General features: G+C 43.7%; 14 protein-coding genes across 20 annotated transcripts; 5 read left to right on the top strand and 9 right to left on the bottom strand.

The window, feature by feature from the left end:
- The first annotated feature begins 10,254 nt into the window (after positions 1–10,254).
- gng2 (guanine nucleotide binding protein (G protein), gamma 2) lies at positions 10,255–10,914 on the top strand. Its single transcript, XM_084437706.1, has 2 exons — positions 10,255–10,363; positions 10,579–10,914. The coding sequence occupies exons 1-2, from the start codon at positions 10,277–10,279 to the stop codon at positions 10,705–10,707; spliced, it is 216 nt and encodes a 71-aa protein (XP_084293832.1). The 5' UTR covers positions 10,255–10,276; the 3' UTR covers positions 10,708–10,914.
- A 5,993-nt stretch (positions 10,915–16,907) lies between these two features.
- Positions 16,908–18,176, top strand: dusp23b (dual specificity phosphatase 23b). Its single transcript, XM_084438281.1, has 2 exons — positions 16,908–17,236; positions 17,343–18,176. The coding sequence occupies exons 1-2, from the start codon at positions 16,913–16,915 to the stop codon at positions 17,526–17,528; spliced, it is 510 nt and encodes a 169-aa protein (XP_084294407.1). The 5' UTR covers positions 16,908–16,912; the 3' UTR covers positions 17,529–18,176.
- afdnb (afadin, adherens junction formation factor b) lies at positions 17,854–26,010 on the bottom strand (the record flags this gene model as incomplete). The annotated part of the gene is made up of 24 exons (XM_084438948.1): positions 17,854–17,909; positions 18,347–18,470; positions 18,642–18,935; positions 19,308–19,544; positions 19,705–19,848; positions 19,929–20,005; positions 20,088–20,261; positions 20,379–20,497; positions 20,635–20,708; positions 20,887–20,952; positions 21,045–21,131; positions 21,240–21,334; positions 21,500–21,698; positions 21,968–22,111; positions 22,350–22,621; positions 22,992–23,083; positions 23,350–23,495; positions 23,884–24,092; positions 24,223–24,282; positions 24,421–24,536; positions 24,651–24,787; positions 24,912–25,021; positions 25,255–25,447; positions 25,915–26,010. The coding sequence occupies 24 exons, from the start codon at positions 26,008–26,010 to the stop codon at positions 17,854–17,856; spliced, it is 3,321 nt and encodes a 1,106-aa protein (XP_084295074.1).
- Positions 26,011–26,457: 447 nt separating this feature from the next.
- On the bottom strand, positions 26,458–30,758 carry LOC311309551 (prostamide/prostaglandin F synthase-like). Of its 2 annotated transcripts, none has more exons than XM_084438880.1 (9): positions 30,634–30,758; positions 30,404–30,497; positions 30,172–30,225; positions 29,972–30,017; positions 29,742–29,869; positions 29,471–29,585; positions 29,208–29,330; positions 28,990–29,127; positions 26,458–28,525 (listed from the first exon to the last, which is right to left on the bottom strand). In XM_084438880.1, exons 1-9 carry the CDS (start codon positions 30,737–30,739, stop codon positions 28,385–28,387), a joined length of 945 nt encoding a protein of 314 aa, XP_084295006.1. In that variant the 5' UTR covers positions 30,740–30,758; the 3' UTR covers positions 26,458–28,384. The 2 variants fall into 2 exon arrangements, with proteins under 2 accessions (XP_084295006.1, XP_084295007.1); XM_084438881.1 differs by lacking the exon at positions 26,458–28,525 and adding an exon at positions 28,821–28,899.
- A 422-nt stretch (positions 30,759–31,180) lies between these two features.
- txlnbb (taxilin beta b) lies at positions 31,181–34,713 on the bottom strand (the record flags this gene model as incomplete). Its single annotated transcript, XM_084438947.1, has 9 exons — positions 31,181–31,738; positions 31,838–31,933; positions 32,026–32,118; positions 32,202–32,276; positions 32,392–32,511; positions 32,855–33,049; positions 33,903–34,073; positions 34,269–34,360; positions 34,482–34,713. The coding sequence occupies 9 exons, from the start codon at positions 34,711–34,713 to the stop codon at positions 31,181–31,183; spliced, it is 1,632 nt and encodes a 543-aa protein (XP_084295073.1).
- Positions 34,714–39,260: 4,547 nt separating this feature from the next.
- hivep2b (HIVEP zinc finger 2b) lies at positions 39,261–45,631 on the bottom strand (the record flags this gene model as incomplete). The annotated part of the gene is made up of 6 exons (XM_084438946.1): positions 39,261–39,689; positions 39,874–40,673; positions 40,802–40,900; positions 40,993–41,168; positions 41,484–41,641; positions 41,810–45,631. 6 exons carry the CDS (start codon positions 45,629–45,631, stop codon positions 39,261–39,263), a joined length of 5,484 nt encoding a protein of 1,827 aa, XP_084295072.1.
- Positions 45,632–53,806: 8,175 nt separating this feature from the next.
- Positions 53,807–58,111, bottom strand: fuca2 (alpha-L-fucosidase 2). Its single transcript, XM_084438109.1, has 7 exons — positions 57,756–58,111; positions 57,472–57,659; positions 56,761–57,100; positions 55,929–56,139; positions 55,266–55,456; positions 54,804–54,912; positions 53,807–54,413 (listed from the first exon to the last, which is right to left on the bottom strand). The coding sequence occupies exons 1-7, from the start codon at positions 57,941–57,943 to the stop codon at positions 54,276–54,278; spliced, it is 1,365 nt and encodes a 454-aa protein (XP_084294235.1). The 5' UTR covers positions 57,944–58,111; the 3' UTR covers positions 53,807–54,275.
- An 82-nt stretch (positions 58,112–58,193) lies between these two features.
- Positions 58,194–61,389, top strand: LOC311308993 (putative deoxyribonuclease TATDN3). 3 transcript variants are annotated; one of them, XM_084438113.1, is made up of 10 exons: positions 58,194–58,280; positions 58,383–58,415; positions 58,606–58,679; positions 58,799–58,883; positions 58,965–59,027; positions 59,146–59,255; positions 59,973–60,028; positions 60,134–60,246; positions 60,399–60,473; positions 60,623–61,389. In XM_084438113.1, exons 1-10 carry the CDS (start codon positions 58,227–58,229, stop codon positions 60,764–60,766), a joined length of 807 nt encoding a protein of 268 aa, XP_084294239.1. In that variant the 5' UTR covers positions 58,194–58,226; the 3' UTR covers positions 60,767–61,389. The 3 variants fall into 3 exon arrangements, with proteins under 3 accessions (XP_084294239.1, XP_084294238.1, XP_084294237.1); XM_084438112.1 differs by having other exon boundaries at positions 60,396–60,473; XM_084438111.1 differs by having other exon boundaries at positions 60,393–60,473.
- A 172-nt stretch (positions 61,390–61,561) lies between these two features.
- On the top strand, positions 61,562–67,165 carry coq8ab (coenzyme Q8A-b). Its single transcript, XM_084437907.1, has 15 exons — positions 61,562–61,847; positions 62,205–62,346; positions 62,578–62,829; positions 62,940–63,006; positions 63,881–63,955; positions 64,343–64,468; positions 64,855–64,940; positions 65,042–65,182; positions 65,276–65,357; positions 65,475–65,568; positions 65,752–65,893; positions 66,060–66,167; positions 66,292–66,357; positions 66,479–66,565; positions 66,652–67,165. The coding sequence occupies exons 2-15, from the start codon at positions 62,224–62,226 to the stop codon at positions 66,943–66,945; spliced, it is 1,743 nt and encodes a 580-aa protein (XP_084294033.1). The 5' UTR covers positions 61,562–61,847; positions 62,205–62,223; the 3' UTR covers positions 66,946–67,165.
- Positions 67,166–67,602: 437 nt separating this feature from the next.
- Positions 67,603–69,455, bottom strand: LOC311309614 (proton-coupled zinc antiporter SLC30A2-like; the record flags this gene model as incomplete). The annotated part of the gene is made up of 7 exons (XM_084438945.1): positions 67,603–67,748; positions 67,897–68,031; positions 68,134–68,239; positions 68,403–68,622; positions 68,756–68,909; positions 69,000–69,146; positions 69,242–69,455. The coding sequence occupies 7 exons, from the start codon at positions 69,453–69,455 to the stop codon at positions 67,603–67,605; spliced, it is 1,122 nt and encodes a 373-aa protein (XP_084295071.1).
- An 8,365-nt stretch (positions 69,456–77,820) lies between these two features.
- Positions 77,821–80,334, bottom strand: LOC311308868 (dnaJ homolog subfamily C member 5-like). 2 transcript variants are annotated; one of them, XM_084437941.1, is made up of 6 exons: positions 80,187–80,334; positions 79,716–79,845; positions 79,409–79,622; positions 79,101–79,257; positions 78,928–78,984; positions 77,821–78,663 (listed from the first exon to the last, which is right to left on the bottom strand). In XM_084437941.1, exons 2-6 carry the CDS (start codon positions 79,832–79,834, stop codon positions 78,557–78,559), a joined length of 654 nt encoding a protein of 217 aa, XP_084294067.1. In that variant the 5' UTR covers positions 79,835–79,845; positions 80,187–80,334; the 3' UTR covers positions 77,821–78,556. The 2 variants fall into 2 exon arrangements, with proteins under 2 accessions (XP_084294067.1, XP_084294068.1); XM_084437942.1 differs by lacking the exon at positions 78,928–78,984.
- A 451-nt stretch (positions 80,335–80,785) lies between these two features.
- tp53i3 (tumor protein p53 inducible protein 3) lies at positions 80,786–82,346 on the bottom strand (the record flags this gene model as incomplete). The annotated part of the gene is made up of 5 exons (XM_084438322.1): positions 80,786–80,997; positions 81,115–81,311; positions 81,444–81,656; positions 81,751–82,018; positions 82,206–82,346. 5 exons carry the CDS (start codon positions 82,344–82,346, stop codon positions 80,812–80,814), a joined length of 1,005 nt encoding a protein of 334 aa, XP_084294448.1. The 3' UTR covers positions 80,786–80,811.
- A 3,396-nt stretch (positions 82,347–85,742) lies between these two features.
- cenpo (centromere protein O) lies at positions 85,743–89,539 on the bottom strand (the record flags this gene model as incomplete). Its single annotated transcript, XM_084438944.1, has 7 exons — positions 89,308–89,539; positions 88,500–88,567; positions 88,158–88,345; positions 87,912–88,050; positions 87,518–87,789; positions 86,013–86,172; positions 85,743–85,852 (listed from the first exon to the last, which is right to left on the bottom strand). Exons 2-7 carry the CDS (start codon positions 88,516–88,518, stop codon positions 85,743–85,745), a joined length of 888 nt encoding a protein of 295 aa, XP_084295070.1. The 5' UTR covers positions 88,519–88,567; positions 89,308–89,539.
- A 115-nt stretch (positions 89,540–89,654) lies between these two features.
- Positions 89,655–99,328, top strand: slc5a6b (solute carrier family 5 member 6). Of its 3 annotated transcripts, none has more exons than XM_084438003.1 (17): positions 89,655–90,078; positions 90,331–90,351; positions 90,725–90,777; positions 90,937–91,002; positions 91,108–91,159; positions 91,272–91,339; positions 91,448–91,602; positions 91,774–91,914; positions 95,703–95,832; positions 96,062–96,150; positions 96,265–96,377; positions 96,714–96,784; positions 96,882–96,968; positions 97,081–97,262; positions 97,368–97,474; positions 97,579–97,685; positions 97,914–99,328. In XM_084438003.1, exons 2-17 carry the CDS (start codon positions 90,348–90,350, stop codon positions 98,025–98,027), a joined length of 1,539 nt encoding a protein of 512 aa, XP_084294129.1. In that variant the 5' UTR covers positions 89,655–90,078; positions 90,331–90,347; the 3' UTR covers positions 98,028–99,328. The 3 variants fall into 3 exon arrangements, with proteins under 3 accessions (XP_084294129.1, XP_084294130.1, XP_084294128.1); XM_084438004.1 differs by having other exon boundaries at positions 90,625–90,777; XM_084438002.1 differs by having other exon boundaries at positions 90,331–90,777.
- The last annotated feature ends 22,568 nt before the right edge of the window (positions 99,329–121,896 follow it).

The following is a 121,896-nucleotide window of genomic DNA, read 5'->3' as shown; positions in this document are numbered from 1 at the left end:
AGGGATAAAGTGTGTGTGTTTGTGTGTGTGTGTGTGTGTGTGTGTGCATTTAAAAGAGAGAGGGAGACAGAGAGAGAGAGAGAGAGCGAGAGAGAGACGCATGCATGTATGTTGTGTATTTGATTCTGCTTTCAGATGCCTTATTTCTTGTTATTTAATCCTCTGTGGCTTCAATATGCGAGAGGCTGGAAGATTAAAGCCTTCGATTACATGAGCTCAGCTCCGACAGAGGGTACATATCTGTGGGCACAGGGGGGTCAGAGAAGTCCCTCTCATCATAATGTGACCACACAGTAAACCATAGTTCTGAATCAGGAGGAGGAAACTATGATATAAATATCACCAGAGGGCTATTGCGTGATCATATAATCTTATGAGGCCCGAGAGCTCCTATACAGAGCATGGGACCTGGGGTGTCCGCTATCTCGGTATGTGTTTGTTTACAGTCGGTGTTTGGAGAGACAGTCAAGGCTTTTCCTGTGGAACCACCGAGGCGGGGAGCGTGTTCTGATAGCGGAGAAGGGAGCGAGAGAGAAGGGAAAGGGAGGAGGGAGGGAGAGGAGGAGGAGGGTGGGCAGAGGAGGGAGAGGAGGGAGGGAGGGCGGAGGAGGAGGGCTCCTGGTAGATTCTTGTAGCCTGAGCGTTTGCGCTGGCTGAAGGGAGGAGACTCAGAGCAGCAGCGGGGAGGACGTCTGTCAGCTGGAGCAGCGAGCAGAGAGACAGAGCAGGAGGGAGGCACACTGAGAGAGAGTGAGTGTGTGTGTGTGTATATGCGCGTGCCTGCCTGTTTGCCAGCCTGACTGACTGTGTGTGTGTGAGTGTGTGTGTGTGTGAGAGAGAGAGAGAGAGAGAGAGAGAGAGAGAGAGAGAGAGAGAGAACGCGTGGATACTACTCCACCAGACTGAATGTCTCTGGGCTTCATACACATACAGAGGTAAGACACAGACATCCTCCATTTTCCTTCATTTCGTACAGTATGTTTGTAGGATAATGGAACCCTGAACAGGCTGTGTAGCAGCGGAGGACGGGTGTTTGTTTGGGCGGTCGGTCCTGTCTTGAGCTGTCATTTTGTCAGTGGCGTGAGGGGCAGGATGATACCACTGTTCCCACTAGCTGGACTACAGTACAGTCTCTCACTCTCATTTCATCCCTTTCTCTCTTTTTCTGTGTGTGTGTGTGTGTGTGTGTGTGTGTGTGTGTGTGTGTGTGTGTGCGTGCGTGCGTGTGTGTGTGTGTGCGTGTGTGCGTGTGTGTGTGTGTGTGTGTGTGTATGAGAGAATGAGGGAATGGAATCTTCTACCCCTCCTCTTCTCCAGAGTGGTGGACAGATCTCTAATGTGGAGCCAGAGGAATTAAGAGCATCTGTTTGGGGAGAAATTTGCATGAGTGGGGGATGAGAGATGGAGGGATGCTGGGGGGAAGGGAAGAGCGACAGAGAGAGAGAGAGAGAGAGAGAGAGAGGAGAGATGCTGGAGACAGAGAGGGAACGGAGACAGCTGATAATCAGAGAGGGCTCCCTCCAGCCTCCCGCGGGCTTACCATCCGTTCAGAGAGGCTGTTCGTCTTCCTGCCATTTGCAGGTTTCAGTTGAGGCACCTGAGCTCTTGGGCCGGGCACACTGGCCATACTGAGCACATTGTTTGTGGGATTGTTTTTCAGTGGAGCTCGCCGACAGTAATACAGATAAGGATACAGATGAAGTCACACGTTCATGTGAGAACACACGTACTGTACTGCACACTCACATGCACAGCTATCTAAATTTCCTGTCAGCCATGTTGAGAGAGACATTCTGTGGCTCTATCTTATCGTTATCATCGTGTGGCTTTAGCATTTTCTCATTCTCTGAAGGGGTCGACCGGTCTTTCTGTGAAAATAAGTGCATGTTTCCTGTCACTCATTAAAAATTCACATTCACACTATGCAGCTCAGGCAGCTTGGCTCTCGAGACACAGAGCAGTAATGTTGTACTGCTGGGAGCAGGCAGGGAGCGCCTCGCTGGCATGTTATGCAGGGCTGGCTGCAAGGCCACATATTGTTTAACACACACTGATGTTAAGACTGGGACAGCGGCGCACAAAATGTCAACAGAGCACACAGACACCCAACACATAAGGAAGAGGAGGGAGGCGGTGTGTGTGTGTGTGTGTGTGTGTGTGTGTGTGTGTGTGAGATCCACGTAGAGCTCACCTTTAGTGTATCCACTGACACTGGCGATAGGTGAATAGACATAAACAAATGACAAAAGGTGAAAAATCATGTTAGTTTTGCATGGCTTGATATCAGTGAAACACCACCTGAACTGCAGATGATACGCATGACAAGAACAGTCTATCCTGAAATTGGGGAGAGTGAATGTACTCTTATGTATCATTTACTGGCCTAGCAATAGTATTCATTCATTCATTCATCACCCCATCACGTACAGCGTGGGGACTGTATGTTGAGTTAGTCAAAAGTGTACTCCTGTAGAGTCTAAACAAGGTTTAGGCCCGGATGTTTGTAATATTGTTAACAGTCCAGGAGTCTGCTGGTGTTATTCTTGGCTGAGTGATTGATTCCAGAGGAAACTATGTTTATTCCTCCTCATTCAAGGCAACGGTAACACACTCGTTTTCCTCAGAGCGGGTGCTGGTGTGCAGCGAGTCTGCAAGAGAGCGAGAGCCTAACGCTGGCACCAACGCCACGCTCTGACAGAAACGTGTGGCGCACACCGGCCACAGCAACTCACAGCTGAAGCAAGGGCAAAATCTGTCATTTAACACTGTACGAATCAGGGCAATAGAGCTCTTTTTATTGGAACATTTTTTATTGGATCAGTCGGACATATTCCAGAGGGGTAATGCCAAGTAAATGAGAGCAGTTACTGAGGTATGCACAGCTTTTTCTGAGCTTGATCAACCGATCCATTATACTGCCAGATTTTCCCCAATCCTATTACCCCAGTCCATCAATCACATTCGCCCTTTAAAACAGAGGGGCACCTCTCCACACTTACCCTTAACTTGATTTTATTCAGTCATTCAATCTCATCTCATTCATCTATGCGCGGGCGGCTCACCCACCTAGCCCTGCAGTGGACTGCTCCGCTGAACACAGGCCCAGCTCAGCCCTCATGGGTTCGCCCCGTAGCAGCTAATTCACCATCAGACTGTCGCACCACTAGAGTCAATTTGATAGAATGTGGGAAAGAACAACAACACATTTTTGTGTCGCCCAAAGTAGGAGCAACGTCTGCTGCCCCACCCTCCCCCCTACCCCCATGGGATGCATCATTTCCTGGGCCACTGCCCTCTCCCTTCTGCCCCCACCCCCCCCCCACCCTTCCGGATCTACCTCTCCGTATTGGAGGCCCCAGGTTGGGCAGCGGCTGCATGCTGGGCATGGCACAGATGTCTGAGCTAATGTAATGATCACAGGGGGCGAGGGAGCCAGCAGGACACGATCTCTGATGCACTAAAGTTGAGCCAGCTCGTCCTGGAGACAGAGAGGAAAAGAGAGGAAGAAAAAGACAGAGAGAGAGAGGGGGGGGGGAGGAAAAGAGGGTGGGGGAGAAAAAAGGGCCAGAAAAGGAAGGAAGAAATGTTGTCATGACTTGAGGATTTGACAGATCTCTGCTTTAACAGAGTAGGGCCATATAACTCATATAGACATGATCTCACTTCCTTGTGAGGCAGGGCCGAGGAGCAGAGTGATCTGGTAATACATACAGCACAGACACAGCTGGTACATCTCACTCACTTACATGTAATATTATTATATGGTCGCTATTGGTTTCATAATGATGACGATGACAACATCCTGTATTTGCCTGTCCCAGACACTAAAAGCTTCATGTAATGTCCAAGTCCACCGTCCTGTGTTTACTTTTGAATACTAACAACAGGAGAGAGGGGCTCAGCTGTCACATCATTACCAGAGACAATTATAGCCTGACAATAAGCCTTGTGTGTGTGTGTGTGTGTGTGTGTGTGTGTGTGTGTGTGTGTGTGTGTGTGTATGTGTGTGTGTGTGTGTGTGTGTGTGTGTGTGTGTATGGGTGGTTGTGTTCTTGTGTGTATGCATAGTGTGGGCAAGACTGACTCAGGTCAACTGAGGTTAGTTGCCACTATGATTACATACATACATAACTATCATAATAATCGTAACAAAGTGGCACTCGTGTGAATACTGTCTGCCCTTTCTCCTCCAGTTAAAAGACTCCTGAAGTCAGTGTTTTACTGAAGCATCCCCATTGCTTTGTTCAATCAGTGACATCTTAGAGAGGACCTCATTGTCCTGTGACACAGTGAGTCACTCTGGCAGGAGTATTCATTACGAAAAAGGGAGTATTCAGTGTGTGTGTGTGTGTGTGTGGTGGGGGGGGGGGGGGTTGTATTACTAATCCAGCACTATTGGCCTCAATTAGCTCTGAGTGGGGGTCCCATCCTTCCTTCCCAGTAGACCCTCCAAGGTTAATCATTCGATCTCAAAGGGCCAGATGGCCGAGCCAGGGACAGATTTTTAATCACCACGCTCTGATTTCCCTCCCCGGGCATCGTGGTGGATAGCAGTGCTCCTGCCCGTCTTAATATCTCTCCACAGACGCCTGCCCTGGACATCCCATTCCATAAAAGCAGAATAATGAAGAGAGATTCTGCATGGCTGCTATGACAGTGATATCTTTGTGATCATGTGTGTGTGTGTGTGTGCGCGCGCGTGTGCGCGCGCGTGTGCGCGCCTGGCTCTGTGTGTCAGAGAGAGCGAGAGTGAGCGACTGAGGAAGACAGAGTGAGTGAGAGTGAGAGTAGTGTAAGGTTGTGTGGGAGTGTTTGAGAGTGTCACTCTCGACAGGCCAGGAATAATATTTTCTCACCAGGATCTGTCCTGCGGTGCCTCATCACCCTCTAAGTCAGTGGCACCCGGAGTCAAGTGGCCGCCATAATCACATCTGTAGACGGCCTCTTCACCAAAACAGAGTCCCTGACGACCAGAGGGGGGGAAGCCGAGTCCAGAGCTCCTAAAGGCCAGGCCACAGAGGGGGAGACTCCCAGGGAGGGAGGGGGCCAGATACACCGGGACCGAGGCAGATGAGTGGAGCATTGATTCATCTGAGCTAGCGGCAGGATGGGCCATGCTGGGTGTCTGTCTGTCATTACTAAACACCTGTCTTTGTTGGGGGGGGAAGGGGGGGGGGGGAAGCAGAAGGTTTGAATGCGGGAGAGAATTGGATCACTGGCCAGATCCCACATAGATCATTCCCTTCAACCGCAGAACCTACTGCTCTCGACAGAAGCATGCCTGAACAATGATGACGCGCATAAACTGCAGGCTAAGAGAAAAGCAACAACAACAACCTATTTTCCCTTGGGGAGATTGATAGCAAAACAGCGGCCTTCCCTTGGCAGAGGAGCTTATCCTGTTGCACACAGTAAACATTTAGTAGTCCATTACATATTGTACCGTATCTCATAATTTTGTGTTTCAGTACGACTATCAAACAACGTTTGCATATGTTTTAGAGTTGCTGTTCTGAAATTAATATACCCTTTCATATACAATGGCAATCGTATCCATCCACAGCCTCAAATGCCCCCCTTAATTATGATATAATAGCAAATATAGTCCAGTGTTTATTGTACTATATGGGGGGCCTTAATGCTAAAAGAATATTCTGGCTCAGTACCCATTGCTTGTGAGGTTGTGTTAAGGGATGCAACGTTGCTTTAACGTTGTGTGTGGAGGTGATTTACGGTGCTGGAATTCCCTTCCACTGCAGATCTGCTCTTGCAGAGTAATTGGCCCATTTATCAGAAGCAGCAGAAAACGAAGTCACAGATGCATGAAGAATGAATCTGCTGGAGAGAGAGAGTGAGAGTGCGAGAGAGAGTGTGAGAGAGAGTGTGTGTGAGAGAGAGAGAGAGAGAGAGAGAGAGAGAGAGAGAGAGAGAGAGATAGAGAGAGAGATTATTGTGTGGGGGTCAGATTCTAGGGCCCAAACTGCTTGAACAGGAGAGTTAGCTGCTATGATCAAATGCTTTCATTCAAATGGAAACACCTTTTTATGAATTTGGTTACAATGTGTGGCATGTCACCAATAGAGCTGGCTTGTTCTTTAATCTGTTCAGTATGTGTGTGTGTGTGTGTGTGTGTGTGTGTGTGTGTGTGTGTGTGTGTGTGTGTGTGTGCGTGTGCATGTGCATGTGCATGTGCATGTGCGTGTGTGTGTGTGTGTGTGTGTGTGTGTGTGTGTGTGTGTGTGTGGTGTTGTTATGCTACATTTAAATTTGACAGTCCCGGTCCATTCAAAAGCCTTTGAGCCTACGTTGCAGGAGAGCTGTGACATTCTGGCACATGGTGATCAGAGAGAGGCTACACAGGCCTTAGTGTAATTTAGCTGGAATGCAGGAATGGAAGTGTGCAGTGCTTGTGCCTGTGTTCTGAATGGTCCGCCCTCTGCTTCTCCCTCCCTCCCTCCCTCTCCACAGAGCAGGGCAGACACACCGTTCAGAGGGAGCTCCAGGCAGACGTCAGGGCAGAGTGCGGGGGAGTGAGCAGACAAGGTAAGAGAGAAAATTGTGGGGTGCATGGAGAGGAAAATTATATTGTACAGTATGGGGTTGCATGAGTGAGTCTCTCATGTAATGTTGCAAGTGATGTAGATGTTGTATTAGTTTTCTCATGTTAAATGCGAGAGGAAATTTTCTGGCTACTCAAGATGACATTGTAAGTGTATGACAGCTGCCCACAAAGTAGTTCATTGACACGGATAAGGTTGTCCTCCATTTTAATGGCACGTTTATCAGTATTCATTCAGTGTTATCAGCATGCTGACACCATGTGTAACAATTGAGAATGGTATTTTGAGCAACAGACAGGATAGGAAGCTTCATTTACACAGTTTACGTATCAGGTCTCATTCCTCATTTCTTCCTTCAATCATACTGTACACAAACTGTACACTACTTCCATGCAGCTGTCTTTCACTGAATACCATCAGTAAAGAATGTGGACCTACTTTTCCCGAGACACCTCAGAAACCGCAAAGAGTGACATCCCTATCAATACAGCAGGCTGCTGATATGCTGGCCTGTTTTGACATCTCCTATGAGAGTTGGAAACCACATTACATTGTGGCCTAGTTATAAAGCAGTAGTGTTATTTGGGAGGGCGTTGCTCCAGAGTTGTCAATGATGCCCTTGTACTGCCCTATTTCAATGAGTGAGACGACTTTACGAAACAATTTCAAATCCAATGGATAGACCTCATCTGAAGCACGACAGCAATAGGCAATACCCACAGACAAAGCTATTATTAGCCTCTCATGTCTCTGAGGTAAATGTTTGAGAAAGGTACCACTCTGCCTTTACATTCATCAATATATGGATCTGTTTGAAGGGATGCATATACTGTATGCAGGATCAGGATGACCAGAAGGAGGGCACAAATCACACCAGTCTTACAATCGCAACACTGGTTACTGGTCAGTTTTAGAATAGATTCTAAGATTATTTTATTAGTTTATAAAGCTCTCCATAGTCATGCACCTGAATGCATGTCAGGCATGCTTTTACAGTATACACTAAATATGTCCCTGAGATCCTCTGGCACTGAACTTTTAACAGTTCCTGGAGCCAGGACCCAGATACATGAGTCAGCCTTCAGTTTTTACACCCACATTCTCTGGAATACCCTCTCATAAAACCTAAGAATGGCTGAAACTGTGGGAAATTTTAAGCAAGATCTTAAGACATACCTTTTTTTTATTACACTTTTATCATGTAGTTTTACCTGTTTTAATTAAGAATTCGAATTTTTATCTACTATTTTAACTTTTTTTCTTTATTCTGTACAGCACTGTGTGCTATATTTACTTGTATGAACAGTGCTATATAAATACATTTGACTTTGACTTAGAAATGCAGAGTAAGAGAGTCATCTAAGGACGACCTAGAAAGATGGATGAATCACTATCCACTGGCATATAAGGTCCAAAATGGCCCCATTCAGATATAGACCTGGCCCACATCACATGTCTACATTCTACATGTTCTGATCATATTCTACAGGTTGTGTTCCCAGTGTCCCTCCAGACAGATGTTGCTGGCATGTCCCTATAAGGTGAAGGGGTTCAGAGTGTTAGAACCACCAGGACTCCTGAGCTTTAGTAGCTGGAAACTGTCAATGTTTATTCTAGGCTGTTGATACAGCTTAGTGTAGGCTACTCATGGTGGTTATAAATCCTGTTTGCAATATCTTCTTTGCGATCACTGAAGTCACTTTGAAGATGGTTTCCATAACCGTGTCATGCTTATAAAGCACAGTCCTCAGCAGGGCGAAGCCTCGTGGGGCGCATGATCTCCAGGGCGCACTCACTTTCACTTCTAACTCCTATGCTTAGGGCATGCAACAATGTGAGGATTGTTGAACGATGGAGAGTGAAGCTGTATGTCTATGCAACTGCTTATTCAGATAAACATGTGTTTGGTTGAATAGAGCTTTAATGGCTTACTTGTACCTCTTTGTCAGTGGAAACTGTATTCTTCAAGACAGGTAGATCAGGTCACAGGGCCTGTGATAGAGCCAGACTGATGAAAAAACCATAATAGCTGACCATGTCATTCTGTCGGTTGCCCAGCCATACTGAGATCCTGCCCTTGTCACGTAGCTCCTTGATAAATCTTCAGCTAGACTTAAACAGGCCATGCCTTGTGAAGTTGCTGGGCAGTTCTTATGTTTGGGTAAAACATATTTGGGGAAAAACAATACTTTTATTCAATTGCTTTCTAAAAGGTCTGTGATGTTATTATTTTTATTAATGACTCGTCTCCATAAAAATGTCTACATCACTTTTAAGGACAAGGCTTAGTGGAGCATTGTGGTCAGATATAAGGCTTCGGCAGTGGTGTAGTGGAGAGTATACGGAGGTATACAGAGTATACCCACTTCTTTATCTATGGACCCACAGTATACCCACTTCATTAGTCAGAGTATACCCACTTCTTTAGTCACCACAACACCCCTAGGCTTTGGGATGTCACTGATTGAGGAACAGGAATGCTTCTTGTGGTTGAGGCAGATCAGGACTATGACAGTGGAAACTCCACCAGCAGCAGCAGCAGCAGCAGCCTCTGGCCTCCTGTAGTGTCATCTCTTTGAGGGCTCTGCGTGGACAGGTGTGCTACTGTGGGCCATTAATATTCATGCTCCAGCACCACACTGAGATCAGTCTCTAACACACTGACTCACACCACAGCGTATGAGGACGGAGGGTGGGGGGCATGGATAGTGGGATTAATCACCAGGGAATCTAGTGTTTCAGAGGGGCCGCTGGATCACGCTGTCACGCTGCCAAAACACAGGAAATATTGCGTCAACCACATGTAGAGTGTAACTTGGAGAGAGTATGTTTGCAGGGTAGGCCTAATGGTTGGGAATTGTTTTTCATCCCTTACTAGGGATGTGACCCCATGTGATTACTCTCAATTGGTCATCAGGCAGCGGGACGTGGTGATGAGTCAGCCGTGTCTTTGACATTTGAGAAATATTGATGTTCAGGTTGTATAGGCAGCTGGTTCAAGTTACGTCAATTCAGTTCCCCTACATAAGCATCTACAGTAGACACTAATAAGCATTTCCAGAGTTCAATCGGATAGCCTACTATGGTCACAGACACACAAGCGCCCGATGAAGAACAGAGGATGTATTTGCTGACTTAGTGTATAACTCCTATAGTCTATGACTTTCATACTGTAGTAGGCTAGTGTAAAATAAAATGTCTGGCCCTGATATTGATATCAGGGCATTGATACCTGCTCAGTATCAGGCTCCTGTACTATAAATACCTCACAAACTGTCAATAATGTGTCACGCCACACCCTGAGATGGCAGCCATTATACAATCACGCAACATTGCATTTGGATTAGCTGCAAACACAACAATGGACAAAGCAATGTCCCCTCAGCCTCTCTTCACACGTTCTCTCCCTCCCCCTCACACGGTCATGTGCTGCCTAGCAACTGCAACCATAAATAATATGCCTGTGTGTGTGTGTGTGTGTGTGTGTGTGTGTGTGTGTGTGTGTGTGTGTGAGAGAGAGAGAGAGAGAGAGAGAGAGAGAGAGAGAGATAATTAATGCCATATCAACTCTCAGTATATCCTATTCTTTTGCTTGCTAGTACTAGTAATTCCCTCTCCAAAGGGAAACACCTTGTTGAAGTGAATGCATTAGGAACCTAAATGTTCCCTTTCTCTGCCCTACACACAGCCTACACAAGGCCCAACTGACAAACCCCATGGCGAGCAACAACACAGCCAGCATCGCGCAAGCCAGGAAACTGGTGGAGCAACTGAAAATGGAGGCCAATATCGACAGGATAAAAGTGAGCCAAAATGATGTCACTGGTCAAGCAAATATACAACCTAACACAAAGTAACTGTCTAACTGTCTTTATTTGTGTGTGTGTGTGTATGTGTGTGTGTGTGTGTGTGTGTGTGTGTGTGTGTGTGTGTGTGTGTGTGTGTGTGTGTGTGGCTATGGCTGTGTCTGTGTCTGTGTTTGTTGTTTGTGTCTGTTTCTGTTTCTGTTTAATAACAGGTGTCAAAAGCAGCAGCAGACTTAATGTCGTACTGCGAAGCCCATGCCAAAGAGGATCCGCTGTTGTCTCCAGTGCCAGCGTCCGAGAACCCTTTCAGGGAGAAGAAGTTCTTCTGTGCCATTCTGTAAACAAGGCACGATCCTTCAGCTGTCATTTTGGGACATGAACGTGGACTTTCAACACGTAGAATTCTCTTAGCAGGAGGGCTTGACAAATGCCCCTTTGTTAAATGACACCTTAAGCGATTAAAACCACAGAGTAACACGTAACCATTTCAAAGGGGTTGATTGCTATTGAGGGGTGTGCAGCATGTTGAAGAGATCTGTGCAGTCAGGTGACAACAAGGGAAAGAGGATGACCCCTGAGACATGACAGACGGCCGATCAACAAAGTCTTCTGGTTGTGTTGTATTTAAAAAATAAAAGTAAACAAAAAAAATGTGTGGTTCTTTTGGAACTTCCAAATGTTATGTTCAATGGCTTAAGGTGGGTCAAGTACTGTATGTCAGTAGATATCTGAGCTTATCACTAGACTCCACTTGTTTATTGGAATGTTTTATTTTTTGGTTGTTGTTTATTTCCTGTTCATTTCAAGTTTAGCTATATAGCTAGATAACTTTCTATTATTGTATGTGATAACTGAAACAGCTGTATTAACTTCTTTTTATTACTTCAATAGAATGGTGAAAGCTTTTTTAATGGAAAGTTTGAACGTTTAACCAGTGATACTCTTTACAGACACCTTTCTGAGAATGTCTCAGTATATGAATATATATCTGGCAACGTGATACAGTGTTTGTTTCCTTCAGATACAAGCTCTCTTTTTACTATTTGTATAAAACTACTAGCAAGTAAACAGTGCCGTGTTGTGTGTTCTGGATGTCTGTGTTGGTATCATTAACAATTGCATGAAATGGACAAACAACTCTTATTATTATTATTTCTTTAAATGTGGAGATTGTATGAATAAGGCAGGCTCCATCTGGAAGTGCCAAAAATATTAAAATGATAATAAGCATACACAAGTAAATAACTGTGGCATTACAATTTGTACTGTCCTTCACAAGACATGCACACATTCTATTACTCACCCACATGGCTCCTTGAATAGCTTTGGCACAGGCATCTGCACCACATTAGGTCTACATCTCATGAAATAAAAGTCCAATGTTTCCATATGGTACAGTAAAAATCTGGCACGATATTCCATCCATCCATCTTCATCCGCTTATCCGGGGTCGGGTCGCGGAGGCAGCAGCTGCAGCAGGGGGCCGCAGACATCCCTTTCCCTAGCAGCATCAACCAGCTCTGCCTGGGGAATCTTTAGCCGCTCACAGGCACGATATTGGCATATTTAATAGGTATAGTTATTTGGATGACATGATAAGATTCACCTTTGGTCTGCTAATTCGAACTGTATGGTTTCACATTACTAGTGAGGAACTGACCTCAAGCATCAGTAGGCTATCACAAAAAGTAATTGTCAGAAGTGGGATTCGAACTGATGCCTCCAGGGGAGACTAAACATAGCGAAGACCGCTCAACCATCCTGACATAATATGCATCATGAAATCTTTTATTAAAGGACCATACCGGTCTAAATATGATTTGATCACCTAAAACTAGTCACCCAACATGTATCACATTATAGCAAGGTAGGCCTATTTGCATTTTCGCGTTTTACTTAGGCCTACATTTCAAAAGTTGAACGTGATGGGTCAAAAACCCTATTTTTTTTTAAATTGTTCCCTTATTGCGCTGACAAACTTAGTTTCAAATAATTTTCAGTAGTTATTGTTTTGTTTTAACCCTCTTTGTGCAGCTTACTCAAACGGTCTCTCTTTTTCCTGTTTACATGGTAGCCGTTGCTAGGAATGCTGAGTAGAGAATCTAGCGTAGGTGGAAAATAATATAAAATAAAAACTACTGAAAATTATTTGAAACTAACTGGGGCGAGTTTGTCAGCGCAACAAGGGAACAATTAAAAAAATATGTTTTAAAGCCATCACGTTCAACTTTTGAAATGTAGGCTAAGTAAAACGTGAAAATGCAAAAATCTTTTAACATGAGCTTTGCTTCCGAAAATTGATTGTGGTAATGTGATATATGTTGGATGACTAGTTTAAGGAGATCATATCATATTTAGACCGGTATGGTCCTTTAAGAACTAGAAACTGTGCTCAGACCACAGACCTCCACTCCCGAATGCATTTCGTGGCTCTGTGTGTGGCAAAATTGAATGGGTTCTAAATTGGCCGATGCTACACCCCGAGTTTCATGAAAAGCAGTCTGGTAGTTTTTGCGTAATCCTAGTCCAACCAGGTCCAGCCTGGTTTATGTGCGTGGCTGGCTTGTTTCTGTTCAGGACTGGTAGAATGGAAGCTAGTCATGCCACTGAAATAGCTGTGAAATGACATGAAATAATGTCTGATAAATTAAGATAGGTCTTGTCGCCTGGACACATCAGTTCCAATGCTTTCAATGCTAATCCAGCACAATAAGAGCGGGATAGCCAGTTAGCTCATGAGCTCACAACAACTAGCAGCAGCTTCCATAACATTAATGGTAGCGGTCAGTGGCTAAAGCAGTTACACTGATGATTCCTGTAACGTAGGCTATTTTGCTGCAATTGGTTCAACTTCCGTTTCTGGACAAAGGTAAGGGATAAACCCAGATAACACAAGGCTAGCGGACCTACAGCGGGTCCCCGATGGACGAGCTGGTGGACCTCCGGCCGAATCCGCTGACGGACCTCCGGCCAAATCCGCTGGTGGGTTCTTGGCCATTTGCACATCGAATGGCAAGCGGACCTCTGGCGGATTATTAGCGTCAGGTACAGCGGTCTGCTAGTAATCTGAATTGCTCCCGCTATTGCTCCACCACTATTCTACCGGTAGTTTATTGTCTATATTCTAGGCCATTGTCTATATCCTAGGCTTATGGATTTCTATTGCTAAATTAACTTACTCTGAAAATGTTTTGGGTAACCCTTCCTTTCATAGTCCCCCAATTACTAAACATATTACACCTGTTAAATACATGCAAAGTATAGCCTAATATATGATGGGTAATTACTGAGACACCTATACTGTAGGTATAATTTCAAAACAGGAGTATTTCAAATGTTCAATTACTGCACATAAATTAAATAACTGACATAGCACCACCAGGCAACCACATTTGTACATATAACATCCTTCTGCTTCTATAACATCCAGTGACAAAAAATCTTCCACACCTGAGCTCAAACCACTGAGCTTTGGCATGGGAGTCAGGCGCTTTATCCACTATACTACTGAGGAACTTGATACTGTGCAATGTCATAAGCTAGGTTTCCATCAGCCTGTTTAGATGCGCATCTAGAAGTATCGCATTGGAAAATGATGATGGAAACGGCAAAATTGGAATTAAAATTCCTTGATTCGCACAAACAAAAATACGCTCGCTATTTCCCGGTTTTGGCTGATTCGAAAAAGTGTTGATTCGCAAAACGGGGGATGGAAACAGTTTTACTCTAATTAAGTCTAACGTAGCGGACTTGCACACACATGACTGATCAACTGTTTCTGTTTCTTTCTGATTCTACTGTTTCTGTTTTCTGTAAAATGTGTCTTCACAACCACAATATGTCAATATGTTAATACAACACAAATACAACACAAATACACAACATAAAACATTGTATTCTCTATAGATATCATTTAATTCAGATCAGTTACACAAGTCATCCTTCTGCAATCACCAACTCGACTCAGGAATCATCTTCTCTGGGTAGGAAAGTAAAATGTTTACATCTGGCTAGTCACACGACAGACGTGCGCAACTTTTGTCAACAATATTGCATGGTGCGTTGTTTTGATGCCGGCAACAGCATGCGAGACTTGTTTTGTTTCCCGTTCTGCGGTCAGGTAATCTCGCAACTCGCGCGAGTTAGTAGTGTAGTTTTCACGCTCCAAACATTTAATGGAAACACACATGATTCGTATTTCTTTTAATGCGCATTTCCCAAAGATTCAAATCACTTTTAGATGGAAACGTAGTTATAGTGGTTTTATTTTGGTGTTCTGGGACCACTGCCTCTAGTGGTGGCAACATAGAACTGCAGGTCAACAACACGATGGAGGGAGGGAGGGAGGGAGGGAGGGAGGGAGGGAGGGAGGGAGGGAGGGAAGGAGGGAGGGAGGGAGGGAGGGAGGGAAGGAGGGAGGGAGGGAGGGAAAGAGGGAGGGAGTGACAACCGAACAAATGCTATCTATGATGCGCTGGCTTCCAGCCACGCACAAAAAATGAATGGCAGTGAATGGCCGGCCCAGCAGGTGTTTGGGTGGCTCGTGGACCTGCTCCGTAATTAGGATCCACTCCTGAATTTAATGGCTTGTTAATCGAGGCATGCTACACCCCTCCACTAAGTTTCATGAAAATCAGTCTGGTAGTTCTTGCGTAAACCTGGTATAAAAAATGAATGGAGGTGAATGGCCAGCCGTGTTTCATGGACCTGCTCCAAAATGTAATGGGTTCTAAATTGGCCCATGCTACACCCCTCCACTGAGTTTCATGAAAATCGATCTGGTAGTTTTCCTTAATCCTGGTTCAAAAAGTGAATGGAGGAATGGCCGGCCGTGTAACTACACACAAACGTAACTACACACAAACTATGGTATAGTTTAATAAGTAGTTTTCTTTCCAGGTAAGTAGCACGAAATTCACATGTTCAAGGTAGAAGGTGGGGGTGCCGGCTATCATAAAGATGTTTCTTGTTTTGTGTAAGAGCAGGAAAAGAGAAGTAATAAAACATAACCTGTATCCACATGCCCCATCACAAATATGTAATATTTCTTTAGACCTCGTTCTTGTCTTTGTTTAATTTGACAAATCTATCTTCTTCTTCTATTTCTTCTAATTTCGAGTGGGGACTTCTATTTTGAAGTTTCAACCGAACCGGAATTCCATTTTAAACATAGGTGAAGCGTTGAGGTGAAGTCGCCACCTGCTGGCAGTGATGCCAATTTAGCGACTTTGTCGCTAGATTTAGCGACTTTCCAGACCCCCCTGGCGACTTATGTCATGAAAAGCGACTAGCGACAAATCTAGCTACTTTTTCTGGTCATTTGGGGAATTATTGTGTTGACAAGGAAGCGAGCTCAGCTCGAGTCACAAGGAGAGAAAACTTATTTTGCTACCTTCACGTTCTCTCTCCCTCGCTCGCCCACACACACACCACACGCGCTGGGATCCCTCACGCAACAACCAATCGTATTGCCAGAAACGATTAGTTTACCTAGATACTGGTGACGTTAGGTTAAGTTTTAATTAAGCCCTGTAGGCTATATTATTTTTCTGTTATTCTTTAGGTTTACATACATACGTTGTTTAAAAGAAAAAAGCTAATGTTATACAGCAACAAAAAAAACAAGTTTGTAAATAAGTAAATAGTTGTTTTTTTCCCCATGCCATCATCATCACATGGCTGATGTAGGCTACTAGGGTTGCACTGTAAAAAAAATGTTATAGAGCAACAACAACAACAACAAAAAGTTTGTAAATTAAATTAAATAAATGAAAGTTCGTTTGTATTACCCCCCCCCCCTCCTCCCCCACCACAATCTAGCGACTTCTGGGACAGCCAATAGCCACTTCCCTTACTGAAGAGTTGGCAACACTGCCTGCTGGATAGACCACAGACATACACATACAAACAGAATACCATACACGTGTGTCTGGCGGATAGCTTGCAACTCATTTGTTTTGAGCGCCCACATCAACTTCCTGATTACCACAGGTAGTTACCGTTAGTTATTAATCGTTGCTATATCAGACCCATTAACGCATCATTCATTCCAGAAGATAACGGCAAACCGATTTAACTGTTAAGTGAAGTGTGCCGTTATGTAAAGATCCAGCCAGGCAGCTTAGTTAGCTAGGTACACATCTAGTTTGCTAGCCCAATTGGCTTAAACCCCAATACATCCATGTTAGACCCCGAAGAAGAAAAGACAGCATATTCACAAAATCGTGTCATTTGAATGATTGACCTTTCTGCATGTAGCTAGCACCAGAATAGTGTGTTGTAACGTTACACCGACCACTACTGATGCGAAGGCAACTTCCACTGACCTTTGGCGTAGTGCTAGCTAAGCAGTAAGTTAGCCATGCGTTTATGCTTTCTGAGTTTCTGTTGACAAGACAATCAAATTAATGAAAATGTTTTCAAATGGTGGTCAGGTTTGATTGCACATACTGTATGAGACCGGGTCTCCATATGTTTTCATTTGCATTGGAAAAACTGTTGTTAAATCAACTATTTAATTCACATGATTCTGGTTGACATTTTGCGATGGCTTCTTCTCCACCCTCAAACTTTTCCTGGGTTGAACCTGGAAAGTTGGCTGGTCTGGCTCTCCCCAGAGCACCTGCTGACTACCGATATCTACTCGATAATGGCATCAAACATCTGGTCTGTTTATGTGAACGAAAACCACCATACTATGACACTTGTCCAGAAGTGACCCTGCACCACATCAAGATAGCAGACTTTACTCCACCAAGTCCAGACCAAATTCAAAGATTTCTGTCCCTTGTGGAGGAGTCCAACGCCAAGGGTGAGGTAAGGACTAAACAATGCCCTCTGAGTCGTCAGTTAAAAAAAAAACAAGAAAATGTCTCATGACTGATGAGATCTATGACTTAAGTGTGGCACTTAAAGTAGGGATTAGTTATCGCTGAACAAGTCGAGACTGAATCATTTACATTTCTTTGTACTCTAGGGCGTAGCAGTTCACTGCATGCACGGCCATGGGAGGACAGGGACCATGCTAGCCTGTTACCTGGTGAAGACCCGGAAGATGACTGGAGTGGATGGCATCAAAGAGATCCGGAGACTGCGTTATGGCTCCATTGAAACACGTGAACAAGAAAAGGCAGTAGTACAGTTTTATCAACGCATAAAGTAAAATCACACATAAAAAAAGAGAAACACATTTATAATGACAAGGTCTAGTGGTCAAATGTGGATCACAGGAACAATCATACCGTACTAATTTGTAAAAACAAAAACACTTGTTATATAAGTAACAGCAAGACACAGGAAGTGTGAATACCATACAGTGTACATGGAACAGGATTACAAAATAAGGCCATTTTACAGCTAGATATATCTTACTACACTAAACAGCCCTATTTTTTCTACATACAGATTTAACAACTTTTTTCTTTTTTTTTAACTAAAGGTTGCATATATTGATTGATGGTGGTGGTACCAGAAACCTCACAGGATGCTTACAAGGCTTTAACATTAGTTGTACTGGCCCAGGGAGAACAGACGCTGGCGTTCCCTAAATGGGAGTTTTTCTGGGTCCTTACACAGGAGTTTTTCCTGTTCGTTCTCGCTCCTGAAGTTCTCTCTCTGGTCACTGTAATTTAATGACCGGAAGGGTTGAGAAAGAATTGCATGTATGCTTGGTGGTTGTTCTTTATAATGTATATTGATTAATGTGCAAATACAGTATGTTTGCATTCTGCTTACAGTTTATCAGGTTTGTCAAGGTGATTAGATCCTTGATCCTTCCCTAAGGTGATTATAAATATAAAAATGGGAAAAGTTTGAAATCATTTAAAATCTTAGTTTGTGGTAACATTTTCATTCAATGCATTGCAGTAGCAAATTGCATAATTAAACACACCAGCCTTCCCACAGTAGTTCAGTTCAGTATATTATATATATATTACCTATTATACTTGTGCCAAAGAAGGAAATAAAGGCGGTACTCACCTGATGCAATATCATTCTTGTCCTCTCTAGACAGATTTGTTTTTGCCTGCTTTTCCAAAATCTTATCATCCTGTTCAGTAGTCTTGTCCTGTTGCTGTTGCTTGCTGTATTCTTTATCCTGTAGCTGGAAATCAGAATGCTTTGTTCAACAAATACCACGTCATCAAGTATGCCCAGAAGTTTTAATTACGCTCCATATGTTTTATGCTAAAAATGTTCTGAAAACAGTTCTGCAGTGTATGTGCCTATATGAACCTTTGACCTTACTGATCGTGACCTCAGTGAGTTCAGTCACCTGTGTTCTGTCCTCGACCTCCAGCTGCTGCATGATCATCATCACATCTGTGTCCTCATCTTCATCATCATCCCCATTCTGCTGGAACTCCTGCAGTCTCTTCTGAAACTGCCACTCTAGGGTTAGCCTGCGGAGCTTGTCGCTCTCTCCTGGGGTGCGGTCAGCTTTGTCCAGCAGCTCCTGAACCTCCTGCTCCAGCTGGTCAACCGCCTGAAGCCTCTGCTGCTTCTCCAGCTTCTCCCGGGCGTCTCTCTTCCAGGGGTCTGGGGACTGGCCATTGGCATCAGATAGCTCCTGTTTGATGTCAGAGGACAGGTCTTTTTGTACAGAGATGGTATCTGTCTGCTTTTGAGGAAGGAACCTCTGGAGGGAGATTTGTTTCGATGGAAGCATAATCTTGACCAATTGTTGGTGCTGGAGTGGCAGTGATGACAGTGTAGGCTGAGGCAGCCTACTGGCTGAGGAAGAAGGACCTGCATGGTTAGCAAGCGTTTGAAAACCCGGCCTCTGGCTGCCAAAAAGGGTGCGCCCATTACTTTTAGGGTTTTGGCTGGACTTAACGGTCAGTAAAGTTGTGTTTTGCTGCTGGAAAGTAGTAAGTGGAGCGTGGGTATCAACTGGTCTTGTTGCAGGCATATCTATGCGTATTGGCTGTATTGAGGTTACAGGGTTCTGCAAAGCTGGGGTTCTCCAGTAACCTGATCCACTTATACGTTTATTCTGCTGGTGTTTGGTGGAGGGAGGCTCTCTGTAATGGAGATCTTGGGTAGAGCTGCTAGGACCTATAGAGAAAGAGTAGTGGCTAATTTGCCCTTTTCCCTGATCCTGATGCTTCCTCTGTTCTTTGTCCACTAGGGGTCCCCCAGTCTCCATACACAGGTTGTCCTGAGAACGCGCATGTCTCTGGAGGGAAATACACAAAGGCAACAATTAATGCATAATGCAGTACCGTCACAATATTTTAATAGGCAGTAATTTATAGCAATTTATATACTGTACTTATGAGGAATATCATTTTGGTTCTACTGCTTTTTGATGGTGAAACAGTATATTTGACTCATACCATACAGGCTCTCTTGTCTCGGATTGGTTCTTCTGAAGGACTGAATGACACTTTGGACATCTGAAGTGGCTTTTCATATTCAGCTGGTGCCTTCTTGTCCTGAGATCTTGGTGCTGGGAGCGTCAGATATCCCCTGGGACATGCCTGAGGAACAAAGACAACATTATTCCTGCGTCTCAAAGTCATGATTTTCTGATTAGGCCCGCCACGCTCCAGGCACTTACATCAGAGCAAAGGTCGCTGGTGGAGACAGCGGGGATTCGACCTCCCGCCACCACTGGATCAACAGGTTCTCCTGGATCTGTACTTGTGTGAGAGTGAGATGGTTGAGTGCCACCCAATAATGACTAACTGAATCACACCTTGACAAGACGACCTCTCACCAATCATGTAAGGGTTGGAGCGATAGAGCGGTCTGTTCTTCAGCAGCATCTGTTCCTTCTTTCTCCTCTGTGTTCCATGGTGGTTCCCCCAAAGTCCTGAGGCACTCTGACCGGTGCCGCTGTTCGGAAAGTGGGCCTTCTCAGTTGAATTCACAGTGCTCTGATAATTTCCATCTAGGAACAAAAACAGGCTTAGTTTGATGCTCATGGCTGGAACAAGTCGAAATAATGCTTACAGTAATTTGTCTTTTTTAACTATACTATTTTTAATTATATACTATACTATTATACCCATAGTTGTTATGGAAGGTGGTTCCTGTAGCAATGCGTCAAGGCCATGGTAGCATGCTCCCAGCTTAGCAACCTGAAGGGTCACGACCGGCCCGGTTTGCATCATAATACCTGCTGCCCTATATCAAGACCAGACAGGCCAACGATCACATCATATCCATCACACTGTATGTAGACATGAGACACACTGGCAAGCTCGTAGGTTCACAAAGGTTCACCTAAGCCATGTTAAAAGCACATGGCAGGCCTACTGTACCTTTCTTGAGGGAGTCCCACCAGACTTTGTCCATCCACACTCAACAACTGATCTCCAGCAGCCAACCTGCCATCCTATATACACAGGCATAAAATCACAACACCAAAATAAACCACTGGTTCTTAAAACAAGACAAACCCACAGAGGAATCGCAGACTCTATGTCCAGTTTGGATAGGATTATTCTGCTACTACATAAGTGAGTTTCTCATGCGGATCATGGCTGTATATCTAAAATAGAATTTGGGTTCACCATTTCTGCTGGTCCTCCCTTGACGATAGATTTAACATAAATTCCAAGGCTGCCTTGCCCTGCTGCCTGTGGCAAAAAGGAAGGAATAAATTAATTAGTTCAAGTGGTTTTAACAGTAGAATTCTGAAGAGTTCAGTGTAGCTGTTCCGCCACTTCACCTTGGCAGCCACGATGCTGACTCCCATCCCACTGTTCAAGGGTTTTTTCAGCGTGACAGTCACCACCTCAGGCTCACTACACACTGGCTAATGACAAGGAAAACGAAACATTCTCAGAATTCAAATGCCATTATTGTTCAAATATTTGAGAACTGTATGAGTTATTGATGTATTGCAAGCCAATACAGATTTTACCAGGCGAGTTCTCCCTGCAGAGGAAGTATTTGCTCCACTGAAGAATACGGTCCACATGCCATTAGAGTGTGGGTGTGAAATCAGTGTGCAGAGTCCTGAGGAAATACAAAAAATCTATCACGCTCTCTCTGTAGTCAAACTACCCTGTGTGTGTGTGTTATATATGTTCCTATACCAAACACCAGTTTATATCAAGTTTGTAAAATAATAACATCTACAGTACTATATAATGTATGTGTACTGTCTATGAATCCAACTACCTTTACGGCAGATTGGCTCTAAGAACTCTCTAAATCCATGGGGGATGCCCCTCACTGAGTCACAGGAGTATCCTCCTTCAGGTAGGAGGAAAGGCAGGTGAAGGTCCAGGCTCTCCTCCAGCCGAATGTCCCGCGCCTCACTCTGCGCAAGGTCATCTTCAGAGGCCTCGGAATGGCTCACCACCCTGTCAATCAGGCCCTGCAGGAGAAGAGGTCACAGAAGAGGTCAGAGAAGGCACGGGATGTAAAACAGAATATGATGAGAGAATTAGATCTTTGTCTTGTTCACATGGCATGCTTTTTCATTGTGTTTTGCAATGAAAGGAGGCAACTTTTGTCTCTTTGAAAGGGGCTTGAGCGCATGGATACAATGTGTGTTAATATCCACTATGTACTGTGATTGTTGTGTATCTGCTAAACTGAGGGGACAAGTACAGCTGTTTTGAATTTCGCATGCTCTGTACTTACATGGGGAATGTGGGGCTCATTAGGTGCATAAAGATAGCTGTTCATCAGCTTCTTAAGCTGAAGTGAGTTCAGTTTAAAGCAAGTCGCCTGGATGTCCTTTGCATCTTGCATGGAGTATTTATTCATGGTCAGGAGCATTGTTGCCTAGAAACCACCAAGATCATCATACTGTTTAAAACATTACTCTCCCCAATAGGAAGGCTACTTACGAGAGTGGCATGACGTTTAAATGGTTGGGTAGTACAGAGGATTGAAAATGTATCAAGAAAACATCAAAAAGGAGAACAAGCCACATGGTCCTCTTGTGAAAACCTTTATCAGCACAAGCAGGGTTAAGTACACGCAAACAGACACACAGTAAAATGAAGTTAGGCGCACACACCTGGATGATTCTGCCCAGGTGACAGTCTGCAGCGCGCTCCAGGCCCTGCCTCTCGGCCCAGTGCTCTATGATGGCGAGCCTCTGGCGGAGGGCCGCTCCCCAGTAGTGAGAGAGCAGGCCCAGGGGGGCAGCCTCGGCGCCCACCAGCCTGTTGAAGAGCCACACGCTGATGAAGTGAAAGAGCTGGGAGAAGAGCTGGATGGTGAATGCTGGGTTGACCAAGCTCCGGCGCAGTAGAGACATGGCACTCATCAGGGTGTTCACAACCCCCTCTGTACAGAACAAGGAACGATGGAGAGGATCATTAGTGAGGGCCCACTGAGGTTATGGGTAGGTAGCCCAGTGGTTGGAGCATCTGGTCTAGTTCAAGACCTCAGGCCATCTGACAATCATTGTCTACCGTTGCAGCCTTGGGCAAGGTACTTAACCCCAGCACTAGCTCAAAAACCAAAGTTTGCTGGTTCAAGACCGAGCCAGGCCACTTGGCAATCATTGCCTGCCGTTGCGCCCTTGAGCAAAGTACTGTACTTAACCCCAGCACTAGCTCAAAAACTTTGTAAGCAGCTTTGGATAAGAGTGTTTGCTAAATTACCAAATTGTTAAGGAAGCCTCAATGTTTGGTGGATCCCTATAGGTTTTTACCTATTCCAGGAGCTTGACTCTGTTGCTCAGGATCAATCAAGAAAGCTGTCATGTGTTTTCTCAGATCGACCTGGAGGCAATGAATCAGACACCTACAGAAACAACACGGGCACATTACAATATTATTGAATAAGCGCAAATACTGGTCTCATATCAAATGTTCCCTCATACGGATGTACTCAATACTGAAACCCACGAGAGTTGAAGTGGCATACATGTCACTGCTGGTGGCAGTGGTTGTTATTGAGGGCTTTACTGACTAGGACTGGAATGTTTGCTTACTCTAGACAAATGTCGCTTTGGATAAAAGTGTCTGGTTAATGACTTAAATGTAAATGTAATGCTGACAGTGTCTTACTTGAAAGCTTTGTGCACCAGATGGGCCAGGACCTCCTGGATGTGTAGGGTTACCAAGCTCAGATCCTTGTCCTGCTTGATGAAGTTTAGCAGCTCAGAGGTATTGGCCATCCAGAAGGCAACTGCACCAGCAATAGCCCTCTGCTTCTGGTGGGTGACAGAAACACTGTATTTACAACTCAGAGACAATCTCTCCATATATTAAATAAAACCCTGTAGCAGTAGAGTACATTTATTCCAGACCTGGGTCAAGTAATATTTGTAAATACCGTTAAGTACCTGGATGAGCTTGATTATCTTACCCAGACCAATGAATCTCTCCCATAGGCTAAATGTTAACTATGAGGCAAATCATATTCACCCCGATTACTTTCAAATACTTTCAAGTGATGGATCTATGGATCTATCTACTGTAATTGACCCAGGTCTGATTCATTCGCACTGTACTGTATGGTGTTTCGTTGTCACTTCTGTGAAATGATCCACAGGTGCAGCAGTTAAATAATTTAGTTTGGAGGGTCATTAGCCTGCTCACCTGAATGACTCTCTCCATCTGGCTCACCATCTTGTTCATGATGGAGCTGACTTGCTGTGTCTGCTCTGTGGAGTGTGAATTTGGAGGGATTTGATGGCGGTGGAGAACATAGCGAGCTGCCATGTAGAGGACATATGCAGGTGAGAGCTTGAAGTGGATGGTGGAGCTGTTGGTGTAGTTTATGACTGCAGCCAGAAAGGTTTCCTCGTCTGTGACAGGGAGACACCAGTAGGGGGCAGAAGATCAGAGGAGGATAGGTCACAAGAAAAAGCAAGGAGACAGTGTCATTACAATGGACAAAGAAGAGAACGATTTTGTAAAATGTTTCCATCTACTCACAGTTGTCTCTGAATTTGACCCCTACTGGAAGTTGAAGTTGGTCCATGTTTTCAAGTTGGTCTCCATGATGAGATGACGTGGGCAAGTTATTAGGCCTCATGCTCTGTGAATAGACTTCTCCTGTATTTGAGAGAACAGTTTTGTTTGTGCTGTTAAAGCAAACAGTCTCTACAATGCAAACAATGTTCAGAAACTCACCTGAGTTGAACTGCCTTTGATTTAACTTTCTGTCTTCCGAGTGTCTCAGGGTGTGTTCAGGGTTAGAGACAGGGCTCTTTTTGGATGGTGACTTGTCAGTTACACAAGATAACTGCCTATAATAGAGAAAGAAGAAATGCCTACTTCATTGTCTGCCTAAGGTGCACATTGGCCCAGAGAATCTTTTTCAAATGTGTCTATCAGTCTGTGAGATAATAAATCAGCCATACTCTTTTCTAGGAGATGGGTCAAAAGCCTTTGTTTTGAGGTCAGCATCTCCGATCCTGTCCTTCTTCTCTTTCCTTGACAGCGTCCTCTTAAAGTCCTGGATCATTCCCCCCTTTTCCCTTTTCTCATGACAATTGGCCTGCATTTCAAACACAAACACACAGCTTCAAACACATAATTGACAGCTACACAGACATGTGCTTCTGTTACCTTTGATTCAGAGAGTTATGCAGGGCATTGGAGTTCAGTGGAAGGTCACTCACCTCTAAAAGAATGTCCTGTTCATTCTTCAGGACAAAGCGTCCTTCTCTGTTGTCAATATTCCAGTTTAACTGCACAACCAAAGGCTTCTCCTTGAGATCCAGTTTCCGCTCTTATTTCACAGAGAAAAGATAAGTTAGGGACACATTATTTAATCATCTTATTCAACTGAGCACAAAAGGCTTGAGGATAAAAAACTGAAGAATTCTTTGAGAAGCTACATCTCATTCAACACTTCTCCATCCATATTAATTTAATGTACAGTAATTGCTTCAAAGAGGCATCTTTACAAACTGACAGTCTGTACTCTGAATGTACTTTCTTTTCCAGAGCAGTGAGACTTACCCACATCTGCATGGACCTCATAGAGACAGTAGGGTGTGGACAACATTTTCATGTCAGGCCTAAACCTCTCTAACAGAGTCTCAATAACTTCTCGGGTGGTGGAGCTGCTACCAACACGCAGACACTTGGTGGCAAAGTTTCCTGCTACATGGTCCTCCAAATAGAAACGCATCACACCACTGAAATCCAAAGTCTGAGGGTAAAGGAAACGGTTTGGAAGATTTGGAAACACCACAAATAATCATAAATCATTATTATTATTATTATTATTATTATTATTATCATCCCTGGAAGTCATGATGGTAACACAAGTGGAAGAAGAACTGATCCAATAGCCCAAATCCATTACTATGCAATTACATAGGGATAATTGATATGTTATTGTCATATTAATTAAGTTATCACAACATATCTACAGGTATACAAATTATTGTTTGTGCATCTACCCTGCAGGTAAGCTACCAAAATGAAGTGTTCAAGATGTATCCTTATTTAACATCTACCAGTAGAATGCTCACTAGAACCGACACACCCAGCCAAACATGTTTAATTCTGATACAATCGAGGGTGTCACTGAGGATATCAAAACTTGAATCCAGTCTTAAAATGATTTCATACAGAGACATGAACCAGGGAAAGCCTTGGCTGAGGTCAACTCACCTTACTGGGCTGGCTTATTTCAAACATGTCAAGCCTGTTGTTGTTCCAGTGCTGGATGACACTAGCCAACCTCTGCCATTCTTTCTCCTCTGGCATGGTTATCACGTATCCTCAGTGCCAACTTCCTCAGCAACAGGTTTCTGCCTCGAGTGATTTCTTCTAGATACACTGGGGAGGCTTTGCATTCAGTTCAGAGATGATTGAGATATGAGTCTAGTCTACCCCTTAACTGTTGTTTGTTCCTCCTCTGTCAATGTGCTCCTAATGAATAGTTCTCCTCAACTAGTGTGTGCTGAATTCCTATGCATATCACCCCCCCTCTCCTCCCATACCCTGTTAAGAGCGGGCCACTGGGTCCCTGTTATGTGTGGTACATTGACATATCAATTATAGCCCACAGACCTGAACAAAAAAAATTATTGCACAGCTGATACTGTGTAACACACTGAGTGAAACAATCAGTACCGCAATGATGACCAGCAAATGTAAAATAAAAAAGAAAGAAAAAGTAGTATTTTGGAAATGATTTGAAAGTGTTATTTATTCCATAGGAACAGTTTACGCCATAGCATACCTAGTGGAACCCAGAACAGTTGCTTTGAGTGTTCCATCCTCCCCTAGCGGCATCAGGGATAATCACGCTTCAGTGAACACTTCATGCATATCAGTGATTTTCACCAGAATGCGTGTTGCAGGTCCTCCCATTCAATCAAGACCATTTATTTAGGGCAGCTTTTGTTAATGGCAGTGATGCTTGTGGGGCAACGTACAATAAAACAAAGACCTTGACATACATCGATAACCAATTATGTACAATAAAAAAGACAAAAAAGCTATTGTCATCAGGATGTTTAAAAATGCTAATGTAGCCCATATTTGTAAAAAGCTTTAGAGAAAAAATCTACTTCAGTATCCAAATCATCACTGACTAAACTATTTTGAAGTTTAATCTAAAACAACAAAAACAATGAAAGCAGCTCTTTGAACTAACTTCTTAGTAGACAAGCTGAAAGGAACCTCCAAGTCAGAACAGAGAGGTAATCACTAAAAAAAAGTTTATAAAAAGAACAGGTTTGGCAACAAACAACAGAATGATAACCAGGTGGTCTTAACTATCATTCACAGCAGGCAATATCTATTTTGAATGGCACAACCGCGGGTGTCTGTCTGCAGGTCTCTGGGCGATGTCCATGATTGTCTCGAGAACTGGCCAATGTATGAAGTTAACATTCAGCAGGTGTATTTCTCAGGACCCTATGACACGCAGTGTTGCCTGTGAAGTTTTTTGGGTCAGCAATTCTAGAGGGGCCTTGTGCCGGTAAAAAGTAGTTCCTCGCGGCAGGATACACTCCCGTTCAGTGCTATGGTCAATCCCATACCAAGGGGGGGCTTACAATGCTACCAGTTATCTAGTATACAGATAGCCTGCCATTAGCATTCTACCATACTCTAGGAATAAAGAATGGTCAAAATACCTAATGAACAGAATAATATTTGATATACATTACAGTGTTTCCCCAAGGATGGAGTTATAACAGTAGAGGTGATGAATGCATGTGCAAGTTCATGTAGTTGTTGAATGAATAGTCTTCCGGTTGATGTAGTGGTTAATAAAATCAACCAAATGTCAAGAGGTGGACATTGTTGGATTCCTCTTGGCCAAAGAATACTGTATAGATGTGTTGTTATAAGCATGGAGAATAACCACTCATTGCCCGCCATTCAGTTTGGACTTCACGCTTCAGTGGCATGGCAGCCGGCTCGATACCAGTATCTCAGGTTCTTGGGGGGGGGGGGGGGGGGTCACGAGCGGAATACAGGCATATAATTGAAGGGACGACACAATGTCCCAACAAGTGCATTTTGAATGGGCATACATCTTCAAGCTAAATCTTATGTACAATCAGATCAATAGTTGGTTGTTCAACACTGTTGAAAATGGGTGCTTTTGTTTTAGTTTAAGGCATGAAAGAAAAATAGATTGTGTGCACTAGTTTCAGTTTCTGGTGTACACCGGAGGTGATGATTTAAGTGGTGAATTTTAACTGATTCAGTCAATTTATCTGCCCCTGGTGTTGTGAGTAATGCTTTCTAAAGCCTACTGTACATGTGCAGCCCCACAGAGTTTGCTGTATCGGTCACAGATTTACAGGCTCACGGGTACTGTGCACTAGTAAACTTTAACAAAAACTATGTTCTAGATTTCAACCACATTTAACCAAATTTGCTACCACATTTCTTAGAACTAAGCTTACACAATTAAGGCTCTTGGGCACATAGACGTCAGCTCATGTACATGCACCATCTGTAAATAGTTACAGTATATCTGAATGGATAAGAGAGATTGGAGTATGCTAGATTTAAATAGATATCAAATCTTTGAGAAATCATCAAATATAAAATGAACTGTGTACATACAGCTGTTTACCATTACTGTAAGCTATGTATGAATCAGACCTATGTACGGTATTTATCTCTGACAAGAGGATGATAGGTCCCGGTTATCAATGGCAGCCAGTATGTCTTCCACTGGGGGTCTGTCTAGGGGACTCTCACAACAATGGGAGAACAGCACCCTCCCATGTTCATCCAGAAGAAAATCTCCTCCCAACTGAAAAACACACAGAGAAAAAGTTAACAAGCAATTTACTTAAATTAGTAGAATTACATTTTTTGTATTTGGTACCATGACAACTGTTCTTTAAAGGTGCAGTAGGCGTTTTAACTCAGAAGCACTTTTTGTTATAGTTTTTGCAACAACATTACATTACATCCCGACAGCAATCAATAAATAAAGTGCTCTGCCACTAAAGTGAAATAAATCCGTAATCTATGGAAGTCGCAGGACTGTAATAAGTGCATCCAATCATTTTGAGTTGCCAACTTGAAATGATTGGATGGCTTACCTGCCTGTCAACTTAACTGCCTGCCTAGTGAGTGTCATTTGTTTTCCCCCAGTTTGGAGGAGTGGCTTTGGAGAGAGGCCTGAAGGGAGGGGCGGAGATTTTGTCGGTTCATTTTTCAAAGTCTAAGGAAATAACAAACCGCAAACTGCACCTTTAAGTGTAACTTTACCTGAAACATGTCATCTTCAATAGATGGAAGACCTCTCGGAAACTCCAGATTTGCAACGACATATTCAGCGTAGAGGAGCATGTTGTCGAAGTTTAGGACTTTCTTAAGTGATGCTCCTAAGCCAAATGTGCTGTAGATCTGCAAATCCCCAAACAATTAGAAGAGAGAATCAAATACAATCTAATACTGCTGCCTTGCCTCTGACACTACTCTCTGACCTTCCGATGTGCATCCATCAGCATGTCGTATTGACATCCTGTTTCCTCCAGCCAATGCAATGCCCCTTCATGACAGCCAAATGAGACCACCACCACACGCACTGAGTGAGCATCCAGGGCATCCTGCAACAAAAGATTAACTGAGAAATAGTACTTTGAGGATTCATTTGGATCTGTCCATATTTGATCAGATTTGTCCAAGTGTGTGATTAAATCTCTGCTACTTTATCCTAACAATTTTGTCAACATGTGATATTGTATACCTGATTGGCCTCCAGATCTTTCAGGTGAAGTCTGCAGAGAAGACAGGCAAACTGGCGGATCAACACAAGCAGAACGTTCACACCTTTTCCAAGGTATTTCCCCAAAGTCAGATTTCTGAAGGACATGCAAAAAAGCAGACAGATTTTAAGTTCAGCTGTCATGTAGTAATGGTGACATATCAAATGTCAATTCTCCCTTTGTCCTTGTCTGACTGCTGTTTCATCATACAGCATAAAAATAAAGACAGGATATCAAAGTCATCAAACTCACTCTCCAGTCTTGGCATCGGTTAGAAGTATGTCCGCTGACAGGCGGTTCATTTGTGGCACCTGCCCCAACACTGTCCCACTCAGATGGAGCTCACTGTCCAGGTTCTCCAGAAAGGCATTCCACTGCACCTGTGAGTGCCAGGGGTGGGAAGTTACATAAAATACTCCTGAAATACTATCAATAGGCTTCTTGATAAGGAAGACCTTTGGTAAGTGCAACGGCCAACTTACTCCCAGCTGCAAGAAGTCTTCAACAGTGTCCCGCAACACAGCACATCTAGTGGGTAGAGTAGGAAACTAATCAAAACAAAATAGTATGCAATGCTCTGATGAAAGGTCAATTGGGCTGCCATAAAGAGTTGATCATTAAGGAAAATGTTGGTACAATTTAGGTCTTTACATTGAAAGTGGAGGTAAGTATTTGATCTTACTGGTAGCCTCTCCTCCAAAGGTCTTCAGCATCCCTTTTCTTCTTTACAGACAGGCTGGTGAATGAGAAATAGCCCACCTGTCATTACTTTGTAGTGTTTTGTTGAGAAATACCTGTACAGTAACAGGCTCCAGATATGCATGTGCATGTTGGAAATACAATCTGAAATATAATCTGAATAAGTAGAAAGCAATTTAATTGGATATGGCGTATGGGTTAACAATAAGATGAACCTTGTGTACAACTTCGCCCCAGCTGTGATAAGTCCAAGCAGAGACTGATTTCGTTCAATGCGTATTTTCTGCTTGATGTAGTCTTGCAGAGATCCTGTCAAAGAAAGAAATATACCTCTAATGCGAAATGTCCATGTGCACGTTCACGGTCCTGAAATGGTCGATAAACTCCTTCATGAAGTCTGCTGTGTAATGCAATATTAACATATTTTTAACCCATTTCAACTCACCCTCTTTGCTCTCCTTTTCAGCAAGCTCCAGCAATTCCTTTCCATTTTCAACAAACTCTAACAAAGCTTTTGCATGCGAAAGCGAGGTCACTACTTCTTCGGTCATGTCTTAGCACGAACTGATATTTACTCAATTCAATGACGCAACTCCTATCAGTCTAGGGTGGACCGATGCCTCTGCCCGTGACTGCCTAATGCATGTGTCAATCTTTGAAATACAACAGCAAGTAACCAATAAAATCCACTTGCACAACTCTGAGAACTCTAAGGCAATAAGATTTACTGCAAATACTGCACAGTTTAAATCGTATGGAATTGTGAATAATAATGCGTATGGGTAGCCAATTGATTCATTCCGTTTTAAAATCCTATTTTCTTTTTGATTTCAGTATCTTCGACCATTAGCCTATTTCTTTCTTGTCAGTGTAAAATACAAACTCCTCCCCTCAGAACACAGAGACAGACAGCACAATGCCGACATGGACAAAAATCATTTTTTATTCTTAGAAATTAGTTAACCATGACTTCATGTTCATCTTTTCCTACTCTAGTCAACGCTTTCCATTTCCCTGTCTCTCAGCTCCTGGGCTTCTCCTGCCTCTGCTTCTTCATGGGTGATGTCATTTAGAAGGGAGGTCTCCTCGGTTTGATCGTCGTTACATTCCTCTATGTGTTTTCCCTCTGGGGCCTCACTGGCCTCAGTGTGTCCGTGTGACTCTGTGTCCTCCTGACTTGTCTCAGAGTCTTCTGAGAACTGCTCGATAACATGAGAAATGGTGAATGAATTTGCCATCTCCTGCATGCGGGCCTGCTCGGCTTTCAGTTTGGCCAATTCCTTTGTCAGAGGTGTTTCAACAGGTGCAGCAACAGTGGGAGCTGTGGGGGTGACAGAGGGTGTCTCTTTGGGCTTCTCGACAATGGTCTCCAGCACCTCAGAGGTGTCCTTCTCCTTTCTCGTCTCTGTCGATTCTGTCACGCCGTCGCCTTGGGCTTCCTGTAACTTCTGGTTCATGGCCTTCCTCTCCTCCTGCAGTGCCCTGCATAGGTTCTCCAGCTTCTGGTTCTTGAGGGTGAACAGCTCAATCTCTTTTTCCTTCAGTGCTTTCTGTGTGGGATTAGATTAAAGTTAACAATTCAGTTATTCCTCATATTTTACTCTGTGCTGTTTGTTCTTTAATGTCAAGGAGAGGGTGATGTTTCTTACATCTGCAACCATATCCACAAGAGCCTTGTTGCAGCCATCAAAGCGGGATTTCCATGTAAGGGACTCTTTCTCCAGCTTCTTCATCTTCTTCGACATCTACATGACACGATTAAAAAGTGTTAAGTGAATAAAGAACATGTAGTGGCTATTATATTGATATACTGCATGCATTAGAGAGTGATAGCGACCTTGTCCATGTCTTGTTTGAAGCCTGCATAGACTCCATTACTCTTTGACACAGTGCCCTGGAATTCATCAAACTTCTCAGAGTACATGGAAAGCTGGATAGAGAGGGGGAAAAGTTAGACATGTGCAGCAGTAAAGAGAGTTGGACAGGAAAGGAAACATCTGATTCTCTTCTTACCTGGGCCTTCATCCCATTTTCATTCTCTTTCATATGCTTCACTTGTAGTTTCCACTCTGCGGTCTGCTTCAGCAACTTTGGAAGAGTTAGAGTAGGATTCTATAAACATGTGCTCCTATCCATTGCATCACAGCGATCTTAACATAAATGTCAGTCATTCCAGATTAGGCCTACAGGAGTCAGGACTTACAAGCTCTTTCTCGATCTTGTGTTTCTCCTCTGCATCTTTCATAATCATGTTTGCTTGTGCAAGTTTGGTTTCCAACAACTTCTGCTGCAGGTCTCTATGTTTGAAAACCTTTTCAAGGTTCTGTAAGCAAAAATATTTGGTTCAGCAATGTTCTATAGCAATTTAAATGTTCAAGCAATGAGCTACAACAGGACATGTGTTAAAGAAAACATTACTAGAAATTAACTTCCTTCTCTGCCAAGCAAGGAGATGGCATATAATTAAGAAAATGTTGGTCAAGCTTATTAGACGTCGGTCTTACAGAGTCTAGCCCTGGTCCAGGGCGGTACCGAGGCCACGACTACCACTCTGGACCAGGGCTACACAGAGTCTAGAACTAGCACTTAAGAGACAGGGGAAAATAACCATGCTCAGACAGATTTTCATCACACAGCCAGACTACTAGTGTTACATGAACCCATACCGCCTCTCTCTGGTCATACTGGGAAATGAGCCCCTTGAGCTTCTCAGCCAGGTCGCTGTTCTCTTGGCATAGCTTGGTGTTGCGGTTGCTGTGCTCCTCAATCTGGGCCTGGATGTCACTGAGCGTGCTCTGAAAGTGGGTGGTGATCTCCTTCCTCTTGAGGTCATCTTCTCTGCATCTCTGAAGCGTCTCCTCCTGCATTTAGAGCATGAACACACTTCATAGAAAACTTGAGATGCAAGGAGAAAAAACTATAGCCGCCTGTACTGAAAAGTTTGCCTACAGATTCCTACCTACCAGTACTACCTAGGCTATATTATGCTTAAAGGACCATATCGGTCTAAATATGATTTGATCTCCTAAAACTGTCATCCACCGTATATCACATTACCGCAATCCATTTTCTGAAGTAAAGCTCACGTTAAAAGATACTAGCATTTTCGTGTTTTACTTAGGCCTACATTTCAAAAGTTGAATGTGATGACTTTGTGAAACCTATTTGAAACTAGCTGGGGTGAGTTTGTCAGCGCCACGAGGGAACAATTTAGAGGGAACATTTAAACTGTAAAAATACGTTTTAAAGCCATCAGGTTTAACTTTTGATATGTAGGCTTAAGTAAAACGCAAAAAAGCAAATATCTTTTAATGTGAGCTTTGTTTCAGAAAATTTATTGCGGTAATGTGATACACGTTGGGTGACTAGTTTAAACTCAAATTATATTTAGACCAGTATGGTCCTTTAAACCATGGGTTGCACATTCTGTCTGAGAGGACATATCTATCAGAATGCCCAACGACCCATTATATTGTGCTTAGTTCATGGGTAGCGCATCCTGTAAGGTAGGAAATGTCTATCAGAAACCCTCTGACACGCACTGAACATGCGCACATCGTGTAGATAGGTCATTTTGATATGTAGGTCTATTTGTCAGAACACCGCCTATTACCCTAACCTTAACCTTAACACAGCAAGCCTGTATACATATTAAGTGCTACACATTTTGTGTCAGTATGCTGCTGGCTTTTGGAAGTGAAATGAGCAGCTCACCTTTAAGGTTTTGTTGTGTCTCTGCAGCTCTCGACAGAGCCCCTCCAGCTTACTGCGCGCCAGGACGGCCCGACTGTGTTCGCTCTGCAGCTGGTCCTTCTCTTTCAACACCTGGAGAAGCTTCTTCTGCAGAACCTTCAGTTGCTTCTGATCGCTCCGATGCTCCTCCAGCTACACACACACACCACACCACACACACACACACACACACACACACACACACACACACACACACACACACACACACACACACACACACACACACACACAGAGAGGGAGAGAGAGAGAGAGTCCTGTTTGCTTGTCCTCTTTCCTTCACACAGCTGCATGTCACCACTAAATATGTCAAAATGCATGGCTCCTCACCAACTCAGCGTGCTTCTTGATAATGGCCTCCAGTTTTGCTTCTGGAGTTCCAAGTTTGTTCAAACTCTGCATCAGTAGCATGGCTTCTTTCCCTGGATAGCAAACAGAGGCCATATTTTAATTAATAGAATGTGCATTCATAAAATGTGTGTGTAACTTCAGCAACTTTAAGAACATGCCATGAATGTTGCTGAAGTTCTAGAATCAACTTACCTAGGCTCTTGAGCATCTTCTTCTTCAGTTTCTGGTCTTTGGGGGATCCATCTTTCACGGCGCTGACCTCGTCTATGTCCTCAGCCTCAGCGGACTCCTCTGTTGCCTGGTAGGTACTAATGATGTCCTCCAGCTGCTGGCTGAGGTTCTCTGTCAGGTCCACCTGCTGACCCTTGGCTGGGTCCGCCGTGGTAGGCACCTGCGCAGGGTTGCTCTCCTGAAAAGTCTCCATTTTTAAGGGATATCACTGAAACGACATAGTGTTGGTTGTTAGAGACTAAAGCAAAAACAATCCAGCCTGAAACTAGCTTTTGATGATTACAACATTGAAGGACTCGTTTCATATTTAGCATCATAACCCCTGTTAAAAGGTTATTTCTGATCATATAAAATGGTATTGGTATTGTTACAATGGTACTGTATATGTCAATAGAAATCCATTGTGCACTTAGCTGTGACATGAGAAATGAGTACTAATATCTCAAGAGTGAACAATTCGTCAACATTTTTATATGGACCATTGTATTTGATTGTAAATAAACTTATAACAGGGATTATAATGAAAATACTAGTTTAAGGGAATTTCATGACAAGTCAAACAAAGAGAATTATGAACCATTATTTAACCCAATAAGCACATTTATTTTAGCATATTGGCTAGTTATGCAACAGTCACTTTGGTTGTAGTAGAAGATGTAATAACATTTGCAACTTTCTCTATCTACTGTACATTCAGTGTCTGTGTGTGTGAGATGGTGGCTCATGACTCGAGTCTGTTTGTGTGTAAAATGAGCTTGCTTGCATAGCCTTCACACTCCCCTAGTCCCCCTGCTTTTACAAGCAGAGCACATGGCACCTGTTCTGGGACACAGGCTATTTTAAGAACTACTTAATATGGTCACGTTATTTATTTATTTCCAATCCAACCTTGTTGATGTCAATGGTAAATGTTAAGCTTGCAATATTTGATTTAATTAGACTTAGTAATTTGATTACTGTTATGTACAATATAGCACATAACTGACTTTAAAGAAACTAAACAGGAATAAACTTGACTCAGCAGAACAGATGTAACAGTTCAATATGCAATCAATAAGTAAATATGTTTTACTGTTAATGTTTTAGAAAAAAGTATCATAAAAAGCATAATTCTATACAGTATAAATGTTAACTATACATATTTTCTGTTGTTTATCCTGTTGCCACGGCAAGGATATCAACACATTTTCTAAGTAGGCTGTAGCTGTCCTTCCAAGAAGTCCATTCCAAGAAAAAAGTAATTGAGCTGATCTCTAATTTCATACAACTGGAATGTCAATACACTAATATGGCTTTAAACTTTCCAAACTAACAAAGGATAAGTAGTCTATAATGAACAATACATTTGTGTGAAAACAGTCAACAAATTACCATAAAAGTAAACTCTAACCCTAACCCTATGGTGTTAAATATTTTTTTCAAATCAGCAAAAAGGATGTCAGGAAACATTGAAATTACTGATGGAATACATATTCTGCGAATGTCATTATAAATATCTACTAATCAGACAGGAGTTGTTGAAGTGCCTCTTACCAGACCTGGAGCGAGCGAGGAGGGGAGAGGAGGAGTGCAGAGGGGGATAGAGAGGCAGCCACCAGAGATACAACAGCTGTGATAAGACAACCTCAAAATAAACCGGAGGGACACAACTCTGTTTAACACAGAGAAAGAGAGAGAGAGAGAGAGAGAGAGAGAGAGAGAGAGAGAGAGAGAGAGTGAGTGAGTGAGTGAGTGAGTGAGGGAGTGAGAGAGAGAGAGAGAGAGAGAGAGAGAGAGAGAACATGGCTGTTCTGTTTTGGCTCACAATAAAACCTGCTCTAGACATGACTCAAAGACTTTCCTTGAGTCAATGGATGAAGTGAGTTAGTTGTGTGAACAGAGAATAGAAAAATGTTTCTATTTGGATTACGTATAGGTGTATGTGTTGTGCAAACATGTATACAACTTCTGAAGTAGCATCTGGATTTATTGGTAATTTTAATGGTTGCTGCCATGAGTTTTATAATTACTCTGACCAAATCGCCCCCTACCAGTGTTCAAGCTTAGCTCAGGCTGGGAGAATGACACAATCTATTAACTATGAAATGTGCTTTACAAATAAAGTTTGATTTGATTTGATTAAGGCCTGCCTTCTGATTGGCCACAATCAGAACCAACCTCCTCCGCACTCACATACAATACAGAGTTTTAGATATCTAAATGTATACTGTGGGTTAATGTCATTAAATGTTGTATATTTGACACCTTTTTACAGGATAGTATGGTTTCAATAATCTGTGATGCTGAAGGTGTGTTGCATTTTCTCTCTTTAAGTTCTAACTGTAATTTCACAGCAGAGGGTCAGTGTACTGTGTGAAGCTTCTGGAGCTGAACCTGCAGTGAACCTTCTCTGAGGACTAATGTGAGTGATTTGCTATGAGACCTTACTGGACATGCTCTAATTTTAAACTATTTGGATTCAAGAGGCGGGAAATCTATAGAAATACATTCACAGTAACCTTTAAATGTCACTGGGAAATAAAACACAACACAGTCATGGGATAGGAGTATATTATTTTAAAACAATTTTTAATTTAATCTTAAAAAGTAGAGCACCAAACAATAAATTCTCTACAGCGTAAAAGAGGCACTCCATCAGGACTAACCAGTACTGATGCATATACATGTATACTGTAACTAAACATATACATGTATACTGTAACTAAACATATACATGTATACTGTAACTAAACATATACATGTATACTGTAACTAAACGGGAATATGATGCATATACATGTATATTATAACTAAACAAGGAAATATGCTACAGAGCTTATTCATCAAAATCCCATTGAAGAGGTAAATGATCTGTCTGTATTAGCAGAGGGAGTTTTATAAACATGAGAGGCACAATGCAGTTTAGTAAATACAAGACGAAATGAAACAATAAAACAATCACAAACCCATAACTTCAATTTAAATGCAAAAAATAAAATAAAAATGAAGGGCTCCAATTTTCCTTCACAATAGATGAGTGTTGTACACCATTAACATTGCAAATCAACTGAATCTGTATAGTGATTGTTACACCCAACACGTGCTTATAAAAGTCAAATAAAAGTGCACCTGTAATTACTTACTATATGTAAACATGAGTGAACAAAGTATTTGTGTTTTTAAAATTATTTCACAAACTAATGACTTAACCATCTGAAGTGTGTTTTGTGTTGTTTTCTGACACACTTTGCTGATGGTCGTTGTTCTCCATCATGCAAGCTTCTTTTCCCTCACCTTGGATGCAGCAGTAAAACCCCCAAAAGATACAATCAATGCACCCGAACACTGCAAAAACATGATAACACAAATTACATCTATATACATAAAGTAAATTTGCATTTAAGTGAATAATATTTTGAGCTGAAGCAAAGTAGTCAACCCATCAATACCCACCACCCTTAACATCATCATACCTTAGTTAAATACAGTGATATTAATTTGATCTGTCGCACTTAAAATGAAGAAAAAGCCAACAGCAGATGCTCACCAGCATGTGAGCTTGCGTGCCATACATGCACAGATAATAAGCAATTCAATTAAGTTCAAAATAAATGGAATGTTTGAACTCATATTAACTCATATTAACAAACGCTGATTGTAATCACACCAACCATATCAGTTAGTCATCAAAGCAAGGATGAAAGTGCATATTCAAATTCATTAAAAGTTCTACAGTCTGTATAAGGAACAAAAATCGGTTAAGCCAATAAAGCAAGGACATGAGTTCAAAAGCAATGTCAGGTTGCTCACCAATGCATAAGTATAGATATAGCGTATAAATACAGTAGTAGTCAAATATTTACCAGGATCAATAAGTGCTTACTTTCTAATATATAAAGACATCTTATACATAATTACATATTCACTTCTCTATTTGTGCAATAACAAAACTCATGCAGTCAAGATAAACCACAACATTGAGAAAATGCAACATAAGAAACATTCTAAATTGATTGTATTACATAAATCAAGCTGTGCCTAACATCAATTTAATTTCACAAATTAGAAGGCAATCTCACTGACAATAACACTTCATATCAGACACTTTGGAATTAACTTCCGCAATGATTTCTTTGCCCTTATTCAATAAACGGTATAAAACGGTATGATAAAGCAAATCAAAGGCACAGAACTGTGCTGCAGAAGCACCAAATTGCACAAGAAGCAAGGTCTACTAAAATTTGGTCGGACTCTGTTTTTGAATACACATACTTCCCTCGGTTATTTTCTCCTCGTTTTCAGAAGGATTAAATCCTGTACTTTAATGATCACCACTCCATGAGTACATTAAATAAAAGTCTATTTTCAGAGTACACATACACTGTTTGTATGCACATTGGGTATAGATATTTGCATCAATAAATATGTTTGTGTGCAATTTTATGCAAACTACTACATCAAATAAAGGCATATTATCTTAATATCTTTCCATATTGCACATTTACCCTCAAAATGTCACCTGGCCTCTTGCCTCTGACAGAATCATTCAAAACAGTCTCTAGTGAGCCTTATTAACATGGTTATTTCTAAAGGAAGTCCACTGACCAGAGAAGCTTTGATAGAGGACATCAGATGGGTTAAGGATCAAGCTACGCGCTTTGGGGGACTGCAGATGGTGGGGCTGTGGGTGACAATACATAGGAGGCTCAGCTTTAACATGGGAGGCTCAGCTGTTCCTGGGTGTCCTCTACAGAGAGGGGCCTATTTGGACTCCTCTGAAGTGATCCTGAGGGAGGCAATAGCTTGCATGCAGGTCTGGACATTCTCCTCTTGCTTGCTGTCCCTGATGCTGAGGCTAGGGGGGTTCTCCTGAGAGTCCTTGGCAGTCTGCTGGGGGGAAGGCCTGTTCTGCTGACGAGCCGAGTCCTCCTCCCTGCTCTCCGGGGCTCGGAGAGATCCCTCGGTGGTGCTGCCTCCCTGGCTCCCTCCCGTTTGGAGGCTCATCACTGGAGAGAGGCTCCTGCAGGGGCTTGGGGAGGGCAGGGAGTGCCGTACCTGGATCCCACCGATAGGGACCACTGGAAGGAGAGACTGGGTCTGCTGCTGGGAGTGAAGGGGCAGGTGGCTGAGGAGGTTCTGGCTCTGAGGAGAAGTGGCGGGTCCAGGCTGGGGAACGCTGATCCCTCGATCCTACAACAATAATATTTGTGACTATCAGTAAAGTTATTACACCACCCTGAAGATGAGCAATCAAAGATTAAAACAAAAACACTACAACATAGTACTACAGTAGTTCTCTAGCATCAAAGGATTTCTCTTTGAATAAGATTTTTACAAGTTAGTATATTTTAATTAAAAACAAGTCATTACATACCAATTCCATCTCAATTGCTCCTTGTTGTGAGATCAGCTGCTCGGCCATTGCTTGCTGCCTGGTCTTCTCCCAGCTGGCTCCCCTGTGTTGGTACGAGCCCCGGCGAGGAGACACGGCCCTGAGCACCACCCTCTGTCTGCCTCGCACCGACGGCTCCCTCTTCCCAGTCAGCTCTGCTCCAGGAGACAGGGGCCTCTCCATGGAGGCCGGCGAGAGGTGCTGGACGGATATGAGGTTAGGGGAGCTGGGCCTCAGAGGGGAGGCGTCCCACCTGGGCGACGATCGGCCCCGAGAAGAGAGCTCCCTCCTGGGGGAGGGGTAGCGCAGACGGGAGGGAGACGGCTCCCTGAGGGGGGACTCCCAGCCCGGGGACAGCAGGCAGGAAGGATAGGGGTCAAAGGGGAAGCAGCCATGGTCTGGAGACAGCATGTTGAGGGAGTCCTCATCCACCAGCCTCTCCCTCTGCTCTGGGTCGACCGCCGCCAGGACGGTCCTGCGGTCGGCGCACACCCGCCGGCCGGAGGCTCGGTAATGGACCTCCACACCCGGCAGGGCAGTGAAGGAGCAGCCGTGGATGACGGCCGTGGCGGTCACGGACAGAGAGGCGACGCCGCAGGGCTGGGGGCTACTGCTTCTGGAGCAGACCTTCGGAGTGGAATCGCCCTCGTATTCGTCGTCCTCGTCCTCGTCTTCGTCGATTTCGTCAATCTCCTCGTCCATGCCGTCCGAGTCATCGGCGTCTGAGAATTGGTGCTTGGCCGTGCTCAATCTGCCCGTCTTCAGCTCTTGCTGGATGTCATCTACGTCGTTGGAGAGACAGATTAGACAGAAAAATATGTTGTTTTCCGAACTGGTGCCGTGCTACACGTGATACACATTTTAGCATACAATGAATAACTGGAGATAATCATCTTGATCAGCATCTTACCAGACTCCTGTATCTCTGCATCTTCCACTGTAACTGACACCCCCAGCTCCAGACACTTCTTCATGTGAGCCTTTGACTTCATGTGTTTGGTTAGGTTTCCTTGTAAGAGGAACAAGCAAATTCAGCTGACCATCGTACTACCTGTGTCTCTTTTTCACCATTCGTTCAACATTAGAATGAGAGAAACCCACCTTTAGTTTTGAAAGCAAAGTTGCAGACCCTGCAGACATAAGGTCTCACGTCTGTGTGAGTGCGGATGTGTTTCTTCAGCATGCTTGGCTTCTTACAACGGATGCCACATTCCTCACAAATGTATTTGCCTCTGCCACGGCCTCTGACGTACACATAGTCCTCATTGGACTTGTAGCTGGGAGGGAGAAACAATCATTCATTTGGGGCAGGATAAGAACACATAGACATACATACTGTAGAATATACTTTAGTAATATAATTATAAATATATATATATACATATATATATATATATATATATATATACATATATATATATAATTATATTACATATATACATATACATTATATATATAGGTACAATATATGTATACCCTGTATACTGTATATCTATGTCTATCTATGTAGTATATCTGTCTATATATAAACTAATACGGTGCTTTTTCATATACTGTATGTATTATAGTATGTGATATGCAATATGACTGACCCTCCTTCAAAAATTTTGATACGTGTTGGCACTGCTTGCTTTGAGCAGGCCTCCCTCTCCTTCCAGTCCTCCTTTACAGTCTTTCCCCTGCAGCTGCCGTCCTTAGCTTTCCTCCCATAGGGGATGTCCACATCTTTGGTGTCCGGTTTCCTCTGTAGCTAAAACAGATGACCAACACTCTGTTAACATGCCGTTTAAGCACACAGGATATTGACAATGTAACATGACACTTAGATTCCAGAGTATGTAGGATGTAACTTGGTTGCAGGGATTCATTCAGTTTCAAAATAAATTAAAAAAAACAGGGGAGATAATGACTTTCTCACCTGCTCTAGTCTCTGTCTCCACAGGAGAAGAGAAGAAACCAGTTTTCCAGTCCCAGGTTGATACATAGCTGCCATGGTGTAAACACACGTGTCTCTCTTCTGTTTGGAGTGGAGGAGGGCAAGGGTGGCACTGGTGCTCAGATCAGGTGGGTTTGGGTTGTGGGAACTCACACACCATGTGGCATACACTGAGGAGAACGGGGTGTCGTGAGAGCTGCTCGGCTTGGTGTAGTTCAGATAGCACCAGCTCACAGCTGTTGTTGTGCGGAGACTCGGAAACTGAGATAACACTTTAGGGTCTTTGCCATCTGAGATTGGGACGTCTTGGCTGCGGACCAGCTGTGCCACCATGTCCATCTTCACTTTGTCGTCCACGCTAACCTCCTTGAAATCACTTATAGACTGTGTAGAATATGGCCGTGCACCAGACTCCAGATGGCTACTGTCCATAGCAGATTCAGCTCCATCTGGGCTTCCTGTCGCTATTTGTTGCTTTGAGATGATACTGCCCCTTTGTGGGTCATCTTGAGAATGCTGACTGGACGTACTCAGAATCTCTGTCATGTGCCTGTTCTCCTCAGCTACGTTACAATTCCCCAGCTCCACTGCGCTCAACTCCTCCACAATCTGACCAAACATTTTCTCCTCCTTCACACGCTTTTGCTGTTTGACTTCCATGAACAGGTCTAGACTGCTGGCGGGCGACAGTAGGCGTTTGTTTGATCCACCACTAGAGGCGTTTGTGGTTGAGATAGTCCTGGAGGTCAGGGACAGGGGGATACCTGTCTTCAGCTTAGCCAATGACAGATCAAGGATTTGGACTGTGTGGGGGTCAGTCGAAAGTGCTCTGGCGTGCTCTATTATACTCTGAGAGAAGCCTGTGGTGGAACTCACACTGTCATGATGAGCATCTAAAATCCGTGACACACTGGTGTATGTGATGCTACCAAAGGACGGCACGTGTGTCTGGATTCTAACAGGAACTAGCAGTCCAGAGTGTGATAGCTGGGGATATGCGTTTCCTGTGGCAAATATTGGCAAGGTCTGTGAGAGCAGGGCACTGCTAAGATACTGGGGTATCATATGTGGAAGGACTTGGGTAAATTCGGGGTCCATAGTCAAGGACTCCTGTCGCACCAAGTCACCCTGGCTCTGATCCTTCATAGAACTGAGCTCCCCGTGTCTAACTTTGGATGTCGGAGAGAGACTGCCGTAGTCAAATGATACGCTGCGCACCTCAGGGAACTCTCTGCGCAAGTTGCAAGGGGCTTGCTCCGAGGAGGAGCGTCTCATTTCATGCTGCTGACGCTGGTTGAGTATGGAGAGGGAGTGACCACTTCCTGGCACCGCTAAGAGCTCCAGGGGTTTGACAGGTTCATCCTGCCTTCCTGGGGAGGCCGATTTGAAGCTCTCCTCCCTGTCGAAAGAGAAGCTGGAGCTGTATGATAAGTTGCTATCTTGACTGGGGCTCCGGGAGAGGCTTGTGCACGCAGACTCAAAGCTGGATTCACCAGAGGAATGCTCTATGTCAGCCAGACGCAGTCTTTTCTTCTTTGGGGGGAGTTTTTCTGGGGGAAATTGAGATAAAGTTTCACTCCTTTGGGGCCACTGAAACTCTTCCACATGCTTTTCCAGTTCCTTCACCTGCACCTCCGGTGCTTTCTCTGGACTGTCCGGCTCCACAGTCACCCTGATCTCAGGGACCTGTATGTTGGATTGACGAACCAGTTTGGGGGCCATTTGATAAGACTGGTCTAATCTACAGTCACTCAACTGGTGTCCCATCATTTCGGCTGGATTTGCCCTCTCCTGTGTTTCACTGTCCTTCATAGCTTGCACTGACGAGGAAATGCCCTCCTGTCTCTGACACGGATACGGTTCAGACTGAGACCTGTTTAATGAGTTTGTGTGCTGTATAACAGAAATAACGTTTCCTGGAATTTTCCTCCCTGTGGCTTCAGAGCTCACTGACACATCCATGTCAAATCTATCCAATTGTGTTTGCACACTTTCAGGAGGGCCTTTCCCCACCGCACCTTGACCGACTTGTTTTGATTCGTAGTGCCTGGCTGAGTCAAACATCTCCTCAGACAGGTCACAGTGTGCGCCATACGGGCCCGGCAAATCCTCCTCTTCTCTTTTCTCCTTACGGCGCTTCCTCGTTGCGAATTCCAGCCCTGGCTTTTGATGGTTTGCGGTAGGTAAGATTTCAGAGAAACCATCGCCGCCCGCCCCAGACGGGAGAGCGCCGTCGGTTACGTTTCCATAGCTTTCGGGCTCGGCGTGGCCTTCGTGTGCAGAGTGCTCAAACGCAGCCTGTCTCCTAAGTCTCCTCATCCCCCCAGGGCTTGTCCTCTCATCAAATGAGTGGCTGCCTCGCAGGCCTTGCGGCATACTGAGACAGGCTGCCGATGACGTCGGCATGGAGTTGCTCCTGACCAGAGGGCCGGCGTCAGAGCCGGGGTCTAACTGGGATTCCCTCATCTCCTCCCTTGTGAATGACCTTGTGTTTATTTTGATGGATTCGACCAATTCTTTTTCCTGTGTGAACACACGGGAAACTCCTTTTTCTGATCGCTTGCCTTCAACAGACGCATAATCGCTTGAGTCTGCCCTGCAAGTCACAACAGTAGTCTGTTTTGGACTTGGCCTATAACACTTCCCAAACATAATTTCTTGATAGGACTTGGCATTTGTATTTGGGGGGCCGCTCTGGTGCTCCGCACTCTCAGAGCGTGAGAAGTAGCCAGAGTCGGTGCTGCCTTTGCTAGACTGGCTGGGGAGGGACAGGGATTGGTCAGTGTCACTGCTTCTCTTTTCTGAGAGGCGGAGTGCAAGTCTCTGCTTGATGGTGCAAGACTGAATTGCACGGCTGACCGGAGCAATGGCAGGAGATGCATTGATTTCTCTGAGCTGGGGTGAACCATCCTCGGCTATTGTTGACGTGACTCCTTGTTTCTGCGCTATGAGATGTTGTGTTTTCACAGCAGTGCTATCGGGTTCCTCCACAGCAGCATCCAGGACCGGCAAGTCGTTGAGGGTGTCCTCATCTGTATCGGTGCTCTGCTCGCCATCCGAGTATAGATCTCCTTCCCCTTCAAAGGACCCCTGGTCCATGTTGGCATTGTAAGAACCAAGTTCTGAAAATGGCACTGTTCCAGCTTTGACCAAGTGAGCATGAGATTTTCTGTGTTTATATAAATTGCTCTTGGTTTTAAAGGAGAATCCACATGGGACACAGGGATAGGGCCGTTCCCCGGTATGCGAGCGGATATGCTTCTTGAGTACACTAGGTTTGGCACAAGCCCTCCCGCAATAATCACAAACATACTTTCCAGGCTTTTGCGTTTTAGGCTCCATCTTACACATATCCTCTGATAGCAGATCTGTCCCTGACTGAGGGGGGCAATGCTGTTGGGGGGCCACCGGTACACCAGGTGACTTCCTCAGGGGGGCAGGCCCACAGCTGCCAAGGGACTGTGCGGGAGCCAAGTGGCTGCCAGTCTTCTGTTTGGCGAAGAGAAGCGCCTGCCCCCCCTGCTGTGCATAGGAGGACAGCTCACGGTAATGGTGACCAGTGGCATGAGACTGGGGGGGCTGCTGATCCTGTAATTGTTGTGTTTTCCCTGAGTCAGACATTTCTGATGATCCACATGTGTTTCTGCTCTGACCCTCCGGAGACTGTGAGTGCCACCCCTCGGCCGAGGGGCTTCTTTTAGTTTGGGTGGCCGTTGGCTCTGATGTCCCCTTTCTCTGCACAACATTCCTTTCCCAACCCTCTGTGGAGCATTTCGTCTCAGCAGTAGTTTCAAGTGACTCCATGAATCCAATGTCACCTTCTTTGGGATGGATTTCCAGATAGCGTCTGTTATGTCGCTGTAGTAATATTAGCAGATCTGTAAATTAGCTGCAGGACAGGGTCATCTGAAATAAATCAGACAGACATTTTATTTTAATTAGTAAAATGAGATAAGTTGACACTAATGGATTAAGCTTTCAAAGTACAAAAAAATGGAATGAGTCAGTAGTCAGTACACACTACATGTACAGGAATGGTTTCCCAAATATGATAAAGTAAGGAATATAGACAAAACAAAAAGATACAAACCTAATGATTTTTTGCCTCCCGTGACATTAGTACATTTTTATACATTAGACGATTAAGAGGGCAAACAGAATATTCATCTTTAGCAATCCCATAGTAAATTCTGAAGGCAGAAAAGTCTAATCTTAAGAGTGGACTAATCAAGATGATTCACCCTCAAAGTGCTCCAAATAAAATCCATAACAAGCAATGTGCTCAGCAGGAATGGAAAAATCAGTCTTTTACCAGCCTCTAAAATACCTAGGCTACCTCATCTTACCCCTGGCAGATGCCCTACATTTCCTGCAGAACCGTGTGTTCTATGTATGTGTGTGTGTGTGTGTGCGCGTGCGCGCGTGCGCGTGTTTGTGTGTGTATGTGTGCAAGCATGTGTGTGCATCCACATGTGGACAAGGATGTGTGTGCAAGGTGCAGGTGAAATGATGTTAGCCTCCAACCTCTACATGGAATCTTTATTTTACCTGCACACTAAAACGCTATCCTTCTCTAGCCCTGCAATTGAAAGATCCTGGATCTTTTCTAGTTTAGCTTTAAGTTCTGACTCTACCACAATCTTCAATCTCTTCAGAATGATGCCCACTGATCGAAGGTATTATTGAGTTTAAATGCTATTACACTTTAGCTCCATACCAAGGGGCAAAGTCTCTAAGGGCACATCATTTCTATCTCCTCCGTATCAAAGGCTGTGTGCACTCTTAACGAGGTTATGTAAGATTATCTGGTTCAAACCCTCTGAGTTCCCCTTAATTAGGACATCCTATGGCTTCCTCTCTCTCACACACACACTCTCTCTCCCTTTCTCTCTCCCTCTCTTTCTTTCTCTCTCTCTCTGTCCTTCTCTCTCTTTTTGCTACAGCAGCTCACACTCCTCGGGCATAAACCCCGGGGTACAAATCCAAGGTGACTCTGAAGATGCCGAGATAAAGATGCATGAAAACAGCTGCAAGCATAAATATCACCACAATATTTGTGAATGACAAATGGCCCATGCCTCTCTTAAAGGGCTCGATACCGCTGTAAGCCACTGTCATTTCTGGGGGCTTCCTTGAGAGAGACAGAGAGATGAGGGAAGACATATGAAGGTGGCTACTTCAGACCACTCGATGTTGCCGTGAGGAGGTTACAGAGGTACTGTAACCTAAGTGGGTGTCAGGGGTGACAAAATTCAAAACCCTGGGAGGCTGCTCTCCTCAAGGTCGCTCTGACCCCATTGCTTGTTTCCATTCTTTCTGAGTATTGAGAGGAGAGCAGGGGATTAAGAGTGCAGAGTGACAGCCAGATAAGACCACTGGAAACAATGAATACCTTTGAACTACCGAGACAGAGAGGGAACAGAGACTACACTTCCAGACCTTACAAAGTCATATAGACACATTAACTCCACATACAGACTTTGTCTGCTTATCCAACACCAAAGACCCCCATTCAGAAATGTCCACAGGAAGGCTTAACATTGAGCTATATCAACTCATTTAACAAGACCGACATTGGAGTGCTAGTGTAGGTGGCAGGTGGGTGGCATGTAGGTGTGTTTCTGAATGATCGTGGGTGGATGCTCCTGTATATGCATGTACTTGTGCTTGAGTGGATGGGGGGGGGGGTGACTGTGACTTTATTATAACAGGTTTCATTTGTACAAATACATAGCCATGCCAATGAGGAATAGCAATGACAACAGCCACATTTAATACTGTGCTGCAAAGGGACAATGGGGAAATAAACTGAAGCCATAGAAAAAACATTGCCACTGCCTCTTTTCATTTGAAGCTACAGTATAAGGGTCAGTACATGGAACAGTAATGAAGCCTACACTAAAATCCATAAATATCATGAGCAGATGACACTGTTTGGGACACCAGGGTGTAATCCCATCATATGATACTCCAGCTCACAGTACACAACATGCAGAATGAACATCAGCGTGGGCTCTTCCCTGCTCCATTAAAATGCAGTAAACCTCAAGGTCTACGCTGAGCCAATAACCTCTCCTTTCTTACACAGCCGGCACATACACACACTGAGATATTAAACATAATCATCATACAAACCTAACAGTCGTGTACACCCTTGTCCCATATTGCCGGTCACATGTGACATTCCTCATATTGCATATTCCAGTTGTCCATTCTCCGCATATCTGTGATGAAAATAAAAATGAAAATTAAGCAACGTAAAATCTCATCAATCATAAGCGGCTGGCTGACTGAGAATGCATTAGAAGAGCTATTGATGTGAGCTAGTCACCAGAGAAAATACCCAAGCGTGACGCGGACCCAGGCACAAAAATAGCAAAGGGGCCCTGAGAGGGATTACAGAACAGCCCACATTTAAGGACACTTTCTCAGTGGTCCCGGACATGGCAGCCGTTTGGCTTCACCTCTTAGTGATGGCCGGTGCTTCATACAAAACACAGATCAAAATGTCACTACAGCTTATAAAGGCACGAATGATTGAATTGAAAGTACAGAAAGCAGAGGAAATTATACATTTGTATTACTTAGCCTACTCTCCTAAACAAACAACCCAGGAAATGTGGGGAAAGTACATTAGAATAGTATATGTTCACTGTATCATGTGTAAAGTCATTGTTTATTTACAGTGTACACTGTGCCATTGTGTCTCTTTGTGGGTGCTTTGTGAATTGATAGGAGAACTGGTGAAATCCTGTAATGTGTGCTGGTTGAATTTAGGACAAGCTGGCAACCGATCTCATGGGAGCAGCATGTCCTATAGATGATGTGCAGAGGGAAACCTCATCCACACACTGAGAAGCATAAGATGTTTGGCCATAGGTTAAAGGTTGGGTAGGCGATTTGGCACAATTTTTTTTTTTTCAATTCTCTTTACATCCCGACAGCAATCAATCAATAAAATTAGAAAAATCCATAATCTTTGGAAGTCGCAGGACTTAAATACATCCGTTCAATCATTGAGGTGCCACCCTGAAATTATTGGATGGCCTACCTGCCTGTCAACCTGCCTACCTGCCTAGCAAATGTAATTTTGTTATTCCCCAGTTTGGAGGAGTGGCTTTGGAGGCCCGAAGGGATAGGCAGGGATTTTGTCCTTGCATTTTTTCCAAGATCTTGCTTACGCTTCTTGGTTTCTCCAAAATCACCTACCCTACCTTTAAGGCGAAATAGCCTCTGCATTGCTGTGTAACTACAGTATTCTACAGAACCACAGCTCTGTGTTCAACATGTTGCTTTCACAAAAACACACCAGCTATTGATTATTGAAAGAGCAATACCATTCTGCATTTTTTCAATCATTAACATGAAATGTTATAAATGGTTTCTATTTTGGTATTTCAAATGTTATTTAAATTCAAACTGAATTAGATTGATTTACCACATTTGAAGGGAAATTACAGTGTAGACACTGTAGCCTACTGTACTTTGCCCCTCTGTCATTTATGTGAAACTTTGCCCTTTAAACACAATACAATTAATACAACTATAAATACACGACCTGCTTTGACCATCCTCTTCAGTTTCAGAAGGAAACATTTAGGTGAGAACAACTGGATGAATCTATGAATAGGAGACCTTGGTAGGGGGTTTGCACCAGCTATGTTTACTATAGTTAAGGGATATTTAAGAGGCCTATTTGTAATAAGAAACCTTCACAGAAAAAAAGGTTTGCTTACTCAACTTACATAACAACTGTGTGCAATCCTGACAATCATGGCAACAAGACAATGTTTCTTGACTTCAAAATCCAAATCCATATTCAGGAAAAGTTCTCGTCATGTGAATGTAAAACAATGATTCAGCATGCTAATTTCCTTTTTAAATAAAACCGATCCAATTGCAGCACACAAAGAATATGTGAATGAATCGGCTCAAGTAGAATAGAATAGAGTCTATTAGCCTTTTGAGATGGAGATGAACTTGAAGCTAAACATATGACTGCATTGCAGCTATAGCAAAGATCCATTATGCTGTATCCAGTATCTGGAGGAGCAGCACTAAAATGGCTGATACTCAACATGCAGTGAAGGTCAAGTCGCCCGTCTCTATAAATATAATGGTCTGTCCCGCTGGATGTTCCACACTGCTTGGCATTTCCACTATCTGAGGCACACAGCTCTGCTGACCAGCTCAGATCCGCAACAAATTTGCATGTGATTGAATGCCACCACACATGCACCCCCTACTAGCAAGCCTCTAATGATACTAGTGTGAAAACAGATGGGGGGAGAGAAAGTACACTTGTGTGTGTGTGTGTGTGTGTGTGTATGTGTGTGTGTGTGTGTGTGTGTGTGTGTGCGAGAGAGAGAGAGAGAGAGACAGACAGACAGACAGACAGACAGACAGACAGACAGACAGACAGAAATATAGAGCAAGAGAGAGAGTAATAGATAAACACAGACAGACAGAGAGAGAGAGACAGGGAGAGAAATGGAGACAGAGAGAGTGTAATGTTATGAATGGAAGGATCACATCCATGCTCTGGTGACTGTATCTCGAACGATCCATGCAGAGAGAACAACCGATATGTTCACTACTATATCATCAGAACAATATACTTACCTTTGGTACAATTGTGAGAGTTCCCATGGCAACACATGGCCAATAGTTTCACTTATTGTCTCTTTTCAACACACTCGTGATGCGAACCCTGCATAGCCACAAGATCCTGCACAACCAAACCCTGCATAGCCACAAGACGCTGAACTGACAACCCTGCCTTTGCCACAAAACCATGCACAGATCCTGTCTAATCTTTTGTTTTAGAAAGCCTCCTTCCCAGATTTCTAGTTTTTAGATATAGAATCAGTATTCACAAAAGGCTTCAGTATAGCAACAAGAGACTTGACTTCTATTTAAGGACCAGTGGCAATTTAAAATGAGGAAATTAGGCCTTGTGAACACACCCAATGAAAGCAAAAACATATGAAGTGTTTCCTTGGACAAAGAGTAGGCTATATTTAGAGAGATTCAAAATGCACCTGATATTCCCTTGTCAAGATGGCTTCATCTCCTTGCATCTATACATGGCACCCCTGTCCATGTGGATGTAAACACTCAGCCCGTGTTTGTTGGCGAGGCTGTGGTGGAAAGCACAGGATCAATTTGCATAATTGTGCGTGTGTGTAGCCTATATATATATATATATGCTGGGCTACCCCGTGATATGGATGAACTTGAGAACCCCTTGCAAACCCCCTATTTTCACGTCATGGAACATTCGCTGAACACATACCTCCCACCTCCTCGCGTGCATTACAGGGAGCAGACACAACATTGATACACATGTTGCCGCGAACACTGGTCACAACTCGGGTCAGGTCAACACGTCTTCCAACTTAAAGATCAACTGATGTCGTTCATGTTCCAAGAGGACTTTATGTAGGCGTAATTTTATTTCGCATTGGATTTTAAAATAAAATGTATGTTATTTCGAAATTCAGCGTTACTAGGCTACTATTGCTGTCGAAAGATAAGCTGCTTTTTTAGCTCTTCTATATTACTCTATGCGCGTTGTTCTACGTATTATGTACACATCTCGGTCTTTGAGCTACCGATTGTGAAATCTGTATCATAAGACATTATTTGGGAGTGGGCAGGAAACGCTCTTCTGTGAGGCAGTAGGGGGAGCTCGTGTTCCTTCCAAGCACCTAGACAGCACGAGGCTCATTGGCCCTTTCCGAATCCAGTCCCTCCCCACTCGCACTCAGTCACCGAGTGCACTCCGTTTTGTAGTCCCCTCACAGCTGAATGTAGTTCCCTTGATTAGGGTGTAGGGTATAAAAACCTTAGGGACGCACTCCCCTCACTCCAACGGAAACAGGAAACACAAACCACAATGGTTACCATGGTTTCGCGTCAACAGCACTTTGCAGTGGTAGAGGCATCGCATGGATGAGGCATCGTTAGTATCTTCCTTGTTACAGTTTATGAGGATTGCCTATATCAGATAGCCTACCTAGGTCCTAAGTGGAAATATCCAAATGACAATATGGCCAAGGCATTAAATTATATTTATACATCATTTTAAGAACTCTTACCTATTCATTTCACCTTTACCCTAATTCATTATTATTAGGCTCTTAGGTCTATTGTCAATAAAATATTTGTCATTTTTCCACTGCTTCAGCATGATTATTTGTAATAGTGTATTCTTTGTTTGTATTTTTGTTTTTATTTGCATCAAAACAAAGCAAGTGTGATTTTGTTTGTCCTGATTTAAAACAAGCCCATTTTATGCTCATTTCATCTTCACTGTTATGAAGCACTTTGGGCTGCAATTCTTGTGATGAAAGTTGCTATAGCCTACAGTTTATTAAAACAAGCCCATAAAAACTGCACAAGCTGGCCGTATGAACCTGTATTTGTCCTCTTGTCATTTTCTGCAAATAATGTCTGACATTCTAAATTTTGGGGAAGAGTAGTATATATAAAGTACACTTACTCAAAAACATCTATAAATAGTAAGCCATACATAGTAAACCAGGATTTTGCTGTGATCTCATCCTTTCCAGAGCTGTGTTCACCTGTGGTCTGAAGTATAGGCTAGTTTAGATTGCAGACCATACCACTAATATGACAACCAGAGATTGCACATATTTGTCTCCAGGTTCTGTATAAATGATACACAGGGATTGCCACAATTCTTATTTATTGAAAGTAAAATAATATTGAAAACTGAAAATTGGGCATCACCGATCACAACTGAAAATTATTAACCCCCATCAATGGACCCCCGTCTTTTTTGGCAGGGGAGGGGGGGGGTTCAAGTGAGGACACCCTGGATGTGTCTGGGAGGGACGGTGTATCGGACGTGAATGTGCCTGCGAGGGATGGTTGATCAGACGTGGATGTGCCTGGGAGGGATGGTTGATCAGACGTGGATGTGCCTGGATGTGCCTGGGAGGGACGGGGGATTGGACCTGGGTGTGCCCGGGAGGGAAGATGGATCTGGACTGACCTTGATGGTGGGGTTCGACATGCATGAGGCAATGAGGACAGGTGGAGTCAAATATGGTTTTGACCCCACTGCCTCATGCATGCCATCATAGAAGCTCCAAGTAGCAGGGGTTTCCTCTCCCTGGTCAGTCCCAGAGCCAGTTGGTGGAGCTCTCAGCTCCTAAAACAAACAGTGGCATTAGATATCTGCAGCATCTAGAAGGCTATATTCATGTTATGTGAAACAAATTTACTGTGTATTTCTTTAAATTCTCCCATTCATTTGAGGCCTGTTTTGGACTTGCCTGACCCTCCAGGTTCATTTCTTAATGATGAAGCTGTTAAGAAATATGTCCGGGAAGATGGTTAAAATGTTTTGGTCAGAATGAGTGCTGTGTGGCTCCTCCAATCACTCCACATCTTACCAAGTAGGCCTACACATCATTTGTCAAGTCCTAGGAATGGGATACAATCACCCAATTGATCTTCTTTCAAGGAATCTTAAACATTAAGGTGTTTTTGGTTGTAGGCCAAATCAGTGAAATCTGCCAATGGAACAAGTGAAACTTTGCTTAATGTTTGGAAGAAGATGCATTTATCTAAAAACAAGTCACTTGGCCTATATCTCACTGAAATGTTGCTTGTTGGTTGAGTGTCTATATTACGTGTAAAAAGATGTGTAAAAGATGTATTTTGTGGTGAGTGGCAGGCTATTTATGGACTAAACCTTTGAAAATAAATAATACTTACTCCCAAGCTTCTTTAGTGCCGTTTCGTTTTTTTGTGGACAACTTTTCATTTTCCATTCTCAGTTTGATCAGCTGTTTAGTCTGAACAACAGTCCCGGTAAATATCCACCACTTTACATTACAATCAAATTAACATAATCTACCGTTTTCTGAACTGGAGAACGGAATTTGATGCAAAATACTGTACAATGCAAGTGTCGTATAATTTGTGAGGAACTTACATTTGTACGGCGCCTCTTCCATTTCGGACAATAAACACAGCTGCACATGTGAATCGAGCCTGCATCGGTGCAGACTCGCTACCGAGGGTGTTATAGGCCACTTCCACTCGACGCTAATTGGTTTCGGATGGCACTTAATATGGCTGGATTCGAAAAGGGCCATTCAGTGGAACGTTTCACAGTATAGTGGTGAACAAGGATTTATTTTTTCTAATTTTCTTTAAAACATATTCCATTATTTCTGTTTTAATTTTCAATTCACGATGGAATGGATACAGTAGAGTACATTGACATCCTTCACTAGTCTCACATATAGCCTACAAAACACATCAAATCATACTGTAGAAAAAAATAGTGCACAGTTGGCAGTTATAGCCTAAAAAGATGTAAAACATTCATAATTAATTTTTTCTTCATTCATACACACATTAGATTCATTTGTCCTTGAGCACCTGCCAGCACGTCATCTGGCCACCTCTCTTATGTGGCTCCTGTCAGCCTCAGTGTCCAGGCCCACTGGCACGGCATCTGACCATAGGAAAGCTGGGGCAGGAAAACCTTCAGTCCACTGGGCTTTGCAGGCTCCCATTTCAGTGGTTTGTGGCCAAGAAGCACCACCTTGTATGAAGAGGCAGAAGAAGGCATCGCACAAAGCAGTATGAAAATGACAGGTTTTACGTTGCTAAACAGCCAGTCTGTCCAGAGAACCAAACTCGCCTATCCTGTTTCCCTCATGTACAATGTGGTCATGCAGTGTTGTTAACACACACTTCCCCTCTGCTGGATAGATAGATCATATGCAGTATTAACACACTCTTCCCCTCTGCTGGATAGATAGATCATATGCAGTATTAACACACTCTTCCCCTCTCCCGATCAGAAGTCAAGCCGGATGTACTGCTTGGTTGACCGGTGTTTTTTTTAAAGTTTTTTTTTTAAAGCTCAACAAAAAAGACAGCATGTGAATGTGATAATGTATGAAACAGACATAGGAAAACAGCATCTTACCTCAGTCTTTCCTTGCACCACAACAGGCTCATTCAAAACCACGGTTCCATCCACGGGCCACTCAAGAAAAATGGCAAAAAAGGCCTTCTCCTGTGGTCTGCTCGTGTACCTGTAGAAAACCAAGCCAAAGCCTTGTCAATCCTGAGATCAGTTCTGACAGGGATGTAATACCATACTGTGAAATAGATGGTTTTATGAGTGGCTACTGGAAACAGTTTCCAACCACTACCATTTAGTACCACACGACCAGCATACCATTAGAGCAGTCACCACCACAAACACTACATGTGGAATAGTGGACCTAAAAAAGAACTAACAACGTGCATTCAAACTTCAACTATTGCTGGGACAGCAGCTTAATTGTTATGGATTTGGAAGCCGCTATAGACAGAGATCAATTAATGGACAATTCAAATGTGTTTTTTTTTTTTTTACTGCATATCTTCATGTATAGAGACACACCAGACACCAGCGGTGACATTTTCTTTCTGAGCCCTCCACGCAGTGGTGTTGTAAATAGCCTCTCCATTGACATTCAACCACTGCCCCATCTGCCTTAAGCGCTCCTCGAAGATCGGAGCAATCCGTCCATCATGTGTGGGTCCCACGTTCATCAGCAGGTTCCCCCCACAGGACACCGTCTCCACCAGGGTCTGAGGCACACACGCGCACACACGCGCACACACGCGCATGCACACACACACACACACACACACACACACACACACACACACAGAGGGAACAAAGTAGACAGCACATGTAGGCCAGGGTTTCCTGAGAGTAGAATAACACCATTGTTGCAACCACCTCACACTTCCTCTTATGTTTCTGTCGGTCAGAGAGAAACTATATCCTGTTCCCTACCCGCTTTATATGTCCTAAAACAATATATCTCGTAAAATAATCCAGCCGACATTCAAGTCTGGAACTAAGCAATAGCCATGCTTTTGTGGGGATGAAACTCTGAGACATAATTATATAATCAGATGCAATAGACTTTGCCAAATGACTTACAGTCTAACAGTTTATGCCAAGTTAGATTTTCATAAACATGTAATAAAAAAATGTGTGTCACGCAGAAAGATTTGTAAAGGGCTGTATTAAAAACCTACTACAGTACAGTACCTGCACAAGCTGCTCAATGGTGAGGTAATCTCTGAGTGGAGCATTTCGTCTGTAGCCCCAGGATTGGGTGTCTATGGTCATGCAGTTCTCCCATTTGTGTGTGATCAGGTGGCCAGGCTGGTAGCGATCATTACAGGTGTAGTAGCCACCATGCTTACAGATGCAGTCTCTACCCCATCTGTCGTTTGTCACCACGGTCTCTAGCACTGGGCTGTGGGGAACAAAAAGTCACACTTTTAAGTCACACTTTGACCGACGAAGGTCAGAGGACCGAAACGTTGCCATAATATGCAAGCTTAGCCAGTATGTGGGAACCTTCAATTTATGTATGCATACTTCTCTCCTTCGCATCTGACTACCAGCTTCAGGTGAGCAAAATGCTTTTTCATGAAGTCACATTTGCCATCATCATACTAGAGTTTGTTGTACCAAAGCAGGTGATTATAAAATTGTCATCTTAATGGCATGGTGGCTCAGTGTGTTACACCATCACCTCACAGCAAGAAGGTCCATTGGTTATCTCCTGGTTCACTCCACATAGAACCCCAAAATGAAAAACATGCATAAGAACAGATGCTCTTAAGTCCAGTCCCTGACCAGGACCTGGACTGAGCACTTGGTCCCTGGGGGCCACTGATGAGGCTGCCCACTGCCTCTGGCTGACCCTGGAGGAGGGCAGCTTGGAGGTAGAAAGGCAAGAAAGGCATAGTTCATCAGCGACTGCTCTGCCCTTGCATGTGTGTTGTGTCACAAAAGCTGTATAACTACAAATAAATGACTTTGAAAAGTCACCACATTTGAAGTGTTAAAAAGAAAGAAATGTTGCCATTACCTGTCATTGTACAGCCAGGCCAGGAAGCCGGTGCTGTTCCAGTAGGTGTCGGGAGCGTCCCCGTCCCCGTCCGACCACAGCAGCTCTGGCTTGTATTTGGTGACGATCTCATAAAGCTCCGGCAGGGTTTTGGAGGTGACGAAGCTGTTGGTGGTGAAGAGATTGGCAGCGTCCTGTTGCCAGAGTGGGTTAAACCACTCAAACTGAGAGTGGTACAGACCCAGGCGCAGGTCACTGTTGGCCCGGAGAGCACTGGCCATCTCCCCCACTAGGTCTCTCTTGGGTCCCACATCCACGGCATTCCAGTTCCACGAGTACTTGGAGCCCCATAGTGTGAAGCCTTAGATAAGACACACACACAATACAGATACTGTAGCTTATTGTCATAGCCTTCCTTAGATCCTTAGACATAGCAAGCCTAGTACTAGTGTACTTTGACCCCCCATATATACACACACAAACACACACACACACCATCAAAAGACAACAAAGTAACAGAAATTTACAGTAGATACAATATATACAGAAATCTTAATATACAAAGCAAATAAATAGTCTAAGTGGGCTATAGGCTATAATACTAGGTATGTTCCTAGCATGCCTAGATTGTGCAAGCATGTCAAGAGTCAACGTCACTGGCACATGACCACAACATTGCCAAATCTTGTGATTGGCGCACAAAAGGCAACTGAAGCCAACCATATAGCCTACCTTCGTGGTGTTTTGTAGTGAGGACGATGTATTTTGCCCCTGATGCGGCAAAGATATCAGTCCATTCTTTGGGATCAAAAAACTCAGCTGTAAACAGTGGTGCAAAGTCTTGATACTTGAATTCTGGAGGATAATTGTTCTGCATAAAATTAACGTAGGGAGTCATCTTCTTCTTCTGCCAAAACCACCTATGATGGTACAAACGAAAAACAACTTTGATGAAGCGTGTTTAAGTGCATTAGACTAGAGCCTACAAATCTCACAATATATGAACAAAAACTTACCAAAACCACTCACTGCCAAAGCTGGGAACAGAGAATACACCCCAGTGTATGAAGATGCCAAACTTCGCCTGATCATACCACTCAGGTAATGGGCGAGAATCAATCGATTCCCAGGTAGGCTGGTATTGGGATCTACAGAGGCTGGCCATCAGCAGCACGGCGACTGCAACAAGACTTGAGATGGCCATTGCAACAATAAAAAGCCGTAGGTTACGGGCACAGGTCTATATAGAGAGCAACCTGTCAGACTGATCTCACATGATGCGTCACGATAACATCACATGAAGAAAAGAAAAAAAATAGGCCTTACAAGTTATAAACACATGCGAGAACTCCGATTTGATGCCGTACAAACAAACCAGGAAGCGGAAGTCTCGATCTGGTATGTGTGTTCTCGCGTTGCTGCGCATAGCTTTTGCAGTCTGCACGTGGGTTTGAGAAATGTAGGCTGAATTTAATTAGTATTTACAAATGGAGGGTTTAATCGACTGTCACTGTCACATCGCTGCCGGAGACTTTGACACGGTAGGGTTTCGTATGCAATAGTATAGCTTCTATTTAGTTTACTGTGTGACATGCATGCAGCCTGTATGCCAGCGTTTTGACCAACATCGCTTCTTTTATCAGGACATTGAGGATGTGATTGATAATTCAAAAAAGGTTAGTCAAAAAAGCTTTGAGCCACACTTGCTGCCATATAACCTCTGGTGCTAGACATGCAGGGGCAACCCCACTTCTGTAGTGTACCCACATCACTAATGTAAAAACTGCTACCCACTTCTTTAGTCAGAGTGTACGTCTTTAATCACCACTACACCCTGTGTACGCGGATAATTCTACCTCGTTTCAGGCTGGGCTTTCTGCTCTTATAGCGGTAGCAGAACATGCTGGAGAATTTGAGAAGATCATTCAACTGTCCGAGAGGTAAACAAACACGGAGTCGTGACGGTGACACTAGCAACACTGTTAAGCATTGTAAAACAATGTATGATGTTGCATAGTAGTATTGAATCGTTCTTTCACTGAATGTTATCATTTCACAGGTTTCCTGGCTTCATTTTCCCTTGTTTGGGAGTCCATCCTGTACAAGGAATACCCGCAGATCAACAGAGGGGAGCTACACTCCAGGTTAGCCCTAAATAATCAACGTACCTGTGCTTATTTACAGCACTGAGTGGTGTCTAAAGTGATCATTTTCTGTCAATGCAGGACTTGGATGCTGCTCTGCCTCTCATAGAGAAATATAAAGACCGTCTTGTGGCTATTGGAGAGGTAGACCATAATGTAGACATCAATATGCTAATCATAATAGCCTATTGGAGGCCTGTGGTATAGATTGAGGAGCATTCATCAGTTTTATAATCGATCCTCATTGCATTGACCCTGACAGGTAGGCTTGGACTTCACCCCCAGATATGTCAGTAATGACACGGCTAAAGATGTGCAGAGACAGGTTCTCATTCGTCAAGCAGAGATTGCCAAACAGATGGACCTTCCCTTGTGAGTCACAAACACAACTTGTTCATTAAATCATATTTATCATTAATGTAAGTGTAGTTATGTGTAACCGAGTGAAATTATGGAGTAGTTGGTGAAACTCACTCCTCAAAGGAGCGCAGACAGTCCCCAACTGTTAGCGTGTCCGCCTTACAAGCAGGAGTTTGGGGGTGCAAATCCCACCCTAGGCAAGCCCTTAATATGGTTCGAACTGTTGAACACAACGCAGAGGAGAGAGTACAACGGTTACACATGCATGCACTTGCACTGGATGCATTCCCCTTACCTTCACTCCCCGAGTACAATTTATTTCAGACTAGGGTTGCAAATTTCAAGGAATTTCATTAATCAATAACTGTTAACCTTAACAAACAATAGTCAATTCATTGATAAGAATATCCCGCGCCGCACTGTGCTTTGGTCGCTTAATTTTTGTGTCTTCAGCTGTGTCCTTGAAATTTCCCAGCATCCCAATTTAGCATTCACTACGTGGTGTGGCGCCCTCATGTGTAGTCAGAGTTAATTAAATCATGATTACATTTTCACGCAACTGCTGTAACGTTTGCTTAAAAAAAAAGAAGTTAATTATGTTCCATTAACAAGCAATTAAACGAGTAACCAAATCTTGGTCGAGTAAATTCTTATCAGCAATTTATCGATAGTCGATTAACTGTTAACATCCCTATTTCAGACGTTTTGTCCGTTGTGTGTCTATTATAGAAATGTTCATTCAAGGTCAGCAGGTAGACCAACCATCCACCTCTTGAAGGAACAAGGTAATGGATGCCATCTCACCACTTCCCTGTACTGTAAATGTAGGCTACATATCATGCCAGTTCTGAATCATGGAGAATAATGTAATGCCTTGGAAATGTCACTAGGTGTTGAAAAAGCTCTGCTGCATGCTTTTGATGGAAAACCCTCAGTGGCTTTGGAGGGTGTGAGGGCTGGTTACTTCTTCTCTATACCTCCATCCATAATAAGAAGTGAACAGGTAAAAAAAAAAACATGGCCTATACAAAAGATACTTCTGCCCAATAAAATAATACAAATAAACACTGGTGAATCCTGGTGATTCTGAATACAACAGCACTAATCTCTAGTCTTTTTGTTTCTAATGCTTGTTTTCTTTTTCACAAGAAGCAGAAACTCATCAAACAGCTTCCATTAGAGAGCATATGTCTAGAAACTGATTCACCGGCCCTGGGTCCAGAAAAGCAGGTGAAACCATCAAACCCTCTCCCATGTATACCTTAGAGTTGTGGCAGAAGATGTACTCTTCTGCCACATACATGCATTGTGACAGATGGTAGTTTTCACTACAATCAATCACACATTTTTTTCTTTTTTTCTGTGTGTATTACACACAGGTCAGAAATGAGCCGAAGAATATCTCAGTATGTGCTGAGTACATCAGCAAGATCAAAGGAGTCCCCTTGGAGAAGGTGGTGGAAGTAACGACTCAGAACGCCCTCCGCCTGTTCCCCAAGCTGAAGACTGTCATCAGGGCCTGATCATCATCACCAACGCCACCATCATATCTGATCATATGACACAGTCTTCTGTTGTCATTGCTTGATTTTCTTGTTAAATTGGATGCCTGTCAGTAGAATTACAGCCTCATTCTCCAGGCTACTGACTGCTGTGCACATAAAGACAAGAGGAAGTGAGGGAGAACAGAGTGAAAATAGTATATTTTCTGCAGGTCTCTCTACAGTGTAGGTTATGTGTTGTGTTCTTTAAATTAAATTAAAGTAAAATATTTCTGACATTATTTAAATGACTCCTTGAGAAATTCTTCTACTTTTACCTGCCCTATATCTAGTTTACGCCCCAGATGTATGTGCTTTACTGAAATTACCCTTTTTACACCTTGTGTAGGCTATATAATTATTTTAAAACTATAGCACTCAACTACTAACTTTGACTTTTTCAGCTTTTCACTAGCAAGTACAGTATATTATGAAAGGAGATGGCGTGAGTAATGGCGATCAGGTCCATAGGCACAAAGGCCTGATATTGCCTATACAGTAAAATACAATTCTGGTACTGTAGCTTGCATCTCTGGAAATGGGTGTCAGTCTACCCCTGCCCCCCTTTTTTGTGTGAGGTGCACTGTTTTGCCTTTGTTTATTAAATGCGCTATATAAATAAAGTTTGATTTGATTTGAAGGCCTGGCCTCAGGCTATACCTCCATGGCCTCAGGCTGATCACAGCTCAGCTGGGGACCGCCTAGTGTAGGGCAAGGGTGAGCATGCTCAAACATGCCCAGAAAAACTACTACCGTCCGTCAGGCTAGAGTGGAGCAACGTTGACAACAGACAGAAAAACGGACCATTAGGATTTGCGAAAGCAACTAGGTGTGATAGGCCTGCGCGTTTTTAATTGGTCGGCTTTTCTTCTCCAGGACAAACTGAAAATTCGTCTCTCCTTCAACTCTTCCCTTCGAAGTTCGAACTGTTTGCGACGGTACATTTATAGTTCAAGGTTAATTGTGCGCCTGCTAGATAATGCAGATTTGCAAGATTTCAGAACTGAAAGAACTTCAATGAAACTAAAGGACTGCTCTTGTTATTACTTTCAAACAATTGCGGGTAAGTCTATGCCCTATAATTGCCACATGTTATGGGTTAACATCAGCCTATTCCCGGAATATTTCAATATTTTGTCTCGTTTTTACATTTTTAATAGTTTTTAAGCAAAATAGTAGAGTAGGCTATATATGGTAATAATAATCTGCAGTAGGCTATCATTCCATCATTGGCCTTAGCTAGACTATAATACATTTTATGAATTATACTGACGGTATTTTGTGGGCATATGTTAACGCTATGTATTCAAAGTAAAATGTAACTTATCTCTCTCTCTCAATGTAGACAGCCACTTTCGCCCAGAGCCGCTTAATCTCTAACTCAACATGCCCTTTCCTCGTATTGTTTGGGACTGCGCAGGTTAAGAACGCACAGCAGGATGACTGGCGATGCCATGGTGATGAGGGGCCTAACCTGGATGAAGCGGTTGGCAAGTATCAAAGCCCAGAGGACAATATACATGCAGCACTCTGCCACCATGTGCGGCACTTATACAGCTATGGTGAGGACTTGGCTAGGACCCCAAGGACGACACTCACCACCACAGGACTACCACAGGAGGATTCTACTCCACTGAAGCAGTGAACAATATATTTGTTGCTTGCATCATGGAGTAGTGAACACCTAGCCTCATAAGACCATCCTGATCTAGCAAGCTCACTTTCAGAGAAATTGAAAGTTCTCTCTCGCTCTCTCCCTCTCTCTACACTTAATCACATTGTTGTTTTCACAGGAGTTTGTCAATCAACAGAAAATTGTTTCCAAGCGCAACACCACCACCACCACAGTGTCTTCACACAAGTTCCCAGACATGGGGAAGGTTTGCCCGGGTGCTGAACACTTCTACGGAGGACAAGGGACCTGTTATGGGAGGATCTTCAGATGCCAAAGGGACTGGAGAGGCCAGCAGCTCTGTCATCAGACACGTTGGTTTAATCAGGACAACTCAAGCAAAAAGAATGACTCCAAGCAACACAAACAAGTGGTACTTCCTCTTATTTCTTCTTGTATTGCTGAAATTTAATCAATTGGTAGCCTGCATTCTCTTTTAATGATGTTCATTGAATTAATCACTTATTGATACCTTTTTTCTAGCTCAGTGAGAGGGCACGGGAACAGAAAGTGCCAGTTACACGTTTAGGGAGGCTGGTCAACTTTGGAGGTAATGTAGCCTGCATGTACAGTAGTATATTTGCTACTTCCTGTTTTATCTTGATCTGTGAGGTGTGGTGGGAAATACTCAACAGGCCATGAATGAATTGAAAGACGTTTTGTATTGTTGCTCTTATTTATTCTGGTCTAAACTACCCTTCATAATGATATTTAACTTGCGTCATGGGAACACCAAGGCATATCAGCCAGCTTGTAGCAGGAGTGGACAGGGTGTTGGCTTAGGCTACTTTTCCACTGGAATGGAATAACCAAGCATCAATAGCAGAGAATATTTCCCCAGAGAGCCCGGCTGCTTGGCAGCTGTCCGTAACACTTCCAAATGCTGTTTTGCCTTCAGAACCCTGAGGCTTAGAATTGTATTGACCATTTCATGGAATGCTCATATTCAAAACAATTATACAGTACCACAGTTTACAGTGCAGTTTACTCGGACAAAGAAGTCATTGCCCTAATGACCAAAAGTTCCATTGAAAAGGTCAATGAAAGTCGATTGATAATCAGCAATTATAGCCCATTTAAATAAAATAAATAAAAAGAAGTTATGCCAACGTACCTTTAACTCTCATTTATTTCCTCATACAAACTCAAGGGCTATGAAAGCTGCCACCAGATGTAAGAAATACCTCAGGCTTCGTCACTGATTGTCGTAACCAGTCTTATCATATTTCTAAACCTGAGCGAGGTTTGCTTCTTTGCTGTTACCGGATTTAGCAGTCTGATAAAACGAGGCCTTGACTGTTTGACTTGCTGTAGAGGTTGTTTATTTATTACCAGCTATTAGGAATGTATTTAATTATCCAGGCTCTGAAGAGTACTAAAATATTTTTTGATTTGTCACGCTCCTACTGTATTACATCCCACAGGGTTGGCAGTAAGGCTTGGCATTGGAGCAATAGCTGAAGTGGCCAAGAAGAGCATGAGATTGGATCAAAGAAGTGGTAAGTATGGAGGGTTAAGTGTGTGGGATATTCAAGATCTCTTTATTGACATGTATATGGTTCACACATACTAGGAATTTGACTAGGGTTAATGCAAACGCTGTTGTAGATGACATAGGACAGGGTACAGGACAGTGTAAAAGACATGACACTACAAAGCAGTACAAAAAACAGTGCAACAAAGTGCAGTGCAATGTACAAATTACGATATACTGTAAAAAAAATAATAAAAAAAATAAAAAAAAATACTATATGAACAGGGTGTGGTGAGTAAGACCAAAACACCGGGGCAGCCATCATGGCGCCTGCGCAGTTGTTGACACTGATGTTATTTTACTGATGATGATGGTGTCATATTGCATTGGGTTTTTTGGTTGTTTTTTTAAGGGGATAAGAAAGCCATTCTGGACCAAAACCCTTTCCTCTCAGAAGCTAATGCTGAGCGAATCGTGAGCACACTGTGCAAAGTGCGCGGCGCCGCCCTCAAGCTGGGTCAGATGCTCAGCATTCAAGGTGAAGGATTACCACAAATGTACAATGATCAGAAACCTTTGATGCATTGTGTAGCACATCACCATCCACTTCTCAAACTAAAACTACAGTAGATAAATATGGGCTCCAAAACCAGTAGGGAAATGTCAACACCTAAAATAAGCCCTTGGTCAGCTGATCACAATGACTGTCATAACTTACATTCTGTGGTAAAGGCAGTCAGTCCTACATTTGCCCATAGCCAATGGACGGCTCAAGAGATCAACTGTTTTAAATCTGTTGTTTACCACCTCACAAAATGTATACTCCTGCTCTTTGTTTTATGGCTGGAGGTACTGTAGCCTAATCTCTCTCTCTCTCTCTCTCTCTCTCTCTCTCTCTCTCTCTCTCTCCTCTGTCTTTTTCAGATGACGCTTTCATCAATCCTCAGTTGGCCAAAATCTTTGAACGTGTCCGGCAGAGCGCAGACTTCATGCCTACCAAGCAAACGATGGTTGTGTATTAATTTTAAAAAGTTCTATTAAGTACATTATCTGAAGAGAAGAATTCTGCAGAGCGTAAAAATAACTAAATTTCTTTTTTGTCACCCTACAGAAAACCATTAGCAGCGACCTGGGCCCTTACTGGAAGGACAAGCTGGAGTTCTTTGAGGAGAAGCCGTTTGCTGCTGCGTCTATCGGACAGGTGCACCTGGCCAAGATGACGGACGGCAGAGAGGTTGCCATGAAGATCCAGGTGAGGAAGCGAGTTTGTGGTTTGGTAGGAGGAACAGATATATACAGTACATTTTTAAATAGATGTATAGTTTGCATTATTGTTTTCTTTCAGTATCCTGGAGTCGCTAAGAGTATCAACAGTGATATTAATAACTTGATGACAGCCCTGAGTATGAGCAATTTGCTACCTGAAGGTAAGCTATACTTACAGTACACAGCAGGTAACAAGATTGAAAAGAGTCCAGCTGTGATTTTCTTATGTCCCAAATCAAATCTAGGTACTAGACCTTTGTTATTCCCTCTCATGGCAGGTCTGTTTCCTGAGCACTTGATTGAGGTCATGAGCCGTGAGCTGGCATTAGAGTGTGATTATATAAGAGAGGCCAACTGTGCCAAGAAGTTCAAGTGAGTTGGACAAACATTTCCTTTTCTGTATTTTTTGTCACTCTGTCTTTGTGCTAGCTCCATATACTTTCTTTTCATCTCAATTGTTTTTTAACATTTCAGTAACAAACTTGAGAATGATGAGGTGGGAGAAACATGGTTATTTGCTCACAGCAGCAACAGCCTTGATTGTTTATCTCACAGAGAGCTGTTGAAAGACCATCCTTTCTTCTATGTGCCTGATGTGGTGGATGAGCTGAGCAGCCAGCATGTCCTCACCACCATCCTGGTGCCTGGATTCCCCCTGGACCAGGCCACAGATCTCTCCCAGGAGCTCAGGAACGAGGTACCTCCTCCCCACCAGCAGTACTTTAATACCTCTACTATGCCCAGACATGTCCTGGAAATTATTTATCGATGTGCTAGATACTGAAGTACCCCAAATCATTTCCTTGATGTCAGGACAGGAAATAGTAAAACATTTAATGTCTAATGTCTCCTGTGACCTCTAGATCTGTGAGCACATCCTGGTCCTATGCTTGAGAGAGCTCTTCGAGTTCAGGTATATGCAGACTGATCCAAACTGGTCCAACTTCTTCTTTGATCCACAAAGCCACAGGGTAGGTTTGCTTTCGTCATATAGTATTCCATGTTCTCTCATAGAATTTTTCCTCTCTGTATGATTTTTAAAAATATTTTTTGATTTTCCATTTTATATTTCTCCCCTCCTCTGTCATTTTTCAGGTTGCACTGCTGGATTTTGGTGCCACACGTGGCTTCGATCAGAGTTTCACTGATATCTACATTGAGGTAAGCCAGCTTGCAGAAATGCTTACAGAAAAAAACTATGCTGAACCATTTTACCTCAACTGTTTATTGATAGACATGCATGAGTCATTGAAACCTCCAACAAATTACTCTTCATCATCAGGTCATCAAGGCAGCAGCGGAGCAAAACAGAGAGGGTGTTCTACAGAAATCAAGAGACTTGAAGTTCCTCACAGGCTACGAGACAAAGGTTGGGCATAATAGACTTTATCGGTTATAGAAATAGCAATAATGATGAAACCTTAGTGATTAAGGACAATCTTGTGACAATCGTAGGCCATGGAGAATGCCCACGTCGATGCAGTGATGATCCTGGGTGAGGCCTTCTCATCTAAGGAACCCTTTGACTTTGGATCCCAGAGCACAACGGAGCGCATCCACAGCCTCATCCCTGTGATGCTGAGGGAGCGTCTCACCCCACCCCCAGAGGAGACCTACTCCCTCCATCGCAAGATGGGGGGTTCCTTCCTCATCTGCTCACGGCTTCAGGCCAAGATCACCTGCAATAAGAGTTTCCAGGAGACCTACACAAAGTACTGGAAGGATCGCTCCAGGGAGCCGTCCCAGTGAGCCCCCTGGTATACCTGAGCCGAACAGAGAGTATATCAAAAGAAGAAAAGTGTCGAGAGAATTTGATTCATTGCTGTATTATGCACTTAATGGCAGTATGAATGTATTGCGCAACTTTGTGTGTGTGTGTGTGTGATGGTCTCCAAGATAAAGTATCTACTATTTAAAGGCATGATGCCTAAAATGTAAAGTCCTACTAAGTCAGAATGTTCCTGTTTTAAATTACAATCATTAAATGTGGCACATTGCCTTTTAACTGCTGCTGGTGTGTTTGATGATTAATAATTTGCAGCTGTTAAAAATTGACTTGCAGCCTTAACAGGTTTTGTAGGATTTGTGCCCAGAGTACTAAAGAGAACAAGGCTGTCAATTTCATAAAAATATTTATTGATGTTTCACCAGGCCTGGGGGTTGACCTTGCCTCACTATCTTACTGGAAAAGCCAATATTGATTGAAACTGGAGCTTTCCCACAGAGGTTCACAAACGTGACACCAGGAACAGGAAGTCACTGTGTCATCAACAACATAGCCTAGACGATGAGTTATTTCTTCTCACCAGTATTCATTTTTCCAGCTTTAAATACCAGACTTTGTTTGTTTGTTTGTTTGAATGGGCCAGCAACAACTAATCCAAAGTCCTCACTCCCAGAAGGATTTCAGTCAGTGAGATCTTGGCACTGTATGCAGTAAACCATGTCCTCTGAATATTGCTCTACTTGGATGGTGATGTTGGAGAAGCCAAACTCAGACCGGAGGACTTTTGTTGCCTCCATTAGGACTACCTGTGGATTTGCATCGTTGTCTGGGAACAAACACAAACAATTAGGGATTTGTTTACAGAGAGTCATCACTGCATGGTAGGCATCACTGCTGGTTCAAGATATATCTCTACACATCCAGTAGAGAGGAGATAGCAGAGTTGAGCACAGTACATTAGTGTGTGAACCCACCTATGGCCATGTGGACTGAGAGCAGTGAGTGACTCATGGTGAGGGCCCATATGTGAAGGTTGTGTGTGGCCTTGACCCCTCTCAGTAACAGAAGTGTTTCTCTCACAGTGTTGAAGTCAACATCTTTAGGGATCCCTGTAGAATGAAGTCAAATATGGTAATGAACACACTAACTAAAGTGACAAACTAGATAATGAAGCATCTACGCTATAAGCTGGCCAATGAAACATGATTTACCCTCCATAAGTATTCTGAATACATCTTTCAGGATTGTGAGAGTTGTTCCCAGTACCAAAACAGAAAAGAAGAAGGTGCAGATAGGATCTGCTATCTTAAAAGCAGGCTGTGGGGTATAGTGAATTAAAGAACATACAGGTTAAAAAAAAAAAAAAAAAAAACACTCAGGAAAAAGGCCATACGTCATTCATAGTGTGATATATACAAATATTTAATCATGTTTGTGGATTCAGATTGCAGCCTATTACATCTATGATGCCCATACTCACCCAAAAGTGAATGATGATAGCTGCCAGCAGGACCCCAGCACTCTGCAGCAGGTCCCCCAGCACATGGATGAAGGCTGCCCTCACGCTCGTGTTGCCATGGCCAATGTGAGGGCCGTGAGAGTGACTGTGTCCCAGGTCCGCTCCCTGCTGGTGGGTCCGGTGGTAGGAGAGACTGTGACCACGGCCGTGAGAAGAGGACTGGTGGAGAATCAGCACCATTCTTTGCAAACAAACCAATGTTTTTAGAAACAGTCGATGGTGATATGTTCACCAAGTCACTTGTATCTTCATCAATAACCTCTTTGAAGATGGAGCAGAGTAGCCTAACACAGTCAAGGTCCTTGTTTACTCACAAGACATTGACGCCCACTGCACAACCTGAGGTGATGAGCATTATGTGGCTGTGGATCTCATAGTCATCGTTGAGGATTCTCTGTACAGCGATAAACACCAGTACTCCGGTTACAGCCCAGATGGACAGCACTGACAGTAGGGCACCCAGGATCTCTGTGGGCAATACAACATAAGAAAGGTGGCCTCAGATGGATGATGTGTCCCTGTGGCTGTCATAGGAGTGGGAGTAGAAGAATGTCCCACCTGAGCGGTGCCATCCGAAATTCATGGTTTTGGTGGGAGGCCTGGATGAGACCCACAAAGAGAACAGGCTGACCATAATGCTGCCAAAGTCTGTGAGGAGATGTGCTGCGTCTGTCATTATAGCCAGACTGTGTGAAGCATAGCCACCTGCGAGGCAGAGAGACAGAAATTTCACAACATCAGAAGAAGTGTGACTGTCTAGGTAGATGATTAGATAGCCTACAGTATATTGAGAATCTTACCAATCACCTCTCCAACCATGAAGACTAAGCTGACAATGCAGGCGATTATGAGCTTTTTTTTGGCAAACTGCTTTTCACGACTTTCCGTCCATGATATTCTGTCATTCTCATGGCAATGATCAGTAGGCTGCCATACGTCTTCAGGGCCAGGTGCATCTCCGACATCCTCTCTTGAATTTGGAAGGAAAGGAGCCAATGAATGATCTGAGGGCATGGCCTCTTATTCACTTCTCAAGTGGTTGTATTATATCCCTGTCCATAATGCATAAGCACGCCACTACCACACCACTTAAGGCCTACGCCACGACCATCTCTCCACATTCACTGTTCTAGTACATTTTTGTTGAAGGTAGTCATGCAGGCTTGAGAGTTCCATGATAAGTGCTGTTTGTCAACAATATAAGGGTGGGTAGTCTTATATTCTATCAAATATAGGCATTATAAACCCATAATACAATAATCAACACTGACCTAGGAAATTAACTGTATTTGACAGGAATTTATGTTTTTCCAGATAAATGAGAGAAAGGTAAAGGAGTCCTCTTTTCCCATGACCACAAAAGTAAAATTTCTGCCTAAACTAAATCTATGTTTACAGGACTACATTTATTTTTTAGGTAAATTACAAAATTGCATTCTGACTGGTGGTATAGGGCAGACACCTGGTTCATACCTCAGGACATCTGATGAAGATAACAGTGAGCATTCTCAAGTTATGGGCTTTTTTTTGTCACCTTTCCCCTATTCAGACTCGCCTAATTTGACTCTTTTTCAGATATAGGGGTAGGTCTAAAGAATAACCCCAAAAAACAAATTTTGCTCCAAAATAAAAGTTCACAATTAATGGCCGGGTTTCCCGAACGAGTTAAGAAGCACTTAACTCCAAAGTACTTCTTAACTCCGATGCAAATGTTGCAAAGGGTTCCTTAAGAAGGTTCTTTATCGGGAAACCCGGCCAATTTAATTATTGGGAGACATATGGGATCTGAAAAAAACACAAGTTTTGCTCTGGTAGGGGTCCCTCAAAATCTGAGGGCCCCTCCTGTTAGACTACTAGCCATGGAATTAATTACATACCGCAGGAGTGCCAGTGAATCCATAGAAAGAAAGGACCGTGTTTAATTTGAAGCATCAAATTCGAATAGCTTAAAATCTAATAACCTAGTACCAGAAAAAATTAATTAAACTAATTTGAAACTGATCTCTTAAGTGCATTGATCTTCTTAAGTGAAATATATCCTGCTTCTTTCACTCATGTGTGACATTTGCCTCCACCTGGAGACGCACCACCTGGGCTGCTCCCACATTACCTGATGCACCAGATGGTTTGTTACAAAATGTGAGCTCTGCTCGCGAGATCAGTTGTCTCACGCGGCTAGTTCCCCCAGTCCATCTATGAAATAGACCCTTTTCCCAGTAGCCATTTTGATGTCATTGCGGTGTAAACACAGGTGTTAATTAACAACATCAATTCCCTATTCCTTTTAGGTGGGCCAAGCATAGACATAAGCTGAATCCCAAATCACCCTCTGGCCCTTCCAGCTGACGTCATTAAAGTGCTCAGGCCTCAGGCCACAAGTGCGAGGGGCCGCAAGGGTGGTTTGCGCACTCAGATTGGGATTCAGCTAACGTGTATGCTGGTTTACTAGAATGGCTGTGACACACTAAATGAAACAGGACCTTATTGAGCTGCCAATCGCTCAATCTGACGCACTTGTTCCCACTGTGACAAGGTAGCTTCCTGCCTATTATCCACGGTATAGCCACCTAGAAAGTTTATTTAGAGGCTGACATTTTACAAAATTGTTGTTTCCATGCGGAGCTCAACTCAAATATGTGTCTACATATCTGCTCACGAGCACCCCCCACAGTATAGCCACTTAAACTGAAGTGCTTTCGCATCTCACCCCCTCCCCATCTCCTCTGCTCTCCAGCTCATCTATCTGCTGTCCACGTACCGTGGGGTCTACTGAGCTCTGGGAAGCCCTGCTTAGGGACTCATCTGCCAAACCCAGTCTCCTGCTTGGATACACTACCTCAGTTCATTCATTAATTCAGTCATTCATTCATTTATTATTGTCAACCTTTAATTCTGTTCATTAGCCTATACCAGTAAACTAGATTTCCAATCGTTTATGTAGGCCTAGTCTTTGAACTCATAGGCTAGGCCTACTGTAAATGAGCACGTGTTTAGGTAGCCTAATAGCTGAGGCTGGTTCAGTATGATAGGCTTCTTTTGGATAGGTCAGTCTGTGAATTATTATCCACACTTCCGACAACTAGCTGACTGTTACCTGTTAATTGTACAAGGCATACATAAGTAAGATCTTGATCTAGATCTTGTTGAGCTGATCATGGCCCATGGCCCAATCCCAATACTGTCCCTTAGTCCTAGCCCTAGATTTGGAGTGCCCTCGACTGGGTAGTGTTCAGAGCGGAGCCACAAGGGATAGGAGATGAAATATTTTCCTAAGAAATGAGACACCACTCGTCTTCAAACAGAATTTTATTAGTTGCCTAATTTTTTGTGGAGTAAATGGGATGTTACAGTATGATTAGGCTAGGCCTACTATTATTATAGTGACAAATCTGACCAAATTTCAGGACAAAACAAGACAGATTAATCAATTGTACAGCCAGGAAGCATGTTTACACATCGGTAGTTTCATTTAGAACGGCAAAGACATTTGGCTGGTGCCAGGACTCTGTGGTACATAACAAATCTTGCAAAGTTATCTTATAGTTAACTTTGATAATCTAAGTTTCAAAGTTATCTCTTTGTAGCTGAAACCAGCTGCTGCCCCGAGTTTCTCCGCCATCTGTAATTTCTCAGGACTCCCTGCAGTAACTAGGAGGATGGCACCACCCAAACGGACCAGTTGGACTGCTGCAGTTCCAACTCCACTAGCTCCAGCATGCACCAACACCACATCTCCTTGCTTGACTTGAGCTGTAAAAGACAAGACAGAACACTACCTTAGTCAGATCTTCCTTCTCAGCACAGCAGGGGTTTATCTAACTTGATATACGTAGCTTTTATACCTATGAGGTGCAGGAGCTGAAACACAGTGAGCCAAGCCTCTGGGATTGCAGCAGCATGACAGAGGGTGAGGTGAGAGGGGACAGGTATGAGAAGCTCCACTGGAACAGTAACATACTCTGCGTACCCTCCTCCGGAAAGGAGGGCCATGACAGGGTCGCCTGGCTTCCAGCCATTATTATTATTATTATTATTATTATTATTATTATTATTATTATTATTATTATTATTATTATTATTATTATTATTGTCAGCTGAGGTCTGGGGACCTTCCTCAAAAGCAGACTTTGAATTCCTATCTCATCCATGTTCCACAGCTTGTGTTGTTCAGCGTCTGAAGCATGTTTTCATGAACATCAAAGAATTTTTGAACACTTTTACTTTATTGAGTAAATAACTCACTGCCCGGGCAGGGCTGGTGGCCTGTGGGGTGCGGACAGAGAGGCATGGATTCCTCTTCATGAATGCTAGGAACCAGTCTTCTCCACCAACTTTTTTGGCATCACTAAATGGATATTACCCATTCTTGTAGCCAGGTCATAGACCAGGTCAACAGACCATTATGTTAGATGTTAGAGAGAGCTCTCTGTGTGTGTGGCATATCATCTTCAAAAGTTGCAAAGAAAACAGCTGTTTTCCCAGATGAATATGGCCTAGCCTCTTCACCAGCTGGTTATGGTGCCGATGAAGGGTTTTTGGTGGTATGCCAAATTTCTGAGACACTTCCCTCAAAAATCCTACTCTTAGACTTCTTTATTCATTTGTGTCAATTGTGACATCCTGGCCTTTCCAATGATATCTCATGTGTTAGGCTGGGATAATGAAAAAAACATTTTCCTGTTGAGACAAAATGCCTGCTCCAGCAAAAAACACTCAAAAGAGAAACGTTAAGTCAAATATTGTTTAGCTATTGGTTTTTAAACTATGATAATTATATATTTTCTTGTTTGCTAACATGCCCGGAGTGATACGGTTAAGTCAGCGACCAACTAAACTTTTTAGAAAAAATAATTGACCATAATTTTTGAATCTCCTCTATAATGGACACTGGTATGATTTTAATGTCATTAATGGGGTTCAATTCTGAACAATGTGTTCTTTGGTTCCATTCAAATTTTCTCCAAAAAAACATTGTGTTATTTTGTGGTCTAATAAACATGTCGAATGTATTTCCAACCTTATAATTTCATGTAATTGTAATGTAATGATTGTAATACAAAATAAGTACTGTACACATGTAAACCTGTTGTCCCCCATCCATTATGCATGTTCCCTTGTGGTATCAAGCCCCCTGCCTCTCGCCAGGCATTTTTATACAGAGATCCCACTATACTGTCCTATAGAAGACCCCTCAATTTTCTGGCTTTGTATGTTTATAATGAACCAAAGAAAGGCGGCATAATGTGTGATTTTATATACCATGCCGGCAATCTGGATTCAAGAGCCATGACCTTTATACGCAACATGCGCTAGTTGTTAAACAAGTCCATGAATCTGTATGGTCAAAAGTCCTATAATGAATGTTGAAATACAGACATATCTAGCGCTACTAATGTCACATCATGTGTATCAATGATTGGCCAAAGTAAGCTCTCTACAAACCATGGTAGAGTGAATAAGAGTACAATAATGTCTCCATCTAGTGGGCAAATAAGTCCATGCACCTGTTTGGTCAAAAGTCCTATAATGAATGTTGAAATACAGATATATCTAGCACTACTAAACACCTCAAACTCTACTCTCTGCGGATGTAGAAAGTACATGGTTTCCCGATTAAACTTGTCTGAGACTATACTGAGACACCAAGCATAGTTTTTGATGTAAAAATCTAAACGTACTTGTCAATGGAAAAATGCATTGCAAAGCCCCTTTTGTGGTGGGTTCTGGTACTACGGGGGGACTGACTGACTCACTCACTCACTGACGGACGGACAGACGACGTGACATCGGCCAAACTAAAACTAAACCCTTCGGCTGTCGCTGGGTGTCCCCCGGGGGACAACTAGTTGTTTCATTGAACCCCTTCAATGTCTTTCCATGTTGTTGTATGAGACAGAACCAAGGCAGAGAGGATTTTGTTGAAAATAGTTGAGGGAGGTTCAGATTTGGACTTGTCGAATGAGGAAAATGGTGAGAATGAGGTTGCGCCTGTTGAAGAAGAGATTGGAAGCTCAGAAGAAGAGGCAGGAGGCTCATCAGATGAGTTGACAGACACAGATGAACAGGAAAGACATCATCCTCTGTGGGCCAGGACTAGCATGTATGTTGTATTTAGTTCCAGGATGGCCATACTGTTTATTCGTTCTGTTATTACCTTGTTCCTTACATTCTTTCTTTTTTTGGTGTTCATGTAGATTCAAACCGGTGCTACCTGGGTCTCCTGACTGTCAAGATGACCGTACCACCCACATTCCCCAGCACATTGATGGCCAGGTCTTTAATGACTTGGCAAAATTCACAAACCAGAGAGAACTGCAGACACGCACGATGTTCCTCTGCATAACCAAAAAGAGAAACTGCTTCCTGGAGTATCACTAAGAAGGAAATGAAAGAGAGCAAAAGAAAATAGAGGTTGTACAAATACGTAATTTACAATAGAATAACGTTCGATGACAGTACAGATGAACAGAGCGGAAAAGAGTACAAGCTGCCAATGAAAATATACCAAATGCAAGATGTTCCTCTGTGTAATAAAAAAAATTACAAAAAAACTGTTTCCTGGATTATCACTAAAATAAATGAAAGTAAGTAAAGAAATGAAAGTGAGCAAAAGAAAATCTTAGGAGTTAAATAAGTTATTACCGTTCAATACACTCTTTGTGCGTGGCTGGCCAGCCGTGCAGCTAGAATAGCAAAGGTCAAATAATGTGCATAAAGGGTTTATAGAGGGGTCCACAGCCCCCGACCAGCTCTGACCCAAGCGGGCGGAGTCTCACCACCACACCACTATCCATGCCATGAACTCCACAACTCAGCCCCTGAGCAGGCTAGAGACACACGGTTTTCACCAGTGGGTGTATGGAGATTGCCCGGAAGTAACTGCACTACACCCGAACCGCTCTGACATGAGGGGGCGGAGTCTCACCACCACACCACGGACCCCACGGCCAATGGGCCTAGGATATAGACAATTAACTACCGGTGGAATGGTGGTGGAGCATCCATCGGGGACCCGCTGTAGGTCCGCTAGCCTTGTGTTATATTCCACCGGAGGTCCGCCAACTTGTCCATCGGGGACACGCTGTTGGTCTGCTAGCCTTGTGTTATCTGGGTTTATCCCTTACCTTTTTCCAGAAACAGAAGTTGAATCAATTGCAGCAAAATAGCTAATGTTACAGTTATCATCAGTGTAACTGCTTTAGCCACTGACCGCTGCTAGTTGTTGTGAGCTCATGAGCTAACTGGCTATCTCGCTCTTATAGTGCAGGATTAGCATTGGAACTGATGTGTCAAGGCGACAAGACCTATCTTAATTTATCAGACATCATTTCATGTCATTTCAATTCACAGTTATTTCAGTGGCATGACTAGCTTCCGTCCTAACAGTCCTGAACAGAAACAAGCCAGCCACGCACATAAGCCAGGCTGGACCTGGCCTGGTTCTACACTGTACAGTTTTTCACAGTAAATGATCCTGTTGTCCACTACAGTGGACAGGCTGTAAAATTAAAATTAAAACTATTTTTTGGAAATTCTAAATTGTGAGATGTTTATTTAACTCTAAAGAGGAATTAAATCACAAAAAAACTAAAATTGGAAGATGTTTTTCCTCGGGTCTCAGGAGGATATTACAAAACAAGTATTTCTTATTTTACGTTGAGACTAATCAATCACCCTCATATGACTCTTATATTAACAGGCTTATTTTGTACTGTCAAAATATTGCATCAACTTACCTCAAAACCACTTCTTTTAATTTCCTCCCACCAGGCCACCAAAGAGGAGGCCACTACCATCTAAGAAAAGAGCTGAAAAGAAAGTTTGCAGACGACACCACCCTCATCGGTCTTATCCCTGAGGGCGACGAGTCCGCCTACAGGTGGGAGATCAACCATCTGCCTGTGCGGACAAAACAACCTGGAGCTCGACGCTCTCAAGGCAGTGGCACACACACACACACACACACACACACACACACACACACACACACACACACACACACACACACACACACACAAACACTCCATCACATTAAATGACCCCCCAGCAGGGACGCAACAATCCACTTCCCAGAGCTTTAGGCTTATGTGCGTGGCTGGCTTGTTTCTGTTCAGGACTGGTAGGACGGAAGCTAGTCATGCCAATGAAATAGCTGTGAATTGAAATGACATGAAATGATGTCTGATAAATTAAGATAGGTCTTGTCGCCTGGACACATCAGTTCCAATGCTTCCAATGCTAATCCAGCACAATAAGAGCGGGATAGCCAGTTAGCTCATGAGCTCACAACAACTAGCAGCAGCTTCCATAACATTAATGGTAGCGGTTAGTGGCTAAAGCAGTTACACTGATGATCCCTGTAACATTAGCTATTTTGCTGCAAATGGTTCAACTTCTGTTTCTGGACAAAGGTAAGGGATAAAAAGATTGGGGTGAAAGGATGAACATGTGGAGGTTTGGGGTATAGTCCCATAAAGTCATCCCCACCGGGGCCCTGAACCCCAGTCTCCCGGGTGGGAGTCCTATGCTCTGAGGGTTGGTTTTGGTGTCCTTCTTCCAGTCCCTAGTGTGGGTTGGGGTTAGAATAAGGGTTTGGGTTGGGATAGGATCTGACCTATAAGGGAAGGAGTGTGGGTTAGGGTTAGAATAAGGGTTGGGATTGGGACAGGATCTGACCTATAAGGCAAGGGGTAAAGGTCGGAGTGAAAGGATGAACATGTGGAGGTTTGGGGTATAGTCCCATAAAGTCATCCCCACCGGGGCCTTGAGAGTCCTATGCTCTCACCACTACTCTACTTGTGCAGTGATCGGCGGGTTGGTTTTGGTGTCCTTCTTCCAGTCCCTAGTGAGGTTTGGGGTATAGTCCCATAAAGTCATCCCCACCCGGGCCTTGAACCCCGGTCTCCCGGGTGGGAGTCCTATGCTCTCACCACTACTCTACTTGTGCAGTGGAGATTGTCGGTTTTGGTGTCCTTCTTTGAGTCGCTAGTATGGGTTGCAGTTAGAATAAGGGTTGGGGTTGCAGGCCCATAGCCAGCCTTGTGGAGGGCGGGGTTCTTTTTTCCCAAAAAAAAGTGGACCATATAATTTCGATTTGTTGACGGGACGGGGGGGGGGGGCAGACAGAGCTGGTTCAGTGCAATACTCTCGGATACTGTAGGTCAGTCTGTGAATTATTATCCACACTTGCATCTCTGTTCACTGCTCAAAACTGTATTTGGATTATGAATATGTATGAAATGGATCGGCCAGTTTTAATAAAATCCCCCAAATTTACTTGATCATACACAGATACAATACATTATACAGTACCAAATCCAAGTGCAACAAAAAGTTAGGAGAAAATAAAGTTACACTGACATTTGACAACATAGCCAGGTTAGCCAACACAGCGTATAGTTGAATCCATATTTTAAAACAGATAAAATGTAATTTAAGCACAATCATAGAAGACTTGCATATGGATGCTCAGTCATTGTGATTTTCTCAGTATCCACCCATTCAAAAAATGTTTATAGGTCTTGTGCAGTAAGTCTTTAGAAACTGAACTTAAACATACACATTGTAACAATGCCTGTGGATAAAGACAATTCATTTATTTGGCAGTTTCATATTTCTATTTGTAAGCCATGACTGCAGTAACCTTCTATGGCACTCAGAAAGTAGAGTTGCAGTCCAAATAAACCTTTTATGTCACCGTGTGTTGTGGCAGAAGCTTAAAAGGCATTTAAAGTGCATACAGATTTACAATTGAAGAGACACATTATAGGAACATACTCATTGGTCTATTCTTGTTCAACAGGCAGGCTTACTTGTCATTCTCATATCTACTAAATAATATGTGTAACACATGTACAAAAATACACATTTTACTGTAGATCAGAGATTATGCTCTTCAGATTTGGCAATATTAAAAGAATGGCACAAATCAAAAGAAATTAATGATTTCTGTAAGAAATACCCCTAAGAAGATATGTTGCTATACATTCACATAATTCCTATAAATTCAATCTTTGGGACAGAGAGCAGCATTTCAACTCCAGACACCGATTTAAAAAGCAGCTGAAGCTGATAGCCATACTGGAGTACCGACAAGTACAGACCACCACTCTCTCTTATTCCTCAGCTGTGTGTGCAGACAGGTTGGCTGCAGGGTTGTCCTGCTCAGGCTCATTGGTGTAATCTGTAGTAAGGGGCTGGATCACAATGGGTGCATTTTCACCTGTAACCGGGAAACAGAGAAATTAGTTGCTCTATGCAGGACCTCATAACATCCCAAGTGAATTTCATTAGTAAGCAGTATGAGCTTAATTGGAAACTGCAAAAAGAGGGCAGAAGCAAATTAGACTAGGTTGAGTTATAAACCTGCAAAATATAAGTTATGTTATTATTAAGCTGCAAAATAAAAAGGTTCAGGGTGACAAACGTTGTTAGTACATGATAGCCTACATATGCACAGGAAGAGTCAGCTGACACCAAGTTTCACCTGAGATATCAATGGCTGCACTAGGGCTCGGCTGAATGATTATTACCTTGACATCATCTGTGAAACAAAACAAAACATTAAGAGCAATCCTTAAGTCTCCTGTGCACTCTATCCTTCTAGTTTAACAGTCAAGTCTCACAGTACCCCTGTCCCTCTGGACCCATCTCACTCACCCATATCCTGCTCAGCTCTGATCTGGGCCTCAAGATCTTCCGGGTCAATGTAGCCACCATCCACTTCATCATCCGGGGGACTACATTTCCCACAGCAGCAGAAGCAGCAACAGCAGCAGCAGCAGCAGGTGACGATCCCACAGCAAACCATGAGAGTCTGAGAGGTGGAGAGCAGAGTGTGAATGTATATATCAGTTACAGAGTTTGCTTTTTAATCCAAATCTCTCTTTCAAAACATCTCTTTAAGGTCGATAAAGTTACACAGTGTTGTCTGCTTTGATGTTTTGATTAATTGTAAAGCTCCCCACCTTGAACCACCACTTGGATGTGAGGAAGTAGTATTTGACACCCTCGTCTCCAAACTGCTCAGACACATAGAGACCCATTGAGCCATACTCATCATAGATCTTCCGCTTAGTGTCATTGTTGAGGATGGAGTTGGCATTGTTGATCTCCTTGAACTTTTCAACAGCTTCAGGATTATCTGGGTTCTTGTCAGGATGATACCTTAGCGCAAGTTTCCTGTAAGGGGGAAAAGCAAATATTTTTTTAAACCTTGACTGATTATCAACCACCAAGAACTACACATCATAGAGAAATGTATAACAGAGATACCTATATGCCTTCTTTATCTCCTCTGGTGTTGCTCCTTTCTCCAGGCCCAAAAGATTGTATAAACTGTCCCCCGCAGTGGACATCTTACGCTGGGACCTGTTAGGCTGAGGCTCTGCCATGTTTTAAATTGCTGCAAGATAAAAAAGCAGACATACATGGCTGTGGAAAGACAACACCAACTGCTACTACATGACAGGTAGGGTACATGGCGTTTGGCAACGTTATAGGCTTCAGCAATCATCAGACATGATGAGGCATAAGCTACAGACACACCCACCTTTGACCTACCCACCCCCAAACACACAAAAACTCCAATCCCCACCTCGCTCAAATCGCGTTCTTTTTGTGTCTTTGCGTCGTGTTTTTACAGGCTTAAGACAATTTTTTCCAATAGTAGCCGAATTTTTAAGGTGTATCGTTGATCAGGTTTAGGAATGCAGGAAGTCAATTTGCATTAGGCTACACACTTACGAAATTTAGGTTCCTCGCAGGGCATACAATCTTAAACCTAAAGGCAGTTTGCTATTATTCGCTGTAATCTTGATCTGAAGTTGGGCATTATTTGTCCAGAATAAGGTACAAACTCTGAGAAACTCCCTCCACAACAAAAGTTGCCGGCGCTGACTCCAGGAAGTAGAACGTTTTCATATTGGCAGGCAGCCTTCCGGGTTTCTCGTCACAGCCATGGCCACAGCCCACGGGTTCCCTCTACACGAAATTTGATGTTTGGAGGTCGCTCCAACAGAAGTTTCAGCAATGTAGCCATGGATGTATTAATATAATTAATGTAGCCGACATTCAACAATAGGCGTACGTACATGCATATATAAAACAACTAGCGTCGTTAAAATGAGTCTATTCTGTGAATTTATTTAAATTCATTTGAACAGTCATGCAGACCGAGATCCCTGACCTGTTGTGAGAGTAACTAGGCTACACATAATAAGCTACAGTAGGTCTACAAACAATTATGTCGGCCACAGTTTAATCATGGTACAAAAAAGTGAAATAATGTGATTCAAATGATACAGCCTTAATATGTGTGAAACTATAGGCCAACATCTGGAGGTCATTGGCAGGCGACTGTAGATAATCACTAGGATTGTGGCACCACATTGATGACAATCTTCCCCAGGTTTTTATTGGCTTCCATGTGTCTGTGAGCTTCTGCAATCTGCTCCAGATTGAACATACTGTCAATCACTGGCCTCAGGGAGCAGGGCTGGTCTGAGAAGAACGGCAAGGCCCTCTCGGAGAACACCCTCACCTGTTCTGCTTTGTACTGAAGAAAGAAATACGGAAGACGCAGATATTCATTTCACGGTGTAGGTACACAGTATTATTACACAACCCTATTTGCAAATCAATATAAATATTTATATACTTTCTGCTCCCTCACCTGCAGACTGCGTGACCTAAGAAGGCTGCAAAGAAGCTGGCCTCGTTTGGATAAAAGCTTGCCCAGCAGCTCCCCCTTGACTGCCTTGCCTCCCATGGTGCCGTACAGCACCCATCTGCCGTCCATGGCCAAACAGCCCACGTTCCTCTCCCAGTAGCTCCCACCTATGCAGTCCAGGATGATGTCTGCTCCCCTGCCTGCAAGAAAATAGGTCTTCCTAGTTCCGTGGCCAGTGAAGTTAGTCTGAGATGTTCACACAAGAAAAATAGGTACTGTATGGTGCCATGTCTGAGTAGAATGAAAAATACACTCATTGCTGTACAACCAACCCTTCGTGAAATCAAGGACTTTCTCTGCAAAGTTATCTTCTTTGTAGTTGAAACCAGCTGCTGCCCCGAGTTTCTCCACCATCAGTAATTTCTCAGGACTCCCTGCAGTAGCTATGGGGATGGCACCACCCAAACGGACCAGTTGGACTGCTGCAGTTCCAACTCCACTAGCTCCAGCATGCACCAACACCACATCTCCTTGCTTGACTTGAGCTGTAAAAGACAAGACAGAACACTGTACCTTAGTCAGATCTTCCTGCTCAACACAGCAGGGGTTTATCTAACTTGATATACGTAGCTTTTATACCTATGAGGTGCAGGAGCTGAAACGCAGTGAGCCAAGCCTCTGGGATTGCAGCAGCCTGACAGAGGGTGAGGTGAGAGGGGACAGGTATGAGAAGCTCCACTGGAACAGTAACATACTCTGCGTACCCTCCTCCGGAAAGGAGGGCCATGACAGGGTCGCCTGGCTTCCAGCTCTCCTTTGCCCCTAAGCCCACGGCAGCTATTGTGCCAGCCACTTCCAGGCCCAGGATCTCTGTTTCACCTGGAGGTGCTGGGTAGAGTCCTTTCCTCTGTCAATAACCCCAAAATATTGTCAATGCAGGGAAGGTCTTGGATAAAAATCAACTTCACACACAATATATTTAAATCCACCTCTTTATGCACAATGGGCAATTCAATACAAAGATAGAGACATCATGTACTTCTTTTTTTTTTTTACACACATATTTAAGCAGTTTTTATTGACATTTCATATACCTGCAACAGGTCAGCTCTGTTCAGAGCTGTTGCTTGGACTTTGATGAGAACTTCTCCAGCTCTGGGCTGAGGTCTGGGGACCTTCCTCAAAAGCAGACTTTCTGCGCCCCCCGGTTCATCAACACATACGGCCAGCATCATCTGAAAACAGACAAGGAGCAGTAACTGTTCTGAGGGCGTAAATGCAACATGTACACTAGGCTAACATTAAATCCACTTTCAGCATCGCCATCCTTTGATGAGCCTCCTTTGTTGCCACGCTGGGGTTTCTGGACGTTTTGGAGTCCTATCTCATCCATGTTCCACAGTTTGTGTTGTTCAGCTTCTGAAGCATGTTTTCAAGAACATCAAAGAAATCACCCACTTTTACTTTATTGACTAAATAACTCACTGCCCGGGCAGGGCTGGTGGCCTGTGGGGTGCGGACAGAGAGGCATGGATTCCTCTCTATGAATGCTAGGAACCAGTCTTCCCCACCAACTTTTTTGGCATCACTAAATGGATATTGGATCCCCATTATTGTAGCCAGGTCATAGGCCAGTTTCCGTATATCCCATGATGTAAGCCCAAATAGAGCTCTCTCCATGTGTTGGATGTGGCACATTATATATATTTATATAAGTTGCAATGAAAACAGCTGTTTTCCCAGTTGAATATGGCCTGGCTTCTTCACCAGTTGGTCATAGTGCCGATGAAGGGTTTTCGGTGGTATGCCAAATGTCCTAGACACTGATTTCAGTGATTAGCCATCTTTGATGCATTTAAGTGAATCTTCAAGAGCCTGTTTCGCATAGCTTCCTCTGTTACTTGTTCTCATGTAGAGCCTCATCTATAATGCAAGAAAATATGTCAATCTTTTTGTCATTGAATATAAATACCCTCTACACACACACACACACACACACACACACACAAGCAGTCACACAGTCTTACACACACAAACAGACTTCACACAATATTGCCCCCATACACTAACTCTAAACTACAACCCGACACTACATACTGGTAACTAGACTAGTAATAATAAATGTTTTACCATTGGTTAGCTATTATTTTATTGTGTTAGATGATGGTGTAGCTACATACTTTCTCAGAAATCTAGCAAGGCTGCCATGGGGGAGGGAGTTGTCCCTCAAAAACCCTACTCTTACACTTCTTTCACATATTACAAAATAAATATTTATTATTTTTTGCTCAAACTAATGGATTGCCCTCCATATGACTCTCATATTAACAGGCTTATTTTGTACTGTCAAAATATTGCATCAACTTACTTCAAAACCACTTCTTTTAATTTCCTCCCACCAGGCCACCAAAGAGGCCACTGCCATCCAAGAAAAGAGCTGAAACGAAAAGTGGCTACATCTAGTGGACAGGGGGGCGTCTTACCTCGGCGGGGCTGTCTTACCCATGGGTTCCTACCCTGGTTTACACAAGACTTCACTCTTCAAAGCTAAATTCTTTAAACTTTATGAAACAGGCATAACTACTTACATTGTTTAGAGTCCCATCTACTTGGTGTGCCATTTTGGAAACGCGGAGCAACTGAAAGACTTTTCGAAATATAAGAATATGCAGTGTTCTATTATGAACACGATGAAAGAAATCCCTCCAAAAATATTGCGCAAAGTTTACGCAGTTTGGACTGTACCAAATTGTGCCCTTCTAGCCTCGTGAGACCATCCTGATCCCGCGGGCTCACATTCATAAAGGTCCATCTGCAGACTCGCAGAACAGCCCCCACAATTGGGCAATTAGGTAAAGCTGCAATTATTTATAGAATGCTTTTCAACCACAGACCAGCGCAGAAGCATAAATGCTCACAACGACGTAGGGCTACAGCGTAGGCTCCACATAAATGCAACTCATCACCCTTACACTTGCTCATGACCTGATTGTTCCATGCCATACACTGTATACATCACACCACAACCTGTACACACTGTACATACTCACCACACTCCATTCTATTTTACGTAAATTGCATTTGTGCCACTTTTAACAGTATATCGCGTTTATATTGCAGTTTTTGTTTGCACCGTATTTTGTATTTGCGCTGTTTTTTGTATTGCATTTTGCACTGTCATGTCCTGTCCTGCACCCTGTCCTATGCCATCTATTTCACATAAAATGAACCTGCTGAACATTTTTTGTGATTTGAAAATGTACACTAAATTAAGACTTTGAAGATAGTTTATCACATGGTGACCAAAAATACAAACTGTTGTTGTCAAGAGCCAGGACAATTCCATATCAACATATGATAGGAGGGGACAACACACAAGCAATTACAAGACTAAAGCACTGCCATGGAAACATGACACCTAACAATGGATGTTTAGACTATACAAGCAACGAGTGCATTCAGAATTTCCTCACAACCAAAGCAACAGCTGAGAACTTCAGGTAAATACATATAATTTAACAGCTGCGGTATAAGTGCAATGAAACCTGCTTTTTGTAAATTTGAGTGAAATAGCATGTATGTTATCCAAATATGAAATGTAAAGTACATTTTAAAACAACTGACTGTGAGATAAATATGGAGCCGATAACTGCATTTCTGTGCAATTTCCTAGCTGCACCTGGACATGGAGTCCAACTGTAAGAAAGTCAAATGTGTCTTCTCTGTGGATGTGAGGCTGAGGAATCTTAAAGAGGACATCGACCTTCAGCACAAGCTAAACCACATAGACTTAATGCACAGACACATTCTCAAAGTCCTGCGTGAGGAGAGAGATTCACTGATGATGGCACACAGAAAACTACTGCTTTTGAAAGTCTGTGAACCTCAAGCTACCATCAACAAAGCAATGAAAGAGATATCAGAGACTAGGAAAAGAAGGGTGGATTTACAGGGTATCTACAGCTCTGATCACAGAAGATTATATTCTAGTAAATCTGTGTCCTATGAAGGAAGTCCTCCAATGCTGGACCCGAGGCGTTATCTATCCGGGCAACCAAGATCAGCTAAAAACATGCACTCTTCAAATTACCAAGATACAGAAATGGTTTCTATCATGCACCTGAAACAAATAGCTACAATTGACTGCATATCAAAAAAAGAGATGGTCAATCAGCAACAGTACACTAAAGTTGAAAAGGAGAGAATGAAACATTTACAGAGGGATACGTTACACCAGAAGGTAAAAACCTTTCTGAAAACACTCAACACTGACACACAGTAAACAAATGTAAAAGATACCCACTGTGACAGTAATCTCCCATTAACAGGTGAAGAATGCTTATTATGCACTTTAGACTTGTGTAAAGTTAACACAATGAATCCTTGTGAAGGGTAAATTGTACAAGACTATGTTCCTTTCAAAGGACATTGTCCACTGCCTGTAGATTTGACATATCAAGTACATTGACTTTATGTAGTTATATTTTTATTAACAAAACCATAACGTTATATACAGTTCATATTTCAATGTCTTACTTGCCTTTACTGTACAAACTGTGACATGTTAAATGACATTAAAACTGAAATATTAAATAAGAATTGATTCTCAAACTGTTTTCAACACGTTTGGACTACACAATCATCCCAGTCCCTCGCATGGTTAACAAGGCCTTGTGCACAGGCTTCTCCAGGAACAGGGCACGGTATTTCTCCTGTTGTAGAGAATCAGGCAGCACCATAGCTAAACACACACATAAACACAAATATAGTCATGTCAGTCGGTGCACAATTACAATATCAAATACTAATTAAAACAGCTGAGTTTAAAGTTGTTTCGTAGCTAAATAGTACAATACTGTGTAATGTGTGTTTGGAAAGATGGCCAAAGACATACATCTTACCTTCGGACTCAATTTTCACCTGAGTTGGCAGGCATCCTGTGTGGTCACCATACTCTAAGCTGCAGAGCATAGCGGACTTCTCTCCTGGCAGCTTGAACATCAGTACTAATATAGTACATAGTACATTACTCTCCATCACCTGAACAGACTTGAGGAGCTTCTGTAAGCACACCAGGAAGAAAGCAGTCTACATCACAGGTCTTCAGAGTGCTAAAGTTTGCATTATAAACTAGTAGGCCGGGAGCCAGGTCCACCCCTCAGGATATTTTTTGCAACCTTTTTTTCTCAAGTTGATAACGAGCACTCCCAACTTGGGGCCGTTTGGTCTCAGGGGCCCAAAAAACTTTTTGGGAAATGTTTCTGGAAAAATTATGTAAATGCAAAATATGAAGGTACTGCAACTGCATAATTAGTCATACAAGCATGACATTTTGCGATTTTGCATGTTCAGCTCCCATACCCAGGCCCAACCCCACGGAGTGAGTAAAGTGGTTATGTATCATAAAAATAAAAAAAACAGACTAGTCACTATACATAGAGGACTGGTAGACTAGTCACTATACATAGAGGACTGGTAGACTAGTCACTATACATAGAGGACTGATAGTCTAGTTACTATACATAGAGGACTGGTAGACTAGTCACTAGTACATAGAGGACTGGTAGACTAGTCACTAGTACATAGAGGACTGGTAGACTAGTCACTAGTACATAGAGGACTGGTAGACTAGTCACTATACATAGAGGACTGGTAGACTAGTCACTATACATAGAGGACTGGTAGATTAGTCATTATACATAGAGGACTGGTTGACTAGTCACTATACATAGAGGACTGATAGTCTAGTTACTATGCATAGAGGACTGGTAGACTAGTCACTAGTACATTGAGGACTGGTAGACTAGTCACTAGTACATAGAGGACTGGTAGACTAGTCACTATACATAGAGGACTGGTAGACTAGTCACTATACATAGAGGACTAGTAGACTAGTCACTATACGTACATAGAGGACTGGTAGACTAGTCACTATATGTACATAGAGGACTAGTAGACTAGTCAGTATACGTACATAGAGGACTGGTAGACTAGTCACTACAAAGAGGACTGATACTCTACCAGCAAGCCCCAGAATCCTACTTTGCTAGTTTCCCCTATGTTTCAAGATACTCCATACAAAATATCATACTTGTATGACTATTTATGCAGTTGCAGTATCTTAATATTTTAATTTACATAATTTCACCAGAAACATTACCAAAATGGCCCCTGAGACCAAACTGCCCTGAGTTGGGAGTGTATGGGCTAACAAGGTATGGGCTAACAGGAAATAATAGTGAAAAAAAAGGTAGCAAAAAACATCCTGAGGGGTGGACCTGGCCTATAAAAGGATAGTCTTACTTACAATTTATAGCTTACAGTGTAACAAACAGAAGCTCTGTTTATGATGAAATGGATGAATGATATAGGCCTGGCTATTACTTTTTCATAAAAGATCTTCTACCTTGATGAGGCGCAACTGCTGCTTGCGACCAGCGTAGGCATTGAGGTGCCGGCTGAGGGTGTCCAGGAAAGCTCTCATATCCTTCTGCATGTTGCTCTGCTTCACCAGTGTCTCTAGGGGAATGGAAGGGGGGATGTTGTGGCGATTGATTCGCAAAGTTACAGTGAGGTCCACTTCGAGGTTGTATGTCTCAAGGTACACTCCCTCGTACGTAGTGGCCAGTGAGATGCATACTCCTTTCCCATTACGAGTCTGTATGACATCGTATCCACCTGTATGGACAAAGAAGGGAAAACTGGGGGTGTAATTGGGATACTGAGTAAAAAACACAACACACAAAATATAAACCAATGACAGTGACCTAGTTGAAGATGCATTGGTTAACAGTCTGTACCAATAAGGTGATGAGCTCGAAGCAGGTCCTTAAGTTGAGAATGTCGAGCCATCAGCAGCAGAAGGTGCGAGTTCTCTGAGTCGTCCTCATTCTCCTTCCCCTCACATGCAGAACCGTCACTCACTCCATCTCTCTCTTTCTGGATTGGAAACAGCAAAATAAATCAACACGCTCATACAACATTGTCATGAAGTCAGTAGCCAAGTGCACTTGGAGGGGGTAAGGGGGGGTTGAAGATAACCTCACCGTGTCCGCTTTTATCTTTGCTTTCAGCTGGTCTCTTTGAACAAGGAGTGTCTGTAATGTTGCTTTCAACAATTCAGTGTCTATAATGTTGCCTTCTGCCTCTTGGCTTAGCTGCTCAGGATCCTTACGTTGCCTCCTTCCGAGGCTATTCGCCTGCATCTCCAACTTATCCAAATGACTCAAAACACCTATGGATGCAAAATGTATGAGTAATAGTATACCATGTACTGTACTAAAAAGTTCAGAACTGGACCATTGCTGTGCGAGACGAACATAGTTTGGCTGCTGGCTAGCCAGCTAGCTCGCTTAGCTAATGTTAGCAAGCAAACAGAAAGCACTCACTCCGTCTAGACTCCTCCATTTTTTTCTTCTCAACAATCTGCAACAGCGTGTCGGCTAACGGAATTACCCTTACTGTAAATCAATAACACAAACGCGACAAAATGTTCAATAATAGGATCTGACAGTTGTTTAGGTAAAATTACTTAGCTGTGCTATTTTCAATTTGGCGGTTCACAAACACCGGAAGCAAAATTAAAATAAACCCCCGTGACAAGCCTCATGACGTAGCAGCCTATCTTCAGAAGGGAAGTACATGTGGAATTATAGCTCCACGTGTGGAACATGTACGTAGTGTCCACTAAAAAGCAGGTAAAATGATGGTTTAATATAAAAAGGGCAGTTAAGTGCAGCTCTCAGTCTCAGACCTTCAGCTCTAACTCCACGTGACGCTTTTGAATGTTACCTAGCACCGATAAGTTGATACTTCGTGCTCTAGTCTGCAGATTCTTGAATAGTTCCCTGTGTGCTGTAAGGAACTTGTTTGATAGCCCCTAAAGCAGTTATAATAATTCTGTCCTGAGACATACAACAACATGCACTGCCTGTCATTAATTTATTTTAAAGCACATACACAACAACAAAATAATACGGGGGGGGGGGGCAATTACATATGTGTGTATCCATCCAGCCTGACGCTATTCATCTTAAAACCAGGGCTCACGTGAAAATTCAACAGAATGGTTTTACACTGTAGGGATACATATTCCATTCCCATTTTCTGTGCGTGCTTCAGTAGCTTGAAAGCAGCGGGATCAATTGAATTCCAAACAACAACAATAATAATCATCATCATCTTCCGTGACAAAACCTGCCGAGTTGAGGCACCACTTTCAGGCTCTTGAGGAGTTCCTCCACCTCTTTTCCCCGCCTCCTCAGGGGGACCTGTTCTGACAAACGAGCTAATGATGGTTAACTTATACTAAGTAAAGTGTTGTCATAATCAGCAAGCAATGGAATTGTAATATAGGCTACAAGCTATAGCCAGGTTACAGTAGTCTGAAAGACTAACTTTCTGCAACTGTGATGATTTAGAAAACAGGCTGAAAAATATTCATTGTAATGGTCAAACGTTGCCCAGTCACCTGAAGAACTCACCTAGCCAGATATCCGGTGGCTGGTGCTACCCTTTTTTAGTTCGTAAGGAAACATTTCCGTTATGGTCTTTCTGAACTGCAACGCTTCCCTTGTTGTTGTGTTAACATATTATTTGCATATTTAAATGTTTAATTATTTGTATTCACGTCGAATATTCGTATTGTATGATTTGTAGTATTGTGTCGCGATGTTGTTTTGGATGTATCACCGTTACTAGCATTGTTTCGCACACGTTTGACTTTACATGCTGCCTCTCTAGGCTAAACTCATACTGCGGATTTTAATCTCACCCACTATGCAGAGTAGGCTAAAGTTCATGCGGAGGCAGTCCCTTCAAATTGCTAGGCTAACCCCAATTCCCACTCACTCTACCTTTGTCAAAACGGGTATGGTTTTGCCTGCATGAAAGTATTGGTAATGCTCTACCTCACCTGACTGAAACTGGATGCGATCTGCAAGGTCCTCCGGCATGGACTGCAATGAGGTAGGCTATACAACTTCATTAAAATCTTGAGGTTCAAATATCAAGAAAAAGAAGGGTCTTTAAGTTAAAACAGTGAAAGGCTTTCAGTGTCATACATGTTGCATGATGTGATGAAACCTTACTTGGGTTTCAAACTGTAGGCTAAGCTATGAGATAGTGTGCCTTGCTCTTGTCTCATGTAGATTGCAGCCAAGGTTCCTCACTCTGTTTAATCAACATGTTTTCCCACATCTGTCCCCTGTTTTGTCTAAGGCTGGATCTCCTAACTAATGGGTGTGGACAAAGACCACTTACACCGCTTTATTGGGACCTACTCCCACACTGTGCAGCCATTACTTGGGCACCAACACAATGGAAACTTATCCACAGAAGCACTTCACAACAGTTGATTATGTAATATTTACCATTTTGCTGGCAGCCTCTATGGCGATTGGTGTGTACTTTGCTCTCTCTGGGGGGCGTCAGCGCACCACACAAGAGTTTCTGCTGGCAGACAGGAGCATGAGCTGCCTTCCTATATCACTGTCGTTGATTGCCTCGTTCCAGTCTGCCGTGGCAATCATAGGTGTGCCAGGAGAAATCTATTTCCATGGCACACAGTACTGGTTCATCGGCTGTGCCTACATCCTGGGCCTTCTCATTCCAGCACACGTCTTCATTCCAGTCTTCTACAGGCTGCACCTCTCCAGTGTTTACCAGGTGTGTAAGTTCCAGCATCCAAAGCTATGAAGCTGGATAGACAGAAAGAAGATAGCTGGGAAGGTGTTAGAGGTTTTAGCTGTTTCATCAACCTGTTAACCAAACTTATGTAGTCTTTAGTAAGGACTATTATAACACCAGATCCTTTTTTGTTAATAGTATCTTGAAATGCGCTTCTCCAAATCAGTGCGTGTCTGTGGAACTGTCACCTTCATATTTCAGATGGTAAGTTCCAAAATGTTACCTCACACAGTACAAGTAACTGGTGAGATGAGTGAGGGATTGATACATTTTTAGTGATCATCTTTTTGCCACTGATTGTATACACAGGTCATCTACATGGGTGTTTGTGTGTATACTCCCGCCTTTGCACTTCAAACCGGTAAGTATCAGAATGTGCTTAATGGAAATCTGGTCATCCCTCACATTTTATGGGCTCTATGTTTAATGCCCAGTGCCTTTCATTTGACTAATGTGTTCATGCTTTCTTTTAGTTACTGGAATTCAATTATGGGTAACAATTTTGGCCACTGGACTGGTATGCACACTATATACTACATTGGTAAGATGTTTATATTTAATTTCATCACCATTGAGATACTTTTTTTTAGTAAACAACCAGCTTTTATGGTCCTGTGAAATCATGTCTGTTTTTGCTGCTTCCTGACAGGGTGGACTTAAGGCTGTCATCTGGACAGACGTTTTCCAGACAGTGGTGATGTTTGCAGGACAACTGGCAGTCATAGTGGTGGGGATACAGAAGGCCGGGGGGGCGTCTGAGGTCTGGAGAAAAGTCTGGGAGGGGAATCGCATCTCTGCCTTGGAGTAAGTTGACAGGCTATTCATATGTCCCGGCAATGATTGGTTACATAGTTTGGTCTAAGTTGTACACTGCTTGGTCTAAATTTCCTAAATTACAGTATGTCTTATCAACTTTCTAGTTTGAGCAAAAGTCTTATTTTTCTTTTCTGTCCTATTGTATGTTCTTTACTTCAGCCTGAACCCTGACCCCACAGAGAGACACACGTTCTGGACCCTGGGGGTGGGTGGGGTGTTCCTGATGCTGTCTCTGTATGGAGTGAACCAGGCCCAGGTCCAGAGGTACCTCAGCTCCCGCACAGAGAAGGACGCGGCCATGTAAGTCTTGCATATCTGTTCATTTTATAGCAGACCAGTCTCGACATAGACATCGCACAACAGAATAGGAAATATATACTGTATCAGTGTCTGAAACATATCTGAAATGTTACATATGATGTGTTTTCTGAGTTATACTTAGTCAAAATTAGAGGTCGACTGATTAATCGGTTTGCTGATTAATCGGTTTGCTGATTAATCGGCGCCGATAGGACGTTTTTAAAACTCGTTATCGGCTGAACTGGACTCTTGATAGAGGCCGATGGCTGCGCAGCCTCGGCCCATTGTAAATAGACCGTATTCAAATGATGCAGACCTAAACCATCAAATCACACTTTAGGATATTCCCTTACATTATATCTTCTTTTTTTTTTCTTCTTTTTTTTAAGCTATAAGCTATATTTAATTAATTGACAAGGATCTAGACCACAGCCACCCAGCAACTGATGAAAAGGAGTAGACTACTTTATTTGAACTTGATTGGAGACAAAAATAAAGGGCGAATTTTAACAAAATGTCCTGGACATAGCCTACTCTTGGGTGTGAGGAAGACATTCTTAGAGATTCTTCTCAGTGAAACACAATCAGTCATAGAGGAAATGAATAGTGAAGGAAATGTGTTATGCATTGTTGGACATGCAGACCTAACAGGTGACAGAGCAGGGGCCTCATTTATCAAAGAGCGTGTAAATTCAGGTGTAAAAGAGGGCGTACGACGAAAACGAGGAAAATGCGAAAAGTAGCGTACGACGAGAATATTTACACGCTTTTCGGATCTCTCAAAAATGTCGTACACGCTGCTGCGCCATTTCCTGCACGAAAAATCCGACGCTGGCGGAGAAGAGAGCGTACGCGCCCCGTGTTCCGCCCTCTCCACGCCCAAATTCAACCATATATGGTCAAAACTATGACAGCGCACAACGTGGATACCCCGGAAGGAACCGACATAATATAGCGTGGAGCATAGTAAAGACAAATACGTTTATGGAAAAACACGGAAAGAAGAGAAACTTTTCGGAGACGGAGGTGCATGTGCTTGTTGGTGAGGTCCACGCGAGGAAAGAAAATCATCTTCGGAAGGTAAGCTATTTGTACGAGCCTACATTTGTCTGATTGCTCCTACAGTTTAGGTAGCCTACTGTACGTTTCGTGCATCCTGTATTTGGCGTAGGCTACACGGACATGCTGTATTATGTGGCTGTGAGGAAAGCAAATATTCCACACATTCTGTGGTAGGCTATGATTGATTTAGGACCAAAAACAGGGAACGATAACACAGATGACCACTTCATAATGTTGGACCACATTAAACATTTTCCCCTCTGGGAAATTAAGACTCTCATCTAAATCACCCAGTAAATCACACTTAAGCATTTATTTGGCTGCCAACAGAAAAACATATCAATTGAATATGGCTACACAATGAAATGTTTAATGCATAATCAAGTTAACAGACAAACTCAAAGAAAATGACTGAAATTGTTTCTCCAGACTCTGACGTGGGGTGGGACCCAGAGGAGGGGGAGTCTGCAGTGGTCCTTGACCTGACGGTCGTGCCCCCGCCGGTTGCAGCCTCTACATCCAGCGCCACGACCTCCAGTGCCTCCACCTCCAGCGCACCGGCCTCCACCTCAAGTGCCATCTCCAGCGCCTCCGTCTCCGTCTCCACCGCCCACGCCTCCACCTCCGGCTGCCAGCGTCCCTGCCTCAAGGGTCCCTGAGGGCTGGGCTTCCTCTCAGACGCTGTGCTGGAGGCTCATGACCCAGAGGGAAATGGCAGAAGGGATTGGGGCAGTTGTGGGGCAGTTGTGCAGCAGTTGGTGGAGGTCACCACACTACACCACCAGAGCCAACAGGACATCCTCACTGCACTTCATTCCCTCACACATGCTGTCACGGACCTCACACTGTCACTCACTACCACACTCACGGACCTCACACAGTCACTCACTACCACACTCAAGGACCTCACACAGTCACTCACTACCACACTCACGGACCTCACACATGCACTCACAAACGCACTCACACACCTCACACAGTCACCCACCAACAGACAATAAAATGGTAACAAAGTGAACCTTACTTTGTCTTCATAGCTGGCGCATGACCTCAGTGCGGGCCCTTTGGCCCCGCTGGTAACCCTCATGACGGGGAGGGGGCTGAGGGCTTGGGTCCTCATTTTGTGGTGGGGTCTTGACTGGTTCTCATTCTTATCAGCTTTGAATTTATATCTTGGCAAACATAACACAGGATGATGTACAAGGAGGGGACAGATACCTAGTGAAAATACTATTGGTTGCTAGTAAAAAGACAATAATGAGCGCTTGGTATAAGGTGGAACCCCCAACCAAGGAGCAGTGGCTGGGTGTTGTGGAAGAGATTTATGTTAGGGAGAAGTTCATGCATGCATTGAGGATGCAGGAAGGAAAGTTTGAAGGGAGATGGGAAAAATGGATGGATTATAGAAGGAAGTGTGATGATACCACTAATATTGAAATTGTAATATTTGATTACGAGAAAAAAGCTCCATGGATGGAAGTACCCATAAGCTGTTATTGTAAGTTTTTATGTTTTATTGTATTGTCGTTGTATGGATGGAAAATGCTAATAAAGAGTAAAGTAAAGAAGAAAAAGCATATATCTTGGCTATGCACACACCAACAAGCCAGCCGTCACGCGCAGCGCCTGCCTCCAGTCTAGCCCCTACCCTGCTGTGCGCCAGGATGAATGAGTCATGCGTGGAGCCAGGCCACCGTGCCACTACACTTGTGATGAGCATGTCGGCGTCACATATGATTTGGGTATTTATAGTGTGCACATTTTTGCGATTCACATAGACGTATTCATTCAATGATGGTGCCCTTATGTGGGTGCAGTCGCCATCGCCGTCACCTCTTTGGTGTTCTATCTCGGCCAGTAGGCCGAGTAGCGCCAGATTCATTTAGGCTCGCATTACGCACAGGAGGACTGTCATTTATATGCTTACCAAACAGCAAACAGGTCCACATGATCACATATTAATGACAATCTAATTGGTCAATTATTGCCGTTTGATGGAGTGCCTGCATTAGGTGTGCGCATAGGTTAAGTTTGGGGAACAAATCCATATCGGACCATTAATGAGCCGGTTAGAGGACACAATCTTGCATTGCGATATATGTTTGTGCTGAATTGGGCTATTAGCCTACATGATTGTGCGTTCATAAACTTTCTATTCATCAAACATTGTAATTCACCGACGCACCACCTGCGTCGCCAGTTCCCCCTGTGTTCAAAAAGGGTGTAGAAAACCGTGTAAATCGGTACGACAACTTGAGAGGTGTCCTACAAAAGCGCGTAGAAAGGCGACTAAATTTTCGCCCTTTCGGCTTGATAGATCGCAATGTGGGGGGGGGGAAATGGCGTACGCCTGAAATCGCGAAAAAGACCGTGTAAAATATGGCGTACCTCAATGATAAATGAGGCCCCAGGTGTGTGCAGGTAATAGAGGCTTAAACACCTGAAACATTATAGGTAGGCCTGATCCCTCTGAGTTTTCATTATTCTTCTCTGTGTAGCCTACTTTGAGTTTGATTATTCAGATTTATTTATTTAGGTATTTAATTTATTTGACAGTGGCAATTATTTTTATGTTTTTCGCTATCGGCCGATTAATTGGCTATCATCTTTTTGCTGCTCCAAAGTATCGTTATTATATCGCCCTTTAAAAATCGCTCGACCTTTAGTCGAAATGTGTGTTTTTTTTATTGAACATTGTACATTGAGGTACATTTGTGTTTTTGCAGGTCTTGCTACATGGCGTTTCCCTCTCTGCAGGTATCTCTGGCACTGAGCTGTATGATTGGCCTGGTCATGTTTGCACAGTATGATGGGGAGGACTACTCAGACAGGATAGGCACCACTTCAAGGGATGCGGTCAGTAGGAGTGCGTTTTCGCAAGTAGATCGTTACAGTGTTGATGACGCATATCTCAACAAATCAGCCACGTGCATGGTGCATGGTAGAAGATTTACTAATACATTGTAATCCCAATCTTCTTCACCAGTGTGGAGTATTTATTTTACTTTCACTTTGAATGACACTAATCACTGGCCCGCGTCATAAAGGCTGCAATGCATGAGTGCAATGAGTCTGTTCTCCACAGATGGTGTTGTATTTTGTGATAGACATGCTTCAGGGCCTGCCTGGGCTGCCTGGACTCTTCGTAGCCTGCTTATTCAGTGCAGCACTAAGGTACTGAAGATTCCTTATGTTGTTGTTGATAGTAGTAATACTGTTATTGTAAGATGTATTCTCTCTGCACAATGGTATCTGAGGGTTGTTGATGATGTTCTTCTTCTTCCACAGCACTGTCTCTTCTGCCTTCAACTCCCTGGCCACAGTGACGATGGAAGACCTTATCAAACCCCACTTCCCGTCTTTGACTGAAGCCAGGGCCACCAGACTTGCCAAGCTCCTCGGTCAGTTTTCCTATTACAGTAACTGTCTGAAAGATGTGAAGTAACAAGATATAATAAAACACCAATAAAATATAATATGCGGGGCAGCTGTGGCTCAAGAGGTAGAGTGGGTCGTCCAACGAATGCAGGGTTGGCGGTTTGATTCCCGGCTCCTCTTGTCCACGTGTCGAAGTGTCCTTGAGCAAGACGCTGAGCCCCCAAATTGCTCCCAGTGAGCAGGCTGGCACCTTGCATGGAAGCTGGCCAGCAGTGGTGTGTGAATATGTGAATGAGACGCCATTGTAAAGTGCTTTGGATAAAAGCGATATGTAAGTGCAATCCATTTCTTTCACTCAGCCTTCACATATGGACTGCTTTGTCTGGCCATGGCCTTCTTAACCCAACTGATGGGTGATTCGGTTCTACAGGTGAGCACATGGTTGGACAGAACTGAATTTCTCACCAAAATGTAGGCATGCATGCTCTAGCAATGTCATTGACCAGTATATTTGTTTGAACCCCAAGATAGCCTTGAAAATCTTTGGAATGGTAGGTGGTCCTCTGCTCGGCCTCTTCTGTCTTGGCATGTTCTTCCCTTGGGCCAATTCCACTGTAAGTGTTATCCTTTGTGTGTGTGAGTGTGTTGTGTGTGATTAATTGAATCAACTAGAGACAGTACAGTTATTCTTTATTATTTTTTACAAGACTGCTTTCCTTCCTCCAGGGCGCCATTACAGGGTTGGGTGCAGGACTGTTCATGGCCTTCTGGGTGGGCATCGGGAGCATAGTGACCTTTCCCACACACCCATTTCGGCTCAACTGCACAGTCACACATTTGTCAGGGAACAATACCACCGCTATTGAGACTGCTCTGATCAATGCTACATGTACGTCTGGTGTGTCTAGGTAAGACGCAAAGAACAACATCTGCAGCCGACAATAATAATTCACCTTGATTGAAGTTATACATTTGGCCGTTCTGTGTTTTGATTGGTATGGTCTCTTTCTCAGCCGACCCGTGGGACTTCACAGATTGTATACCATCTCCTACATGTGGTACAGTGCATTCAGCTGCTTCACTGTGGTGTTCACAGGGCTGGCCATTAGCTTTCTCACAGGTAAGGACGTCTGGGCCTGCACTTTGCTTTAGAATAGACACATTGAAAACGTCCGCAAGAGAAAAAAAATCAAAATCATTTGTTGTATTTTATGTCCTCTCCAGGTCGTATGAAGGAGGAGGAGGTGACACCAGGTACCATCTATCCTCTGCTGGGAAACCTGTTGCACCTCAAACAGAAGATGTGCTGTGTTCGTCCACTGGGGCATAAGGTAGGCTATGTTCAACAGAAGGCCGCCACTCATGATGAGGCCTAAAGATGCTAGTTTCCTTATATTATGGCTACGTCCTGTTGTTTTAGTTATACATATGTACTGTGGGCTATGTCAAGGGCATTTTAATCCACAAAAGAAAATGCACAAAAACGTCTATCAATAGGACAACAAGATTTTGTTTTGATTGTGCAGCTGCTGACCCTGCAATGGTAACCTTCTCAACAGATGGAAAGCAACGTACAGGCGATGCAGACGGAAGAGGGTTCATTTGAGGAGGAGAGGGAGAGTTTCCTCCCCTCCTGTCACACACCCTGCACAGAGCATGAAACAGCTGTGTGATAAAGACACTCCTCCACAACCTTGTGTTCCGTCTCACGCCTTGGTGCAGAAGGGGTATATTCTCACCACAAGAAGCTGAGGAATGTGATGGGCTTGCATTGAGATAATGCAATGTTTTTGTATTCATGTTTAAAAGCTTCTGGCCTTGCTTTGTTAGCAAAGTTGCTGTAAATGCTAGTTGCACTGGTACATGGCACTGGTACCACTTCACAAGACCAAAGAGAAACAAGGTAATGGGTTCTGAAAAGACAGTAGTATGGAGGAGGCTGTATAATTTAGCAGCTTTGGTCCAGTGGCGATGAGATATTGTGTCAACATCAAAACTGATGGTTTTTTTATACATTTATAATTTGCCACTCATGAGACGTGAAAACGAAAAGCCAAATAGGCAAGACAATCTCCAATTCCTCTCAGGAAAGAAAAAGCACTATTAAATTATGCCAGTCTGATATTGCTGGGCTAATGCTAGGGCTTGTCAGTTGTTTTATGGTTTACTTTGTGTGAAAAACAAAATGGCAGGATATGGTGTTTAATCTTGAATGTCGGTTAAATTGCAACTTTCTCCAACAAGTTGCTTTAGACTTTTAGCAGTTTTACAGTTTATCAAGAGTGAAACTCGTTCAGTTCTTTTATAGAAATAAGTCATGCTTTTCATGTGATGCCAGAAAGCTCTTGGTTATGTCTACCTTTCTTTCAGTAATTGACTATGGTGAAATTTCACATGCATGCTGTTTCTACCACCCTGACGCAGCTGGACTGTTTATCAGTCAGCATTTTGTTTTATTACTAATTTCAGAACGCATTACTGCAGTCTTTATCAGGCAGAAGGTCCTTGGCCACTAGGAGAACACAACATTTACTCCTTTATGTTTATAAAGCAATCCTACAAAGACAGCCCTGTTGACATGGCGCTATAGTCCTCACCTAACTAGATCTCAGGACTGGTTACTTTAGGTCACTCGTGTCAGGACAGAGCTGGGAAAAACTGATTTTAGTTACTGTGCCCCTAGTGCTTTTAATCAGCTTCAGGAAGCCATCAGTTTGGACTTATTGGCAGTTTTAAAAGCATGTTAAAGGAAATCCGAGGTTGGAGAGTTTGCATGTTTAAAATAATGTTATGTTTTAGCAGTTCATGAGTTGTATCTATTGTATATGTTGGGTTTAATGTGTAATGATGGTTTTATTTGCTAAATGTGTGGTGTTTTTGTATATTGTATTTTATCTTAATGTATGATGTCTTTATTGCTTTGTAATCCAAGGTACCATTGAAAATGGCACCCTGGCCTCAATGGGTTCCCCTGGTGAAATAAAGGTTACATTAAAAAAATGACAAAAATGGTTTGGTGAAATTGGATTCAACAGGATTCCCCTAGTCTAGTGCACTTCCATCTGAATATCTAGTAATGCTGCAGCCTCTGGGTTTAACCTGTGGTGTGTCTAAACCTTCAGAAATGGGTGTTAATCACTTTGTAATATACAGTATGAGCATAATTTGATGACCGGCTTCGAGACATTCAAGATCACCGTTTACAAGATGTAGGCTACAAGATCAATGGACCTCATTCTTGAACATTTTCTTAAGTGTCTTCTTACAAACTTCGTAAGACCAACCCTAAGAAAGATCCACGCCACATTCATGAACACGTGTAAATGTGTTCTTAAACCGCCAAAGTGTGCTCAGCTGTGCTCCCCCAAATGAGGAATGCCACTGCTTCTTAAGTTGAATGCGCGTTGACGTACACCTGAATTTGCATACATAAACGCCCCGCCAGCTCCTTACTACAGGGTCATGTGCATACAGAATCCCCAGACATCACGGAAAAAGTTGATGTTCAAGTTCACGTGCAAATTTAATGTTTTATTCGTCACATGCAACATACCAGTAAAATGAGCAGTGAGATGTTTCTCCGCTGGCTCTTACTACGTGCACACTAAGCTTAAGCAAGGTGAAAAAAAACAATACATAACAATAGAAAACAAGACGGTATATGGACTTTATATACCGTATATACTTAATACAAAATGCAAAATATATAGCCTACATGAAAGGGATAGAATGTGCTGAGAGCAGATTAAATTTTAGTTGTAGTAAATGGATGAGTAGTCTACTTGTGGATCTTGACAGGCCCTATCTATATTATGTAGGCCCATATGATATATTTTTGTTATGGATATTCACATGTTTATTTACAGAATGTAGATGTGTCCATTCTGATGACTGGAATATAAGGTGCTGTTGTGCTGAGTCTGAGTATAGCGACTGAGTTAAGTGCTTATTTATTTATTCACTGCCATTTGCAGTGTTTGTGTAGTGCTTTTATTTATTTTAGGACACCATGATGCCTCGTAAAATCATGACTATAAATGTGAAATGTAATTGGAAATTATGCAAATATTATCGTATTTATTATTATTATTTCAAGCCTAGGATGTCTGTAGAATTGATGTGAACCAATCACCTCAGATTTCTCATAAATTCAGCGCTTGCAAACATGGGAACACTCCAATCTGGCCTACCTATGACTGCATTTCTGCATTCTTAAATCCTGTTCTTAGATAAGAACAAATCCCAGATAAGAAACCATTCAGGAATGCCAGAATTGTCCCGGGAACTTCGTAAGTGGAGTTAAGAAGAAATTTCATCAACATTTTCTTAACTGCGTTCAGGAATGAGGACCATTGTTTTGTTTTTTATAATTGAGGCTATGGCACTTTAGAAAGGAATAGAAAATAGGTTTCATAATATCCCATATGTAATGTCTTTATTTCCACAGATATGGTATTTGTAATGATTATGCAACAAATACATCTCTGTGTAACTCTGGAGATGGTTTGAGTACAACAATAAGCTCACTCATTGAGCTGGCAGAGGAGTGCAGTGCCTCTGAAGATCCAGTGAGTGGGGGGCTCTGTGGTGGGCAGAGAGATGGCTGTGATGAAGTTGGTCGAGATGCCTGAGGAGGAGAGGGCGCCAGCGCGCGTGGAGGTGCGGTACAGCGGACAGTCGTAGAACCGGAGATCTCCCTGAGACTCAGGGGGCGCCGCCGCAGTATCATCATCATCTGGTATCTGGAAACACGCGACAGAACACAAACATGACAAAACATTATCTTCTGTGCTGTTGAACACTGCTGCTGACAAATGAACTGAATCAATGCTGTGGTGTGATATCTGGTAACAACACACCAGAGACATGACAAAACATGCTGTTGGAAGTCCCATAGAAAAGACGAATGAACTGAATAATGCAGTGGTGTGATAAGGGTGGGGTAAGAGGCTAAACCATTCACCTGACAGGGTAGGAAGTGTCTCTCCGGCAGAGGGCAGTGTTGTATGCCAGATTGGATGTCCTGAAGGGTGTGGGATACAGGGTCCCAGCTGGCTCCGTCCAGGTACAGCCCGTACACCAGAACCCCCTCATCTGGAGGAGATGGACCCTGGAAGATAGCAGCGGTAACCAGTTCTGGGTCCAAATACTCTCTTTAAAATAATTAGTTATAATATCTGTGCTTTGTTTTTGTTTTGCGCAATAGAACCAATAATCTGTTCCCATAAATGCAAAACTCCACCCACCTGGCGCCCCAGCAAGACTCCAGTAAAGTAGTTAAAGTAATTAAAAGGATTTCCAGTAGTATTTTGACCCAGGTGTGGTAGTAACCTTACAATGGATCCTTACACACTCCAAAGGGAGTGTACAAATACACATTATATAATGGTTTCTGTATAAAGCCACTGATACGCTGTTAAATCAATCACTTTTTACCTCAAAAAGAAGTGCAGTTTTGTCTGCCACTCTACTCCAGTCTCTGGAAGCGTTGGTGTGTTGAACGTGATAGGTGAACGTCAGGGAGTCTACAGACACGTTCTTCTGACGAGCTCCGTTCTGCAGGACAGCTGTGAGAAAACCTACAGGACAGGACAGATGGATTATGGGTACAGAATGTAAAACCATGTAAAACATGCATAAGAACTGATGCAAAGTGACAATTCAAATACCTTGGGGAAAGAAGAACCCTGACAACCAGTAGCTGCGAGGCCTCCCCTTTCGAGAGAGGAGCTGGTCAGCCTTGGGTGGGTGGCTAGAGTAGATTCCACCACTAAGGCCTGGGAAAGTCATCCTGAAGAAGCACAGGTGATCAATTCTTCAAAACTATTGATCCTCTACAACAGTGATGTTGAATGATGTAACATTATATGATATTACACTATCATATAGCTCCCGTTACTCCTATAGTACGCTCAGTCCTCTATGGACAGTGCAGACAGAGATGCACTAGCCGACCTGAGGCGTTGCAGTACACAGTTATATGTTTATATAACTGTTGGAACATAATGACATAGCGATAATACTTTTCTATGAGGTTGATTTTGATGTTGTCTGCCCAGGCTCTGAAGAAACACACTCTCTGCTCCAGGTCCAAGATCCACGAGCCCAGGGCCTTGCAGGACTCATAGGCACAGTGCTACAAAAACGACAACAATAAAAGCCATCACTTGCTTTTTATCGGGTATTGGGTATTTTCGACGGGTATAAGTCGAGGGAGAATTTTACTTTTTTAATAGGTCTACATTGCCAATTGTATTACTGCATAACCTGTGGGAATATAGGAAGAGACGCGATTTTGGTGCTTTGAGATATTGTATTGGTAAGATTTTTTAAATAGTTGTATTTTTCTTGATTTCTTATTTTTATTTATTGTGTTTTATCTTCCATCTTATTTTTCCTGCTTTTTGTCATTTTATTTTTGTGAAGAACATCGGCATGAAAACTCTCTGTAGTAAAGCAGTTTGAGCTGCATTTATTTGTATGAAAGGTGCAATATGAATTAAGCATTATTATTACTATTTTCATTTTCATGATACTCTGTTCTTTTAGCGCCTATAATCACCTTGTGGGTTAAAGGACAATGCTCGTTTTTGACAACCTGGACCTTATTTACGACATATTATAAGACGTTTGACTCACCAAGATCACTTTGGTGTAGTTCGGAGGCATGTAGAAGAAATGTAAAATCCAGCGCGAGCCAGTATATCCATGTAATGGCGGTGGTCGGGGCACTTAGAATGCAGTTTCTAAAAATCTATTTTCTGCCGCGAAACGGTTGTTTTCATCAATCTGTCTTGATGAATCGCTAGTTGTGCTTACATAGAGCATAGGCCTGTTGTGGTTTTCACATGCCATGATCTTTAGAAACGTCTTTCGAAACGAAATAGCTTCCTCACTTGCTCCAGCACGCATGCGCACAGCGCGCAATCGTTGCTCCAGCACGCTGTGCGCATGCGTGCTGGAGCAAGTGAGGAAGCTATTTTGTGTCTAAAGACGTTTCTAAAGATCATATTACAGAGGCATGTGAAAAACCACAACAGGCCTATGCTCTACACACACGCGCGCACACGCACACACACACAGACACACACACAGACACACAGATCAGGATGGTGCCTCTTAAAGGGCAATGCTCGTTTTTGACAACCTGGACCTTATTTACGACATATTATAAGAAGTTTGACTCACCGAGATCACTTTTGTGTAGTTCGGAGGCCTGTAGAAGAAATTTAAAATCCAGCGCGAGCCAGTATATCCATGTAATGACGGTGATCGGGGCAACTAGAATGCAGTTTCTCAAAATCTATTTTCGGCCGCTAAACGGTTGTTTTCATCAATCAGATTGGATGAATCGACAGTTGAGATTCCTCAACGCGAGGCATTGTAGTGGCTACGATCGGATTGTTGCTGACGAATGACGACGACAATATTCTCGGCACCAACAACGATCGTAGCGCAGAGAATGTGAGCCGGAGAATAGCCAGTCTGCGCGCTGGCCTGTGCGCATGCGTGCTGGAGCAAGTGGGGAAAGGCGTGTAAAGATCATATTACAGAGGCTAAAGACCCCGTATTTGAAAACCACTACAATGCCTCGCGTTGAGGAATCTCAACTGTCGATTCATCCAATCTGATTGATGAAAACAACCGTTTAGCGGCCGAAAATAGATTTTGAGAAACTGCATTCTCGTTGCCCTGATCACCGTCATTACATGGATATACTGGCTCGCGCTGGATTTTAAATTTCTTCTACAGGCCTCCGAACTACACCAAAGTGATCTCGGTGAGTCAAACTTCTTATAATATGTCGTAAATAAGGTCCAGGTTGTCAAAAACGAGCATTGCCCTTTACTCAGGCGTCCTCTTTTTCATCATTGTTGACCGAGTTCCCAGGGTCAGCTGGACACATTCATTGTACCTGCAGGTCGGAGGATGTGAAGGTGTAGAGAATGGTCCAGCCCAGGGGGCCGTACTTCTTCCTCTCCTGAACGATGGCGTTGAAGAAGCACAGGCTGAAGAGCAGCGTCTTCCAGGCAGGGCTGCAGTCGATCTTACAGAAGGTCCTCTCTGTCACCTCCCCACTGGGGCTGAAGGTGTGGAGCAGCTTCTCCTTCAAACCACAAGGAGGCTCCACCGCAATCTACAGTACATGACATGAGAATCACAAACAACATATTGTATGACACCCCTCAATCTAAAGGCACAGGTTAGATAGATGATACACAAAACACTACCATCTACATTCACACCTATAATACTAACATACTTCATTCTGCTCTGTTTAACTGAGCTTGGGAGCGCTCTCGAGTGGTGTGCTGTGGGAGAGTCGCTCACCTTCATGGCTCTCTGCAGAATGGAGGCCGGGAACACCGGGTTTGGTTTAGAGGAGAGCCAGAGACGGAAGTGAGGGTCCAGATCTGAACCCTTCCATTTCAACCTGAGGAGATTTGGAAAGGAAACATTTGATTTGCACAGGCCAGGACTCCCTTGTAAAAGAGATTCAGAACCTCAATGGGAATATTCCTGGTAAAATAAAATAAAAATAAAGGTTAAATAATAATTAATAAATAAAAACAAGGTCCATTTCAACCTGAGGAGGCAAAAACATGTAAGAACCTGATGTTACGGGTGGATTGAACCGAAACTTCCACAGACCAAAGAAGAACACCTGCTACTGCTAAAACATTTGGCATGGTAAAAGACAAATAAATAAAAGGTAAGACCCCACTCACGAGTTGACAATAGTCTGCAGCCTTGGCATGAAGGAGACAGCGAGGTGGCAGTTCTGCAGGAAGACCCAGCGGCCTTTGAGTACCTGGGCCTTGTAAATGAGCTCCTCGGCGCGCGGGCCTTGGCCCTGTCCCAGCGACACCATGTCAAGGTGCAGGCTGCTGCCACGCAGCTCCTCGGCCAACCGCACCAAGTGGGAGGCCGGATCCATGCCTGCGCCGGAGGGAAGGGGTGGGGGGGGGGTACAGCAGGGGGAAGGTAAGCCAACTAGCTGACGTGTGCCTATGCCGACCCCAAGTCATCACGGAGAGAGAGACAGATGGTGAGCAGCCTTACCGGGGGACAGGAGGAACACTATGGGCGTGTTTGCACTGCAGTGCTCATACACTTCCCTCAAGGAAATCTTTCCGCCCTCCAGGTATTTGGAGCCTATCTCCTTCGTGACGAAAGCTTTCACTGCAGAGGTCAGACACTCAGGTCGCAGGATCTTGATCTGTGTGGGTAAAAAAACACAACGCACCTGGTTGGTTCCAAGAGTTCTTGGCTTGTGGGGTAGCTCTTGAGTGTCACACACACACACACACACACACGCACACACACACACACACACACACACACACACACACACACACACACACACACACACACCAGAATAATTTTCTGAAACCCTGTCAGGATCTCCCAGGGGAACCATCTGACACACTTCCTCAGGTGTCTGTCCTTCCCCACAGAAAGCTGCTTGGTTGAGGCTGATTGTGCCGACCCCTCTGCCAAGACAAACTCATTTGTGAGACACATTTACATTTAAGAGCATGAAGTTGACTTCTAAGATGATTAGGAGTACAAAGAGAAAACACATTGTTTTGTGGTGACACAGCAAGGGAAACGTTTACCCCAAAGTGCGTTCTAACCTTCTGGATTTTTATCCATTCTCCATTATCTCCATTATAGGGTTCACTCAAAAACTGATACAGGTTTCTGGCCCTTCTGAAAATCTCCCACTGCTCGGGGTTAGTTTGCATTGATTTGTGCAGGACAGCAAAGCAGGTTAGGTGGGCAGACAGGTACTGGCACTGTGCCCACATGCTGTCTGTCAGCCACAGGTAGTCGGGACGCTCTCCCAGAAGGTCCCCTGGAGAGAACACAAACACTCAACACTAGGAATTAGGGCTGTGCGTGTGCAATAAAATCAATACAGCAATACACCACAATTATTTTTCTCCGATACTGTATTGCTTTTCTGTGGTAAAATACTCATACATATTTAGATATTAAAATGATGGATAGAATTTAATAATAGATACATTATTAATGTTTCATAATTGATTTAAAATGTCCGTACTTTCCCTCCACCCCCAGGATCACCTCCAGGGAGCGGGGGATGGAGTTGTACTGTATCTTCAGTTGTATTTAAATTATGTAAAGTATCACAATGTATCGCAATATGTATTCACAATGTATTGTGATGCGTATTTTATCGTGACCCATGTATCGTGATACGTATCGTATTGTGATGTCCTTGCCAATACCAAGCCCTACTAGGAATGATTCTCATATCATGGCTATTGTGTTCTTTTCCTAATTTAAGAACTTTGTTCTCTAGTGTGAGAGATAATGCAACATGTGCCCGATGTGGATCCACTCAAAGGTCCCAGCACTCTTGAGAGAACGTCTACCTTCCTCTTGCTCCGTTCTTTTAGAGTCCATCAAGTTGGCTAGCACAGCAGAGTGTAAGAATATCCTCCACTCCTCAGGTGGTAGAAAGTCCGGGCTCCCAACCAGGGAGCTGTTTCGGTTGGTTTGCATAATATTACAGCACATCAGAAAGGAGAAGCACACCTGATGGTCAGCGAACAGGGCCAGGGACACCTCCTGAGGGAGAGGAAGTAACAGCAACACATTTATGATCGGTCTCATAATGTACAAATGCAAAACAACTGTACAAATGCAAAGTAGCCAGGCAAATGGAGCTCACTTGTGACTGGTCTACCTTGTATAAACTCTCAGTGATGATGTCCATCATCTTTAGCAGATAGATATTAAAATCCCCAGTGTTGGCCTCACAAGTCGCCACGCCCCCAGCAGTCCTCCTCCTCAGGGTCCTAGCGCTGGCAGGGCGCAGGGTGCCTGTCACTGGCTTTGAGATGTCCAATGTGGAGCCCTCTTGGCCCTCAGTAGCAACCTGGACCGCTTTCACATACATGTCATTAAACCAGTCCAGAGAGAACTGGTACATATAATTGATCTGGGCGAGATCAACCAACACAAAGTACAGGTCGGCCCCCCGGCTGGCGACGGGAAGGTACTTCTTCCGAACTTCGTCGATCTCCCTCTCCTTGTCTCTAGCCACCTGGACCCGTGAGGAGATTTCATTGGACGTGACTTTCGACTTCTTCAGGTTATCTATGAGGTCTTGGTCGTCCAGTATGTGTCCTAGATAGATTCAGGGTACTAGTGTTAGCGCTCTCACACACATCAAGTCATCAGTGAATGACATACTGTATCACACCGATGTGTACTTGGCCCACCCGTCAGTCTCACCCTGGGTGGCCTGCAGCAGCAGCAGGGACCTGTTCTCCAGATCGCTGAGGCTGAACAGGTCGGCAGTGATGGCGTGGAGCAGCTGGGAGTGCTGCTCCTCCAGCTGGGGCTGCTGCAGGGACACCACGCTGGACAGCAGCTGCTCCTTCAGCCCCTCGTACTCCACGGAGAAGTTGATCAGCTTCAGCAGGATGCACATAGCGGGAAGGAAGTGTGGGTTGGGCAGACGGGTCGCTAGGTAGAGCCTTCCTCGTGGGTGGAGATGGCGAGAAGAAAGATCACAGAGGAGAGGAGCGCGGCGGGGGAAATGATATCAGACATTAGTATGTGACACATTTGAAATTCTAAAAAGTGTCTCACTCAAGCAAGTATACTAACCTGAAATTGGGATTATATTCAATTTCAGTGTCTCCAATTTTGATTAGTGATTGCCCTTCTCGGATGGTGATGTTCTTAATCAAGATCGGCTTAAGACTGGGATCTATACTCTCCTGCACATCCTGCAAAGATGAGAGAGAAAGTGATCTATAGTGTTCAAGAATAGTTGTCATAAACTAAAGGTTATGCAAAGCAAGATAGAGATAGATGAACTGTACTGTAGATGAATGTCGTGAAATGGCACACTGTTGAGAGATACCTGAATAAGGACTGGGTCTCCCATTCTTATGGCCCTCTCCACTGTCTTCATGTAGTTTGAGTCCGAGGCCAACACCTTCTTGAGTTTGACACCCTCCATGCAGCAGATCCATTTTGAGGCCTGTCCTTGAGGGTCAATCAGGAGGGGCCACTGATGGCCGTTCTTCACTATGACAGCATTCTCTGTGGAGTTGTGATCTGGCGGCAGCCCAGTATTCTGCCAGTGTCTGACCTGAGGAGAAGTCGGGTAAACCAGCAAACAAACAAAATACGGTAAAGATGCTGTTGGAACCTCTTCATTAGACCAGGCTGATATGTAAGTGAAGCAGCTCTCAGCGCTGGATTTGTGAGAAATCAGACGACTGTCGAACGATGCTGGAATGATGGAAAGCATGACTTTAGAATTAGAAGGTTCTATCAGGAAAAAGCATATCTCTGAGATATTGAGCATCAAAGGTCTATAACATCGGGTGTCGGGTGATGTGTTTTTTTAGATGAATCTTCTTTATGTTTTTATATAATAACAACAACAACAAACAATAACACAATCAACACTGTCCACAAACATCAATAATCAAGTGTTTGTTTCATTCAGTGGTCACAAAAGGGCAGATTGGGTGCACAGGCCCGTTGAACCACATAGTACCTGGTTTTTCTCAGTCATGACAGAGATGAACGTGTACTGCGGTGACTCAGGGATCTCTGTGCCGTGGCAGAAGTCTAACCACGTTTTCACCACAGACTTGCGATAATCCACTGTCAGTGGTCCGCAGTAGGTGATGAACGCAGCCGACACCATGATGTCGCCCGCAATGTGCTGCAGTTTACTGTCCAGGTCGCCCACAGCTTTCTCCCATCGATCCTGCACAAAAATACATTTATTCCTGTTTCACTATGAAAAACTGATTAATGTTTCATTATGATACATGCATTAATATTTCATTATGAAATGTGTTTTTGTTGAGGTCAGTGAGGTTGAACACACCACATTTCACATGGATTCCAAATGAATCCCACTGTATGTTGTCTTCTCATACATACAGTATACTGTACATTAGGGGTGTAACAATATATCGCGATACAGAAACGTCACAATACGTATCGTCAAGGTGAAAACAATATTGTGATATGTTTATTGTATGTCAGTGAACGCTGGCTACACAACGCTGGTAACAAACAAGTCTTTTGTATAGGCCTATCCATGATATTATAACAGTTAAGCTCTAAATTCACAAAGTGTATTGGAGTAGAAATGTGGAGAAATGCACTATTGGTGTGAACAGCAGCACTACTGCAACGCTTCACACCTGCCCTTAGTGTATCGTATTGTATTGTTATCGTCAACCCAATATCGTGTATCGTATCGTATCGTGAGATTAGTGTATCGTTACACCCCTACTGTACATACAAAACCAGTATACAGAAATATACAGTAAAGATGCTGTTGGAACCTTTTCTGTAGACAAGGCAGATATAAGTGCAGCAGCTCTCAGCACTCGACTTGTGGTCAACTCCTTGCGACTCCCCAGTTTGTGCCTTTCAGCAACACTTGCATTGAAGCTGTCCTCCAGAGCTCTCTGGTGCTCCTCAATCTAAACACAGACCAAGAATGTGATATCTTGATCTGATTTCACGGGTCTGTTGTTTGTGTGAAAAGAGTATAGACATGCTGTGTTGAACAGTCATACTTCACCTTCAACAATTTGTTCTGCTTTGCTTTCAAATTCAATTGTGCTTTCACCAATGCCTCTTCAGCTACTTTAACTTTCTTCTGTTTGGGTTCAAGTATCTGTGACAATGTACAGTACACAATGAACATATTTACACCAATAAATATTGTGCCTAACCAAAATAACTTTTTATTGGGGGTGGTTGGGGGGAGGCTTGAAACAGTAAAATGTTACCTTGTGGACATCATGGTAGTGCTCCAAAGCCAACACCCAGAGGCAAATTGAGCGACAGGCTATAGAGACCCTTCCCACCTTCTCAGGTGTGAAGTCAGGGGTTTTGGAATATCTCCTCAAGTTGGTAAAAACCTAAAGAAAACCCAGATGTATTAGTACAAGCCAGTGTGCTATTGACGGTTGACAAAGGATATAAAAATTGAGCTAATTTGCATCTTGAGAACATGGCTACTGAACACCTTTTCAGGCAAACTGTTTATGTCCAGGCTGGCCAGCCTCTTGAGGAACCCAGGGTCTCCAAGCAGCTGTTTGGCTGTTGTCCAGTTGGGTTTCTGCTGTAGTAGTATGCACACTGCATGCATCACTGTCAGGACTAAATCTGGAGGATGTGTGTAGACTCTGTATGAAGAAAGATCTTATATGATACAAAGAACGCCTATTTGTCTAAATTATTCTTACTAAAACATTAATAAAGAAATATATACTTGTGTACACTGTGAATGCAATCATAATTGGAAGGCATACAGTAGGTGATTCCACTTGCCTTATTTCTGAAATGTCACTTTTTTCCAAGGCATCTAAGGCGGAAACAGCTTTCTCTAACAGTGGTAAAACTTTATTCAAATCTTCTGTGGCCTCCTACAATTTGTTTACCATAATAAGAAAATGATTTCCATAAACAAATCACCCATGCAAATTAGTTATGACCAACACATAGCACAGTGTCTGTCAATAGATAATGGTGCTGCACATTAAATGCTTCCCAAAAGCCAAGGCTCACCTGTGCATATTCATGAACAATCTGAGTTTCTTGCGTCATTATTTCTTCTTCCATCTTCACTATGGCTCTGACCTGCTCCACGGCTTGAGAATCCCCTTTAAGCTTCTCCATCAAGATTTCTATTTCCTGAATAGAAAAACCCCCCATCCCTAAGTCAATAAAATGATCTGATCTGCGACTGTGCGCGTCATAGAGCCTGTGGAATGTCTCCTCAGCTGGAGTAAATAAATGTACCTTTGACTTCTCCTCAATCTGTGGGCCCAGAGCTACCAGTTCCTCTTTCATGATGGTAACCAGTGATGTGTCTGTATGGCCAGACCATTACAGAAGCGATCTCTGTTGGAGAAGAAACCAAACACATGGCATTTTTATACACCCTACAGAACACATGGAGATTACAAAAACTGAAATTCAGAGAGAAATCTCAGTACCTGACATTATGAAGTTTTGAGCCCTCTGAGCAATACATCCTGGTGAAGGTATCTATGTACTTTATGAAGGTGCTTGGGACGATGTAATAGGGCCTTCTCATTTCCTGAAAGTACCTGGCTGCCATTTGGGTGGAACTGTAATGAATATCGACGCAGACTCTGGCTACCTTGTTCTGAAGATCCTGAAACCAGAAAAGCCAGCTGTTCAAAACTGGGCTTTCACTCACTCAAAGTTAATAAAAATGTAAGCTTCTTACAGTACATACTATAAATAACTGTTGCTGTGCCTCACCTTGCCAAGCCTGTCAAAGTCGGTGGAGTTGATGCAGGTGCTGCTAGCCACATGCAGCAGGGCCTCTTTAGACCACTCGCTGTGCCAGTCGATGGTGCAACAGCTGAGCAGTGCAGGGTGGGCCCAGCAGTACTGCCTCAGACCAGGGCCTGCTGGACTCAGGGCCAAGACTATGTGCAATCTCTGTCGCACTTGCTGTAAGAAAGACATTTCATCAGACTAACACCCTGAGCATGCAATACCAAACCAGGGACCATGTGGCTTATGTGTGTATCACAAATAATTGCTTATGTCTTGATCCATGATCTAAATCATCTACCTCGGATACAAACCTCTATGAAGTATGAATACATTTCCTCTCGATTTCCACTGACACTGTCTGCTGATGACTTGAGCTCTACTGCGATTGAATCAATTTCGTCATTGTCAAAAAGTCCAGGTACGTCTCCGCATTTTAAAATGCAGTTGAGATCTTCCAGGACTGAATCCTTTTGAGTGAAAGAGAGGCAACACAAATACTACAAAGCATTTGCTATACACATTTCAAACGTAAGGTTCAACACTGTCACTAGACACTGACCTTGACTATGTCTGAGTCTGTAATGAGCAGTACTGTGTTTTTGCGCTGGACCCCAGCCTGCCTGAAAACGCTTTTTATGTCCTCTCTGAAGTCAGAATAGCTGCAGTTGTGAGAGACACTCAGTCTGTAGAGGTGGCACCCAGACACGTGGCAAGCCAGAGTTACATACTCCACCTTGCCTGTGCCATCAAGGCCAATCTAAGGGAAAATTATTAAAAAAACAGGGGTGCATCTGATGGAGGTTAGACAATAAACCACAAAATATTTGACATGTAAATGTGAATTAGAGGGCGCGTGATGTGTTCCACTGCCTCCCGGAAGAAAACCATAGGGAACTAACCACACATAACCAAGAAACAATGTGCCATGACTTTACAGGTAAACAGCTATCGGTCATTTGCAATGCAATTCTGCAGTTCAACTTCATCATTGTGTGGACACGCACTTGTTTATTTAAGCAATAAACCACGAGAGGCCGTGTGTTATAGTGATTTTATAACAGCTAGGGGGCGTTGTTGGCACGATGCGAAGTATTTACATTATATTTTTTATATTTTATATAGTATATTACATTATATTTTTGTATAATGTAGGCACAGAGGTAAGAAGGAACAATAGGAATACAGTAGGAATAATAGCCTACATAGCGCAAAACTATAGGCTATACGCGAAACTGCGCATTCCCTAGCCGCTCATTGAACGGCGGGCGGCCGATATAGGTATAAATAAATAAAAACATACACAATATTTTTTTTATTTGAATGGTCTTGAAAATATTTTGCCTTTGTATCATAGGTGACGGCAGTTATCATCTTCAGCCATGGATGATGACTCCCGTGCGTAATCCTTCCAACGTTGGAGAGGCGGCGTACAACCGGGTTCACATCAGGACATGCGGTGTGATTGAGTGCACATTTGGAATCCTGAAAAGCCGTTTAGATGCCTAGATCGTACCGGTGGGGCAATGTTATACACTCCCCCAAAAGTATGCCAGATCATCGTAGCGTGCTGCATCTTGCATAACATAAAATGACCATTTTTCCTTTGTTCGTCTTTTTAAATCATTTCACCTCCGTTTGCAGTCTTCCACGTTTACACACACCAATGGCACTGACTGATTGGGAAATTAAACCCCAAGTATGATTTTTTGCTGTAGCCGTGATATTTTTTGCGGAAAGCTTTGAGACATGTTTTTGAACCTCGTCCGTGAGGACTTCAAGTTCGCGGTCTGAAAATAGTATCTTTCTTTTTCTGTCTGCCATCGTCCAATGATATGCATACGAGTTGTATGCGCTGTATGCGCAGTATTTATAGTAATTTCCTATCACAGCAGCAAATTGCACTCAGCCGCAAACACCGAATGGGCGTGTTTGCGCTGGGATATTATTAGCGCAATGTCTTTAGTGAATAGGTTTTTACAACGGAGCACATAGCTGGAGCAACTGACGTGCAATGTAATGGTGTAATTAACGGCCGCAATTCTGTGAATTCGCCCCTGAGTGATATACCTTCCAAGTCAGGGTCTTGGTATCATACACTCCTTGGAGCTCGATGAACTGGCGAATTAACTCCATAGAAGGTTGGGCACCATAGCTGTCTAGTGTTGCCATGTTCAGGTCATCAACAAACACCAAGACCTGCAGAGAAAAAATCAAGATACAGGAAGTCATAGCTTACATACAATATTATTATTATAGGATATAAATACTGTATAATATTAAAATAGTATTTTGCTTACTGTTTTATTTTTGGGGGGACCAAGGACATTTTTCCCTTTCTTGGTGAGGTTTTGTAGAAGGTGAGCTTGAATCTGAGCAGGGCCAGTACGAGCAGTACACTGAAGAGTTCCGGTCAAGATCCCAGAGGATTCTGAGCCCTGGCTTGGACTGCGCATCCTGCTCAACACCCCAAAGGGCATGCTGCTCAATAGGGTATCTAAAGGAAGACCAGAGTAAAAGGCCAAATTATAATAGGACATTTTAGGATTAATGTGCTAATAGTTGGTTGCCAACAGATACTTCGTCTGAACCTTACTTATCGAGTCACCCCCTGTTCCTGTTGACTGTTCTCTGCCAAATCCAGCTGTCAGCAAATGTACATCTTCCATAATTCTGCGTAACAGAATATACCACATTATTCTCTATTTTCTGATAATTTTTATCACTATCTGACAAATTGCAGAACTTTTTACAGTGTGATTTCATAGCAATAACATAACAACATGTATGTGCTGATATCTACCGGGCCGTCTTGGCTTGGTTGTGTAGGAATACTTTTCCAAGAATAGTCCCTTCCTTCTCCATTTCTCCTCCATCGTTTTGTAATTGTTTAAGCATACTTTGGATAAACATGGTTTTCCCAACTCCAGAATCCCCTGAGATAAAAAATAAATAAATTTAAAAAAAAAGGGGGGGGGGGCGTTAAACTCAAACAGCCAACAAACTAAATCCAAATAAAACTCCTGGAAAAGGCATCAAATGATGTGCCAGATCTGGGCAAGTCACCAGTTAGAAGAACCGGTTGTTGGTTGAGCAGAAGCAGACTCATTAGAAATGAGTAGCGAACAGTATCAACACTGCATATAGGATCAGATGTCAGACTGTTGGTATCTCCTGCATTAGACTCTGCTATCACCCCTCCTACTGGCATTGGTCCACTACGGGAGGATGTGTTGAGCCCTAGGAAAACACAATCCAACATAAGAATGGTACTGTACTGAGTTCGACAGCCTTGATGGTTAGAGTAGTTTATGGTTGTTCACAATGAGAGGGTAAGTATCTGAACAGACCTTTGCGAATGAGACTCTCAGTGGTAGGCACTAGCTCATCCCAGGGGACAAAGAACCCAGTCTGCAAATCCACAAAGTAGTTGAAGATCATACGGTTCCCAGACGGAAGAGACACACCTGAGATAAGAGGGGGAAAAATGTAGAAAGAGGGGTAGCGATACGATACACATTACCAGCAGAAAATACATCTAGTGTCCACTTACTGCAATGTGACCCGCCTCCAAATAACTCATGGATCAGGTTTTTAAACACTTGAGCGACATCAGAGTGATCCGCATGGTTAAGAACCCCTCCAACGGCCCAGGAAAATGCCAAGACAAACAGTTTGCCAAGAAGTACTGTAAGCTTTTCGGGGTGTTTTTGTAGAAACCACTTTTCCCTGTGAACAAAAGGAAATATGGGTGACTGACTTTGCTGTGCAAAGAAAAGATCTGGATCAAAATACTTTAGCGTCTGTGTCTGGAGTGTCAGGTGGTAACAGCCAATTGGTTCCATTGTGCCAGACAAGAACAATCTGTAATTTAAATGACTTCAAATTCTATTTGAACCTAGGTATGGACTGTAATTTCAAAGAGAAATAACAGTCAGACTATTTACCTTCTGCATGACTCAGTGGCTCCGTCTTCATTGACTGATGCGAAGCCATTCTGGTTCTTCCCAGTTTCTGATTCTGACTCGGAATCAAGTCTTTGCCCTGAGATACCACAAAAACAGAAATGAACATACTGTAAGTGGATGTGGACAGGACCACAGACAGTCAAGAGTCTTTTTAGCCATATCTTATAATGCTTTTAGAGTATTATCTTACCCAGGCCACCACTTTTCTCCATGAAGTTGATGAAAGCTCTGAGGATGCTGCACAATGTCATCACTATTGACATATCTGGGATAGAGAAGTTGAGCAGATTCTGGTGCTTCTTCACAAAGCACAGGCCTTCCACAATGCTACTGTCAAAGAGCATCTGGAGGTAGGTCTTGCCCTCTTCACTGAGCTGTTCAGGCAACTGAGAGAGCCAACGCCTGACGTAGGGCTTCCATCCCAGATCGACTGGATCCTGGACAAAAATGAGCCATACTGTATCTTCTCATTGTATTCTCATTTAGAAACTTACAACTACATTTCCACTAGATGGAATGTGTACAGAACCATTTAAACCATAGCACAGCGGCTGATGGTTGCCGGACTGGCCTGACAGACAGTGTCCACCTCAAAAAGGAATCGGATTCCAGCTGGCAGGCTAATTCTCTCTCCATTTACCAGACACAAGGTCCTGCTGTCGTCCAAAACAGTGTTGAGATTCTCTACCCAGAGCATATCAACCGGGCCATCCATGATAATCCAACGCCAATTATTAATCACAAAGTTGTCTAAGAAACAGAGCGGAGGACACACATTGCCACTAATGCTTGAACTACAATACTTTGCCATTTCATGTGGCAGGTCTGGCAACATTTTGGAAACCCATACAAGGTTCTGAACTTTCAGCAGCATACTGTACCTTGATAAACTGTGGCATGGCTGTCAGCTCCAGGTGTGGCTGATGGTTGAGCTTTGTCACTAGCAACATCCTGATATGGAAGACAATCCAAAGGGATCAGTGGCCACTCTTGGAATATACTGCAATGCACAGTGCAAGTGATTCCCTTCAAACAAATATCAGAGAACTGACCGAAGAGGAGGAGGTGCTGAAAACGTTGGACTCATTGGCACTCTTGTTCTCTTGTTGGAACAGCTCCTTGGCATAGCGTCTCACTGTGGAGGCAAACAGGCCATCGGACCACTCCAGGGTGTTTGGGTCTACCTGTCCGTACAGCTCTCCACAGGTGACACACTTGGGATTAATTGTGAAGCTTTCCACATGGACACTGGTGCTCTGAGGCATCAAAGTAATGGAAATATAATTAATTATTGCATAAATAAATGATTTGCCATAAGCATTTAATTTATTTTCATCACAATCTCATAGCAGTGAGGTCTGCATGGCACCTGCATAACAATACTGGCCCTCCTTTGAAATTGAGATATAGATGGCAGGAGGAGAAGAGCATGCTGTAGGATGAGTCTCACAGCTGTCTTCCCTCCTCCTGTGGGACCCACTAACATCACACCTCCTCTGGCCTGAAACACACACATGTTGTGTACCTATACAGCATATTTATAATTCAACTGCTAAAGAACAAAAAAAAACTAGAAAGTACATTTCCTGGAGAAAATGTGAGGTGGGCTAGCTGCTGCAGTTGTATGTAACAGCAACTGCTAGAATTACTACGGACCAGGCAATCTCCATGCCCCCACCGGCGAAGACTGTGCGTCTCTAGCCCAATCAGGGGCTGAGTTGTGGGGTCTGTGGTGTGGACAGTGGCATGGTGGTGAGACACCGCCCCCTCAGGTCAGAGCTGGTCGAGGACAGTGTACCCCTTTCCGGGCCACCTACCCACCCGCACCGGTGAAGACCATGTGTCTCTAGCCCAATCAGGGGCTGAGTTGTGGGGCCCGTGGCGTGGATAGTGGCATGGTGGTGAGACTCTGCCCCCTCGGGTCAGAGCCGGTCTAGGACAGTGTACTGCTCCCCGGACCACCCACATGCACCCAACCGTGAAAACTGCGTCTTTAGCCACCTCAGAGGCTGTGTTGTGGGGACGGTGGCGTGGATAGTGGCGTCATGGCGAGACTCCGCCCCCTCCGGTCAGAGCAGGTTGAGGACAGTGCACTGACATCCGGGCAATCTTCATGCACCCAACAGTGAAGACCGTGTGTCTGTAGCTCACTCAAGGTCTTAGTTGTGGTGTCTGTGGTGTGGATAGTGGCGTGGTGGCGAGACTCCGCCCCCTCGGGTCCGAGCCGGTTGTGGACAGTGAAGGCCGCAACGGGCTACCCACCTGCCTTCACCAGTGAAGACCGTGTGTCTCTAGCCACCTCAGAGGCTGTGTTGTGAGGTCCGAGGCGTGGTAGTGGCGAGACTCCGCCCCCTAGGGTCAGAGTTGGTTGTGGACAGTGTAGGCCGCACCGGGCTACCCACATGCCTTCACCAGTGAAGACCCTGTGTCTCTAGCCACCTCAGAGGCTGTGTTGTGAGGTCCGAGGCGTGGTAGTGGCGTGGTGGCGAGACTCTGCCCCCTCGGGTCAGAGCCAGTCGTGGACAGTGTAGGCCGCACCGGGTTACCCACCTGCCTTCACCAGTAAAATCGTGTGTCTCTAGCTACCTCAGAGGCTGTGTTGTGAGGTCCGTGGCGTGGTAGTGGCGTGATGGCGAGACTCCACCCCCTCGGGTCAGAGCAGGTAGCGGGCAGTGCAGTGACGTCCGGGCAATCTCCCTGTACCCACCAGTGAAGACCGTGTGTCTGTAGCTCACCCAGGGTCTTAGTTGTGGTGTTTGTGGCGTGGATAGTGGCGTGGTGGCGAGACTCCGCCCCCTTGGGTCATAGCCGGTCTTGGACAGTGTAGACCGTGCCGGGCTACTCACCTGCCTTCACCAGTGAAGACCGTGTGTCTCTAGCCACCTCAGAGGCTGTGTTGTGAGGTCAGTGGCGTGGATTGTGGCGTGATGGCGAGACTCCGCCCCCTCCAGTCAGAGCAGGTCGAGGGCAGTGCATTGACATCCGGGCAATCTTCATGCACCCAACAGTGAAGACCGTGTGTCTGTAGCTCACTCAGGGGCTGAGATGTGGGGTCAGTGGCGTGGATATTGGCGTGGTGGTGAGACTCCGCCCCCTTGGGTCAGAGCCGGTCATGGACAGTTTAGGCCGTGCGGGGCTACCCACCTGCCTTCACCAGTGAAGACCGTGTGTCTCTAGCCACCTCAGAGGCTGTGTTGTGAGGTCCGTGGCGTGGATAGTGGCGTGATGGCGAGACCCTGCCCACTCCGGTCAGAGCAGGTTGAGGGCAGTGCACTGACATCCGGGCAATCTTCATGCACCCAACAGTGAAGACCGTGTGTCTGTAGCTCACTCAAGGTCTTAGTTGTGGTGTCTGTGGCGTGGATAGTGGCGTGGTGGCGAGACTCCGCCCCCTCGGGTCAGAGCCGGTTGTGGACAGTGAAGGCCGCAACGGGCTACCCACCTGCCTTCACCAGTGAAGACCGTGTGTCTCTAGCCACCTCAGAGGCTGTGTTGTGAGGTCCGAGGCGTGGTAGTGGCGTGGTGGCGAGACTCCGCCCCCTCGGGTCAGAGCCGGTTGTGGACAGTGTAGGCCGCGCTGGGCTCCCCACCTGCGTTCACCAGTGAACACTGTGTGTCTCTAGCTGCCTCAGAGTCTGTGTTGTGAGGTCCGTGGCGTGGTAGTGGCATGGTGGCGAGACTCCCCCCCCTTGGGTCAGAGCCGGTCTTGGACAGTGTATGCCGCTCTGGGCCTCCCACCTGCCCCCACCTGTGAAGACCATGTGTCTCTAGCCCACTCAGGGTCGGAGTTGTGGGGTGCGTGGCGTGGTGGCGAGACTCCGCCCCCTTGGGTCAGAGCCGGTCGTGAACAGTGTAGGCCGTGCCGGGCTACCCACCTGCCTTCATCAGTGAAGACCGTGTGTCTCTAGCCACCTCAGAGGCTGTGTTGTGAGGTCCGTGGCGTGGTAGTGGCGTGGTGGCAAGACTCCGCCCCCTTGGGTCAGAGCAGGTCTTGGACAGCGTACGCCTCTCAGGGCCTCCCACCTGCCCCCACCGGCGATGACCCTGTGTCCTTAGCCCACTCAGGGTCTGAGTTGTGGGGGGCGTGGCGTGGATAGTGGTGTGTTGGCAAGACTCCGCCCCCTTGGGTCATAGCCGGTCTTGGACAGTGTAGGCCGTGCCGGGCTACCCACTAGCCTTCACCAGTGAAGACCGTGTGTCTCTAGCCACCTCAGAGGCTGTGTTGTGAGGTCCGTGGCGTGGATAGTGGCGTGGTGGTGAGACTCCACCCCCTCAGGTCAGAGCCAGTTGGGGACAGTGTACCCCTCTCCGGGCCACCTACTTGACTCCACCATGAAGACCTCCGGGCTGTCTCCTTGCACCCACTGGTGAAGACTGTGTGTCTCTAGCTCAATCAGGGGCTGAGTTGTGGGGTCTGTGGCGTGGTGGCGAGACTCCGCCCGAAAGAAAGAAAGAAAGAAAGAAAGAAAGAAAGAAAGAAAGAAAGAAAGAAAGAAAGAAAGAAAGAAAGAAAGAAAGAAAGGAAGGAAGGAAGGAAGGAAGGATGGAAGGAAGGATGGAAGGAAGGAAGGATGGATGGATGGAAGGAAGGAAGGAAGGATGGAAGGAAGGAAGGAAGGAAGGAAGGAAGGAAGGATGGAAGGAAGGAAGGATGGAAGGATGGATGGATGGAAGGAAGGAAGGAAGAATGGAAGGAAGGATGGATGGAAGGAAGGAAGGAAGGAAGGAAGGAAGGAAGGAAGGAAGGAAAGATGGATGGAAGGAAGGAAGGAAGGAAGGAAGGAAGGAAGGAAGGAAGGAAGGAAGGAAGGAATATGAATGCTACCACAGTAGTCATAAAAGGGTGCCTGTACAGAGAGCCTGCACGTGTCCCCAAATTCAAATCTCAACTGACACTGAGCATCCTCTCATTCACTTCAATGGAAAGGCATGCCGGCTTCAGACAGCTCTCTCTCAAAAAGTATAAAGCTGCAGCTTAGCTATTGACACCCTAGGAATCCTGAGAACTTGCTGAACATTTCTATGTATAATTGTCCGTGTAGGTTAAAAACTGTAGGCATGGCGACGAGTTAGAAAAAGGGTAAAAATGCAAAATGAGCAGCTCAAAAGTCAGAGTGTGGGCCCATACGTTTCAATGGAGAGGGCAGTTGCCGAACAAATCGTCATACAGAGAAAACTATAAGTCACACGGCTTAGATACTTACATTGTACGAATCAGCACAGTTGTGTGAACGTTTTAATGTAGAATATGTGTATGAGCTGTTAAAACTGTAGGAGCGACAGCAGTTTACAAAACGTGTAGATGTTTTCAAAATACGAGCTGCTACACTCTAGAAACTGAACATTCCACACATCCACTTCAATGTTAAAAAGGGTCCAAAACAAACTTAAATTACATAAAAACTATAAGGAATTTCAAAAATCTGAATAAGAGTTTTACTCAGCTAAAGGTCCTGAACATTATAAACTTTGAATGAGGTTTCTAGTCCAAAAAATGAAGGAGGAGATAGGTTTCAAAGCTGATGAGGGGTTTCAAGGTCTGCCCATAGACTTCCATTGTAAAAAATTGTTGAAAAAAGCTGAATATTTTAAAAAGTAGGAAAGTTATTAAAAATCTGAAAGATATCCCATAAAGACCTTAACAAGCTGAACATTTTGATAGTTGAATGGTTTCTGTAGCTCAAAGTATGAAGGAGTTGAAGGCTGAAGAAGGTTTCAAAACTCCCCCATTGACTTCCATTAAAAAAAACTGTTGAAAAAGTTGAATATTTTAAAAACTATAAAAGGTATAAAAAATCTGAAACGATTCCGATAATGTCAAGCTGGATAGTGGCGTGGTGATGAGACTCCACCCCCTCAGGTCAGAGCCAGTCGGGGACAGTGTACCCCTCTCCGGGCCACCTACCTGACTCCACCATGAAGACCTCCGGGCAGTCTCCTTGCACCCACTGGTGAAGACTGTGTGTCTCTAGCTCAATCAGGGGCTGAGTTGTGGGGTCTGTGGCGTGGTGGCGAGACCACCACGCCACCACGAAGAGAAAGAAAGAAAGAAAGAAAGAAAGAAAGAAAGAAAGAAAGAAAGAAAGAAAGAAAGAAAGAAAGAAAGAAAGAAGGAAGGATGGAAGGAAGGATGGAAGGAAGGAAGCAAGGATGGAAGGAAGGAAGGATATAAGGATGGATGGAAGGAAGGATGGAAGGAATGAAGGATGCAAGGAAGGAAGGAAGGATGGATGGATGAAAGAAA

The sequence above is a fragment of the Borostomias antarcticus genome (genome assembly GCF_949987555.1).
Source record: "Borostomias antarcticus genome assembly, chromosome: 5".
Taxonomy (NCBI): domain Eukaryota; kingdom Metazoa; phylum Chordata; class Actinopteri; order Stomiiformes; family Stomiidae; genus Borostomias; species Borostomias antarcticus.
This window is presented reverse-complemented; position numbering and strand designations above follow the sequence as displayed.

Bases quoted from the DNA above. Each gene is read 5' to 3' on its own strand.
- gng2 (XM_084437706.1), top strand. From the start codon at position 10,277: ATGGCGAGCAACAACACAGCCAGCATCGCGCAAGCCAGGAAACTGGTG. The intron at 10,364-10,578 runs GTGAGCCAAAAT...GTTTAATAACAG, and splicing joins CCAATATCGACAGGATAAAA to GTGTCAAAAGCAGCAGCAGA.
- dusp23b (XM_084438281.1), top strand. From the start codon at position 16,913: ATGGCTTCTTCTCCACCCTCAAACTTTTCCTGGGTTGAACCTGGAAAG. The intron at 17,237-17,342 runs GTCTCATGACTG...TTTGTACTCTAG, and splicing joins TAAAAAAAAAACAAGAAAAT to GGCGTAGCAGTTCACTGCAT.
- LOC311309551 (XM_084438880.1), bottom strand. From the start codon at position 30,739: ATGACCGAAGAAGTAGTGACCTCGCTTTCGCATGCAAAAGCTTTGTTA. The intron at 30,226-30,403 runs GTTCATCTTATT...CTCATTCACCAG, and splicing joins GGGGCGAAGTTGTACACAAG to CCTGTCTGTAAAGAAGAAAA. The intron at 29,586-29,741 runs GTGAGTTTGATG...CATGTCCTTCAG, and splicing joins ACCGATGCCAAGACTGGAGA to AAATCTGACTTTGGGGAAAT.
- fuca2 (XM_084438109.1), bottom strand. From the start codon at position 57,943: ATGGCCATCTCAAGTCTTGTTGCAGTCGCCGTGCTGCTGATGGCCAGC. The intron at 57,660-57,755 runs GTAAGTTTTTGT...GTACCATCATAG, and splicing joins TTTGGCAGTGAGTGGTTTTG to GTGGTTTTGGCAGAAGAAGA. The intron at 55,457-55,928 runs GTACTGTACTGT...TGTGTGCCTCAG, and splicing joins CCATTGAGCAGCTTGTGCAG to ACCCTGGTGGAGACGGTGTC.
- LOC311308993 (XM_084438111.1), top strand. From the start codon at position 58,227: ATGGAGGGTTTAATCGACTGTCACTGTCACATCGCTGCCGGAGACTTT. The intron at 58,281-58,382 runs GTAGGGTTTCGT...TTCTTTTATCAG, and splicing joins CTGCCGGAGACTTTGACACG to GACATTGAGGATGTGATTGA. The intron at 58,884-58,964 runs GTTAGCCCTAAA...CTGTCAATGCAG, and splicing joins AGAGGGGAGCTACACTCCAG to GACTTGGATGCTGCTCTGCC.
- coq8ab (XM_084437907.1), top strand. From the start codon at position 62,224: ATGACTGGCGATGCCATGGTGATGAGGGGCCTAACCTGGATGAAGCGG. The intron at 66,168-66,291 runs GTAGGTTTGCTT...GTCATTTTTCAG, and splicing joins TTGATCCACAAAGCCACAGG to GTTGCACTGCTGGATTTTGG. The intron at 66,566-66,651 runs GTTGGGCATAAT...TGACAATCGTAG, and splicing joins TCACAGGCTACGAGACAAAG to GCCATGGAGAATGCCCACGT.
- LOC311308868 (XM_084437941.1), bottom strand. From the start codon at position 79,834: ATGGCAGAGCCTCAGCCTAACAGGTCCCAGCGTAAGATGTCCACTGCG. The intron at 79,258-79,408 runs GTGGGGAGCTTT...TCCACCTCTCAG, and splicing joins CATCCAAGTGGTGGTTCAAG to ACTCTCATGGTTTGCTGTGG. The intron at 78,664-78,927 runs GTGAAACTTGGT...TCCCGGTTACAG, and splicing joins TGCAGCCATTGATATCTCAG to GTGAAAATGCACCCATTGTG.
- slc5a6b (XM_084438002.1), top strand. From the start codon at position 90,430: ATGGAAACTTATCCACAGAAGCACTTCACAACAGTTGATTATGTAATA. The intron at 95,833-96,061 runs GTCAGTAGGAGT...TGTTCTCCACAG, and splicing joins GCACCACTTCAAGGGATGCG to ATGGTGTTGTATTTTGTGAT. The intron at 97,475-97,578 runs GTAAGGACGTCT...TGTCCTCTCCAG, and splicing joins GGCCATTAGCTTTCTCACAG to GTCGTATGAAGGAGGAGGAG.